At 43.7% G+C, this 144,179-nt stretch overlaps 1 protein-coding gene and 1 non-coding gene across 2 annotated transcripts; one reads left to right on the top strand and one right to left on the bottom strand.

Annotated features, from left to right (window-relative positions):
* Nucleotides 1-4,256: 4,256 nt before the first annotated feature.
* On the bottom strand, nucleotides 4,257-4,328 carry Trnaw-cca. The gene has a single exon. It is a non-coding gene; the product is annotated as a tRNA-Trp (tRNA).
* A 39,081-nt stretch (nucleotides 4,329-43,409) lies between these two features.
* On the top strand, nucleotides 43,410-143,329 carry LOC124594638. The gene is made up of 5 exons (XM_047133005.1): nucleotides 43,410-43,904; nucleotides 75,264-75,654; nucleotides 109,904-110,013; nucleotides 133,436-133,623; nucleotides 143,059-143,329. Exons 1-5 carry the CDS (start codon nucleotides 43,410-43,412, stop codon nucleotides 143,099-143,101), a joined length of 1,227 nt encoding a protein of 408 aa, XP_046988961.1. The 3' UTR covers nucleotides 143,102-143,329.
* Nucleotides 143,330-144,179: the final 850 nt, after the last annotated feature.

Below are 144,179 nucleotides of genomic sequence, written 5' to 3'. Positions count from 1 at the left end.
ACTCCTGCATTATCCCTATTTGATTTTGTATTTATAACCCTGTATTCACCTGACCAAAAGTCTTGTCCTCCTGCCACCGAACTTCGCTAATTCCCACTATATCTAACTTTAACCTATCCATTTCCCTTTTTAAATTTTCTAACCTACCTGCCCGATTAAGGGATCTGACATTCCACCCTCCGATCCGTAGACTCCAGTTTTCTTTCTCCTGATAACGACGTCCTCCTGAGTAGTCCCCGCCCGGTGATCCGAATGGGGGACTATTTTACCTCCGGAATATTTTACCCAAGAGGACGCCATAATCATTTAACCATACAGTAAAGCTGCATGCCCTCGGGAAAAATTACGGCTGTAGTTTCCCCTTGCTTTCAGCCGCTCGTAGTACCAGCACAGCAAGGCCGTTTTCGTTAGTGTTACAAGGTCAGATCAATCAATCATCCAGACTGTTGCCCCTGCAACTACTGAATTGGCTGCAGCCCCTCTTCAGGATCCACACGTTTGTCTGCTCTCTCACAGATATTCGTCTGTTGTTGTTGCACCTACGGTACGGCACAGAAGCCTCCCCACCAACGGCAAGGTCCATGGTTCAAGGGGGGGGGGGGGGGGGGGATCCCTAGTGAAGGTAGCATTTGTTTTCGATGCCAAGAGGTAACTGATGTGGACTATAGTTGCAATAAGAAAATATAATCATATTTCGAAAGTTGCATTTTGTGAGCTGCAATTTGATCACAGTCATATAAAATTTCATGTTGCTGCAATAACAATACGCAATCATATGTCGAAATCTGCATTTTGCGAGTTGCAGTCTGAATACATAGTCATATTATATACAATTTCATATTGCTGAAATAAGAAACCACAATCATACACTCCTGGAAATGGAAAAAAGAACACATTGACACCGGTGTGTCAGACCCACCATACTTGCTCCGGACACTGCGAGAGGGCTGTACAAGCAATGATCACACGCACGGCACAGCGGACACACCAGGAAAAGCGGTGTTGGCCGTCGAATGGCGCTAGCTGCGCAGCATTTGTGCACCGCCGCCATCAGTGTCAGCCAGTTTGCCGTGGCATACGGAGCTCCATCGCAGTCTTTAACACTGGCAGCATGCCGCGACAGCGTGGACGTGAACCGTATGTGCAGTTGACGGACTTTGAGCGAGGGCGTATAGTGGGCATGCGGGAGGCCGGGTGGACGTACCGCCGAATTGCTCAACACGTGGGACGTGAGGTCTCCACAGTACATCGATGTTGTCGCCAGTGGTCGGCGGAAGGTGCACGTGCCCGTCGACCTGGGACCGGACCGCAGCGACGCACGGATGCACGCCAAGACCGTAGGATCCTACGCAGTGCCGTAGGGGACCGCACCGCCACTTCCCAGCAAATTAGGGACACTGTTGGTCCTGGGGTATCGGCGAGGACCATTCGCAACCGTCTCCATGAAGCTGGGCTACGGTCCCGCACACCGTTAGGCCGTCTTCCGCTCACGCCCCAACATCGTGCAGCCCGCCTCCAGTGGTGTCGCGACAGGCGTGAATGGAGGGACGAATGGAGACATGTCGTCTTCAGCGATGAGAGTCGCTTCTGCCTTGGTGCCAATGATGGTCGTATGCGTGTTTGGCGCCGTGCAGGTGAGCGCCACAATCAGGACTGCATACGACCGAGGCACACAGGGCCAACACCCGGCATCATGGTGTGGGGAGCGATCTCCTACACTGGCCGTACACCACGGGTGATCGTCGAGGGGACACTGAATAGTGCACGGTACATCCAAACCGTCATCGAACCCATCGTTCTACCATTCCTAGACCGGCAAGGGAACTTGCTGTTCCAACAGGACAATGCACGTCCGCATGTATCCCGTGCCACCCAACGTGCTCTAGAAGGTGTAAGTCAACTACCCTGGCCAGCAAGATCTCCGGATCTGTCCCCCATTGAGCATGTTTGGGACTGGATGAAGCGTCGTCTCATGCGGTCTGCACGTCCAGCACGAACGCTGGTCCAACTGAGGCGCCAGGTGGAAATGGCATGGCAAGCCGTTCCACAGGACTACATCCAGCATCTCTACGATCGTCTCAATGGGAGAATAGCAACCTGCATTGCTGCGAAAGGTGGATATACACTGTACTAGTGCCGACATTGTGCATGCTCTGTTGCCTGTGCCTATGTGCCTGTGGTTCTGTCAGTGTGATCATGTGATGTATCTGACCCCAGGAATGTGTCAATAAAGTTTGCCCTTCCTGGGACAATGAATTCACGGTGTTCTTATTTCAATTTCCAGGAGTGTATTTCGAAAGTTGCATTTTGTGAGCTGCAATTTGAACACAGTCATATAAAATTTCATGTTGCTGCAATAACAATACGCAATCATATGTCGAAATCTGCATTTTGCGAGTTGCAGTCTGGATACATAGTCATATTTACATAGAATTTCATATTGCTGAAATAAGAAACCACAATCATATTTCGAAACTTTTATTTTATTTGCTGCAATTTGAAAACATAGTCATTTGTTGCAGCAAGGGACATGCGCCACTGCACTTAGAGTTGCACAACATATTTTTCTTTTGCAAAAGCGTCTCAGAGTCTGACATTTATACCGGCAGTTGCAATCGAAGAATCCCTGGCCGCTTTCCATCATCGCAACTGCCCTTAGAGCAACAGTTTTCTTTGTTGTAATTCCTCCTCTGAGATTATTGCAGGGCAAGTACTGAACTGGGACCTAAAATAAACTGTCGCAGTCATAGCCACAGTCGCATCTCGTATATTTAAAAACAATCCATTTATTATCTTGCATGGAGCCGGCGTGGCACATCATCTCACATCCCGATTCGGTAGAAGCCATCACCCGTTGTCTAGAGAACGACACCCAATGTCGACCTTGAATCTCCTCTTCCTCGATCAAGTCCGGAACTGGAACTCAGTCTGTACATCCCCCTTCCACAGGTAGCAAACGACAGTCTGAGCTCTGCTGCAGGTTTTGTGCTTATTCTTCTAAGCACTTGTACGTCTCAGTCCTGTGTTTTTTAATATCACGAGGTGACGCCTCTGAATCAGTCAAGTATTGTCCATTATTGTCTGGAACACACTTTTTCTCTGTTCTCAACCTCCGTTCCCCTTCTGTGTTGCCCTCTTGCACTGGAGATTTACTATGACCATTGGCCTGCAGCTTTTCAGTTCCTTTCTCAGTGCTAACACTCACTTGATTAATTATATTTTCAAGGTCGTCCTCAGCGTGAACGTTCGCCATTGCTTCAGGAGATAAACTCGATGAAGACATACCATATTTAGGAGTGCGTCCAAACACCGCTTCGTATGGGGGCGTTTTAATTCCAAAATGTACAGTGCTATTCTTCGTTAAGTGCACAAATCTTAGTGCACAGCTCCATTCCGTGGTGTTGCGCTCGCTCTACACTGCCTTGGCTCGGCCCATGCCTAGGTTTACCGTGCACAATCTTAAAACTGGGCTGTAGTTCAGTTAAAATGCTCATTATTTTGGTGACGAACTCTCGACCATTCCGCAAGTCTAAGGGAGCGCCTAACAACGTAAAAATATCAGTAATATCGCATATCTCCTCATCTGTTTTGGACTATAGTGAGCTGAGAACAACGAATTTAGTGAATTTATAGTCTCCATTTCGAGGCAGTTGTTAAGTCAATGAGATCAAGTTGACATCTGGAATTTAATTCCTTGAACAACATGGACCCCACTACTACTCCTTTCTCCTGACCCTTTTGTTTTTTGTAAACGAGCCTCGCATAAGCTAAGATAAATCTGAACATCTCTGTATGTTATATTATGGTACTTTGCCTTTACCATTCAGTCGCGTCCACTGTGGCCTATCGTTACGTGAGCATCGTACATAATATCATACAGTTCTTAACTGATTCAAACATAGCTGCACTGCTGTATAACGTAACATTAACCAACTGACGACAATTAAATCCATGCCCAACGCACCATCAATAATCTTCTACTGCACACATCCACTAATAGGGGCCAGTACACTTTCACTAGTATATTTTTTTTCATTTTATGGTATGCTTTCATTGCTCATTTTAGTGATGGTATACAAACCTTTCCTAACCATGCATTTCCACTATTACATGAACAAACAGCAGATTCTATTAAAAAAAATTTTTTTTGAAGTACCGTACTGAGTGAAAAGTAGTAGTACCGATATTATGTCAGATCTGTTCGTAATCAATTACGTACATTATAATTGTAGAATCTGGAAATAACAAAAATATTTTGACCCCGACGTGATTTGAACACGCAACCTTCTGATCTGGAGTCAGACGCGCTACCGTTGCGCCACGGAGTCACATGAGCGTTTGAGACAATATGGTTAAATATATTTGGAAAACAATCTTAAAAATGCGTACTGAAATATATATCATTTTTTAAAATAAAGTTAAACATTGTAAAATGAAATAGCGGCAATGACAAAGATGACGCTTGAAGTTGAAATGTCGATCAGCTATAACTTTTTTCTAAATGGTGGAAATCTTTGCGGTGCTCAGGTATAATTCGAAATACATAGAAGCTCTCAAGACACTGAACCTAACGGAGAATAATTCTATTATGAGCTGCTCTTATAACAGTCCAGTGTTCATAGGGGTTCAGGATTCTACAATTGTTTTTTACTTATTTATTTACGCGTCAAGTTCCGTAGGACAAAATTGAGGAACAAATCTCCCAGGTCATGGAACGTGTCAGTTCATGAAATTACAACATAAAAATAATAACAGATAAAAATAAAATGTTTACGGACCCGACGAAAGTCAGTCCATAAGTTTAAGTAAACGCAATCAAGTCCTGTTAGGAGACAGTCTCTCAAGCCACATTTCCTTGTTTGTAGTTTCCCAATGTGAGAACGAGAATATTAAGTTTGTGTTGCTCCCGTCAAATGCAACACACATCTGCCAACCTCTAGACGTGGCATTCTTTCTCAGCTTGGCGAAAAGCTTTGACTGATTGGAAGAAAGGCAATAGGGGTGTCCTTCCGGAAAGCGACTTCTCTAAGACATTGAAGGAGACATTTTACTATATCATCATCATCATCATCATCATCATCATCATCATTTAAGACTGAGTATGCCTTTCAGCGATCAGTCTGGAGCATAGTCCCCCCCCCCTTCCCCTTATAAAATTCCTCCATGATCCCCTATTCAGTGCTAACATTGGTGCCTCTTCTGATGTTAAGGCTGTTACTTCAAAATCATTCTTAACCGGATCCAGGTACCTTCTCCTACCCTCTACTGCTGAACCCATGAGTCTCTTGGGTAACCTTGCTTCTCCCATGCGTGTAACATGACCCCACCATCTAAGCCTGTTTGGCCTGACTGCTATCTCTATAGAGTTCATTCCCAGTTTTTCTTTGATTTCCTCATTGTGGATACCCTCCTGCCATTGTTCCCATCTACTAGTACCTGCAATCATCCTAGCTACTTTCATATCCGTAACCTCAACCTTATTGATAAGGTAACCTGAATCCACCCAGCTTTCGCTCCCATACAACGAAGTTGGTCGAAAGATTGAACGGGGCACAGATAAATTAGTCTTGGTACTGACTTCCTTCTTGCAGGAGAGAGAAGATCGTAGCTGAGCGCTCACTGCATTAGCTTTGCTACACCTCGCTTCCAGTTCTTTCACTATGTTGCCATCCTGTGAGAATATGCATCCTAAGTACTTGAAACCATCCACCTGTTCTAACTTTGTTCCTCCTATTTGGCACTCAATCCGTTTACATCTCTTTCCCACTGACATTACTTTCGTTTTGGAGATGCTAATCTTCATACCATAGTCCTTACATTTCTGATCTAGCTCTGAAATATTACTTTGCAAACTTTCAATCGAATCTGCCATCACAACTAAGTCATCCGCATATGCGAGACGGCTTATTTTGTGTTCACATATCTTAATCTCACCCAGCCAGTCTATTGTTTTCAACATGTGATCCATAAATAATATGAACAACAGTGGAGACAGGTTGCAGCCTTGTCTCACCCCTGTAACTACTCTGAACCATGAACTCAACTTACCGTCAACTCTAACTGCTGTCTAACTATCTATGTAAAGACCTTTAATTGCTTGCAAAAGTTTGCCTCCTATTCCATAATCTCGTAGAACAGACACTAACTTCTTCCTAGGAACCCGGTCATATGCCTTTTCTAGATCTATAAAGCATAGATACAATTCTCTGTTCCACTTGTAACACTTCTCCATTATTTGCCGTAAGCTAAAGATCTGGTCCTGACAACCTCTAAGAGGCCTAAACCCACACTGATTTTCATCTAATTTGTCCTCAACTAATACTCGCACTTTCCTTTCAACAATACCTGAGAAGATTTTACACACAACGCTGATTAAAAAGATACCTCTGTAATTGTTACAGTCTTTTCTGTTTCCATGTTTAAAGGTTGGTGTGATTACTGCTTTCATCCAGTCTGATGGAACCTGTCCCGACTCCCACGCTATTTCAACTATCCTGTGTAGCCATTTAAGACCTGACATTGCACTGTATTTGATGGGTTATGACTTAATTTCATCCACCCCAGCCGCTTTGTTGCACTGCAATCTATTGATTCTCCACTTCCTCAAATGTGATCCTATTTCCATCATCATTCCTATCCCATTGTACATCGAAATCTGAAACATTACTGATCGTATTTTCACCTACATTGTGCAACTCTTCAAAATATTCCCTCCATCTGCCCAAGGCATCAACAGGATTCACCAGCAGTTTTCCTGACCTGTCCAAAATACTTGTCATTTCCTTCTTACCTCCCTTTCGAAGACTGCTAATTACGCTCCGGAATGGTTTTCCAGCAGCTTGACCCAAAGTCTCCAACCTGCTTCCAAAGTCTTCCCAAGATTTCTTCTTGGGTGCTGCAATTATCTGTTTGGCTTTGTTTCTTTCTTCAACATAACTTTCTCTGTCTACCTGAGTTCTAGTATGTAGCCATTTTTGATACGCCTTGTTTTTCCTTTTACAGGCTGCCTTGAATGTGTCATTCCACCAAGCTGTTTGCTTCATCCTACCTTTACACACTACTGTTCCAAGACATTCTTTAGCCACTTCTAGTACTGTGTCCCTGTACCTTGTCCATTCCTTTTCCAATGACTGTAATTGATTACATTCAACTAACTGGTACCTTTCTGAGATCACTGTTATGTACTTGTGCCTGATTTCCTTATCCTGAAGTTTCTCCACTCTTATCCTCCTACATATGGACATGACCTCCCGCACTTTCAGCCTCACAAGGCCAATTTCAGTGCAGATTAAATAGTGATCAGTGTCATCAAAGAATCCCCTGAATATACGTGTGTCCCTCAAGGCCTTCCTCAATTCCTGATCAGTTATTATATAGTCAATGACAGATCTGGTTCCCCTGCCTTCCCAAGTATACTGGTGAATGTTCTTATGTTTAAAAAAGAGTTTGTAATTACGAAGTCCATACTGGCACAGAAATCCAAGAGTTGTTTCCCGTTCCTCTTGGCCTCCATGTTGTTGTTGTTGTTGTGGTCTTCAGTCCTGAGACTGGTTTGATGCAGCTATCCTCTCCAAATTTACCCAGAACCTTTTCATACCCTTCTGTTCGATTTCCAATCCTGGCATTAAAATCACCCATGAGCAGAAAACTGTCCTTGTCCTTTACTCTAACAACTACATCACTGAGTGCATCTAAAAACTATCCATCTTATCTTGATCTGTCCCTTCACAATGCGAATATACTGACACAATCCTAATTTTCTTGCTAGACACTGTCAAATCTATCCACATCAGTCATTCATTTACATACCTTATTGCAACTACTCTGGTTTCCATTTCTTTCCTTATGTAAAGCCCCACACCCCATTGTGCTATTCCTGCTTTGACTCCTGACAGGTAGACCTTGTATTCTCCCGCTTCCTCTTCTTTCTCACCCCTTACCCGAATGTCACTAACAGCTAAAACGTCCAACCCCATCTTACTTGCAGCCTTTGCCAGCTCTACCTTCTTCCCAGAGTAGCCCCCATTGATATTAATAGCTCCCCATCTCTTTACCATTCGTTTGCCAAGTCATAGGAGTCCATGGTATGTCAATTAGAGGCGGGACTCTGTCACCTCCAAAGGTCCAAGGCATTTTGCTCTGATTGTTGCCAGCATCATTTCACTACATGGGTGAGAAAATTTGAGACAATGTTATTGCAGGATTTCGTCCTTCTGGTATCATACCTTTCAATCCAGGAAAATTTATCTCTCTCTTACTTGTTAGTAGTTTGGAAAATGAAACAGGCCACGCAATGCAGGTATGGTCTGAAGCCTTTGTGGAACACTTGAAAGATGTTCATTATGGATCTGTTAATTCCCAACCCAAAAAAGCTCGTGGTAGAAAACTGGAAGTTCTCCCTGGGAAAAGTGTCATGTCACAGACAGGAATTTCAGACAATATTATAGACGACAGCAAGGAGAAGGAAGCTGATGATCCCAAAGTTTTGGAGTAGGAAACTGTAATATCTGAGGAAACAACTGAAGAGGAATATGGACCTGGACCTTCTGAGGCACCTCCAATGACACCGGCCATAAACGATTTTGTTTTGGTTAAGTTTCCTGTTACAGAGACTAACCATTCAAAATTATATGTAGGAAGGACTGAGGATGTGGAGCTGCATGACGACATTCAAGTTAATTTCATGAGGAAGAAAATTAGCGAGAAACAAGAGTATTTTTTTTCCTGATGTTGTAGACATGTATGTGGTGTCAAAAGCACATGTATGTGGTGTGATGAAGGTGCAAGGAATTGATTTCCGACAAGGTAGAATGATATTTAAAACTCTTGAAGGCATTGACATCATGTAATGTAAAGTGTTGTATTAAGTAACGAATGATATGGTTTGTTTTTTGTAACATCATTGTCTTAGAAAAGCATTTGCAAGCTCAGAGATTTAATGGTTAATAAAGCTGGTCGCTAATATAAAAACTATTAATTGGCAATAATTAATACAAAGTTGAGGTAGTATAAATTCATTTTCCTTAGTAAAATGCTTGTTAGATGTGTTTCACATGTTCCAATTCACCTCATCACATGTTTCAAATGCAACTACTGTTCAATATATGCAGTGTTCCAAATCACCTCAAGTCTTGGGGTGATTTGGAACGCAATTCAGATCAAAATTTGAAGCAGGGTTATGGTACAGCATTTTCATTCATGTAACACATTGCTGTAGTAAGGACTAGAGATGCTGTATTTAAAATTTCAAAATTATAGTACAATATTTTTATATTAATTTTCAGTAAAAATTTCACTTGCTGTACCAATTCTCCCCAAGTTACAATACAACAAGAATCAGCTTAATTTTTCAAGGAACTCCTCGACAGAATAGGAGTGACTCATGCTCTTCAGTTTCGATTTGAAAGCACATGGTTTACTGTTAAGATTTTTTAATTCAAGTCGTAGCTTATTGAAAATGGATGCAGCAGTATAATGCACACCTTTCTGCACAAGAGCTAAGGAAGTCTGATCCAAATGTAGGTTTGACTTCTGTCTAGTATCAACTGAGTGAAAGCTACTAATTCTTGGGAATAAGCTAATATTGTTAACAATAAATGATAGTTGGGATGGATATTTGGGTCAACTTCCCGAGCAAAATAAATGAAGTAGACTAACCTAACCTTCCTCTCCTGCGTCTGGAGATCTTCAATGCGTTTGGGGGGCAGGGGTGCACGTAGGCTTTCCATTCAGTAGAAAGCTGTTCATTCTTGGGAAGAAGCTAATACTGTTAACAAGAAATGACAGTAAGGAATATATATGTATGTTGATAGACACACAAACAAACACAAACACACACACAAAATTCAAGCTTCCGCAACCAACGGTTGCTTCATCAGGAAAGAGAAAGGAGAGGGAAAGAAGAAAGGATGTGGGTTTTAAGGGAGAGGGTAAGGAGTCATTCCAATCCCATGGAATGCCTTTACACATGTCTGTTTGTGTCTGTATATGTGCGGATGATGGATATGTGTGTGTGTGTGTGTGTGTGCGAGTGTATACCTGTCCTTTTTTCCACCTAAGGTAAGTCTTTCCGCTCCCGGGATTGGAATGACTCCTTACCATCTTCCTTAAAACCCACATCCTTTCTTCTTTCCCTCTCTTTCCCTCTTTCCTGATGAAGCAACCATTGGTTACAATAGCTTGAATTTTGTATGTGTGTGTTTGTGTTTGTTTGTGTGTCTATCGACATACCAACGCTTTCGTTTGGTAAGTTACATCATCTTTGTTTTTAGATATATTTTTCCCACGTGGAATGTTTCCCCATTGTCAAAATACCCACACTCGTGAACAGAGGTCAACAAAGGGTTCGTGAACTTACACCACATATTGCACGAACCGCCCCTTTCTGAGCCAAAAATATCCTTTTAGAATGGGAAAGAGTTATCCCAAAATACAATACCATATGACATAAGCGAATGAAAATAAGCAAAGTAGACTAATTTTCATGTTGAACGATCACTCACTTCAGATACCGCTCGATTAGTAGAAATTGCAGCATTAAATCTTTGAACAAGATCATGAATGTGGGCTTTCCATGACGGTTTACTATCTATCTGAACACCTAGAAATTTTAATTGTTCTGTTTCACTAATCATATGCCCATTCTGTGAAATTAAAACGTCAGGTTTTGTTGAATTGTGTGTTAAAACTGTAAAAACTGAGTCTTACTGTGATTTAGCATTAGTTTATTTTCTCCAAGCCATGAACTTAGGTCATGAACTGCACTATTTCAAACTGAGCCAATATTGCACATAACATCCTTTACTACCAAGCTAGTGTCAACAGCAAACAGAAATATTTTAGAGTTACTAGTAATACTAGAGGGCATATCATTTATATAAATCAGGAACAGGAGTGGCCCCAACACTGATCCCTGGGGCACCCACCACTTGACCGTACCCCACTCAGACTCCACCTCACAGCCGTTCTCAACATTGTGAATAATGACCTTTTGCTGGCTGTTGCTAAAGTAAGAGGTGAACCAATTGTGAGCTGCTCCCCCTATTCCACAATGGTTCAACTTTTGGAACAATATTTTGTGATCAATACATTCAAGTGCCGTATTAAATCAAAAAATATGCCTAGCATTCAAAAGCTTTTGTTTAACATACAGTACCTCACAGAGAAAAGAGAGTATAGCATTTTCAGTTGGTAAACTCCTTATAAAGCCGAACAATGATCAATTATCCTTACATACACAGCGTTTTCACTAACTTCAGCAAACACTGATGGCATAGAAATAGGTCTAAAATTATCTACATTATCCCTTTCTCCCTTTTTATAAAGTGGCTTTACTACTGAGTACTTTAATTGTTCAGGAAACAGACAATTCCTAAAGGAAAATTGCAAATATGGCTAAATACAGGGCTAACATGTGCATCACAGTACTTAAATATTCTGCTAGGCACTCCATCATAACCATGAGAGTCCTTAGTCTTCAGTGATTTAATTATTGGCTCAATCTCCCCATTGGCTGTAGCACAGAGGAGTATTTCAGACCTCAATCTCAGAAAGGCATTTGCCAAGAGTGTTATATGATTCCATGTAGAAATTAAATTTTATTTAATTCATGAGCAATGCTCATAAAATTATTGTTAAATGCTGTACATATACCTGATTTATCAGTAACAGAAATATTTTTACAATGAACTGACTTTATATAGTTGACCTTGTGCTGCTGACCAGACACTTCCTTCACAATTGACCATATGGTTTTAATTTTATCCTGTGAATTAGCTATTCTATTTGCATAACACATACTCATTGCCTTCCTAATAACATTTTAAACACCTTACAGTACTGTTTGTAATGGGCTACTGTAGCTTGATTGTGACTATTTCTAACATTTTGATCTAATTCCCGCTTTGTTCTAGATGATATCCTTATCCCACTAGTCAGACACCCAGGCTGGCTACTACTGCTAGTACCCCGTTTAGGCAGTTCTAATGGAAAGCAACTCTCAATCACCTATATTATCATCACTATAAATATCCTGCTAGTCTTATTCCTTGATGAGGTTTAAAAAACTCTCTATTGCTGTTGGATTAACTTTCCTACATAGTTTGTAACTACAGGGTGTTACAAAAAGGTACGGCCAAACTTTCAGGATACATTCCTCACACACAAATAAAGAAAAGATGTTATGTGGACATGTGTCCGGAAACGCTTAATTTCCATGTTAGAGCTCATTTTAGTTTCGTCAGAATGTACTGTACTTCCTCGATTCACTGCCAGTTGGCCCAATTGAAGGAAGGTAATGTTGACTTCGGTGCTTGTGTTGACATGCGACTCATTGCTCTACAGTACTAGCATCAAGCACATCAGTATGTAGCATCAACAAGTTAGTGTTCATCACGAACGTGGTTTCGCAGTCAGTGCAATGTTTACAAACGCGGAGTTGGCAGATGCCCATTTGATGTATGGATTAGCACAGTGCAATAGCCGTGGCGCGGTACGTTTGTATCGAGACAGATTTCCAGAATGAAGGTGTCCCGACCGGAAGATGTTCGAAGCAATTGATAGGCGTCTTAGGAAGCACAGAACATTCCAGCCTATGACTCGCGACTGGGGAAGACCTAGAACGACGAGGACACCTGCAATGGACGAGGCAATTCTTTATGCAGTTGACGATAACCCTAATGTCAGCGTCAGAGAAGTTGCTGCTGTACAAGGTAACGTTGACCACGTCACTGTATGGAGAGTGCTACGGGAGAACCAGTTGTTTCTGTACCATGTACAGCATGTGCAGGCACTATCAGCAGCTGACTGGCCTCCACGGGTACACTTCACGACAATGTGTCAATCCTCATTTTAGTTCAAATGTTCTCTTTACGGATGAGGCTTCATTCCAATGTGATCAAATTGTAAATTTTCACAATCAACATGTGTGGGCTGACGAGAATCCGCACTCAATTGTGCAATCACGTCATCAACACAGATTTTCTGTGAATGTTTGGGCAGGCATTGTTGGTGATGTCTTGATTGGGCCCCATGTTCTTCCACCTATGCTCAATGGAGCACGTTATCATGATTTCATACGGGATACTCTACCTGTGCTGCTAGAACATGTGCCTTTACAAGTACGACACAACATGTGGTTCATGCACATTTCAGTCGTGTTCGTACGCTTCTCAACAACAGATTCGGTGACCGATGGATTGGTAGAGGCGGACCAATTCCATGGCCTCCACGCTCTCCTGACCTCAACCCTCTAGACTTTCATTTATGGGGGCATTTGAAAGCTCTTGTCTACGTAACCCCAGTACCAAATGTAGAGACTCTTTGTGCTCGTATTGTGGATGGCTGTGATACAATACACCATTCTCCAGGGCTGCATCAGCGCATCAGGGATTCCATGCGACGGAGGGTGGATGCATGTATCTTCGCTAATGGAGGACATTTTGAACATTTCCTGTAACAAAGTGTTTGAAGTCATGCTGGTACGTTCTGTTGCTGTGTGTTTCCATTCTATGATTAATGTAATTTGAAGACAAGTAATAAAATGAGCTCTAACATGGAAAGTAAGCATTTCCGGACACACGTCCACATAACATATTTTCTTTCTTTGTGTTTGAGGAATGTTTCCTGAAAGTTTGGCTATACCTTTTTGTAACACCCTGTATATGTGACATTTTTTGAATACAAAAGCCTTTTAGTGTTAAAATTTGTGCATCATGGTCTGGAAGGTCATTCACACTTTTACGAAGAATGCCCATCTAGTAATGAAGAACGAATAAAAATATTGTCTGTGGCTGTGCTACTGTTCTCCTGCACCCTAGTTAGAAAAAACATAGTCTGCATCAGATCATATGAATTTAGGACATCTACCAACATCCTTTTTCTTGCACCATCATATACAAAATTTATATTGAAGTTGCCACATATAACTAATTTCTGGTACTTCCTACAAAGTGAACCTCTCTAGCTTGAGCAGAAATGCTCTGAAGTCAGAGTTAGGGGATCTATAAACAACAACAATTAGAAGTTTGGTTTCACTAAATTCAACTGCCCCTGCGCAACATTCAAATACTATCTGTGCAGTGCTGTGATACGTGTATGGACTCAAATGGAATGCTGTTTTTTACGTACATACGGTAGCCACTCCTCCAACCCACAAGGAACTCCTTGAAAAACAGCCAGCTAATCTGTATCTTGATAAAGGAAGCCTCTGAATTGTCAAATTATTTAAGTGGTGCTCTGACATACCAATAATGTCAGAGTCAACATCTATAAGCAGTTAACTAACTTTATCTCTAATACCTCTAATACCTCTTGTATTTTGATGAAGTCCTTTAAGATTATTCTGATTCCATAACATAATAATAGTAACAGTCATAGGCTATGGCAGTCGAAATAGGTAGCGTAGAGCCTACACCAAAACGGAGTAGGTTAGTTATTACTTACCAGTATTAATGACTGATAACCAAACAATTTAGTCCCTTTACTCCCAAAACAAACCAGCCAACCAGTATTAACATTTTGTTAGATGTCTGTAGGTATATATGTTTAAAATTATATTTGCCTTGCGTTGTGCCCTGGAGTTTGGTTGTTTTCATTGGAGTGAAAGTTTTTTGGGGTGAAGGTGACATCGAAAATTCTGCACCAACCCATATATGGAGATAATGTTACAGTGAATACAATCGGTCACTGTTTGTTGTAGAACAAGAAGTTCATTGAAGCAACTGGCAGAAAGCCACTTTCTGCTTCTTGTGTAGACATTTGCGGCGTAAGCTTCACAGTTAATGTTGTAGGGAAGAAGTGAAACTTATTCTAAACCAGTGTTTATGAATGTAGACAGTGATGAAGTCAGTTCATCTGTTTAGGAATCTGCATTTCAGTGACTGTGCGCCAAGGTGAACAACGTGTGCAAGAAATTCCCAGCACTTATACTGGTTCGTTGTGGTTAGACATGGTAGGCAAACAAAAATTACATGATATGTATTGAGACCAGAGCCCTCATCCAAATGAGCCAAACTAGGGAAACTGATTTTAAGACTTGTTGTTGTGGAATACATACTGTTTAATGCAGCTGAGAATGTAGAATTTAGGAAAATGACTTATTTACTAAATAAAAACTATATACAGTATTAAGTAAATGAAACATTTTGTTCCAGTATGAGAACATTCACTAACAGATTACTCTCTTGAGTGCAGTCTGCAGTCAAATTTGCTACCCAGTTTTAAACTGTGTGATTGGCAAACATCTGAAAACATGGCCAAGGAATTATGAAATGTGACTTCAGCTTGGGTTATTACTAACAAAATTATAGGTTGCATCACAGAGAATGCACATGATATGGTGAAGGCAGTGATGATGTGCAAATTGTTGCACGTACAGTGTGTTGTTTTGCACATACCTTAATTGTGATTGTGGAAGCTAGCCGCAAACCAATTTCAGATACAAGAGCAAAACTGAAGACAACAGTGGAATTTTCAAATGAAGTTCTCAAGCATTTGAAAATTACACCACATTCAAAAGCAAATGAATTCCCCGATTTTAATACCGAAACAAGGTTGCCTTATGGGATGAAACTCCATATTAGAATTGCTCAACAGACTTTTGAATATAAAACATCTTTCATGGAACACCTTTACCACCCTCACTAATAAAACTGCTCAATGAAGACTAGACAATTACTGAAAAGCCTTGGTGAAGAACTGTCTGCTTTTGAGCAGTTAAACCATAAAATTGGCAGTGAAAAAAATGAAACATTGGGCTTATAAAATCACAGTCTTAGACCGAAAAAGTCAGATTACTGCAAAGCATTCATTGGAACAGTAATTGATAAACATGAGGATGGAATTTGTAATCAGTTCATTGGAAAGTTTGCAGACAAAGCAATTGCTTGGGAAGCAACATTACAGGATCCTCGCTTTGAGCAGCGTGGTTTTTCAAAGTATGGGCATTGGTTAAAACAAACAAAAGAAGCCATCATTAACAAGTGACCCAAAAACCCACTCAGTATTTTACAGGCAATTAACCAGCAACACGACCAGTGGCAGTGTAGACATTCAGTTCTGACAGTGACAACATTTGACAAGATTTTGACAAAGCTGTACGAGGATTGTTCCAAAGTGTGGACAATCCACATGCTGCAAGTATAATCAAATTTGATAAATATATGGAGATGCCACTGATATACAGACAACAGGAACCATTGCCATGGGAAAGAGAAAACTGTATGTTGTTTCCTAACCTACTGGAAATAATGGAATGGAGTCTTCGTATCATGGTATCTCTGTTCGGTGTGGGTGCATATTCTCAAAGCAGGGGCAAGGAATAACAGGCAGAGGAGCCTGTCTTTGAAGTGAAAAAGTTGCATGGTTCATTGGGTCTTCTGTACACATTTTAGCTGAAGTCTGAATATTATGGCAGACCTATTGAAACATTTGATTTATGTTGTTCATCTCTGGACAACGTGTGCTGAATATTCTAGGCCGTCTATTGCATTTGTGTTTGTTCTGCTAACTCTTACACATAACTATGCAGTTGTGCAGAAGGACACTTATGTTTTTGCTCACCATGCAGTGTGTTTGATTTTTTTTATCTATATGTGTAGGTTTATATTTACTAATATAATGGAAGGAAACATTCCACATGGGAAAAATTATATATAAAAACAAAGATGAGGTGACTTACCGAACAAAAGCGCTGGCAGGTCGATAGACACACAAACAAACACAAACATACACACAAAATTCAAGCTTTCGCAACAAACTGTTGCCTCATCAGGAAAGAGGGAAGGAGAGGGGAAGACGAAAGGAAGTGGGTTTTAAAGGAGAGGGTAAGGAGTCATTCCAATCCCGGGAGCGGAAAGACTTACCTTAGGGGGAAAGAAGGACAGGTATACACTCGCACACACACACATATCCATCCACACATACAGACACAAGCAGACATATTATATGTCATATAATATGTCTGCTTGTGTCTGTATGTGTGGATGGATATGTGTGTGTGTGCGAGTGTATACCTGTCCTTCTTTCCCCCTAAGGTAAGTCTTTCCGCTCCCGGGATTGGAATGACTCCTTACCCTCTCCTTTAAAACCCACTTCCTTTCGTCTTCCCCTCTCCTTCCCTCTTTCCTGATGAGGCAACAGTTTGTTGCGAAAGCTTGAATTTTGTGTGTATGTTTGTGTTTGTTTGTGTGTCTATCGACCTGCCAGCGCTTTTGTTCGGTAAGTCACCTCATCTTTGTTTTTATATATGGTTTATATTTACTTATTGTTATAACCTTTAATCACTAATAATTGCGTGGATATTCAAACACTCACTTAGAAACAATAGCTGGTTACATGATAACAACTCAGTATCTCTTATTCGACTGCCCGTGCCGTGGCGTGCGGCTGGCGCTGTTCGTAGCTAGGTGGCGCTCCAGCGCTCAGCCGAGTTGCGGAGCGCCTCTATCGCTGTTTGCGCGTACTGTCGTGGCGGCACTGTAACTGTCGTGGCACTGTCACAACACTTATGTGCTTGCAATTAATTATCTGATTTATATGTGTATATATTTACTTACAGTTTATTTTTGTAAATATATATGCATTCAGCAGGTAAATCCAACTATCTTTGCACTTTGTAGAATTCCAGATGATTTGGATTATAAGTAGGCCTAAACTAATTTAAATACATAATTAGAATTGAATATCTAATTATAACACACAACTATTATTTTTTCTCTACATTTTAGAGTAAACTGTCACCTTTAAAGTATATTGTTATAAGTAATGAAGCACATGTTGCCCTATAAAATAAATATGGTTGCATGTATAAATATATTAATTATTACATGCTGCACTATCAACAGTTAAGGCAACTCAACAATGGTATTTTCATAGTTTTGTTTTAGGTACTCAGTACTGTGATGAAAATTGTATCTGAAAGTACTGTATTTATTTATTATTTACTGGAGAAAAAGAGAGAGAGAGTGAGAGGGAGAGAGAGACTTCACATAATACAGACAGAAAAAAACAATGTACCTACACGCTGTGTACCTCAAACAAAATTCTTTGGCAAGAATTTTGAGTGGTGCCTCTGCAGACTACTGTAAAGTGCATGGCAGAGGGTACGTCCCATTGTACCAGTTATTAGGGATTTTTCCCCATTCCATTCATGAATGGAGCACGAGAAGAATGATTGTTTATAAACGCCTCTGCATGTGCCGTAATTAATCTAATCTTGCCGACACACTCCTGATGGGAGCAATTGGTAGGGGGTTTTGGTATGGGGTGAATCAAGAAGGGCTTAACAGCTTTGGAGTGAAACAAAAATTTATTGTGATAACTTACAGAACAAGTGGATGTGTCCTTTTACAGCAAACAACCCTCAAGTGTAATTCACTGCCAGCCGGACAGTGCACCATCTCGTTTTCTCATGGAAGTTCAAGGCTTCCTTGATAATCACTTCTCAGGTTGTTGGATTGGCCATGAAGGACCAGCCACACGGTCACCTCGCTCCCCAGACTTGACGTCACTGGATTTCGTACTCTGAGGTTTCGTTGGAATTGGAATTTTATTTATCCTATGGAGATGAGATGATATATGGTTAAAATTATTTGACAGTGATCTTATAATGATACCTCTATCTCATTGCCATTTTCTGCAATGAGTGTGGGAAGAAATTGATTACCAGGGGGATGTTTGCTGTATCACAAATGGTAATCACATTGAGCCAGAATGACACTTGACACTTTTATGTGAAATTTGAGGTTGTTTGCTACAGAATGACACATCTACCAATCCTGTCAGTTATCTCAATAAATTTTTATAGTATTCCACAGTTGCTAGAGTCATAATTTAAAACTGATTGTTGAAACTTTGTAAGTAGGCTTTCATGGGATAGTTTACATCTGTCTTCAAGACTCTGCCAGTTCTGTTTGTTCAACACATCTGTGACACTTTCCCATGGATCAGACAAACCTCTGATCATTTGTGCTGCCCTTCTCTGTATATGTTCAATACTCCCTGTTAATCCTATTTGGTATGGATCCCACACAGTTGAGCAATATTCTAAAATGGGTTGCACGAGTGATTTGTAAGCAATCTCTCTTGTAGACTAATTGCATTTTCCCATTATTCTACCAGTAAACTGAAGTCTACCACCAGCTCTGTCCGTCACTGAGCCTATGTGCTTATTCCATTTCATATTCCTACAAAGTATTACACCATGGTATTTGTATGAGTTAGCCAGTTGCAACTATGACCCATTGATGCTGAAGTCATAGGATTTATTCACTTCATGAAGTGCACAGTTTTACACTTCTGAACATTTAAAGCAAGTTGCCAATCTCTGCACCACTTTGAAATCTTATTAAAATCTGACTATTTATGCCGCTTCTTTCAGACAGTACTTCAATATATATAGCTGATCATATGTAAAAACATTGTGGAATATTGGCCACAGGATCATTAATATACAACATGAATAGCAAGGATACCAATACACTTCCCTGAGGAACATACAAAGTTACTTCTACATCTGTTGATGACTCTCCATCCAAGATAAATTTCTGTGTCCTACCTATCAAAATATCCTCATGATCATACTTTTGACAGTAAACATAGTAGTGGTACAGAGTCAAATGATTTTCAGAAACCAATAAATACTGCATCTGCTTGACTGCTTTGGTCCAAAGCTTTCTGTATGTCATGAGAGAAAAATGCAAGTTGGGTTTCATATGATTGATGCCTTCAGACTCCATGCTGGTTGACATAGAGGAGATCATGGATGTGGATGTTTGATGAAAAACCACCATATTTGTCAGTTGTATTATTTACTCCAACCTGTTATGATAATGACAATTAAATGGACACCCTAGCTGTAAACAGGCGTTGATGTACTTCATTGGGGACATGTTGAAAATGTGTGCCCCGACCGGGACTCGAACCCGGGATCTCCTGCTTACATGGCAGACGCTCTATCCATCTGAGCCACTGCGGGCACAGAGGAAAGTGCATCTGCAGGGACTTATCCCTTGCACGCCCCCCGTGAGATCCACATTCCCAACATTTCCACACCACTACATTCGTAGTGCGCCTAATAGATGTAGGCAGGATAGGAATAGATGTAAGCAGGAGATCCCGGGTTCGAGTCCCGGTCGGGGCACACATTTTCAACATGTCCCCAATGAAGTACATCAACGCCTGTTTGCAGCTAGGGTGTCCATTTAATTATCATTTCATTTCTAGCAAAGCTGCATGGTCATCCACGGTAACTGTTCTTTCGGGAACAGATACTACCGTCATATATATGTTATGGGAATTTTTTGGACCTAATGCATCAGTTAGGTACTTTGTAGTTCTTCTGGTCTCTGTGACAAGTGAGGGAGAACTTAAGCATGAGTGAGAAAAGGATGGGTGGACACACTCACAAATGTGAATCATTCACAAAGAGTGACATACTTCAAGAACCACAAGGGAATACTTCTTCAATAAAATTCTTCAGGGTATCAGACCGCATCTTGCTGGCATAATATAAATGAAAATATTGCTCAAACCAGTTTAGAGACACAATTATTATCCTAGTTATTTTCAACTAGCCTCCAAATATTCTTTCACACTGTACAAACATGCTGCATTCAAGTGCCCTCTAAGTTTTCTTTTGAAGACTGGTAATCCATCCAAATATTTTGCACTCTGATACCCTGAAGAATTTTATTGAAGAAGACAACGACCGCGGAAGCCTACGCTTACACAAGGGAATAGTTGAAAAAAGTTAAATAATAGTGATTCAGATTTTGACATGTGCGGTGAGTCAAAGCTTTTTGGTATCCAGGTAGATACATTTCCTGTTTTTAATGTGCTATAACTTACTGATGAACATACCCAAACAACAAACCCATTTATGTATCATTGACCCTTTTCTAGAGTGATACTGAATATGTCAAAATAGTTATGAATAAACTGTAAATTAAAGTTTGAGCACACTTAAATATAATGCAATATAAGCTTTATACAAAGTCTACAAGTTTTTAATCAGTAGTATTGGGCAAACTGTAATAACTTCAAGTTGAACAAACATATTTCAAGCAAGACGCAATACATGAAAGTCACAGATCAACTAAACAGAGTAAGACGTGTGTACGCTGTAACAGTCAAATCACAACTGAGTCCAAGTCTAGCGGCCGCTGGCTGGCTGGCCGCTTAGGTGGCGCTGCTGCTGCATGGCTGGCAGACAGCGCCGCATGTAGAGGACGCGCGTAACTGCGCGGCGGCACTTTGAAAGATCGGCGAGTCACAACACAAATACACACACATACTAACTCCACATTGAATTATTATATTATTATAATAATCACATTCATATTATTTTTTCATTTATTTATCATTATTCATCCAAGGATCATCTCATTTCACAATGATACAAGATTTTTCAAGGTAATACAATGCCAATCAAGAGGCCAAAATATAACACACAGCATACATAACATACTCTGAGAGAACAGGACAGGTAACCTATGCGGATAGGACAGGTGGTTGGCTGTGGCCTTGATTAAGGAACCATCCTGGTACTTGCCATAGCAATTTAGGAAAACACAAATGAGGATGGCTGGACAGAACAATTCTGTTCTCCTGCATGTGAGATCAGTGCCACAACAGCTGCACTGCCTCGTTCAGTAATTCTCTTTTGTTTGATACTCTATTGTATGATTGATATCACTTGGCACTGCAGTTAATGAGTGTAAATAGGACAAATAATCACTAGAAAAGTTTTTTGATTGAACAAGAAAGGCATGTAAACAGCTAGCTGGCATAATATAAATGAAAATATTGCTCAAACCAGTTTAGAGACACAATTATTATCCTAGTTATTTTCAACTAGCCTCCAAATATTCTTTCACACTGTACAAACATGCTGCATTCAAGTGCCCTCTAAGTTTTCTTTTGAAGACTGGTAATCCATCCAAATATTTTGCACTCTCGGGTGGACTGTTGAGTAATAACCATAATAACTTTGTGCTATTCTTATCAGCAAGTTTGTGTCTTGTAATGATAATGTAATAATTAGTTTTGTCTCTTGTATGATAATTATGCCCTTCGTTGTTTAATATAAGCATTGTATTTACTTTTAATAACACGATCCTTTCATATGAGGCATCTTCAGAAAGTAAGTGTACTACAATTTATGTATTCAAACAATGGAAACCTCAGGGAGCAATATCAACAATGTAGGAAAAGACAGATTGCTATTTACTATAAAGAAGACACAACAAGTTGCAGATAGGCACACTGAAATGACACTTACACAAATCTTTTGGCTACAGCCTTCATCCCAGCGTCAACTTACAGTAACATACTGTTCCCACACCCTCCACCCAACAGTTTCTGCCCCCTCTGTCCTATCATCTCCTCCCCATTCTCATCCCCCATCCTGTTTATTTGCAGCCCTCTGCCAACACATCCACCCGGCTTACCCACTCCTCTCTTTTTTTCCCCACCTCCCTGCCTCACAACGTCCTGATGTTGCACGTTGCACACTCCACCAGACAGCGTTTGTCTGTCTCCTCACCTGTACTCTACTATCCCTTCCCCTTCCCAGACCCCTCCACATTGCTGCTTGCGTTCCATGTGAAAGCTGCATTCCGGCCCAAGACGCTGGAGTTGGCGGTCATCTGTGTGTGAGGTATGCTTGGCTGTGTGTGTTAATGGTGTCTGTCTTTCTTTTACTGATGAAGACAGCGGCCAAAAGCTTTATGTAAGTTTCTTTTAATTGTGCCCGTCTGCTACTTGACATGTCTTCTTTCAGTAGATATTTTTAGGAAAAGAGTATTTAAAAAATACAGAGTACTATTGTTACATTTGTTGACTATTTTATGCATAATTGGCATCCCATTCAGTGCATGTGGTGAGCCGTGGCATGAGCTTCTTTAAGCTCTTTGTGAAGAGCTCTTCTGCCTGCTCTTTCCTCCACTTCAGAATCTCTTTCTGTACCTGCTTGTTGGTTGAAAATTTTATTCTGCTCCTGTGGCTTCAGGGAGGTGACAAATTGATAATATGTAGGCAGCAAGTCAGGGGAATATTGCAGAGGGGGGTGGGAGAGAGAGGCATTCAAAGCATCCCAACCAAATGTGTTCAAGAATACGTTGGTGGCTAAGATTGTTTGGAGACAAGTGTTGTCCTGCAAGAAGTACACTCCTCTCATTAGCATTCCACTCCTTTCGTTCTGAATGCTTCTTTTGAGTTTTTAGTGTCACACAATATCGTTATGCATTGATGGTCTCCCAATAGGATGAAATTTGATCAAAATTATGCCTTTGCAGTTCCAAAACACTTAGGCCATGACTTTGTTTTTGCCCAAGATTGTGGTTTTGAATTTTTGGCAGACGAATTGCCACGATGCTTCTGTGAAGACTGATTTTTTTTTCTCAGGCATATAATGAGCCACCCATGTTTCATCTCCAGTCACAATAGAAGTCAGAAAATCCTCACCTTCCAATTCAAGTTGCTTAAGAAACTAGAAAGTGCTAGCGACCCAGTTTTTCTTGTGCTGCTCTGGCAGCTATTTTGGGACCCACCTTGCACATAGTTTCTAATATCCAGCATTTCTGTGAATGTCTTGTACGAGTTTGAATAAGAGAGCTATGGAGAGCTGTGGAACATTGCAGAAATTTCATCCACTTTCAATCAGCAGACTTCATGAACAGTTTCCTCAATTTTTTGCACTAACTCATTAGTCAAATGGAAGGTCTTCCACTCCTTGTTCATCATGAAGATGTGTTGAGCCTCCACTATGCTCCCTACACAACTCAAACACACCCATTATGTTCATGACATGTTCAATGTATACTATTTTGATTCACAAAAAAAAATTTTGTTAGATATTATTATTCCTTTTGTGAGTAGCAAGCATAATCACAGCACATGGCTTGCATGTGGTGGGATTTTTACCAACATATTTCATGCAAATGCACACTGCAGTGTGAGTTTACATACTACCACATTCCTGTGATTCTTGCTGTGGTCAGGGAATCTCCCTCCACCACTTACTGTTGCCAACCCTCAAAAAAACAAAAACCACTGCCCATTATGGTCACAGTATACTTACTTTCAGAACATGCTTTGTGCTTGTACGTGGATAACACTGTTAGTATTTAACATTAATTGAAATTATTTCTGCAAGGCCAACTGGGTGTTAGCACCCCAATACACCTTACTATTTCCTTCTGCAGCTTTAATAGCCCGTTTATATGTGTATATTTAGTCTGTTTATATGTGTGTATTTGCTACTCTGGTCTATATTATTATACAGTACAACAAATGTGATGGATTAAACATTTCTAGCTGTAAGTCATAGTGGTAACAAACTGCAAACAGGTACATCTCCCTACACATCATTCACTAAATAGATGACAGATAGAGTATTGCAGTCCTTTTGGGTAAAAATCCTTCATTGAGTGTCGCACTTTCCATTGTGTTATCTCAGTAAATTATACCTCAAAATATGTTTTTTCAAGAGTGTGTAAAGATTGTCATACATAAAACCTATTAAAATTAGACATTAGAATACTACAGGAAAGCAAAATATATGCATTACCATGATTTTGACTAAATCCAATATGTCAAACACACTAGAAAGTAGGAAAGTCACTAGATGTGAATGCAGTGCATTTGGTGCAGGAAATATGAAACTGCTAAGACTCGCACCTCCTGACTTTTCTGCATTTCAGTTGACTGCTGGCTTTAATTTATGTCTATGGAAACTCCAGGTAGGAATATCGACAATGTAGGAAAAGGCAGATTGCTACTTACCACAACGAAGACATGTCAAGTTGCAGACAGGCACAATTAAAAGACACCTACTCCTCCACACTTCACAAATTTTGCTTTCCTTTATTCTTGGGTTATGTTCTAAGAGTTTCTATGTGTGATAATCTTTATGTACCTTTGAAAACATGTATTTTGAAGTATAATTTATTAAAATGGCATATCGGGAAAGTTAAATGCCAGATTAGCAAATCTAACTCATTTGTGCTGATATGGCAGTATTTTTACATCATGTATTGAAGATGAGGTAATATATAGACCTATCTATCATACAACACACTGCTTCAGTGTTTCAAAACAGTGTTTTGATGTCTCATTTTATCAACTTGTACTTTTATTCCGTTTCTTGAAATTTTGTAAGTATGCTTATGTTCTCAAGGGATACTCTATATAGGCACTACATCATCAAGTATCTGCCGTATATGCTCAATATACCCTGTTATTTCTATATACATACACTGTGATTCTGAGGCTGTTCCAACAATTAAAGAGAAATATGACAAGTTTTATGACAATGTAACATCCAAAGTGGACAATAAACCATATGGATTCTTAACTTGGAAGAAGCAAAGCCTTAAATCAGCACTTAATCGGTTATGTGTGCAATGGATGCCATGCACAGTACTACATGCAAAGTAATATGGGATCAGTAGCTACCATTACAGAAACTACAAGCGTTACCTCTTGCTGGCTTTGACACTTGTCATTCAGAGCCAATAGGTGCTTAAGTATTATGTAGTTGACTCTTACTTCCTTGCTTAAGAACTTTTCTTAGATGAAGCTGTTTCACCAGTAGAATGCTCAACAGTCATTGCTTAAGAACTTTTCTTAGATGAAGCTGTTTCACCAGTAGAACGCTCAACAAACCATGTGTTACAGTTGCAGATCCTTCTAACCCAAGTACCAAATGTTTCTTGGTCTGCCTAAACATGACCTTTCAGCACAATGCACATCACAGAAATTTTTTTCCATTAAGCAGGTTCCATACTTGAAGGAAATATCTGAGAAACACTCATCTGTGTTTGCCATTATATATTCACTGGTCTCTATTTTTTAAGCCTAAGAAATGCACATTTGTGGGCAAGTCTATTGTTCTCATTAAATATATTTTCTTCTTTTTGAATCCAAGGCTCTTTTTGCTCACTTTTCATCCAGAAGACTTATATAATATTTCCAGTTCTTGTTTTACTCTTTGAAAAGTAACAGATCAGTAGATTCACTTTTGTGTCCCAGAAAGCAGTGGCTAGAACATACCTGGTAGGTGAGACTGATTGTGCCTTTTTTCATATAGGCCCACCAGGTTCAGGATTCTGCTTTGGTTGCTGTCTCATTTCTGACACGAAGTGGTACGCTTATCTCTCATCCACGTTAACAAATAAGGCCATAAAATCATTTGGATTCTCTTTCAAATGAACCAAAGTTTGCTGATAACTTTTTTCACTTTTACTTTTGATCAACATCAAACAAACATTCACTCATCCTGCACAAAACATTTTCTTTGTTAATTCTTCACGAGAATTGCTCTGTGGTCTTTATTCTGATAATGCCATGGAATTATCTTTTTCATACAATTTTAACTGCTGATTGTCCAGTATCTTCTTATGCACATTATCAGTATTTTCATGTGTGATTGAAGTTTTTGGATGTTCTTCACAAGATTGTTTCAAGAGCAGTAAAGCTGTATTTGAATTCAACTACCCATTTCTTAACTATTGGGTAGAATGAATTCCTTATGGTTCTATACCAACTTTGGATTTTACATTTACATTATATTCATCACATCCCATGGATTGAACAGAAAGTGGTCTCTGTGATGATGAGAGAAGTGCAATACAATGAAATGACTTGACATTACTGCATTACAATACTAATTCTAGCTATAAACTAAATATTACAAACTGTAATATGATGCAAATACTTCAGGATTAAAGGACATCACTCACCAAAAATCAGAACCATTATGCAGTTGATAGACACACACAAAAGAAAGAAAACTTGCTAGCTTTCAGATTTATTCTTTGACGAACTAGAGTAAAATGCTTAAACACACACACACACACACACACACATTCACGCTCATTTATGCACACGACTGGGCCCCTACATGTGTATGTGTTTTAGAGTGTATGTATGTGTGTATATATTTGTGAAGTAGGTATCACATATCCAGTTTTTAATAGATCTTTGTGGGGTGTTCTAGAATTAACAACAGATGTATTTGTACTGGTTTTCCTAATGACATATTATCCCAGTTTACAGTTTGAACAAAGCACTCATAAAATGACTGCTTTTAAAACTAATACAAACAAAACTATTCTGCAAATGAAATTGATACAATTATGTTTTTGCTGTACAACATTTACCAACAATAAGAAAATGAAATTTTCATTGATATCAAACCCACAGTTGTGCTAGGTTGACAAATTTTCTGCTCATCAATATACATATTTTTTGTGCAGTATGATATATTTATCGGTCCAGCTTTAGCATACATATCATTTTGTACAACTGCTACTGGATGGTAAAATAACACAACACAACATACACTGTAAACACAAAAAAGAAAAAAATATAGAAACTTTCTTAGACTTGTCTAACTGACTGATTTACATTTGAAGGAAAAATTACTTTTTTCCTCATTTAGAAATTCTGATACAGAAAAAACCGCTTTATTAGGAATATATTTAGCCTGCTCTTAAATACTGGCTTTGGGGCAACTTCTGTTACTTCTGGTATGTTACTGTACAATGTGATGCCACAGTGGATTACTCTTTTCAAGGATAAACAAACATGAAAAATTTTCAACACCAGTCTCAGTAATGTGGCATACAATATAGATTTTTTTGAGTATGAGTTTTTGGTTAATGATGCTGATGGCTTTCCAAAGATCTAGATGAAATACTGAAATGATTTCATGTTGGTTGAGGGATTTAATAGCATGATCAAAAATGACAAAGATATATCCCTTTTTTAGGTAGTATACTACAAATTTTCCTTTTGATAACCTTTCTAATGGGTCCTATTCTGTTTGCCGAGTTCCTCATTAGATTACCGGTATCATCATATACATTTTTAGCCTATCTGCTGACTCTACAACAGCTCTTTTTGTAGATTTTAGAGCACTCAGCAGATTATTGGGAAACTCTGTACCTTTTACAGCATTACTGCAGGGATCTGTTGCTTTCATTGGAAATTTTATGCTTTTTACTGCCCATTCTTTTTTGTTTTGAGCATCTAACATTTTGGTTTGAAGAAGGATAGCCATATTGAAGATTTTTGGAAATATTTATATAATATAAAATTTTTCTCAATGAAGATGTTTTTGCTATATCCCCTACGTAATAGGAACTTAAATATTCTAATGTTATCTTTGGAAAATGTTCCTTTTTTAACTAATTTTTTGAAACTTACTATTTTTTCCCTCTTTGTGCTTAGCAAATGAGCCTAATGGTCATGGTCAGTACATTGCTAGTAAAGGCATAGTTTGCATCTGAGATAAATATACACTCCTGGAAATTGAAATAAGAACACCGTGAATTCATTGTCCCAGGAAGGGGAAACTTTATTGACACATTCCTGGGGTCAGATACATCACATGATCACACTGACAGAACCACAGGCACATAGACACAGGCAACAGAGCATGCACAATGTCGGCACTAGTACAGTGTATATCCACCTTTCGCAGCAATGCAGGCTGCTATTCTCCCATGGAGACAGACGATCGTAGAGATGCTGGATGTAGTCCTGTGGAACGGCTTGCCATGCCATTTCCACCTGGCGCCTCAGTTGGACCAGCGTTCGTGCTGGACGTGCAGACCGCGTGAGACGACGCTTCATCCAGTCCCAAACATGCTCAATGGGGGACAGATCCGGAGATCTTGCTGGCCAGGGTAGTTGACTTACACCTTCTAGAGCACGTTGGGTGGCACGGGATACATGTGGACGTGCATTGTCCTGTAGGAACAGCAAGTTCCCTTGCTGGTCTAGGAATGGTAGAACGATGGGTTCGATGACGGTTTGGATGTACCGTGCACTATTCAGTGTCCCCTCGACGATCACCAGTGGTGTACGGCCAGTGTAGGAGATCGCTCCCCACACCATGATGCCGGGTGTTGGCCCTGTGTGCCTCGGTCGTATGCAGTCCTGATTGTGGCGCTCACCTGCATGGCGCCAAACACGCATACGACCATCATTGGCACCAAGGCAGAAGCGACTCTCATCGCTGAAGACGACACGTCTCCATTCGTCCCTCCATTCACGCCTGTCGCGACACCACTGGAGGCGGGCTGCACGATGTTGGGGCGTGAGCGGAAGACGGCCTAACGGTGTGCGGGACCGTAGCCCAGCTTCATGGAGACGATTGCGAATGGTCCTCGCCGATACCCCAGGAGCAACAGTGTCCCTAATTTGCTGGGAAGTGGCGGTGCGGTCCCCTACGGCACTGCGTAGGATCCTACGGTCTTGGCGTGCATCCGTGCGTCGCTGCGGTCCGGTCCCAGGTCGACGGGCACGTGCACCTTCCGCCGACCACTGACGACAACATCGATGTACTGTGGAGACCTCACGCCCCACGTGTTGAGCAATTCGGCGGTACGTCCACCCGGCCTCCCGCATGCCCACTATACGCCCTCGCTCAAAGTCCGTCAACTGCACATACGGTTCACGTCCACGCTGTCGCGGCATGCTACCAGTGTTAAAGACTGCGATGGAGCTCCGTATGCCACGGCAAACTGGCTGACACTGACGGCGGCGGTGCACAAATGCTGCGCAGCTAGCGCCATTCGACAGCCAACACCGCGGTTCCTGGTGTGTCCGCTGTGCCGTGCGTGTGATCATTGCTTGTACAGCCCTCTCGCAGTGTCCGGAGCAAGTATGGTGGGTCTGACACACCGGTGTCAATGTGTTCTTTTTTCCATTTCCAGGAGTGTATATTTGGCCAATGATGGAAAACGTACCTGCTGCTGATTTTATATGACAGCTTATTGTGGGGACTGGACTGAATGCTTTTTTCATGTTTATATATGCTTCTGCAGCTTTACCATTTTTTGAAAAATCAGTATTAAAGTCACCACAAAATACTATCTCCATATTTAATATGCTGAGTCTTCTCAGCAGAATCTTCAATTTATTCATAAAGATAGATCTCACTCTTACCACTTTTAGGAAGATAAATTGCTAGTTACTGTAAAGATAAGATGCTAACTTGCAGACAGGCACAATTAAAAGACTCTTACACATAAGCTTTTGGCCACAGTCTTCACCAGGAAAAGAGAAACGCACACCGTTTGTTCACACAATGCTGGACATTCTGGTCCGAGCTGCCGGAGATGGCGGTCATGTGTGCATGAGATATGCTTCCTTGTGTGAATGAATGGTGAATATTTCTCTTTTTCTGATGAAGGCTGCAGCCAAAAGCTCATGTGTAAGTGTCTTTTAATTGTATCTGTCTGCAGGTTAGTGTATTATCTTTATGGTAATTAGCAATCTGTCTTTTCCTACATTGTTGTTATTCCTACTTGGTTTCCATTGTTCATTCTCTTACCAACTGGTGTTCTATATTTGACAAGGATTATGAAGTCAAGTTCTGACAGTTTGGTTGCAGATAATTTAGAATCCTCTTCTGTTAGATTAATATAACATTTATTGAATTCAGTGAAATTTATGTGCTCGTTCACACTTTCACAAAACCAGCAGTACCACCAAGTGTATAGGATGCCTTACTAAAGTGTCTCATTAGTTGAAATCCTGCTGCTGAAGTTAATTTTATTTTGACAGCTAGTACAGGTAACCAATGTTGCATAATAAAAATTGTATCAACATTCGGCTTATACTGGAGTAGTACTTCGAACATTGTGATCTTGTTTTTATGAGACACGCCATTATGATGTTTTATTGGTCTATGTACAAGAGTGTATGATACCAATGTGTTCCAAAAAGCTGTATACAAAAATACAGTTTTTCATCTCGGGTTCTTTTGATAACAGAGATTTTGGATCTCCCTTGGCCTAGCAACCACTTGTGTACCTATCAGAAGAATGGCGTAGCATAGCTATCCTATAGCATAGAGTCAAAATTTAAACATTACACACTACCTCCAGCCCAGGCAAGTTGGTTGGTTATTTTGTATTAAGTGTGGTATAGGATGCAGCTTATAAAAGCCCATTTGCTGTGGTCAGTTCCTGAGGAAACCACAAAAATTAGTTTGTGGTCCACAATTACCTAAATAACTAACCAAAGCAAATGCTTTAAATTTTAACGGTGGATTATTTAGACACTTATCAAAAAATGCCACTTTCCTGATTTTGAAAAATCTTTATCTGTTAAGGTACACCCGAAAAACTTTGATTATTAGGTGCTAGTTTGGAAAGTATGAAATGTGGATATGACCACTTCTACATTTCTTTTTATGGCAAATTGTCAAAATTTTTACCATATGCTCTTAAGATGACGATTTCAGGGAACCATGAAAGTTAGGTATCATTATCCATTACCGAGATCCAGAAGTGCAAAGTTACCATACTTATGCACATAATGTATGCATGCAGCATCCAGTCTGAGGCATAACAGTAATTTTAAAGGATGCAGTGAACACATGGCAAGGTTTCTGGGGCAATCATAAGGGTTCTCAGGTCAGAAAACTATGTTTTTAGTAAGCATTTTTTCACCAATAAAACTTTATGACACACTTTCTCCGTATAATGGGCACTTCATGCCTGTATAGGCTGTCTTCACCTGTAAATTTGTCTGCAGTGCCACCTGGCAGCATAAGCACCTTACAAAAATTATTTTGTCATATGGAATTCTTTATACTCGCAAATCAAATTTTGCATTTTTCAGCATTCTGTAGATGCAGCCCAAATCTATTGTGCATTTTTTGTAAACTGGAAAGATTATAAATTCAGTAAAATATTACTAATCATATTTTAACTCTTTTTAGATACAAATCATAAGACAGACATTTTCGGCGAGTTGTGGTTGATGAGCAAAGCATACAGAAAAACTGTAAAGTAAATGATTTTGTGTTAACTGTGTTATGCCAGCTTATTTGTTGTTTATATATGTCAAAGTATATAACTGTGCTGAAGTATAAATAAACTGTCAGAACTCTACTGACCCATAGAATTCATTTTTTGTAAACAGCAGACCCTGCTGTAGCAGGAAAAAGAAGGGAATCAACGGGAAAATACACCTGTCACAGCACAAGAAAGGCAAATATGTTCCTCTTTAAAAGACTGACAGAAAAGTGAGGGGATGAGCTGCTGCAATCCTCATTACATCTTCCTTGCCAAAAATTTTGGCATAAAACTTATTCTTCCTTTTTTGTGCTGAAAGTGAGTAGCAGAGGGACAGTGATGGTGGAAGAGAGAGGAGACTGTGTCAGTGGGAGAGAAAGGGAGAGGAGACAGTGATGATGAGAGAGAGAAGGTAGCAGCGATAGAGATAGAGACATGGTTGAAGACAATAGCAGTGTGAGACAAAGAGAGAGGAGGTAGAGATGGTCAGTGAGAGACAGTGGCAGTAAAAGAGAAAGAGAACTGAGTGGGGATACTAGCAGTAGGAGCAGAAGAGAGAGGAGATGGCCAAAATAAAAAGAGAGCTGAGTGGAGACAATACATAGGCTTGGGGGTCTGTGGAAGCCCCCAAGCAATGAAATTTATAGTGTAAGTATAGGCGAGGGCACAATTGGACTAAAATTTTAATCGTGTGGCTATAGTAGAAAAGCTAAGTTGGACCACTAGAATACATTGTACTTTTCATTTACATTCTGTACCTGTAGGGCATCGGTTCGGGCTTACCTATTCAATATTGTTCTAAAGGTGTTAAATTTTGGTGATGATTCTTACTTCTTTGTTGTTCATAGAGTATTACAGATAATTATGTCATTATGTCTGCAAAAGTAGTTCAGCTGTCTGTCAAGATCAGGTATTTCCGTTTGAACTATGTGTCACTCACAGTCATGTCTAATAATATTAGCAATGATATTGTCAACAACAATCAGACTTTGAGAAGTAACTCTTTTAGGTTCTGAAGTTGCTGCCTCAGTGTTATACTGTGTTAATGATTTTTCAAAATCATGTTTTATTTTTTATCCTTTTCCCATGTCAACATTGAAATCTCCACATATAGCCTAATAATGTATCAATTCATATTCTTTTGTAGTAACTTAGCAATTTTTTTCAGAGATACTTTTATTACTTTTATATTTCTCCTCCCTTCACTATTTGCAGTCCTTAGGAGCTTTCCTGTTTTGACGTATATACAGGATGGTAAAAAAAAAGTGTTGAATTCTTCGAGAGGTAGTAGTACTCATCAAAACAAAAAAAAGTAAGTCCAGTAAGCATGGGTCCGGAAATGAGTACTTCCTGAGATAAACACATGTTTACAGGAGGTGTTCAATGTGGCGCCCATTCATGACAATGCTCTCTCCTGCCCTACGGCATAAGGAATGATGCACCCTATGAAGTATACCTGGTTGTTGTTGTATCTGCTGGCACACATTGAAAGTGTGACCCTGTAGTATCCACACAATGTTGATTGGCATGGCACAGACCAATGCCTTCAAGTGTTCCTGTAACAACAATTCTAGGGGTTTGAAGTCTGGGGAACGACCAGGCCAAGATGCTGGGTCCCTCCTCCCTCCCTCAACCTAGTGGTCATAAAATATCTGCATCAGATGTTTGCGCACATTGTGACGAAAGTGTTCTGGTGCACCATCATGCAGGAACCACATGGACCCATATCTTTGTTTTGGACTTCGTTTTCTTTTTTTGATGAGTACTACTACCTCTTGTATTTGACACTTTTTCTTGAATGCCCTGTATGTATATAAACTCCAGCATCTTTACGTTAGGATCTACAGAAATAAATGGATAAGATAGAGCCCTTTATTGTCAGATTACTGATCTAACCTTCAAAAATATGAAACAGAATAGATTCCTACTCACCACATAGAGCAGGAGTCAGCTGCAGGCAAGCACTTACAGTACATTTAAAAGTAGATTAGCTATAGGACCAAGTCCTTTTTCAAAGATGGAAAAAAATAGATGGACATTCATATACACACAGCTCACAAACACATAATGTCTCCAGCAGAGGCCCAGGCCATTTCTGTGAGTTGTGTGTGGTTTTCAACCTCTGGAGAACTATTTTGACTGGTAACTTAGTCCACTTTTAAATGTACTTTTAACGTGCTTGTCTCACTCTTGTATCACTCAGTGCTCCTGTAAATGGTGAGTAGTAATCTATGTTTAATTTTATGTGTGTAGCTTTGTTTGCTCATTTTCACTTGTGCATAACACGTCTGGTTGATCACACTTAGGAGTACTTGTGCTTCTAGTTTCTTGTAGCCAATGTATTGGATAGTCCATAGAAATAAATTCATCTAATACTCCTTTTACTTGCTTGCATGTTTCAGACTGTATTTTGAGAGCATATTCTGTAGTTCCTCCTTTTGATGTGCTTGTATTTGGCTTTGCAGCTAGAGCATCTGATTTTTCACCTGCATCAGGCCACATTAGTTTCTCTTGTTTCTGTTGATTTTGCAGACATCAATAAACATCTAGGAGCGTGTTTCAGTTTCCAATGTATTTAAATGCAAACCATCCTTTCCTAGGCAGTTTTCACACAGAAATTTTTTGGATGTATGATAACTACCACAAGATTATCACATTATTCTTCGATGGCACAGTTTATCTTGCCATATATTTGTGACTGACTGACTGACCTCCTTTTTAGGATTCTACCAAATGATAGCCTGGACAATGCATAAACATTGCATGCAGACAGGTCCTGGTTTTTATCTTACACAATTGAGTCACATTAATGTGACCACTGCCTATGTTTGACATCAGTATGCAATAACCACTCATAGATGGCAGTTGGCAGCACTAGCAGTGGAGTGTACAAAAAGTGTGTCAGAGAGATGCAGAAACAGTGCAAATGCTGTCATAATGAAGAAACAGAGCAATTTATCAGGCGTCCAAAAGGGCATGGTCATTGGCTTTCGGGCCAAAGGTATAACCGTTCTAAAAATTACTGGGTGTGTAAACAGATCATTTTCTGCTATTATTGAAGTATTACCAGTATGGTAAAATGGCACTATCTTAAACCAGCACTGAAGCACTGTGGTGCACCATAGGCCATAGATGACAGCACTGAACAAGAGCTGTGGAAACATGTATGGGCAAATATATGTGCAACTGTTGGTCAATTTATTGGCCAGAGTAACGAAGGTGCTACCAGCAGTGTCTCCTCAATGACCATTCAGTTAACATAGCTGCATATGAGCCTCTACAGCAGGTGCCTGATTTATGCATCAATGCTGACTGCTATTCATTAGTGATGAAGGCTGGAATTTTCACGCCAGTGCTGTAACTGGTGTCCACTGAGTGGTGAAAATGTTCAAATGTGTGTGAAGTCTTATGGGACTTAACTGCTAAGGTCATCAGTCCCTAAGCTTACACGCTACTTAACCTAAATTATCCTAAGGACAAACACACACACCCATGCCCGAGGGAGGACTCGAACCTCCGCCGGGACTAGCCGCGCAGTCCATGACTGCAGCGCCTTAGACCGCTCGGCTAATTCCCCGCGGCACTGAGTGGTGACAGGTGGCCTTTTCAGATGAATCAAATTTAATGCTCCACAGATGGTGGTTGGCATGTAGGGCCCTGGAACCATCATTGGAAAGGTCCAGACCAAAGGAGGGAGTATTATGGTCTGGAGAATGTTTTAGTGGCATTCCCTGGGCAAGCTTGTCATTCTGGAAGCCACACAAGTGTGCATCTATCCTTGGGGACCATCTCCACCCTTGCATGCAGTTTCTCCTCAACATGATGGCATCTACCAGTGGGACAATGCAACATGTCACTCATGCATGGCTCAAAGAGCACGAGGATAACTTTACTGTACTCACCCGGCCACCAAAGTCCCTCAGTTTAAATCGAAGCAAGAATCTGTGTGACCACATTGATCTCGTGCCTTGGCTTCTTCTACTGAGAAACTTGGTGCAGCTGGCCATGTCCATAGTCGGCATAGCTCCACATCCCTGATGCTGTCTTCTAGAACCTCACTGATTCCTGCATGTCCTTGATGAAAAAGGTGATTATTCAGGCTTTTTAATTGTGGTCACATTAATGTGACTGGACTGTGTAATTTCTTCTTCACTGCTGCTTCTTAATGAATTCATTCCAACATTTACAAAGACACCTCTGTAAGCACTTTCCTGTTCAGAAGGAACTCTTGGATTTCTTATTTTGCATTTCCCATATTTGTAACATAATTGTTGAGTTTTGGCACTCAAAGTCCAGGTTGCATGAGTACACTGATTTTACAATTGACGATGGTGACATTGTTTAACTATAAGTTGCTTATTATTAGCAAATCTTTCCTTTTACTGTAAGTCACCAACTTTTATCTATATTTTTTCTGTCAAATTTAGGCCTTTTGAGTTTAGCATGATGCCATCGGAAACACTGCATTTTTTTTTTTTTTTTAAATTATTATTATTCATTCTCTGATGATGTAGTTTTGGCTACATACTAAAAGAAAATTTTTTATGAAGTTAAATGAATATTTATAAGGACAGTCAAGTGAAAACCAAACACTTGTCACAACAGTACCATGAAATGGTTCCATTCCAAAATAATCACCCCACACATTAAGACATTCATCCCACTGAGGGACAAGATGATCAATTCCTGTTTTGTAGAACGTGATCAGCCCCTGATGGACCCACAACTGCACCTGCTTTTGCAGTTTCTTGTCTGCCTGAAACTAGTGCTCATGCATGTCTTTCTCCAGATTGCCAAAGATGTGAAAATCACACGGTGAAAGATCCAGGTTGTAGGGAGGATGTTGCAGTGTTTCCCAACCAAATTGTTGGAGCATAGCCTTCCTCTGATTGGCAATGTAGGGGTGCATGTTATTGTTGAACTGGATGATTCAGTTTAACAGCATTCCTGAGCATTTTGACTTTGTCTTCATAACGCTGCACGTCGATTGTCATTCCGTGATTGAGGAACTCGACAAGTAGATGGCCCTGCAGTTAAAGAAGGAGGTCATTATGACCTTACCAGAACTTGTCTGAAAAGCTTTTGATTTCTTTGAGTGGAAACTGTGGGATATTTTCACTGTTGGCTTTGCCATTTGACCTCGTGCTATTGGAATACTGTCAGATGGAATCATCCTGTTGCCTGATAATGCCTATCCCCACACGGCCAATAGACGAAGGTGATTTGGTTGGGAATCACTGTAGCATCCTCCGTATGGCTCGAATCTTTCCCTGTGTGATTTTCACACCTTGGTGACATGAAGAAAGATGTGTGGATGTCATATCAGTAGGGTGAGGAAATGCAAAAGTGGATCCATCAGTGGCTGACAACATTCTGTACAACAGGAATTGATCATCCTGTCTCCCAATAGGATAAATGTCATAATGCATGTGGTGATTACTTTCAAATGGAACCATTCCATGGTTGCGTTATGGAGGGTGTCCATTATTCATTTGACTGTGCCTCATATATGCAAACTAAATAAATATTCCATAATTTTCATTGTCATTATAGCAGAGAAAACAAGGACTGCCCAGAGTTTTTAACGTTTGTTTTATGAGGGTCACTCCAAAAGAAATGCACACTATTTTGGTAAAAATACAGTTTTCATTCTGCATGCGTGGAAGTTTTACAGTGTGTAGATTCATCCTTCCCACTTGTTTTCAAACTTAGTTCAACCTGTTCCCCTGAGTGGCGCCATCACAGCATGTCTTCAAGATGGCTGCTACACTTGACGTTCGTCAGAAGCAACATGCTGTCATAGAATTCCTGTGCTGTGAAAACGAGACAGTGGGAAACATCCACAAGAGGTTGAAAAAGGTGATGGAGGTACTGCTCATGATCACAGTACAGTTAGTCGGTGGGCAAGCAGATTAAATGATGAAAGCAGGCATGGCAATATTGAGGATTGTCCTCACAGTGGCAGGCCTCATAGTGCACACACTCTAGACAATGTGCAGAGAGTTAACGAATTGATGACTGCTGACAGATGCATCACAGTGAACGAATTGTCACACTACGTTTGGGTAGGGGAAGGAAGTGTTGGCAGAATACTGAAAGTGTTGGCGTTAAAAAAGGTTTGTGCCAGGTTGGTTCCCAGGATGTTGATAGTGGCTCACAAAGAAGCAAGAAAAACGGTATGCAGTGAACTTTTGGAACAGTACGAGAATGGTGGAAATGAATTTCTTGGAAGAATTGTGACAGGTGATGAAACTTGGCTCCATCATTTTTTACCAGAGAGGAAGCGGCAATCAATGGAGTGGCATCATGCAAATTCACCCAAGAAAAAAAATTCAAAACCACACCTTCTGCTGGAAAAGTTATGGCTATGGTGTTTTTCGATTCCGAAGGACTCTTGCTTGTGGACATCAGGCCAAGTGTAACCACCAGAAATTCTGATGCATATGTGACGACACTGAAGAAACTTCGAGCTCGACTGAGTCGTGTTTGACCACACTGGCAAAAGCATGATGTATTGCTGTTGCACGACAATCCACGGCCACATGTCAGCCAAAAAACCATGGAAGCTATCACAAAACTCGGATGGACAACACTGAAACACCTGCCTTGCACTCCTGACCTGGCTCCATGTGACTATCATCTCTTTGGGAAACTGAAAGACTCTCTTTGTGGAACAAGGTTTGAAGATGATGGCTCCCTTGTGCACGCTGCCAAACAGTGGCTACAACAGGTTGATCCAGAATTTTACCGTGCGGGCATTCAGGCGCTATGAAAATATTGTTCCTAAAGGATGTATCTACACACTGTAAAACTTTCAAACATGTAGAATAAAAGATGGATTTAAAAAAAAAATAGTGTGCATTTCTTTTAGAGTGACCCTCGTACATAGTAGTACCATTTATGTGTTATGCTCAGTTAATGAAGTTGTGCCTTTTCATTAATTAATTAAGTAATTCACGCATTGTGATCTATAAATACCATCATAATGGATAGTTATCAGGAATTTGAAGTAGTATAGAGTATAAATGAAAAGTAATCCATGAATCTTATAATTAAGGAATTAACTGATGTTTACAGTTAAATCATTTGCAGCTTACGTTCGGTAAATGTCTTGCTCACAATATATTTTTTTATTCTGTAGTATGTTGGCTAATATTTTCCAAGTTCTATACATTCAAAGAAGCTATTTGTTTGTTTGAGATTTGACTGACTTTTAAAATGTTTTGTGGTGCAGATACTCTGCGCCTTTAGATTTGTTATTATAAAAGCCTTGTTGATGCTTATAAAATTGTTTGAATTAGATTACATGGTCAAATTTATGTTTCTATGTATGGATTTCAGGTCTGGTCTAACAAATGTGAGCATTCTCTTTGGTGTAACTTTTTACCGTAGTACTTGAATTTCCTAAGGCTGGGAAAAGTAATGGCTGCAGCTACAAAATTATCATTTCCAGAAAATAACTTCTTAAAATTTCTCAAGCCAAAGACATTTTGAGACAATCCACATGTCATAGTTTAGTTATATGGATGTTCTATTGTTCATAATTGTGATCTCTCGGTACGATGTGGAACATCTCAGTTTTACAGTTATAGAACTTTGTAGATGCTGACAGATTTTTATAGCGATAATAATAATATTAATAAGAGTAATAATTTTTATTTGTCCATAATACCCTTAAAACTTGGATACTGTAATGTTTTGTATGTTCACAACAAAGATATGAAGCCATATGTATAAAAAATATATGCAGCAAGTAGCATATTAGATATTATTACCACTAATTACCATCACTAATGCAGTGCAATATATAAAAGTAGTGCTACTGATAATGAAGTTCAGAAATCTGAGTGATTATAAACATCTTTTAATTAACAACTGTTACAATTTACCCATAAATTGACTTCAACGGAGTTGCTTTATATTGTTTGCGTACTTATAGAATTGTCATTCAACTGCAAGTGCACTGTGGTATAGAAGTCTTTTACTACTCAAGGAAAAAATCAATTTTTGACAATATAATGTAACTAGATAAATAAAAAATCTACTCACCATGTGGTGACAGGAGAATACATATATAAAAAAGATTTTACTTATGCAAGCTTTTGGAGCCAATGGCTCCTCCTTCGAGCAGGAGGGTTGAAGAGGAAGGAAGAAGAGTGAAGAGAAAGGAATTGGAGAGCTTTCAGAAAAAAGAGGAAAGCTCAGAAATGTCACCCAGAATCCTGGATCAGAAGAGACTTACCAGACAGAATGAGAAGGAAAGACTTTCCTTCTCATCCCGTATGGTAACTCTCCCCTGATCCAAGATTCTGGGTGACTTTTCCAAACACTACCCCTTTTCCTAAAGCTCTCCAGTTCCTTTCCCTGCACCTCTCTTCCTTCCCCTTCAACCCTTCTGCCTGAAGGAGGAGCCATTGACTTCAAAAGCTTGCATAAGTAAAACCTTTTTTTATATACGTGCCCTCCTGGTGCCACTTGGTATGTAGATTTTATCCATCCAAATACACTATATTCTTTTATCACTCAGGATCATTCTGTAATGTTATGAAGTTATGTAAGTTCTAATATTTATGACAATCCCAAAAGATACAAACTGTAACCCTCATATACTGTACAGTGGGTTGCTGAATGTAACACTTTCCACCAAGAAAAGGTGTCTCAGCTGCAACATGCATGGTGGATTTCTGAATGTAACATCCGTAGCTACTTCTCCTAGCATAACTGGAGGCAGCTTGCTTACCTCATGTCTTGTAAAGATAACTAATTGTCATCATGAAGACTGGTTTCTTCTCCCCCAGCTGCAGACCCAAACATTCATGCAATAAACTGTGTGTAATGGATTGACAAGAAGGAAAATATCAATGCTACTAAAAATGAGAATTACAAAGTAATGGGATATAACTTGATTTTCTTTTATTCATAGAATCACAAAATCAAGAAAGCAATTCCAAGACCCAGTCTACTATTAATGTACACAGCCAAGTTTCTGGATACTAATCAATACTTCTCAAGCACAATAAAAATTCACAAATAATAGTTCACATGATCTGAAGATCAGCACAAGATCACACTTGTATGTTTTCTGAGACAACTTTTAACAAATTGTTCCACTTTTACATGAAGTTGCACTTCACACACTGTATCACATGTTGCCTCTTCAGAACCAGATCATAGACTCCTCTAATTATCATAAGATTAACATGGTATTACACACATACGTCATCCAAGGCAATGTCCAACAAATTCCCTTTTACACAAGATTGACTTCATACACAGTTCTTTGGAAACTGACTGGAAACTCCTACGGGCCTATCTTAACAGTTTGGCACCTGTCCTCCATGGCACACTTCTGACTATTTTATCTTGTCCACCAGTGATTATCAACAGTAACTGAAAATTATGGTTAGTTGCTGAGTATGAATTGAGAGTTATTGAAATTATTTTTAACAAATTATGAGTGGTGCTAGCAATGCCAGCAGCACAGTTGGAGTGGAATACAAACATTCAAACAGTAAATCCAAATAATGAAAGATATTCTTCTTGGCACCAAACCTTGTAGATGAATCCCTGCTGTATCTATAGATTCAAGCATGATATGGCTTCTACTTGCCCACTATTCTTACTCTCTGAGGCCATCTGCCATGCCGTGCAAAGGGCATGCCTTATGATCCTACCATCTTGCTAGCTTAAGGTGACATTAATCTTTCTATACTGTATGTTAAAGCATAATAACAAAATGTAAGCCGTCCGGGGTGGCCGAGTGATTCTAGGCGCTACAGTCTATAATAAATGTATGACACTTATTGTGAAACCCAATTGTAATTTTACGATTAAGATAACAGCCTTGTACCTCTTATCTTGATAAGCAAGTTTTGTGTAGTAACCCTCTACGGACATGACTAGATAAATGAAAAAATTAAACAAATAAAAATGATAAACAGCTTTCGAACACTGGACGTGAAACTCAGAGACCGCCACGGTAGCCAATATCCCGCCATTTCGGCTGAGATTGTTGTTGTTGTGGTCTTCAGTCCAGAGACTGGTTTTATGTAGCTCTTCATGCTACTCTATCCTGTGCAAGTTTCTTCATCTCCCAATACCTACTGCAACCTACATCCTTCTGAACCTGTTTAGTGTATTCATCTCTTGGTCTCCCTCTATGTTTTTGACCCTCCACGCTTCCCTCCAGTACTAAATTGGTGATCCCTTGATGCCTCAGAACATGTCCTATCAACCGATCCCTTCTTCTGATCAAGTTGTTCCACAAATTCCTCTTCTCCCCAATTCTGTTCAATACCTCCTCATTAGTTGGCTCTGAGTACTATGGGACTTAACTTCTGAGGTCATCAGTCCCCTAGAACTTAGAACTACTTAAACCTAACTAACCTAAGAACATCACACACATCCATGTCCGAGGCAGGGTTCGAACTTGCGACCGTAGCAGTCGCTCGGTTCCATGGGCTGCAATCTGATGTCCTTAGGTTAGTTAGGTTTAATTAGTTTTAAGTTCTAGGCGACCTCAGCAGTTAAGTCGCATAGTGCTCAGAGCCATTTGAACCATCGTAGCGGTCGCGCAGTTCCAGACTGTAGCGCCTAGAACTGCTCGGATACTCCTAATTAATTACGTGATCTACCCATCTGATCTTCAGCATTCTTCTGTAGCACCACATTTCGAAAGCTTCTATTCTCTTCTTGTCTACACTAATTATCGTCCATGTTTCACTTCCATACGTGGCTACACTCCATACAAATACTTTCAGTAAGGACTTGCTGACACTTAAATCTATACTCGATGTTAACAAATTCCTCTTCTTCAGAAACTCTTTCCTTGCCATAGCCAGTCTGCATTTTATATCCTTCCTACTTCGACCATCATCAGTTATTTTGCTCCCCAAATAGCAGAACTGATCTACTACTTTCAGTGTCTCATTTCCTAATCTAATTCCCTCAGCATCATCTGATTTAATTCGTCTACATTCCATTATCCTTGTTTAACTCTTGTTGATGTTCATCTTATATCCTGCTTTCAAGACACTGTCCATTCCGTTCAACTGCCCTTCCAAGGCCTATGCTGTCTCTGACAGAATTGCAATGTCATCGGCAAACCTCAAAGTTTTTAATTCCTCGTCATGGATTTTAATTCCTACTCCAAATTTTTCTTTTGTTTCCTTTACTGCTTGCTCAGTATACAGATTGAATAACATCGGGGATAGGCTGCAACCCTGTCTCACTCCCTTCATAAACCACTGCTTCTCTTTCATGCCCCTTGACTCGTATAACTGCCATCTGGTTTCTGTACAAATTGTAAATAGTCTTTCGCTCCCTTTATTTTACACCTGCCACCTTCAGAATTTGAAAGGAAGTTAAAGTACTTCGAAAATTTGGCCCTCGATTTGTCAGAAAGCCCAGAGACAAATTTATTTTGACTTTTCCAGTGAAGTTTCAGGGAAATCGGGTTATGGCACTTGGGGTGTTATCCTGGCCAGCTTAGTTCCCCAAGCTACGACTTAGTCGGGCCTCAGGCCGGCCCTGCTGACACTGCATACAGAATGCGCAACTGAAATGTGTGCTGATAAGTGCTCTGTCTTTACAGGGATGCCGAAGAACCGTCGAAGCAGATCCGAAGATACAACGGCGGATTGGGAGTCTTCCCAACTGTGTTATGAAAATTTTCCACACTACGAAGGAATAAAAAAAGAGGTGAAAGAAGAACTTACCAACGTGACTGCAAATAGGGACTTTGCAAGGCTTTTAACACTTCTTATTCCTTCAACAACGAGTATATGGCTCCTGCTCTACAGCGCCAGTGAAGACTTCCTTCCACTAGGTCCGTTCAACTCGGACGCACCTGAAACTGTGTACGCCGAAGCAGAGGTGCCAGAGTGGCGTTCATGGAACTTTTCCAGCGAAATTCTCCTGGGCACCGGGAAGCACGACGAGTTCGCATCCATTGTTAAAGAACTGTGGAGCTCGTCGACTTTCGCAGAGTCGCTGGTTACAATCATTGGCAGCTGTCCAGAGTCGCAGTCGCCGCCCTCTCCCAGAGGACTGCTCACTCCTGGTGGTACTGAAGACACAGCTGAGCCCAGGGTAAGCTTCCAAAGTCGCCAACTTCCTGATCTAGCCACTTCACAAGTTTCTCGAGAAAGTAACACTCTCGTGTCTGCACCCTTGTTCAGACAGCCTATCTAAATCTACATCCGTATTCTGCAAACCACTGTGAAGTGCATGGCAGAGGGCACTTCCCATTTTACATGTTACTGGAGATGTTTAACTTTCTATTCACTTATGCAGTGGGAGAGAATGACTGCTTAAAGGCCTCTGTGCGCGCTATAATTAGAATTGACTAGTCTTTACGATCCCTTACAGCAGCTATACAATGAGGTAACAAAAGTCATGGTTTAGTTTAGTTATGTCATGTTCCGTAGATCATTTCCACGATTATTTTATCGATATGACGTGGAACAAGTCACATTACAAGATATACAGGGTGTTACAAAAAGGTACGGCCAAGCTTTCAGGAAACATCCCTCACACACAAATAAAGAAAAGATGTTACGTGGACATGTGTTCGGAAACGCTTAATTTCCATGTTAGAGTTCATTTTAGTTTCGTCAGGATCTACTGTACTTCCTCGATTCACCACCAGTTGGCCCAATTGAAGGAAGGTAATGTTGAATCCGCACGCAATTGTGCAATCACGTCATCAACACAGATTTTCTGTGAACGTTTGGGCAGGCATTGTTGGTGATGTCTTGATTGGGCCCCATGTTCTTCCACCTACGCTCAATGGAGCACTTTATCATGATTTCATACGTGATACTCTACCTGTGCTGCTGGAACATGTGCCTTTACAAGTACGACACAACATGTGGTTCATGCACATTTCAGTCGAAGTGTTCGTACGCTTCTCAACAACAGATTCGGTGACCGATGGATTGGTAGAGGCGGACCAATTCCATGGCCTCCACGCTCTCCTGACCTCAACCCTCTAGACTTTCATTTATGGGGGCATTTGAAAGCTCTTGTCTACGCAACCTCGGTACCAAATGTAGAGACTCTTCGTGCTCATATTGTGGACGGCTGTGATACAATACGCCATTCTCCAGGGCTGCATCAGAGCATCAGGGATTCCAAGCGACGGAGGATGGATGCACGTATCCTCGCTAACGGAGGACATTTTGAACATTTCCTGTAACAAAGTGTTTGAAGTCACGCTGGTACGTTCTGTTGCTGTGTGTTTCCATTCCATGATTAATGTGATTTGAAGAGAAGTAATAAAATGAGCTCTAACATGGAAAGTAAGCGTTTCCGGACACAAGTCCACATAACATATTTTCTTTGTGTGTGAGGAATGTTTCCTGAAAGTTTGGCCGTACCTTTTTGTAACACCCTGTATATATATATATATATATATATATATATATATATATATATATATATACACACACACACACACAAATAAATAGTGCTAATATTAATATTACTGAAATTTTTAGTTATACATATGCAACTACATTTAGAGGTACAATTTTTTTTCTTACCAGTTCTGAAACAGAAACTTGTCCATGGAATAGAAGGAGATATCCAAACGAAATGATTTTAAGCTAAGTTTAAAACTTGATCTGCTACCTGCCAGACACTTTATGTTGTTGGGCAAATGATGAAAGATTTTTGTTGCTGAATAATGTACTCCTTTTTGAGCAACTGACAGCTTCAATAACTGATAGGAAAGGTCATTTTTCCCTCTAGTGTTGTACGTATGAACATCACTGTTCTTCGCAAATTCAGATGGATTATATATGACGAATTTCATTAGCGAATATATGTACTCTGATGGTGCGGTTAAAATATCTAACTCCTCGAATAGGTGCCTACATGACGTTCTTGAGTGAACACCACTAATTATTCTCACTGCTCTCTTTTGTGCAATCAATACTTTATGTCTAAGTGGTGAGTTACCCAAGAAATCTATTCCATAAGACATTATTTAGTGGAAATATGCAAAGTACGTTAGGAGGCTGATGTACTTATTACCAAGACTAGCGATTATACGAAGAGCGAAAGAAGCTGAACTTAATTGTTTGAGAAGTGCAGTAATATGCTTCTTCCAGTTCAAGTTCTCATCAATGTGAACACCCAAAAATTTGGAGAAATCTACCCTGTTAACTGAGCCCTGTTCATATGCTGCATCAATTGTCGGTATGACTCTATTCAGTGTACAGAATTGGACATAGCGAGTTTCTTTCAAAATTAAGGGAGAGTCCATTTTCTGAGAACCACTTAATTATTCTTTGAAAGACATCCTTAACAATATCTTCAGCTGCTTTTTCTGGAATGGGATTTGTTATAACACTCGTGCCATCTGCAAAAAGTACTAGTTCTGCTTGCTGAACGTTAAGTGAGATGTCATTTAAATGAATGAGGAACAGCAGAGGACTGAAAATTGAACCCTGTGGGACTCCCTTTGTGATCCCCCCATTCACTAGAATTTACCACCCTCCCAACATTATTTGTGTTATTCAGCACAACGTTTTGCTTTCTGTTCATTAAGTATGATTCAAACCAGTTGTGTGTATAGCCTTCAATTCCACAAAACCTGAGTTTTTATAAGAGTGTGACATGATCCACATGCATTGGAAAGATCACAAAAAATACCAACTGGAGATAATTTGTTATTTAGGGCTTGTACAATTTGATGAGTAAATGTGTAGATAGCATTCTCAGTCGAATAACCCTTCTGGAATCCGAACTGTGGCATGCTAAGTAAATTATTTTGAATACTCTTGAATACATAACTTTTTCGAATATCTTAGAACATGAAGTCAGCAATGAGATTGGTCTTTAATGATTTAAGTCACTCTTGTCCCCTTTGTTATGAAGAGGTTTGACAGTTGCGTATTTTAATCTGTCTGGAAAAATTCCCTGTGCCAGCGAAGCATTACATACATCACTAAGGACTCCACTTATTAAATTAGAACAACACTTCAAAATTCTGTTAGGGACTGCATCAACACCACGTGAGCTCTTGTTTTTCAGTCTATTTATAATTCCCTTAATTTCAGTGGAGGATGTTGGTGCTATTTTTAAAGGCCCAAAATCCTGGGGAATGACATTTTTAACATATTTTTTTGCTTCTTCAAATGAACCCTTTAACCTTATTTTTGCAGCTACAGTCCGAAAATGATTGTTTAAAGTACTTGCAACATGTGAATTATGACTCACAACATCATCTTTTAGCTTTATTGCTATGGTATGCTGTGCACTGTCAGACTGCCCCGTCTCCTGTATGACAATATTCAATATTGGAGACGAGGTACTGGCAGAAGTAAAGCTGTGAGGAGGGGGCGTGAGTCGTGCTTGGGTAGCTCAGTTGGCAGAGGACTTGCCCGCGAAAGGTCCCGAGTTCGAGTCTCGGTCCGGCACACAGTTTTAATCTGCCAGGAAGTTTCAGTATTCCATATAGTTTTAATCTTATTATTCGCATTATTAATTTCTTCTCGACTTATAAACGACCTTCCTTAAAACATTGCAGTATCTTTTGTAGTAAGCAAGTATCATCGGATCCTGGCTTATTCTGGCCTGTCCATATATTTCCCTCTTCCTCTTACACGTTATCTTAATTCCCTTGGTAATCCATTGTTTACTTGACTTTGTAATGCCTTTTTTGGATAACGTCTCAGGAAGGCAACACTCAAATATTGAGGCTTACGGTAGAATATATTGAATTTTGGATAGCGATGTGCACATTACAGATGGCGGTAGTATCGTGCACACAAGGTATAAAAGGGCATTGGCTGAGCTGTCATTTTTAGTCAGATGATACATGTGAAAAAGGTTTCCGCACGACGGGAGTTAACAGACTTTCAGCGCGGAATGGTAGTCTGAGCTAGAGGTATGGGACATTCCATTTCAGATATCGTTAGGGAGTTCAGTGTTCCAAGATTCAGAGTGTCAATAGTGTGCCGAGAATGCCAGCCTTCACGCATTACCTGTCACCAATGGCAACTTGGTGGCCGACGGCCTTCACTTAACGACCGAGAGCAGCGACGTTTGCGCAGAGTTGTTGTGGTGTCTAGGAAGCCTGCACAGTCGGATGGCTAGACAAACAATCAAACCAATCGTTTTAATGAGTTTTATTACGAAAAGAAAATTGCAGTACTCAACTTTTGCAATTACACAGGTGTGTCGCAAACAAGGGCGACATACAAAATTAATAATCTTCTTCAGTATAAACAATCCCATGCTACATAGAAAGTACAAGCAAGGTATCTAGCGTTGACGCTGCTGTTGAAGCCACTAGTCTTGAAGCTGCTATTGAACTGGGCCGTCAGCGTCGCTCTTCACCTAGGGGTCACAGCTGTCGCGTTGTCGTCCTGGAGGGAGGTCCGGTCAGCGAGCAATTGACTGACTCCTTCTCACAGCCATTTCTTCGCTATCATTCCCGACAGGCGTGCCGGCGCTTTACTTTTCGCCGTAACGGGTGTCATTGCTAACAGACAACTGCGCGAAATAACCGCAAAAATCTATGTGGGACGTGCGACGAATGTACCTTGTAACCTCCCAACAGTTTAATTCCGTAACCACGGAATAAATCGTGACTAACCTCCCAATGAAAATGTGACTCATATATAACCTGCCAATAATTAACTGACTGTGGACCTAAACTGGCAAATCTGGACGTCAGCAGTGCAGAGCAAATACGGAGACTTACAAGCAGTCGTTCTTCCCACGCACAATTCGTGAATGGAACAGGGAAGGGGGGATCAGATAGTGGTACAATAAGTACCCTCCGCCACACACCGTAAGGTGGCTCGCGGAGTATAGATGTAGATGTAGATGTAGATGCTGCGTCATGGCCCTGAAAAATCATTCTGAATAAATTGAAAATTCTTACCCCAATGAAGTCGCCGGATAACGCGTATATATCTGCTCCTATAAGAAAATTTCCTGGCACAGCCCAGTGCAAATGCTGGCCGCTAGATTTGTCATATATAAAAAGAAACAACTGATTTTTCTTTACGGTAATCGGGATGACCATGGATAGGAGAAATTACTAAAATCTTTAAATTCAGATGAAGTATTGTCAAAAGCTAATTTTATAAGAAAGATTATTATTAAAAGTTTTTTTTTAAAAAAAAGAACATTTACATGGGACTTGATGTAACAATAGCACAAAATCAGTTGTTAAAAAAATGGCTCTGAGCACTATGGGACTTAACTTCTGAGGTCATCAGCCCCCTAGAACTTAGAACTACTTAAACCTAACTAACCTAAGGACATCACACACATCCATGCCCGAGGCAGGATTCGAACCTGCGACGGTAGCGGTAGCGCGGTTCCACACTGTAGCGCCCAGAACCGCTCGGCCACTCCGGCCGGCAAAATCAGTTGTTACAAATAACATATGTGCGCTGCTATAAATAGTAATTTTTGGTTTTACCTTATACTACATCGCTTAGGCACCGCCACCGCTCTCTACGACCGGCCTTCGCAATTCCAAATAAGATACAACTGCTCTCTGTGAGCTATACATCTTGACAACTGCTCTCTAAGAGCCACCTGACCCAACCGCCCGACTGCGAGCTACTACTCCTACTACTACTACTACAACCGACACTGCTCTCTGGTCTGCGATTCTATTGTAGCATACATACCACAGGCAGCGCATGAGCGATCCATCGAAGTTACATCTGCTCGAGTGCGCTAGCAATAAATTCCTTAGTCATGGACCTCTTACAGTCAATTATGACAGCGCGGCGAAATTTGGCGTTAATGGTCTACGACAGCAGACGATCGCCGCGAGTGCCTTTGCTAATAGCACCACATTGCCTACAGTGTCTCTCCTGGGATCATAACTATATCGATCGGATGAGTCCTGATTTCGGTTGGTAAGAGCTTATGGCAGGGTTCGAATGTGGCGTAGACCCACAAAGCCATGAACCCAAGTTGTCAACAAGGCACTGTGCAAGCTGGTGGTGGCTCCATAACGGCGTGGGCTGTATTTACATGGACTTGACTGCGACCTCTGGTCCAACTGAACCGATCCTTGACTGGGAATGGTTGCGTTCGGATACTTGGAGTCCATTTGCAGCCACTTCATGTACCAAAACAGCGAAGGAATTTTTATAGACGACATAATTGTTCGCGATTGGTTTGAGGAACGTTCTAGACAATTCGAGCGAATTATTTGGCCACCAAGATCGCCCGACATGAATCACATCGAACATTTTATGGGACGTAATCTAGAGGTCAGTTTGGGCACAGATCCAGCACCGGCAAACACTTTCGCAATTATGGGCGTACATAGAGGCAGTATGTCTCAGTATTTCTGCAGGGTTCTTCCAAAGACTTAATTGAATCCATGCTACGTCGAGTTGCTGCGCTAAGCCGGAGAAAAGGAGATCCTACACGATATTAAGAGGTATCCATGACTTTTGTCAACTCGCTGTGCGTTGGCGACTGTAATATATTTCCAGATTCATCACTTGAAGTTGGCTCTTGAAATTCACTAAGTATACTACTGCCCATTAAAATTGCTACACCAAGAAGAAATGCAGATAAACAGGTATTCATTGGAAAAATATATTATACTACAACTGACATGTGATTACATTTTCACACAATTTGGGTGCATACCTCCTGAAAAATCAGTACCCAGAACAACCACCTCTGGCCGTAATAACGGCCTTGATACGCCTGGGCATTGAGTCAAACAGAGCTTGGATGGCGTGTACAGGTACAGTTGCCCATGCAGCTTCAACACGATACCACAGTTCATCAAGAGTAGTGACTGGCGTATTGTGACGAGCCAGTTGCTCGGCCACCAGTTAGCAGACGTTTTAAATTGGTGAGAGATCTGGAGAATGTGCTGGCCAGGGCAGCAGTCGAACATTTTCTGTATCCAGGAAGGGCCGTACAGGACCTGCAACATGCGGTCGTGCATTATCCTGGTGAAATGTAGGGTTTCGCAGGGATCGAATGAAGGGGAGAGCCACGGGTCATAACACATCTGAAATGTAACGTCCGCTGTTCAAAATGCCGTCAATGCGAACAAGAGGTGACCGAGACGTGTAACCAATGGCACCACATACCATCACGCCGGGTGATATGCCAGTATGGCGATGACGAATACACGCTTCAAATGTGCGTTGACCACAATGTCACCAAACATGGATGCGACCATCATGATGCTGTAACCAGAACCTGGATTGATTTGAAAAAATGACGTTTCGCCATTCGTGCACCTAGGTTTGTCGTTGAGTACACCATCGCAGGCGCTCCTGTCTGTGATGCAGCGTCAAGGGTAACCGCAGCCATGGTCTCCGAGCCGATAGTCCATGCTGCTGCAAACGTCGTCGAACTGTTCATGCAGATGGTTGTTGTCTTGCAAACGTCCCCATCTGCTGACTCAGGGATCGAGACGTGGTTGCACGATCCGTTACAGCCATGCGGATAAGATGCCTGTCATCTCGACTGCTAGTGACACGAGGCCGTTGGAATCCAGCACGGCGTTCCGTATTACTACCCTCCTGAACCCACCGATTCCATATTCTGCCAACAGTCATTGGATCTCGACCAACGCGAGCAGCAATGTCGCGATACGATAAACCGCAATCGCGATAGGCTACAATCCGACCTTTATCAAAGTCGGAAACGTGATGGTACGCATTTCTCCTCTTTACACGAGTCATCACAACAACGTTTCACCAGGCAACGCCGGTCAACTGCTGTTTGTGTATCAGAAATCGGTTGGAAACTTTCATATAAGCACGTTGCAGGTGTCGCCTCCGGCGCCAACCTTTTGTGAATGCTCTACATCTACATACATACTCTCCAATCCACCATACGGTGCGTGGCGAAGGGTACCTCGTACCACAACTAGCATCTTCTCTCCCTGTTCCACTTCCAAACAGAAGGAGGGAAAAATGACGGCCTATATGCCCCTGTACGAACCCTAATCTCTCTTATCTTATCTTTGTGGTCTTTTAGCGAAATATAAGTTGGCGGCAGTAAAATTGTACTGCAGCCAGCCTCAAATGCTGGTTCTCTAAATTTCCTCAGTAGCGATTCACGAAAAGAACGCCTCCTTTCCTCTAGAGACTCCCACCCGAGTTCCTGAAGCATTTCCGTAACACTCGCTTGATGATCAAACCTACCAGTAACAAATCTAGCAGCCTGCCTCTGAATTGCTTCTAAGTCCTCCCTCAATCCGACCTGATAGAGATCCCAAACGCTCGACCAGTACTCAAGAATAGGTCGTATTAGTGTTTTATAAGCGGTCTCCCTTACAGATGAACCACATCTTCCCAAAATTCTACCAATGAACCGAAGACGACTATCCGCCTTCCCCACAACTGCCATTACATGCTTGTCCCACTTCATATCGCTCTGCAATGTTACGCCCAAATATTTAATCGACGTGACTGTGTCAAACGCTACACTACTAATGGAGTATTCAAACATTACGGGATTCTTTTTCGTATTCATCTGCATTAGTTTACATTTATCTATATTTAGAGTTAGCTGCCATTCTTTACACCAATCACAAATTCTGTCCAAGTCATCTTGTAGCCTCCTACAGTCACTCAACGACGACACCCTCCCGTACACCACAACATCATCAGCAAACAGCCGCATATTGCTATCCACCCTATCCAAAAGATCATTTATGTAGATAGAAAACAACAGCGGATCTACCACACTTCCCTGGGGCACTCCAGATGATATCCTCACCTCCGATGAACACTCACCATTGAGGACAACGTACTGGGTTCTATTACTTAAGAAGTCTTCGAGCCAGTCACATATTTGGGAATCAATCCCATGTGCTCGTACCTTAGTTAGAAGTCTGCAGTGGGGCACCGAGTCAAACGGTTTCCGGAAGTCAAGGAATATGGCACCCGTCTGATACCCTTCATCCATGGTTCGCAAGATATCATGTGGAAAAAAGGGCGAGTTGCGTTTCGCAGGAGCGATGCTTTCTAAAGCCGTGCTGACGCATGGACAGCAACTTCTCTGTCTCAAGGAAATTCATTATATTCGAACTGAGAATATGTTCGAGAATCCTGCAACAAACCGATGTTAAGGATATTAGTCAGTAATTTTGAGGATCCGTCCGTCTACCCTTCTTATATACAGGCGTCACCTGCGCTTTTTTCCAGTCGCTCGGGACTTTACGTTGGGCAAGAGATTCGCGATAAATGCAACCTATGCAAGGATGCTCTGAAAAGCTAATCATTTGCATATCACAGCATCTTCCTGTCGGTTAAATTTCGCGTCTGTACCACGTCATCTTCGTGGTGTAGCAATATTAATGGCCAGTAGTATAGAATAGACGCAGAATATCTCCAGGCGGTTACCACTTTAGTATGTTCGGCGCCACTGTGACGTTATCCTACAGGTCAAACAAACGTATGACCATTCGAGCTGCCCTTCTTTCTAACTTTCAATATCCCCTGTTACTCCTATTTGGTTTGAGTTGCATACGCTTGAGCAGTTTTACAGAATGGATCGCACGGGTGTTATGTAAGTAGTCTCAGATACCGATTTCATTTCCATAGTATTCTACCAATGAACCGAAGTCTGCCACCCACTGTACCTATGACTGAACCTGGGTGATCGTTCCATTTCATATCTCTTCAAATTGTTACACCTAGCTATTTGTATGAGTTGACTGATTCCAACTGTAACTCACTGACGTTGTAGTCATTAAGATGTTACGTTTTTTTTTTTCGTTTTATAGAGTGGAACCGCTTATATTTCTAAACCTTTGAAGCAAGTTGGCAATCTTTGTAGCACTTTGAAATCTTGTTACGATCCGAGTGGATATTTGCGTAGCTTCTCTCAGATAGCACTTAATTATACATAACTGTATCATCTCCGAAAAGCCTGAAGTTAATATTATCTGCAAGGTCATTAATATATAACATGAACAGCAAGGGCCCCAACACACTTCCATGGGGGTATACCTGATGTTATTTCTACATCTGTCGATGACTCTCCATAAGCGCCGCGCGTTATTAGCCGAGCGGTCTGAGGCGCTGCAGTCATGGACTGTGGAGGTTCGAGTCCTCCCTCGGGCATGGGTGTGTGTGCTTGTCCTTAGGATAATTTAGGTTAGGTAGGCTGTAGGTTTAGAGACTGATGACCTTAGCAGTTAAGTCCCATAAGATTTCACACATATTTTTGACTCTCCATAAGAGATACGAGGGTGCGCTGAAAAGCAGGGCCTCCGAATTGTTTATCTGAAAACTCCTAGAACTTTTTAAATAAAACTAATGTTATTAACATTGCACATCTTTATTCTTCATGTCTACATATTTATTTTACAACATAGTTACGTTGGCCTCGAACACATTTCTCCCAACGAGAGACCAGTTTGTTGATACCGTCACTGCAGGATGTTTGACTTTGTTGGCGGAACCACAACGTCACCTGTGCTTGCACCGCTTCATCACTATGAAAGTGAAGTTCTCTAAGGTGTCCTTTAAGTTTTGGAAACCCAAGAAAATCGGATGGGGCCAAGTCGGCAGTGTGTGAGGATAATTGATGACAGGGAACCCAGGGCTTCGGGCTGCTGCGGATGTCTCAGTGCTCGCGTGCGGTCTGGAATTGTTACCGCGAAGGAGAGGGTGCTCTACGTGTAGACAAACTCTTCGAATTCGAAACGCGATTACAGCACGCTTTCTCACGCACCGACACAGTTACGTTAACACTGCCATGTTACACGCTACAGTTAGGAGCAGAGGGCTGTGAATATGTAGACGTGAAGAATAAAGACGTAGATCTTTAATAACGTTCGATTTATTTAAAAAGCTTTAAGAATTTTTACATAAAAATTCGGAGACACTACTTTTCAGTGCCCCATCGTTATATGTTGCATCTTCTCTACCAAGGAAACTTCAATCCTGTTAGACATTTCGATTGATACCGAATACGGTCGTACTTTCAATAACAAACATTTGTCTGGTACTGAGTTCAAAATGGTTCAAATGGCTCTGAGCACTATGGGACTCAACTGCTGAGGTCATTAGTCCCCTAGAACTTAGAACTAGTTAAACCTAACTAACCTAAGGACATCACAAACATCCATGCCCGAGGCAGGATTCGAACCTGCGACCGTAGCGGCCTTGCGGTTCCAGACTGCAGCGCCTTTAACCGCACGGCCACTTCGGCCGGCTCTGGTACTGAGTCAAAGGCTTTTCGGAAGTTGAGAAATAGTGCATCTTCCATTACTGCACTGATTCATCGCTTTCCGGATATCATGTGAGAAAAGCTTGAATTGGGTTTCACGTGATCGATCTCTTCCGAGGACGTAGTTCTGTTCGAGATACCTCATTCCAGTTGAGCTCAGAAAATGTTCTAAAATTTTACAGTAAATGGATGTCAAGGATGTGGGACCGTAGTTGTGGCACTCTTAGTTATTGCTGGATACTGCTGCCTTCACTATAAAAATGATCTCCGTAGTGTCTGATAGTGGAATGTGAAGGTGTGTTAACTTTTTTTTTTATTTTTTAATTTTTTATTATTATTTTTTTTTACTTTCGTTCTACTGTGTCGTCCTCCCAGGGGGTCCACACTCATTTTGTGGGTACGTCTGTGGCGCGCACGGAGCACCGAGCTATTCCAGTCTCCTTTCCTTTCCAGGCTGCATTACCATCCCTGTTCCTCTCCCTCCCTATCCTTACTCCTTTGTTCCGGCCCCTCTTTTCCCTCTTAGTGGACTTCTTTATGTCGGCCTGGGTATCCTTCTGGCTTTGTTTTGGTCTGTGCTATTGTTTACGTTGCTGTTTCCATCTCCTTTTCGGCGTTTTTGGTCCCCTTGGGGTTTGACCTCCATTCCCAAAATTTTCCATTCAGTGTGAGCCATCTGGCGATGAACTCCATATCTACTTTCATGGTGCAGGTTCCTCTGCCCCTCCCCTTTCCTTTTGCACCCTGGCCCCCCTCCTGCTAGGTCACCTGCACGGTAGCCAGTCCGTGTGGTGCGGCTGTTAAGCACTCAATTGGCTGAGCCTCTGAAGCCACAGGGATCACATTGCTAGTACCTGAGCTGTTAACGCTACCTGGATGCCCAGGAGTCGATGTTCATCACTTTGGGGCACCAGAACTCACAGCAATGGCCGCTGTGCCAAACAGCCCTTGCTGTGGTTGGGTGACGGCCACGAGGTGAGCCCCTGATCGGAGTGGGTGGGACTAGGGCAGACGCCTTGCGCATGAAGCGACAAAAGCTTCACCATCGTGGCCATTCTCTGGCTGTCTCTAAGAGTGGTAGCAGATGTGACGCTCCTTCTTCTGATCCTTCGGCCCTCCCCTCCCTGGCCACCCCCCTGGGAGGAGGGTCAAGCTCGCCGGCTTGGGTTGAAACCTTTCCCTCGGTACCTGCTTTGTACCAGGACGGATGGCGAAAGTTTTGCCACGACCAAGCCTTTGTTTTTCATGGAGACAATTGAAGATAAGTGTGGCGAAGTGGAATCGATGAGTAAAATGCGGTCCGGTGCTTTGCTCATAAAGACATCTTCTGCTGCCCAATCTGACGCCCTGTGTGCTTGTGACCATCTTGGTGACGTCCCAGTCTCCGTCACGCCCCACCAATATTTGAACTCAGTACAGGGCACTATTTTCCTCTGAGATCTTCTTCTCCAAACTGACGAGGAGCTCTGTGCTAACATCGAGTAGCGAGGAGATCCGTACTAACCTCGAGCGGCGTGGGGTTTGTTTTATCTGCCGTGTGCAGCGAGGCCCTCTAAACAATTGCACCGCTACGGGCGCCTTTATCCTGGCCTTCGAGGAGGATGTCCTCCCAGAGAAGGTCAAGGTAATGGTGTATCGGTGTCATGTGAAACCTTATATTCCACCACCGATGAGATGCTTTAAATGCTTTTGGACACGTCTTCCCATTGCACCACTGATCCCCTCTGCAGTGACTGTGGGTACCTGCTCCATGAGGGGAGTGCCTCCCACCAGTGTATGTAAGTTGTCATGGACAGCATTCTGCATGCTCGCCTGTATGCCTGGTGTTTGTGAAGGGAAGAAGGATTCAAGAGTACAAAACCTTAGATCGGCTCACATACACTAAGGCTCATCAACTGTATGACCGGCTCCATCCTGTGTCTATGTGTTCTACTTTTGCTTCCATTACCTCTATTCTCCCTCCTACCACCTCCTCTTCCCAGCCCCACCCCATTCGCCCCATGCCTTCAGCCTCCCTCTCCCACTCCCCCTCCCTCTCGCCATCAGTGCCCATACTCACCCTTTCGGGTGCTGCTCCCCCCCCCCCCCCCCCCCCCAGAGAAGTGCTCCCCTCCTCTGGTGGCCGTCGGTACTTGAGCTCCCTCCCAGGACTCCCCTTCCCGGCACCCCCCTGAAAGGCGATCTACTGCTCCACATCGGCAGCGCAATCCGCGGCCAGTGGGCACCAAGATTGCCTGATGTAATTCTGTGCCCACCCTCTCTGAAGTCTGCCCTTCTCTTCCTTCCCAAGGGAAGAAGCAGAAATGCAAGAACAAGGGCAAGGCCCCTCTGGTACCCCCTGAGGTGCAGACTTCCTCTCCTCCAGTCAATGAACCAACAGAGTCTGACCCCACCTATATGGATATTACCCCATCCTTATCAGTGATGGATGGCGACTCAGTGGCGTGACCAACTCCAGTCCCTGCGCTTCCCCTTTGGACTCCGGCTTGAGAATCCTCCAGTGGAATTGTAATGGGTATTTGCGTCACCTTCCAGAGTTGCAGCCCCTTCTTTCCTTCTACTCTGCCGCTTGTATTACGCTCCAGGAGACCCATTTTGTCAATTCTTATTCACCCACCCTTCGTGGCTTCCATGCTTTCTGTCGGAACTGAATTGGCCCTTTGTGGGCCTCTGGTGGTGTTTGCATTTTGGTCCGCAAGGACATTGTTAGTAAACAGGTTCCCCTCCATACCACTCTGGGAGCCATTGCTGTCAATCTGGCCAATCACAATCTGTAATCTCTGCCTCCCACCTGAAAGGCTGCCCACAAGCCATGCCCACACCACCCTTCTTCAACAACTCACTTCTCCCTTCTTGCTATTAGGGGACTTTAATGCCCACACTTTAGTGTGGCGCATGGCATTTTCTCTATCATTGACCTCTCCATCTGCAGTCCCAGCCTTATTCCCTCCATTCAGTGGGGAGTCCACAATGACTTATGTGACAGTGACCATTATCCGATTGTTTTGATCTTCCTTCAGTGTCCCTTACTCTGTCACACGCCCAGGTGGGCCATATCTAAGGCTGAATAGGGTGCCTTCTCCTCTGCTCCCATCCTCCCTGTATTGCCACACGACAGTGTTGATGAATCTACTCAGACTTTGACTGCTGCCATCCTTTCAGCAGCTGTTTCAGCAATCCCTTCTTCCTCAGGTTCCTACGTTGGAAGATGGTCCATTGGTGGACTCTGGAAATTGCTGCAGCCATAAAAGACCGCCGCCGTGCTCTTCAACACTTAAAGTGGCACGCTTCTACTGCTCTTCTTCTGGTCTTTAAACAACTCTGCGTCCGAGCCCGCTACCTAATCAAATTTCAGAAACGGATTTGCTGGGAACGATATGTAGCTGCCATCAGACCACACCCCCCTCTTCACAAGTCTGGGCGAAACACAGGCGAATTTTTGGCCACAGTCCTCCCACCAGGGCTGCAGGAATTTCTGTGCATGGAGTTGTCCTTACCAATCCGGACTTTGCAGCAGAAAATTTCGCTCAACACTTTGTTCAAGCTTCGGCATTGGCTCAGTATCTGCCCGCATTCCTCCTCCTGAAAGAGCACTTAGAACGACTGAATTTGTCTTTTGTTTCTCATTGCTCGGAGCCATATAATGCTCCATTCAGCGAGTGGGAATTTGCCAGCGCCCTCACCCTTTGTCCTGACATGGCTCCTGGACCGGATCAGATTTATAACCAAATGCTCCAACACTTATCGGTGGCTGGCCACCATCGTATACTGACCCTCTTCAACTGTCTGTGGAATGAGGGAGTCTTCCCTAGTCAGTGGCAGGAAAGCATTTTTGTTCCTGTGTTGAAGCCTGGGGGGAAGCCGCTTCTTCAGTTGGATAGCTACCGTCCATTTAGCCTTACTGAGACCCTCTGCGTCTGCAGCTCGTGGTCATGCAGTAGCGTTCTTGCTTCCCGCGCCCGGGTTCCCGGGTTCAGTTCCCAGCGGGGTCAGGGATTTTCTCTGCCTCGTGATGATTGGGTGTTGTGTGATGTCCTTAGGTTTGTTAGGTTTAAGTAGTTCTAAGTTCTAGGGGACTGATGACCATAGATGTTAAGTCCCATAGTGCTCAGAGCCAGACCCTCTGCAAGCACCTTGAACGCATGGTGAGTCAGCGGCTGTTTTGGATCCTTGAATCCCGCAACCTTTTGTCATCGAATCAAAGTGGTTTTCGCTGTGGATAACTTGGTGTACCTGGAGTCTGCTATCCAGTCCGCTTTTGCCCATCGGCGACACCTCCTTCTTTGTTCTGCATAAAGCCTATGACACCACCTGGCGCCACCACATCCTCACTACCCATCATGAGTTGGGTCTTCGTGGCGCTCTGCCCATTTTTATCCATAACTTCCTTTCTTGTCACTCTTTTCGGGTCCAAGTTGGCGGCTCCTACGACACTGCACATTGGCAAGAAAATGGGTTTCCACAGGGTTCTGTCCCAAGTGTCCCTTTCTTTCCCATAGCCATTAATGTTCTGGTGGCAGCTGTTGGGCCGACAGTGTCCCCCCTCTATGTATGCTGACGATTTTTGTATCTAACTCACTTCTTTTATAATGGACGCTGCAGAACGCCGTCTACAGGGGGCAATCTGCTGGGCACACTCATGGGCTCTCTCTCATGGCTTTCAGTTTTTGGCGGCCAAGACATGTGTCATGCATTTCTGCCATCGCCGTACAGTCTATCCCCATCTGGAACTGTTCCTCGATGGCCAGTCCCTTGAGGTAGTGGACACTCATCGCTTCTTGGGTCTGGTTTTTGATGCCCTGTTGACATGGTTCCCTCATCTTCACCAGCTGAAGAGGACGTGCTGATCCCATCTCTGGTGTCTATGCAATACCGCGTGGGGTGCAGACTGCTCTGTTCTCTGCGATTATATCAAGCATTGGTCCAGTCTCGTTTAGACTATGGAAGTCCTGTTTATGGTTCTGCGTCGCCTTCGACGCTGCAGATCCTAGAGCCCATCCACCACTGTGGAGTCTGACTTGAACTGGTGCCTTCTGGACTAGCCTTCTCGCTGAGGCATGGATTCCACCACTGCGAGTTTTGCGCCAACAGCTGATATCTTATGCGCTCTGCATTCGCTGCACCCAAAAGCACCCTAATTATGGTATCCTTTATCCAGACACAGAGATCAGCCTGCTGCAGCGGCGGCCACAATGTCAGCTAACCATGTCTGTCCGCATTCAATCGCTCTTTTCTGAGCTCCAGCAATTCCCTTCACCACCTGTCTTCTCTCCTCATGCACGTACCCCTCCTTGGTGCGTTTCTCGGCCACAGCTCTGTCTTGATCTCTCAATCGATTCAAAGGGTTCTGTCCCTCTGATGGCTCTTTGCCACCAATCCTACTGTCTCCTCAGTTCATTCCACAGCTCAGAAGTGATTTATACTGATGGCTCCATGGTTGCTGGCCGCACTGGTTTTGCTTACACCTATGCATGCTGCACATAACGTCGTTCCTTGCCCGATGGCTGTAGAGTTTTTATTGCAGAATTGGTAGCATCTTGCATGCACTAGACCATATCCGCTCCTGCTCAGGACTATCCTTCACTACCTGCAGTGACTCATTGAGCAGTTTGCACACTATCGGCCACTGCTTCCCTCACCACCCATTGGTCATCACTGTCTAGGACTCCCTTTCTCTCCTTGCTCAACATGGATGCTCGGTGGTTTTCATTTGGACCCCAGGTCATGTTGGGATTCCTGGCAATGTACTTGCTGATCGACTGGCTAAGTTAGCTACTGCCAGGCCATCTCTTGCTATTGGCATTCCGGAAATAGACCTTCGTTCAGCATTACATCATCAGCTTTTGGGCCTTTGGGGTGCAGAATGGCACACTCTTTCTTCCCCGGACAAGTTCAGAGTGATTAAGGATTCTGCAACTCCGTGCCAGTCCTCCTTCTGGGCCTCTCGTAGGGACTCTGTCATCCTATGCTGGCTCCACATCGCCCAACTTGGTTTACTCACTGTTATCTCCTCCATCGTGAGGATTGATGTTGACTGTGGCTCACATCTTATTGGGCTAACCCAACTTAGCCACCCTGCGACGGACTTTTAGCTTTCCAGACTCACTACCCCTGGTGTTGGGTGACAATGCCTCAATGGGGGATCTCGCTTTACATTTTATTCATGATAGGGGTTTTTATCGCTTTATTTAAGGGAGGGACCTTCCACCGTAGTGGTGAGTGAAGGGGATGGCAGGCCCTCTTGCTCCCCCCTTTGGCCTGACTGGATTGGCTTCGACTGGGCTTGGTGGTTCACCCCCGCCCTCTGCCTACCCACTCCTTTCCTTATGGGGTCTGTTATATCTTGAGCATCTCTCTTGTCTCCTGTGCTTCTTCCTTCACGCCCCTGTCATTAGTCACTTTCTTTCCCTCCCCTCTTCTTCTGTCCACTTCCATCCTTCCCTGTTAATAGTTTATCATTTTATGGATATTGTAGTTCCCTCTTTAATGTCGGATTTTATCGGTATTAGTTAATCTAAGGTCGGAGGGACTGATGACCGCGTAGTTTGGTCCCTTCTCCACCCAACCAAACAATCTATTGTGTCGTATTATTATACAGAGTGCGGCACATAACTTCCTTGTTTGACATGCGTGACAGGCTGTAGCAGTCGCAGCAGGACGGAGGTGGTCTCATTTGAGAGGTTTAGTTATGAAGTGTTGCTCTCTCCCAGATCAGTCACCATCGTGCGTTGGAATAGTGAGGAGTGTGCGTTTGCCACCGAGGCCTAGTTTTCAGACGAATGCTTCATTGTCGCAACCCAACTCGTCTTCTGAAATCACTTCAAAGTAGCCCCATTGGGCCGTGTCGTGGACTGGAAATCAATTGATACATGAGTCACTACATTTAGACGAACTGCGAGTGTGACAAGATGAAGAAATGGAGTCCCTCAGCCCATCAGATCGCCTGACAACATTGGGGCAATGAGAGCTTCAATTTTGCAATGCCCATCGTGTTCTGCGAGCAGACGTGCATCTGCCCGTAGACTTTCCGGTAGTTCACTATGATCTTCATTACCAACTGTACAAGTTAGGAATCGCTCAGGAACTCTCGGAACGCGGGCTCAATCCTCTGAGGAACGCATATGGGGCACTTCTCGAAAATGTTCTTGAGGACGCAGTTATTTAAAGTTTTCATTGGTGAAGCCCATTTTCACTCGGCTGGATACGTGGACAAGCAGAACATGCGCAACTGCGCGGACACCAGTCCCCTAGAATTGCATCAAAGACGTCGGCAGGCATCTAAATTCACAGTATTTCGTCCAGTTTCCTCAGCTGGCGCTGTTGGTGCCCGATTTTTTGAAGAAAATGGAGTCACAGTGACAGTGATTTCAGACCGGTATGTGAAGCTGTTGGAGGAATTTGTTTTCCACGACTTGATGAACTGGACTTAGGGGAATTTGGTTCCAGCAGAATAGATAAACGGCTCACACTTCAAGGGCATCAGTGGCTGTTTTGTGGGAACACTTCCTGGGGCACCTCGTCTCAATAACGGGCGATTTGGAGTGGCCAGCCCACTCTCCCGATTTGGCTCAAATGGCTCTGAGCACTATGAGGCTTAACATCTGAGGCCATCAGTCCCCTAGAACTTAGAACTACTTAAACCCAAGTATATCACACACATCCATGCCCGAGGCAGGATTCGAACCTATGAGGCGCGGTTCCAGACTGAAGCGCCTAGAACCACTCGCCCACACCAGCCGTCTCCGCCTTAGTTCATGACTTACACTGTGTTATTTATTCATACAGTCTCACTTTTTTTCGTCCTTTATTATTTCGTTTGTTTATAATACACTGCCCAGTAACATTAATGTCACAACCTGTTTCTCGATTGATGTTCAGTTCTTCTGCAATCATTTTCAAGGATTATCTTCGATCAGATCGTACGAGTTCACGCACCCTGACCAAGTTGACATCTATCCGTGTGGTTGATGGTCGTCCACTGCGTCTTCAAGATTCGTTCTGCCTTCACTAAACATTTTATGCCAATGAAGAACTTGAGCTCTTGACATAACCTCCTCTCCAAAAGCCTTCTGAAACTTACCGTAAGTTGTCGTCGCATTTTCACTCAATTTAACGCAAAAATAAATGGCATACCATTGTGCAATATTATGCGGTTCCATATCCGTGACAAGAGACACAAACACGTGTTAACTAATTACAGCTCAACTCATGATTGAGCAGTTGCATCGATGTGCCACTTGGACTAGAAGCAGCTTATAGACCAAGGTCAAAGATATTGCACCTACACAAGCCTGCAGGGTTGCCACATCCTTCAAAGAAAATCAGTCTTATTACTTTATCGCACCTTGTACTTGACCTCAGTCCGCTCTCTGTGGAGGCTAAACAGGAGCTTCTATTCCTCAAATTTCCTTGCTGGGTTGGTGGTAAAGCGCCTCACTTTATGGATTGGCCTAGTGCTGACGGTGGAGCATAACAGAAACAGAACTGCTAGCAAACCAGCTGTTAGAAAAGTTTCTTACACTGTGCAAAGTACACTACTGGCCATTAAAATTGCTATACCAAGAAGAAATGCAGAAGATAAACGGGTATTCATTAGAAAAATATATTATACTAGAACTGACATGTGATTACATTTTCATGCAATTTGGGTGCGTAGATCCTAATAATTCAGTACCCAGAACAACCACCTCTGGCCGTAATAACAGCCTTGATACGCCTGGGCATTGAGTCAAACAGAGCTTGGATGGCGTATACAGGTACAGCTGCCCATGCAGCTTCAGCACGATATCACAGTTCATCAACAGTAGTGACTGGCGTATTGTGACGAGCCAGTTGCTCGGCCACCATTGACCAGACGTTTTCAGTTGGTGAGAGATCTGGAGAATGTGTTGGCCAGGGCAGCAGACGAACATTTTCTGTATCCAGAAAGGCCAGTACAGGACCTGCAACATGCGGCCGTGCATTATCCTGGTGAAATGTAGGGTTTCGCAGGGATAGAATGAAGGGTAGAGCGCCGGGGAAGTGGCCGAGCCGTTCTAGGCGCTACAGTCTGGAACCACGAGACCGCTACAGTCGCAGGTTCGAATCCTGCCTCGGGCGTGGTTGTGTGTGATGTCCTTAGGTTCGTTAGGTTTAAGTAGTTCTAAGTTCTAGGGGACTGATGACCTCAGAAGTTAAGTCGCATTGTGCTCAGAGCCATTTGAACCATTTTGAAGGGTAGAGAAACGGGTCGTAACACATCTGAAATGTAACGTCTACTGTTCAATGTGCCGTCAATGCGAACAAGAGGTGACCGAGACGTGTAACCAATGTCACTCCATACCATCAGACCGGGTGATACGCCACTATGGCGATGACAAATACACGCTTCCAATGTGTGTTCACCACGATGTCGCCAAACACGGATGCGACCATCATGATGCTGTAAACAGAACCTGGATTCATCCGCAAAAATGACGGTTTGCTATTCATGCACCCAGGTTCGTCGTTGAGTACACCATCGCAGGTGCTCCTGTCTGTGATGCAGCGTCAAGGGTAACTGCAGCCAGTGCCTCCGAGCCGATAGTCTATGCTGCTGCAAACGTCGTCGAACTGTTCGTGCAGATGGTTGTTGTCTTGCAAACGTCGAGACGTGGCTGCACGATCCGTTACAGCCATGCGGATAAGATGCCTATCATCTCAACTGCTAGTGATACGATGCCGTTGGGATCCAGCACGACGTTCCGTATTACCCTCGTGAACCAATCGATTCTATATTCTGCTAACTGTCATTGGATCTCGACCAACGCGAGCAGCAATGCCGCGATACGATAAACCGCAATAGTGATAGGGTACAATACGACCTTTATCAAAGTCGGAAACGTGATGGTACGCATTTCTCCTTCTTACGCGAGGCATCACATCAACGTTTCACCAGTTAACGCCGGTCAACTGCCGTTTATGTATGAGAAATCGGTTGGAAACTTTCCTCATGTCAGCACGTTGTAGTTGTCGCCACCGGCGCCAACCTTGTGTGAATGCTCTGAAAAGCTAATCATTTGCATATCACAGCATCTTCTTCCTGTCGGTTAAATTTCGCTTCTGTAGCACGTCATCTTCGTGGTGTAGCAATTTTAATGGTCAGTAGTGTATGTTTGTCGATCGGTTCCGCTGCGTTGCAGACGCTATATCGTTACCGATGGAGGACATCATGAATATCTTCAACATTAAAACATTTTCAGTAATGTCGTTACCATCTTTGAGACTTAAGAATTAATAGTTTTTGTTATTTTTTGTTCAAGTTACTTAAGGTCAAACAGTGTAAACCGTTCTGTGGGGACCGAGCGAGGTGGCGCAGGGGTTAGACACTGGATTCGCATTCGGGAGGACGACGGTTCAATCCCGCGTCCGGCCATCCTGATTTAGGTTTTCCGTGATTTCCCTAAATCACTCCAGGCAAATGCCGGGATAGTTCCTCTGAAAGGGCACGGCCGACTTCCTTCCCCATCCTTCCCTAATCCGATGAGACCGATGACCACACTGTCTGGTCTCCTTCCCCAAAACAACCAACCAACCGTTCTGTGGGATCGCCTGTATAATAATTATTAATATTACAGCACTTAATCTCTGTCGTCCAGCCTTGTTGTGTGTAGGGATCCTGCCTACTCAGTTCGCTAGACAAACAATCAAACAACTCATATTAATGAGTTTTATTAGAACAAGAACATTACAACGGTTAACTTTGGCAATTACACAGATGTGTCCCAAGCAGTCTTTGCAGTGATTGCTGATCTCTGACAAACGTCTTTCCTGTACTGCTATCGAAGTGCCTAATGTTGACGCTGCTACGCAAGTGGCTATTCTTGAAGCTGCTATCGAACTGGCTACCTTTGACGCTGCTGTCCAACTGGGCTCCACCAGTCGGGGGCGGCGGTTATGTCCTCTTCACCTAGAGGCCTCTGCTGTCGCGTTGTCGTGCTGGAAGGGAGGTCTGTCAGCGTGTGATTGGCTGACTTCCTCTGACAGCCTTGGCTTCCCTGTCGTTCACGACTAGCGTGGCGGCGCTTGATTTTACGCCATAACGTAATCTATAGGTAACTTCCCTCCAAATTCTCATACGTTCTTCCTGAAGTATGAATAGTGTTATCGATGTTTTGGGCGAATTTGTCTGGCTGATTAATTTACCCGACAGATGTTTGATGAGTTTCAGATTTCAGATTGGAGTTTTAACATTCCAGTCCTCCACATTCAACTGGGATCCCTTGAACCTTGATGCTACGGTCTCTGTTTCATGGACAGGAGCGTTATCGTGGTGAAACAGAAAATGCCAGATTCAGGATTGTTGTCTTATTGCAGCAAACATGACTGTTGTCTAACAGTTAGTTACATATTCCATAATTCAGTTGCACAATATGTCTTAATGGCGTCGAACGAGTCAATTTATATGCAGTTAGCTCAAATCGTATTTAAATGTGGATGTAAGCTTATCATTTACAGCTGACTTCTGGGCTCAAACATAATAAGGTATGTCGAACAGAGCGACCTTATCCATACCAACCAACTTGAATTCCGGAAACATAGATCATGTGAATTCCAACTCGTACTTTTCTCACATGACATACTGAAAGGCATGGACCAAGGCGGTCAGGTAGATGCATTATTTTTCGAGTTCTGAAAAGCATCTGACTCGGTACCACACCTACGTTTATTATTAAACGTATGGTCGTGTGGGGTATCAGGCGAAATCTGTGAGTGGATTGAGGATTTCTTGTTAGATGGGACACAGCATGTTACCTTGGATGGGGCGTCATCAGCATATCTACACTATCTGATCAAAAGCATCCGGACACCCCCGAAAATATACGTTTTTCATCTTAGGTGCATTGTGCTGCACCTACTGCCAGGTACTCCATATCAGCGACCTCAGTAGTCATTAGACATCGTGAGAGAGCAGAATGGGGCGCTCCGCGAAACTCGCGGACTTCGAACGTAAACAGGTGATTGGGTGTCACTTTTGTCATACGTCTGTACGCGAGATTTCCACACTTCTAAATATCCCTAGGTTCACTGTTTCCGGTACGATAGTGAATGGGAATGTGAAGGGACACGTACAGCACAAAAGCGCACAGGCCGACTTCGTCTGTTGATTGACAGAGACTGCCGACAGTTGAAGAGGGTCGTAATGTGTAATAGCAGACATCTATCCAGACCATCACACAGGAATTCCAAACTGCATCAGTATCCACCGCAAGTACTAAGACAGTTAGGCGTGAGGTGAGAAATCTTGGATTTCATGGTCGAGCGGCTGCTCATAGCCACACATCATGCCATCTCGCTTGGTATAAGGAGCGTAAACATTGGGCGATTGAACAGTGAAAAAGCGTTGTGTGGAGTGACGAATCACGTTACACAATGTGGCGATCCGACGGCAGGGTGTGGCTAACGCGAATGCCCAGTGAACGTCATCTGCCAGCGTGTGTACTGCCGACAGTAAAATTCGGAGGCGATGGTATTTTTCATGGAGGGGGCTTGCACCCTTTGTTGTTTTGCGTGGCACTATCACAGCACAAGCCTACATTGCTGTTTTAAGCACCTTCGTGCTTCCCACTGTTGAAGAGCGTTTCGGGGATGGCGATTGCATCTTTCACCACGATCGGGCCCCTGTTCATAGTGCACGGTCTGTGGCGGAGTGGTTACACGACAGCATCCCTGTAATGAACTGGCCTGCACAGAGTTCTGGCCTGAATCCTATAGAACACTTTTGGGATGTTTTGGAACGCCGACTTCGTGCTAGGCCTCAGTGCAGCACTCCGTGAAGAATGGGCTGCCATTCCCTAAGAAACATACCAGCACCTGATTGAACGTATGCCTGCGAGAGTGGAAGCTGTCATCAAGGCTAAGAGTGGGCCAACAACATATTGAATTCCAGCATTACCGATAGAGGGCGCCACGAACTCGTAAATCATTTTCAGCCAGGTGTCTGAATACTATTCATCACATAGTGTATATTCATATGCATATACACACATTTCTTCTCTCGGAATATCTGTAAACAAATTCTTCGACCTGTTAAATTTCATTCACAAACATGTTATGATAAAAAAGTGATTTTATGTCTACTAATTCCTTGCTTAAAAACTAATTCCGTGCTTAAAAACTATGTAACCGCTTCTGAAAACAGACCAGCAGTAACACAAATTCGAAAAGTGATGTAGACTCATCAGGTCCCCATCCCCCCATCCCCCATCCGGCGCCATGTCGCCTGTATACTGCTGTTATAAGTGAGTGTTCAGTGTTGTGCGTTCCCTGTCAGTGTTGCGAAAAGCCACCATACTGTCGCTAGTTCTCTTTTTTATTTATTTATTTTTAATCTCGTGGGAACGGAAGCCAGATTGTCGCCGTGCTTTTAAAATTGTGCCTATCTATTTAGTATGTGTTTCAATCAGCGTCGCCGACCGTTTGTTTTTATATTTTCTTTGTATATTTTGTCCATGTTTCAGTTTTTAACAGTCACCGTTTTATCGCCTGCCTTTGTTTGTTTTACAGATCCCCTGTTTCTGTTTTTTGTTTTGTTGGCAGAAGAGCCAACACCGTGTTACTAGAGGAGGCCAAAATGCACGCGTTTTAGCTCAGGCAGGCTGGCGTGAGGGGGGAAGGACTATGCTGACGTCAGGTCTGGAACAGGACAAGGAATTAGAATTCAGAAAGCGGTCGTAACTAGTTTGATACTTAACTTTAATCCATTAATAATGAACGTCGCTCTTGACGGTACATGAGTCACAATACTATCTGTTCAGAAGACATAGTAACTGAATACGGCGCCTTGTTAGGTCGTAGCAAATGACGTAGCTTAAGGCTATGCTAAACTGTCGTCTCGGCAAATGAGAGCGTATGTAGACAGTGAACCATTGCTAGCAAAGTCGGCTGTACAACTGCGACGAGTGCTAGGGAGTCTCTCTAGACTAGACCTGCCGTGTGGCGGCGCTCGGTCTGCAATCACTGATAGTGGCGACACGCGGGTCCGACGTATACTAACGGACCGCGGCCGATTTAAATGCTACCACCTAGCAAGTGTGTCTGGCGGTGACACCACATTTTTTAACTTTTCTATAGACTGCAGAGCCCGCGCCCCCTCTGGAGGGGAATCGAAATCCAATAAGGAAAAAAAGACTGATCAAGCGACTGAAAATGAGCACCCAGAGAAGTTTGTTTTTTATTGTACCAAAGTGATACAGTCGCAGACACAACGATGGCAAAAATGGATGAAATTAAGAAATTATTACTGTAGTGTACTCCTAATGGAGATTCTTTTGCTTTTAATTTATACGCAGTAATACATTTAAAAAATCCTGCAACAACCAATTATTGTTTGAAATAACCCTGCTTTATTGGTGGAGCGGTGTGTATGTCATTATTCCTTCTCAACTCCAATTGATTATTTACAAATTGGATAATAGAAAAAAGTAACGTGTTTACAATGTAGGAAAAGACAGATTGCTACTTACCGTAAAGAACACACGTCAAGTTGCAGACAAGCACAATTAAAAGACACTTGCAGATAGTTTTCGGGCACATCCCTGACCACACACACGCACCATACACACCCACACGCACAACACATACACACACACACCCACACACACACACACACATATGAACAAGCTCACCTCACACTCACACGACCGCCAACTCCAGCATCTCGGGCCAAATGCAACATCACGTGGGACGCAAGCAGCAGTCTGGGGTGGATGGGGAAAGGGTCGTAGTGTACAGGTGGAGAGACGGAGACCAACACTGTCTGGTGGAGTGGGCAAGGACTAGACTGCCAACAGGCCAGCATCAGGAGGTTGTGGGGCAGGAAGGTGGAGAGAAAAGGAGCAAAAAAAGAGAGGAGCAGCGGAAGACAGGCACTTGCGTTGGCAGAGGGCTGCAAATAAACAGGGTGGGAAATGAGAATGGGGAGGAGGTGATAGGACAGAGGGGGTGAAAACTGTTGGTTGGAGGGTTTGGGGACAGTATGTTACTGTAGATTGAGGCCGGGATAATTACGGGAGCGGAGAATGTGTTGTGAGTATAACTCACATCGGTGCAGTTCAGAAAAGCTGGTGATGGAAGGAAAGATCGAGATGGCTCAGGTAGTGAAGCAGCCATTGAAATCAAGTGTGTTATGTTCAGCTGCATGCTGTGCCACAGTGTGGTCTACTTTGCTTTTGGCCACAGCTTGGCAGTGGCTGTTCATCCTGGTGGACAGCTAGTGGTAGTCATACCAATATAAAAAGGTGTGCAGTGATTTCAGCAGAGCTGGTGAATGGCATGGCTTCTTTCACAGGTGGTCCGGACCCTGATGGGGTAGGATAAACTTGTCACAGGACTGGAATAAGAAGTGCTGCGGGGGGAGGGGGGGGGGGGACTGGGCAGGTTGGGCAGGATATGATCCTTGTGGCAAGGTGTTGGAATTGGGAGTGGCATAGAGATGGACTAGGATGTTGTGCAGGTTAGGTAGGCGAGGGAACACCACTGTAGGAGGGATGGGAAGTATCTTGGGTAGGATGTCCCTCATTTTAAGGCATGATGATAGGTAATCAAAGGCCTTGCGAAGGACGTGGTTCAGTTGTTCCTCTGGGGTGGTAGGGGGCGATGAAGGGGGTCACTTCTTTGTGGCTGGTTCTTGGGAATGATGGGAGGATTGGAAGTGTGAGGGGAAATAGCACAGCAAATCTGCATGTGGACTAGGTCTGGGGGACAGTGCCTGTCTGTGAAGGCCTTGGCGAGACCCTTAGCATACTGAGCAAGGGAGTTTTTGTCACTGCAGATACGCCATCCCCAGATAGGCAGTCTACATGTGAGGGATTTTTTGATGTGAAAGGGATGACAGGTGCCAAAATGTAAATACTGTTTGTGATTAGTTGGTTTAATGTGAACGGAGGTGCTGATGGAGCCATCAGAGAGGAGGAAGTCAACATTTAGGAAGGTGGCACGCTGGGTTGAGGAGGATCACGTGAAGCAGATGGGTGAGAATGTGTTGAGGTTGTGAAGGAACGAAGGTAGAGTGTCTTGGCCCTGAGTCCAGAAATGAAGATATGGACAATGAACATGAACCAGACTAGGGATTTGTTGTTTAGCTCGCTCCACATTAAACCCACTAACCATTAACAGTGTCTGCATTTTGACAGCTGTGATCCCTTGCACATAAAAAATCCCTCCCACATTGCCTGCCTAGGGATGTAGGTAGCAATCTGTCTTTTCCTACATTGTTGATAAGGTAAGTAGCAATCTACACGTCCAAAAAATGGCTCTGAGCACTATGGGACTTAACATCTGATGTCATCAGTCCCCTAGAACCTAGAACTACTTAAACCTAACTAACCTGAGGACAACACACACATCCATGCCCGAGGCAGGATTCGAACCTGCGACCGTAGCGGTCGCGCGGTTCCAGACTGAAGCGTCTAGAACCGCTTGGCCACACCGGCCGGCTACACTTCCAACATTGTTGATGTTCCTACCTGGAGTTTTCATTGTTTGAAAGTAATGTGTTTTGTAGTTACAGTATTAAACTCCTTAAATATGTACTTCATTTGTTGTGTCGTCTATCGGAGCTAATGGACTGACGCCAAAGTTGGTAAAACAGCGCCAGAGCTTCGCGAGCCTCCACTGACATGCTCTGCCCTCACAACGCACGCCGGCGTCCACCAGCTCGACAATTCCCCGTCTAAGTGCATTTCATGTGCAAAAACTACTCCACGAACCACTGACAATGTAGTTTGCACAGAACACGATAGCAGCAAATACGGTCTCATTAGCGGAATTATATAGTACTAGTAGCCCACATACTGATGGAGAAAGGTTGGTAGTGATCTGATTGTGCGCACTGCCGTGAATTTCAGCGGTTGTAAACGAGAGTACAGTTGAAGGAGGTCTCATCCGGGTCAATGCAAATGAAGTGGCCCAATAAAAATTAAGTTGGTTGCTTGACCATTTTTTAAATATTTTTATTTTTTTATATGTGATTACCCTATAACTGAGAAGTTCAAAACAGTTTTAACAAAATATTCTACGTTTCACCTTAACTGAATGGCGGCCATTTTCGTTTGTAAGCGCGCAATGATGATTCAGTTTAGAGACGTTAGCAAAATTATGAATATCTCTGCACTGGGTTGAGTTATAACATTGCAATTGATATGATTGCTTTTAGAGAAGTGTCCTCTACAGCAGGGCTTCCCAACGTGTGGTCCGCGGACCCCTTAGGGGTCCGCCGGCTCCTTCTAGGGGGTCCGCGGCCACCTTCCACCAAATCGTGTAAAATAATGAGTAAAATTATTGAATAAAAATGTGAAAATCAAATTCATCAGGTTTTTTTTCGTGTGAAAAACATGTGTACTTTTACTTCAGGTCGTATCCCCAATCAGCCTTTGCGGTTCCTAAGTGAGAACGCATACACAGTTTAGTGCCGGAGAACGCTACTACCCCTCTGATCGACTGTTTCGCAACAATACGGGGGTCGTTTGTGCGCCGGCTCACGGCGCTACATGCGCTGAAACCTTTTACGCATGCAGCTCTCTGGTATGGACAACCTCCTCTGAGGTGGTCTACAATATTGGAGTCTGTTGTCAATTGACATTTACTCCACAAGTATAAAGGTAAAATTGGCTGGGATAAAAAAGGGTATGCTAAAACTTGTCTGAGCTCAACAGGATAAAATACAAGGAGTGCTAGAAAACTAGCGGCGAGAGGAAGAGGAATGTTTGTTCTTCTTCTGCTTAACTCTCGGAATAGCGGCGATTATACGCTGCCAGTCATAATCGGTAAAAATAGGGAAGCGGTTTATAAGGTCCAAGTCCCTCTTAGGAGCGACGGCGGTCAGATTTGCAATTGCCCATCCGAAATCATAAGGCTTATGGGGTAGAGGTGGTTTAGGAACATTGGAAGCGGTAAAGGGGTACGGGGTATTGTGATGCGCGAACGTCTTGTTACGCAATGATTTTGCGACCATCTTCAGCAGTTCAGGCGCAGTGATCTCTGTCTCTGCAGGCGGCGTGTGGACTACCTCTTCTGTGTCCAGGTCTTGGATGGGCGCAGCTGTTGTGACTTCTTCTCCCAGCAGCGGCAATCCCGCCTTGTCCGCGGAAGGGCAGGCGGGCATTTCGATGCCTTTGTTCACGTCATCTCGTATTACTGGTGGAGCTGATTCGGAATCTTGCTTCCGCTGGGCCTCCTCCTTCGAGGAGGGGGCAGACATCTTGTTTGCCACCTCCATGGGCAACCCCACAGCGCCCTGCGTTACCGCAGGAGCCGGGGGAGCGTCCGTCTGCGTCGCGATGGTGGCAATCGTAACTTCTCGCCCCTTGCGAGACTTACAGGCCAGCAACTCGCGAAACTGCGCGAGCTGGAGGAGTACCTCGTCGACCTCGGCCCGAAGTGCAGCCCTCTCACCTGCCGTGGCAGATTTGACAGCAGCAACTGCGTTGGCGACAGCATCGTCGATCTTGTGAATGCTGTTGGGATTGCAGCAGCACAGCCCTCCACCCGCGCCAGCACCGGCAGAAGTGCCAGTGGCGTGATGCGCGGGCAGAGAATTTGCCGCTTCTTGATTCCTTGTCGCCTCTTCTTGCGCAGTGGTTCGCCGTCGGTGTGTGTTCCGCTCCCTCCCGCGGCCACGGTTCTTAAGATAGCTGCAGCCACGGTGGTTGGCGGCGTGGGAACCGCCGCAATTACAACATGTAGCAGCGGCTTCCCTGGGCTTCGTACAGTCGCGAGTGAGGTGCGGCTTTGCACACTTCAAACACGCGACTACTCCTGTACAATCCGCGGCGAAGTGCCCCAACTTCTGACAGCGGAAGCACTGTAAAGGTTTCTTCCTCTTCTGCTTGCTGTCCAGTCCAAGCGCTTGGCCCAGGAGGCTAACGATTGCGGCAGCTAGTTCTCCTCGTCTTCCCTGGCGTCCAGACATGTTGGCGCGGCGAGCGAGAGAATCGCATGCGCGGAGCGAGCTTTGTCGACCAATCACAGCGCTCGGTGGCACGTTTTGGCCCCAGGCATCATTAAATGTTAAACTTACTTTGTGAGTGCACTACCTATTTCATAATCGATTTTTGAGCAGTTTATTACTTCTAACATGGATCGGTGGCTGAAGTCAGGATCATTGAAGAAGGGTGCAGTTTCTCCATCGCCTTCACAACGAGGGAAGTTTCCAGTTGAAATGAATGAGGAGGGAGGACGACCAAAGGAAGACTTTACATACATTTGAACATTTTTCTTCGGATCTCACGAAAAACCACACACACACACACACACACACACACACACACACACAAGCGCGCGCGCGCGCACGACTGTTATGATATATGGATGCTCCTTACACAACAGTAGCCAAATAGTGGAAGTGAGCAGACCATAAGCGGCAGCTTGTCAACAGCGAACAGTTTGGACGTGACATTGATTGCTCTTGGAGGAAGACAGCTCCATCATGTGAAATTTCAATTACCAAGTAACTTTAATCAGGCAATAGTGTGTTGAACAAAGGGAGTAAATCCACTAGTAAGTGTCTGGATACAGTGGTAATTCAAATTGGATCGTTAATTTCAAGTTGTTTTCATTCATCTCTAAGCCTTCCGGGGGGGGGGGGGGGGTCATTGGGAACATGGCACTTGCATTAGGAAGCTTTCAGTTCCCATGGGTTTCGCTCTGAAATTTAAAGTTACTGTGCTCTTGACTGACTAAGGGTCCGCCATGGATTTTCGACTGAAGGATGGGTCCGCCAGCTGAAAAGGTTGGGAAACCCTGCTCTACAGCATTGTCTATTACACAAAATACCCTAAATTCAAAAATTTCTGATTTTGCAGAAAATTTTACATTTGTGATTCAGGATGCAATACAAGGGTACCACTGGGTCAATAACCAGGCAACAGTGCATCCAGAATCAAAACAAATGTTTAAGGCAAAATGTACGTAGTTTTTTATGTAGAATATGATTCTGCAATAAAAATAGGGGTTCTCATTTGAAATCTTAAAGTTGCCTCCCGCCCCACCCCCAGGGGCCTGGGGGTGGCGAGCTAATTTTAGCACCAGAAAATGTCCCCCTCGAAAATAATCAACTTTGGATTCTACACATTGTTTCGTGTGAAGCTTATTTTTCGAGTTATTCTGGTTTGTCAACTTAAAATTTACACCCTGTACTTCATGCAGTTTTGTTGCATACCGTTTTCATGATACTGCAGTTGTAATGACCTGTATGTATGTAACTGCGAAATGTCGGTAACGGCGCATTTCTCACAGGGTGGATCGGCCGGTGTCATTGGTGAACTTCCAGACAAGAGGCAAGTAACAGGCGATGCAGAGGGAGGAACAGCAGTCCGTGATGAACCGCAGGGCACCCACACTGTTTCCTACGCCGACGTGGCGGCTGGGCGTCAGGCTGCCACGCTTCCGCCGGATGTCCCGGCGACCGAAGAGACAGCCTCCGCCCCCAGGAGGGGTCTCGTGCTGGCCGACTTCATGACTCCCACGTTCAAGAAACGAGGCCGACCCCGCAAGCGGTCCACGAGGCAGAAGGCTAACACTGTGGCCACACCGGCACCACCTGCTGATGAGCAGCCGTCGACTGGTGCGTGCACGCAGTCGCCAGGCGAAGCAGCAGGTGATGGAACAACGTCGCAGGAAGCCGGAGGTAAGAATATCGCCAGACAGCTTTACGATTTTTACACTTCTGTCCTATAAACCGGACTCATGCCTTCGTTCTATACTCCTTTCCTCGCGTATTTTCTTTAATGAGGTCTCCAGCCTTGCACCGACCCACGAGACCAGCTTCAGTAATATCAGAAATTGAGCCCGCCTTGATGTAAAAACACCTTGTTATTCGTTTATTTCTTTGTTATCCAAACTAGTTTCGGCGACAAATATCACCATCATCAGTGGGTTTTTAAATCTGAAACACGCAGAAAATGGTATGGTTGTACAAACACAGTATAACATTATTACATTTTTGCAAATCGTCTTTTTGAAATATTGACGATTTGTAAAAATGTAATAATGTTTGCTACGTTTGTACAACTATACCATTTTCTGCATGTCTTACATTAAAAAAAAAACCACTGATGATGGTGATATTTGTTGCCGAAACTGGTTTGGGATAATAAAGTAATAAACGAATAACAAGGTGTTTTTGCATCAAGGCGGACTCAATTTCTGATATTACTGTTTTTCTATGCAAACACGGACCAAATGGAAGAGCTCCAAGATAATATTATTGAGACCAGCTACTTTAGTCACAAGTCCTAAGCCGCTGATTTCAGCGCTGTTGCTGTCTAACTGCGCACGGAAAACGTCGGTTTCGACGGACATTAACATATTATTCACCAATATCGCTTTTTTGGGGCGCAAATTCAGGGTGTACCAAAAAGAATCATCCGATCTGACACGTCTGTATTTCCGAAACTAAAAAACATATACAATGAATTTGGTTTTTTTTGTGAATAGGGAGCTCGAAAAGTTTTTTTCTCTATCTTTTCATAGGTGTTCAGTCCGCCCCCGGTAGCTGATTGGTCAGCGTGACGGATTGTCAGTCCTCTGGTTCCGGGTTCGATTCCCGGCTGGGTCGGGGAATTTTCTCCGCCCAGGGACTGGATGTCGTGCTGTCATCATCATCATCCTATCATCTTCATCGACTGCAGGTCGCCGAAGTAGCTTCAAATTGGAAGACCGGCACCTAGCGAACGGCCTGCCCGACGAGGGGGGGGGGGGGGGGGGGGGCTAGCCATACGATAAAATAAAAAATAGGAGTTCAATATGTCCCCCTTGAGATGCATGGTATATGCCAATGCGGTATTCAAGTTGTTCCCATTCTGGAGCATGCCTTGAGTTCCAGCTTCCGCAGCTGCTGTTATGCGATGTCCCAGTCCATTCATTGTTGTAAGCCCCCACAAGAAATAATCACGTACGGTCAGGTCCGGTGACCTTGGAGGCCAGTACTGTAAGGCTGCGACCGATCCACCGTTCAGTAATCCTTTGATTTAAAAATTCCCACTTCCAGATGCCAGTGCGGCGGTGCCCCATCCTGTCGGTAAATGAAGTCGTTCGAATCAGTCTCCAACTGTGGGAAAGAAAGTTCTCAAGCATATCGAGGTATTTGCTTCCTGTAACAGCGTTCTTGGGAAAGAAAAATGGACGATACACCTCACATTATGACGGTTCAACTTTCCGTTTAAATGGAATGTTGGCTCGTCACTGAACTCTAAGCGTGAAAGAAAACTGTCATCCTCCATCTTGCCAAGAACGGAATTACAGAATTCCACACGTTGATGTTTGTCACCTTCACGAAGAGCTTGCAGTAGCTGAATTTTGTATGGTTTCATGCGCAAACGTCGTCGCAACACATGCCATACAGACATCAGGGGCATGTTGAGCTGGCGAGCTGCACGGCGAACGGATTTCTGCGGGCTGCTTGTGAAACTATGGCGGATATGTTCAACGTATGTGTCAGACACTCGTGGACGGCCCGGCGATTTGTCTTTATGCAAACAACCAGTTTCTCGGAATTGTTCATGCCATCGTCAATGAATGCTCTGCGCTATAGGTGGATCCACGCCATACCTCGTACGAAAGCCACAATGAGCAGTTGTAACTGACGCGTACTGCGCAAAACGTAGAACACAAAACGCTTTCTTTTGTCCAGAAAAAGTTTTACTAGAACTGAAGTCAGCACACACTGCTGCTACCTAGCGGGAAACATGTAAACCTCGAGAGTTTGCTCTTTCCAACAGTAAGTTGTTCATGCACATATCTCAAATAACATAATATTTATGACTTTTTTAAATCGGGTGATTCGTTTCGATACACCCTGTATTTTATTTCTTTCGACGTAAGCAATGAAATTTTTGGCTTTGATTGTTATATGTAAAGGTTGTTACTGACAATGCCCGCAGGTTGGAAAGAAATAATTTTGAAGGAAATTAATTTGCCTATTTTCTGTCTCCGCACTTGGCTACACTTCATGTCTCCTGGTAGTTTTTGTACAACAGTGAATTCTGATTTAGTTGTGGGTGTGTGTTTGTTATGAACATACGGATATCCATGAAACATTCAGTATATTTCAGATTTCCTGAAATAAGTGCAATGTCAATTCATTTTACGCATCCCAATAATGCAACTATGCCATTTCAGATTATCACTACTGCGATGAAATGCCGTATTAATGTATACACGTCTTACATACAAAAATTACTATTTACATTGTTAAGATCTGCTTTCTTTACATTGTATGAGATTGTTTCCAGGGTTAGGTAACAGAGTGAAACAATACCTTTCACATTTTACTTTTCCAATAGGACAAAACGTGCCACATGGGCCTGACAGTTAAAGAAATTCAAGTAGAAGTGGAGAGCTATGAAGTGAGTGAAGATTGACTTAGTGCAGATGAAATAACAGTTGTAGAAGGCAGTGAAGAAAATCACTGAACGATTACTGTATTGAGCAAGATGTAGCAGTAACTGTAGAATTTATAACCAGCAGGGGTGAGGATTCTGTGGCTACATTTTTGGCAAAGAGAATGAAGTTCTCGTAGTGAAATGGAGGGGCAACAAACTAGTACGTGTAACCACAAACTACAGTGCATTACCCCTTTGAGCTGTGCTAAATGATACTCACGGGCAGAGAAAAAGGGGATATCTGTTATGAACCCGCATCTCGTTCAAGAATACAATGGCCATATGGGTGGTGTTGATCTACTAGACAAACAGTTATCCTTTTATTTGATCAAAGAAATAGTGGTGGCCATTATTCCTCCAGATGATTGAAATGGTAAACACATGGCGCGCATACCTAATTGCTAACCAAGATGATAAGCTCTCACTTTTGGGTGTCTGAAGGAGAATGGTGGTGATGTACCTTTCAAAGAAAACAGGAGCAACATCAAAAAGTGGAGGACCAAAAGGTAGCAAACGGATGGGAGGATAGGTGAGCACAGATGTACGGCTAGATTCAGGAAATGTGAATACTGCAAGAGGAAAAAAGTAACAAAAATATGTTATAAGTGAAATATTTGTGGACACGACATTGTTTCATTTCGTACTGAATAAACACTCAATAATATTACAAAGAGTGTTTTTATGTTGTTCACGATGTTTCTTGTAGTTTTCTGCATTAACAATAATATTGTGCATTTTGATAGCTAATTTTCCCAGTGTCCCAAAAAGGGACAGTGTAGTTGTTTTAAAAATATACTCAAATTTTTCAAGTCGGCTTTTCCTTTCATTTGCCACTTCACATTAATGCAAAAACCAGGTTGAAAAAATAAAATAATACGGTTTTGGCAAGTAATGGGTTAAATGGTATGACGGCGTCCCCTTATCGCATCTGGTTCCGTCCATCATCCTAGAAGCTCCCAAAACTGACTCATGATGGCAGTTAAAAATCATGAGAGCCAAGTAGTCACTCCAGAGCAAACACTTCAGCTTCCACAGAAGCAAGTTACTTTATTTTCAGCTTAAAACCGCCGTCATATATGAAGTCATTACTGCGCACAGTATTTCATATGCAGGGGGAGAAGAGAGAGACAGTGGTGTAAAGTTCCCAATCATCCGTCATGTCAGGCGGAGAGCATCCCAGACGTGCTCGATGGTGTTTAGGTCTGGAGAAAGGCAGGCCACTCCATTCGCCTGATATCTTCTGTTTCAAGGTACTCCTCCACGATGGCAGCTCGGTGGGGCCGTGCGTTATCATCCATCAGGAGGAAGGTGGGACCCACTGCACCCCTGAAAAGGCGGACATACTGGTGCAAAATGACGTCCCGATTCACCTGATCTGTTACAGTTCCTCTGTCAAAGACATCCAGGGGTGCACATGGACCAATCATAATCCCACCTCATACCATCAATCCACGACCTCCATACAAGTCCCTTTCAAGGACATTAAGGTGTTGGTATCTGGTACCTGGTTCACGTCAGATGAAAACTCGGCGAGAATCACTGTTCAGACTATACCTGGACTCATCCGTGCACATAACCTGGGACCACTGTTCCAATGACCATGTACTGTGTTCTTGACACCAGGATTTACGGGCTCTCCTGGACCAGGCATCAGTGGAATGCACCTTGCAAGTCTCCGGGCGAATAAACCATGTCTGTTCAGTCGTCTGTAGACTCTGTGTCTGGAGCCAACTGTTCCAGTGGCTGCAGTAAGGTCCAGAGCAAGGCTACCTGCAGTACCCCGTGGCCATCTGTGGGCACTGATGGTGACATATCGGTCTTCTTGTGGTGTTGTACATTGTGGACGTCCTGTACTGTAGCGCCTGGACACGTTTCCTGTCTGCAGGAATCGTTGGCATAATCTTGAGATCACACTTTGTGGCACACGGAGGGCCCGTGCTACGACCTGCTGTGTTTGACCAGCTTCCAGTCGCCCTAGTATTCTAGCCCTCATAACGTCATCAATATGCGCTCTTTGAGCAATTTTCAACACCCAGTCACCATTAGCACGTCTGAAAACGTCTGCACACTTACTCGCTGCACCGTACTCTGACATGCACCAACACACCTTTGCGTATGTGGACTGTTGCCAGCGCCACCATGCGACGACTGCAGGTCAAATGCACCGCATGGTCATACCCCGAGGTGATTTAAATCCGCAAACTGCGCACCAGAGCGTTGTTTCACCATGTATCAGCATTATCCTTAATTTATGAGCATGAGTGTAGATAGTTCCTGCGAATTACTGTGGACAGAGGTTATACTCAACAGCCGTGCCAAAATAATAATCGGCTCCTTATACCGAACCCCCGACTCAGATGATATAATAGCTGAACAGTTCAAAGAAAACTTGAATCTCATTACAAATAAGTACCCCACTCATACAGTTATAATTGGTGGAGACTTCTATCTACCCTCGATTTGTTGGCGAAAATACATGTTCAAAGCCGGTGGTAGGCAGAAAACATCTTCCGAAATCGTACTAAATGCGTTCTCTGAGAATTACTTTGACAAATTAGTTCATGAGCCCACACGAATTGTAAATGGTTGTGAAAACACACTTGACCTCTTAGTCACAAATAATCCTGATCTAATAGAGAGCGTCATGACGGATACAGTGATTAGTGAACACATGGTCATTGTAGTGAGGCTCAAAACCATATCAACCAAAAACACTAAAAATAAACGCAAAATACATCTATTTAAAACAGCAGATAAAAATTCACTTGATGCCTTCCTAAGAGAGAGTCTCCATTCCTTCCAAGCTAATTATGTAAGTGTAGACCAGATATGGCTCAAATTCAAAGATACAGTATCGACAGCAATAGATAAATTCATACCGCATAAGTTAATAAGAGGTGGGACTGATCCACCATGGGACACAAAACACGTCAGAACACTGTTGCAGAAGCAACGAAAAAAGCATGCCAAATTCAGAAGAACGCAAAATCCCCAAGACTGGCTAAGTTTCACGGAAGATCGAAATTTAGTGCGGATGTCAATGCGAGATGCTTTTAATAGTTTTCACAATGAAACATTGTCTCAAAATATGGTAGAAAACTCAGAGAGATTCTGGTCGTATGTTAAGTGCACCAGTGGTAAAAAACAGTCAATACCGTTACTGCGCGATAGGGATGGAAATGTAACCGATGATGGTGGCACTAAAGCGGAGTTACTAAATACAATTTTCCGTAATTTCTTCATGAAAGAAGATGAAGTACATACTCCAGAATTCGACACCAAAACAGCTCTTAGCGTGAGTGACATAAAAGCAGATATCTCAGATGTTGTGAACAACTCAAATCACTTAAGAAAGGCAAGTCTTCCGGTCCAGATGATATATCAATCAGGTTCCTTTCAGAGAATGCAGACACAATAGCGCCTTTCTTAGCAATCATATACAACTGCTCACTTGACGAAAAGTCTGTTCCTAAAGACTGGAAAGTAGCACAGGTCACATCAATATTCAAGAAAGGAAATAAGAGTAACCCATTGAAATACAGACCCATATCACTGACCTCGATTTGCAGTAGGATTTTGGAGCATATACTGTACTCAAACATTATGAATCACCTCGAAGAAACTCACTTATTGATACATAACCAACACGGATTCAGAAAATATCGTTCTTGTGCAACACAGCTAGCACTTTATTCCCATGAAGTAATGAGTGCTGTCGACAAGGGATCTTGGAAGGGGTGTTTTTTCAATAAATGGTGATGAGGGATCCTAGGCGGGTCCCCCAAATGTCGGGGGGTTTTAACAAGAATGCTTTTACTTGTTCACTTTCCCTACTGGATCGGGTCGTTGGCTCTGGCTGAAGGCCTGTTATGAGACCCAACCTGTTAATTAAAACTGCCCCTTTACTAATTTTGATTAATATTTAATAACTACATAGTGTTCAGGGAACTGATCACTACTAAACAAACAAGGATAGCTTTGAACACATTTATTGAACAATAATCTTCCTAACATCAAACTGAAAAATGACGTACATTTATAAGTGATAAAATCAAGCTAGTAATGGCAATGGCCCTTAAATTCCGAAACTAACTCTTAAGGTCGGATAACGCATCTGTACTTGTTATTTTCTACTCTCTCCTCTTGTCAGAGAGCATAAAATACGGCAGACAAACCTACTTCAATTACCAAATTCTCAATAAGAGCGTGGCTGGAAAACTGAGCTCTGGTAATCACAGGCGTGCGTAATATCGGATTAAATGCCGAAGCTGAGCATCAAGTTACGAAATGCAGCGTCGTGGACAGGTCAGCAAGCTGCCGGTGGCGTCTGCGTCGTCGAGGAGCCTCAATTGTAACAAAAATGAATTTATTTTCGCGAACAGGCTTCCCGTTCGTAAACTCCTATTCAAAAGCTAATTCTGCTTTCTTTCCAATCGTCTCGCAGTCGTTAAGACGGGACTCACCAGCCCAAAGGCGGAATCCAGTAACGTCTTTAATAAAGTGTGGCTCAAGGAAATTGCTCTGCTCCTGCCTGCTTTCTGTGAGACAGTATTCCCAACCGTAATTGGCGGAATCAGCTTGTCTCTAATAGCAAAACACGACAGTTCCCCTAACTGAATACTAGTTTCAGTTGCAGCTGGCAGACTTATTCAAAGTCCTGCACAGCACACTGAAAAGAATTTACTCTCCTACAGTAGAGCCGAAAGCACGACGTCCGCTCGCTACAGGAGCTAAGACGCTTCTCTTTGATAACAGCTCCAAAAGCTTCCCGCTGCAAAAATCAGCACCCCCACGCTATATTTCTAGCTGGCCAGTACCGTGGCTCTAGACCAGCACAGTTCGCTCCCACTGTTATTTCCTGGCTTCTTCCAGCCAATTAAAACTTTCCGCGCCTTAATGCGCCTAGAATGTTCTGGAACAAACTGAAACTCCGTTCAAAATTGATCCCACCAATCGTGTCTCTCTGTTCGCCCTCGTGCGGGAAAAGGTCATTGCACTAGCTTAACCGCGTTTCTTAGAAAGCCCCAGAAAACGTTAAGACTCGTGGGAAGGCTCCGTTAGGCCCCAGCTCGTCTCGACATAGTGGCGTCGGCGTAACGTCCAGCGCCAACGAGGCGCCGTCCCTCGAAGGCCTGCCTCTGTTGTCCGCACAATGGGTGCCTAGCTGCTCCGGCGGCGCGTCTCCCCCAGTGGGACGCTTTCTGCATGCCGACTCGTAATGGTCGGTTGTAAACTTCCGCACATCTCTGCCCTGCCTTTGAGCAGTGCCGCTCGTCCGCTCCAGCCAAACTCCGTGAAAATATCACCTGAACCCCGACTTCATGCAAAATGCGAATTTCTTAAAGTTAATAAGCGTCTTATGTCGTCTGATACTCCCTATATTAATTTCAATAGGCCGATTGCCTGATAAATAACATAATAACAGATATCTAGCTCGTCTCTGCAAAAATTATTATATTACAGTAAGGTGCAAAACACTGCTACCTTACAATATCCCATCCTCCTCCATTAATTTTGTATATGTGAGCTGACTTATTTGGAGTTACCTTACGCCGTACAAAATTCATGTCTGTACATATTATGAGCTCGCTACATTACGTTTGTGAGAAGGAAATTTAAGTGCCAATGCCTCCTCCACATTCACTCTCCAATGATACTTGTATACATACATTTATCAAGATATTATTAGTCATTATTATGGAACACAGACATTTATTCTATAGTCGCCTCTATAATGTTGGATCGTAGTCCTGAGTTACAACAAATGCAAACAATTTTTGGTCTCATGTTCCCCAAAATACTCAAAATCAATTAAATATGTTATGGACACGGACGCATTTACATTTAACTCATCCTCTTATGCTGGTACATAGTTCTGAGGTTCGAAAAAAAAGGCAAGTAAATTACTAATGGACAAAAATATATTTACATTTACATTCTCTTCCTCTTTGATGGAACGCAGTCCAGAGGTATAACAAAACTCAGCAAAACTTACTCTTGTCCATCATCAAATGCATTTTAATCATTTATTTTCAAAATTAGTACATCCTATCCTGTTCATGATTTTGACATAAGGTCCATTCATCCCATTCATCCTTCCCTACTTTGCAACTACACATTGAAGTGTCCACTGTTTTCGACAGGTAATCCCTCTTTAATTTACGCTCAGCAGATTGCCCAAAAGTAGTACAAAATAATTTTAACATATGCTTCCATCTGAAGCTCACTTCATTCAGTCAAAATCGTGTTCCTGTTGCTGGATGTTTTCGTGTTTGTGGTGACAATGTGACATTCTAGCTTTACAAAATTTCAATACGGTCTGCTCAGGTGCAGTGCCTGCCAAGGTGTTAACATTTTGTGAAATACCACAGAAATAATTATTGAATTAGTGTGGCAACTGCTGGCAAGAATAATATCACATCTATGTGGATTCTTTCAATACTATCTAACACATAAATAATTACGTAAAACCATATTCAAACACTGACACAAAAACACATAGTACAAAATCACATAAAACAGTTGGCATATATCAAAGAGGTGACACATAAAACAACATAGTACACACAACAAATTTAAACACACATGAACCAAATCAATACAAGACAAAACAAACAAATACACAAAAACTCCACAACATATACATTAACATATTCGACAAGAAAATTATGAGTGATGACCAAAATGAGCCTTGCCTTATTCATGAGGCAGACATATCGTCATAACTACGAAGTGGCCTACGACAGTGAATCTATACAAAAGCAAACACATAAATGAGGTTAGTGAGTACACAGTTCCTAGCTGTCTTTCAAATTTTGTGGCTAGTGACTTAGGGGATATCGTTACGCTTTTGTCACTTTGTTTGCAAGCATAAACACAGCAAATGTAATTCACAAGCACTGGCACTATTCGCAAACACTTAGCACACGCTAACAAATTTGGGTGGCAGCTCTGAATTCTGCGAAAACCAACTGCCCTCAACTCGATCGTACCATTGCACCCACGGTCGTGGCGCAGTGTCCCGTCCGGTTCCAACCTCGTCGTCACCTGGCCATGGTGAATCGCTCCCTGCGTCTCCAGTGGTAGCCCGGTGTGCGACTGTGAACAGACGTTGTTCGTCATTTGTGGTCGTGGACATTGAAATATTAATGGTTAGATTTCGGTGGGCCTCGGAACCTAACCATTCTTCTGCGCTGGCTGAGGATTCTGTGCATCTGTATCTAGTTGTCAATCTTCATGTATGAACATCTAAGTAGTGTACCTAAATACAGGCTCTTCGTGTTTCTTTGGTTCTTGCAATCTCATGTTTTAGGATAAGGTAAAGGTAAGTTTTTTGGTTCCTCAGCAGACCTCCATTTGTAGGCATTCCCAACTTCTGTCCTCCACATTTCACAATAACATTCAGGCGCACGAACCAAACGCCTGGACTCATGCTTGTCTGCATGACAGTCCTCCTCTCCACGTTGCGTCACCTGCCCGGCGAAAGTGAATCTCTGAGACCAGACCGCTTCCCTGTATTCCGGGGAGGGTCGTAACCCCCACCTTCCTTGCGGCTGGGCCATTGTGTCTGCTGGAGAGCCGCCCCACGCTGTGCTGACTTACGCCGCCGTCTGCCAGCCGCTCATTCATATCGCCTTGGTCACGCGACGCTCTGCGCTGTGCCCTCGTGGTTCTCGTCTGCTGTCCAGCCCGTCGTCAGCTGGCCAGTCAAAGTCTCTTATCAGCGTCGTTACGTAACCAAGGTCGTTCGCTCTCTATATAAGCGGGCAGTGCACGCCAGCGGAACCATTCCGCTGTGAGCTCTATCTGCAACAGCATTGAAGCACTATGCCTCGTCGACGTGTTTATCGTCATCGCCGCCACCGCATGCCAGTTTACAAACATATAATTAGCTTGATGTAAGGATGTAGAGGTCTATCTCACTAGGGGTAAGATAGATACCGCCTACAGGAAAATTAAAGAGACCTTTGGAGATAACGACTTGTATGAATATCAAGAGCTCAGATGGAAACACAGTTCTAATCAAAGAAGGGAAAGCAGAAAGGTGGAAGGAGTATATAGAGGGTCTATACAAGGGCGCTGTACTTGAGGACAATATTATGGAAATGGAAGAGGATGTAGATGAAGATGAAATGGGAGATATGATACTGCGTGAAGAGTTTGACAGAGCACTGAAAGACCTGAGTCGAAACAAGGCCCCCGGAGTAGACAATATTCCATTGGAACTACTGACGGCAGTGGGAGAGCCAGTCCTGACAAAACTCTACCATCTGGTGAGCAAGATGTATGAAACAGGCGAAATACCCTCAGACTTCAAGAAGAATATAGTAATTCCAATCCCAAAGAAAGCAGGTGTTGACAGATGTGAAAATTACCGAACTATCAGTTTAATAAGTCACAGCTGCAAAATACTAACACTAATTCTTTACAGACAAATGGAAAACTAGTAGAAGCCAACCTTGGGGAAGATCAGTTTGGATTCCGTAGAAACACTGGAACACGTGAGGCAATACTGACCTTACGACTTATCTTAGAAGAAAGATTAAGGAAAGGCAAACCTACGTTTCTAGCATTTGTAGACTTAGAGAAAGCTTTTGACAATGTTGACTGGAATACTCTCTTTCAAATTCTGAAGGTGGCAGGGGTAAAATACAGGGAGCGAAAGACTATTTACAATTTCTACAGAAACCAGATGGCAGTTATAAGAGTCGAGGGACATGAAAGGGAAGCAGTGGTTGGGAAGGGAGTAAGACAGGGTTGTAGCCTCTCCCCGATGTTTTTCAATCTGTATATTGAGCAAGCAGTAAAGGAAACAAAAGAAAAATTCGGAGTAGGTATTAAAATTCATGGAGAAGAAATAAAAACTTTGAGGTTCGCCGATGACATTGTAATTCTGTCAGAGACAGCAAAGGACTTGGAAGAGCAGTTGAATGGAATGGACAGTGTCTTGAAAGGAGGATATAAGATGAACATCAACAAAAGCAAAACAAGGATAATGGAATGTAGTCTAATTAAGTCGGGTGATGCTGAGGGAATTAGATTAGGACATGAGGCACTTAAAGTAGTAAAGGAGTTTTGCTATTTGGGGAGCAAAATAACTGATGATGGTCGAAGTAGACAGGATATAAAATGTAGGCTGGCAATGGCAAGGAAAGCGTTTCTGAAGAAGAGAAATTTGTTAACATCCAGTATTGATTTAAGTGTCAGGAAGTCATTTCTGAAAGTATTCGTATGGAGTGTAGCCATGTATGGAAGTGAAACATGGACGATAAATAGTTTGGACAAGAAGAGAATAGAAGCTTTCGAAATGTGGTGCTACAGAAGAATGCTGAAGATTAGATGGGTAGATCACATAACTAATGAGGAAGTATTGAATAGGATTGGGGAGAAGAGAAGTTTGTGGCACAACTTGACCAGAAGAAGGGATCGGTTGGTAGGACATGTTCTGAGGCATCAAGGGATCACCAATTTAGTATTGGAGGGCAGCGTGGAGGGTAAAAATCGTAGAGGGAGACCAAGAGATGAATACGCTAAGCAGATTCAGAAGGATGTAGGTTGCAGTAGGTACTGGGAGATGAAAAAGCTTGCACAGGATAGAGTAGCATGGAGAGCTGCATCAAACCAGTCTCAGGACTGAAGACCACAACAACAACAACAACAACAATTAGCTTGGAAAATAAACTTGGAACAAATGGGACAGCACAATCTGTTACACTTAATGGACCTTTTTTTTCTTTTTTTTTGTGGATGTCGACTTAATTTTTCATTTGATGTTGCAAGTGGAGCAGCTGGCAGTGGTTGGTTTACACTCGCAATTGTCCGCTGTGAGAATGCGTCCCTACCTGGATTGGAATCTTTCACCGACCGAGATGTCATCGCCTACAACACTTGGCACTGTGGAATCGACCCGAAGACGCAAAGTAGACCTAGTTTTGTTTATAGTAATATGCCTTTTACTCTGTATACCTATTCTTGTAGGAACATGTAACTGCACTCACTAATGATACGATATTTCATACATGATTACTTATTGCCTAAGCCACTTCCTCTTACGTCATCCTGTACAATACATTACAATTATTTTACAGAAAGACATTTCTTAAACAAGATGTTCAAAACAAAATTATAGAAACAAGCATGACGGTCTTTCCCTGTGGATAAAACCACATGGTCTCTAACTACTAATTTCTCTTTTTCTACTTTCTACAGTTGACGTCAACATGCTACTACTACATACTGTGACCTTTTATAGCAAACCCCTTTCCCTGGCGTCGCTCAGTTGCTGCTATTATCTGTGAACAGTTAAAAACATTTGTTGCACATTATTGTAGGTTACCGTGACTCTGAATTTCTCCAATACCCCTTTGATGTTGTGCTTGTTTGACTGGTTATGGCATTGGTCTTCCGCTCCTAGTCTGCTTCTGTCTGTAATGATAGGCTCAATTCAACGTCATGCTTGTCTGTTGAACAAAACAAGAGTTAGTTTTGCACGTTACAGCAAGTAAAAATCAGTGATAGTGGTCAAGGTTCTTGGCTGGACTACAGAGCATCTATCTCTTGTGGCTGGACTTCAGAGCATCTATCTCTTGTGGTGAACTTCATTATCGTCCTTTAAACTGTGTGACGTGTTGTTTTAGCGTCTCTGCTTAACTCAAATAGTTAGGCCAGACTCGGCTAGCATCGCTAACACATCTCTACAACACTCCTACGGCGCAAATCATCAATAAGATGTGTCGATCACGCTATTGCGTGCGACCAGCCAGTCTTTCTATGACGGCTCAAAACTCGCCTTTTCACACAACGCCCTCATCGCTCCCATTACGAATTATCCACGTTTGATGCGTCCCTATTGCCTAATTGAGATTGACTGGCCACCGGATAATCGTTTTGATCACCATACTCACACTAGCAACACAACTGACAAAACAGGTGGGTCTCGAACACTACTGCATCGGACAGACCACCTCATAATTATCACCCAAAACACCCACTATCTCCATACGCTAATAAGGCAACAGGTGGGTCCTGAACACTACCGCGTCAGACATCACACCCTGCACTCGTCTCAAGAAATGAAACACATTCAGTGGAACGCAATGTCCACCTACCACATCACAACACGCTCAACACACCCCAAATCCATCCACCACAGATCTAGATTTTGTCCTGAAAGTTCTCCTGTCCAATAGCCTCGCCATAAAATTTTGTATAGGAAGTTATCTACATAAGATAACCCATTCTATAATTAATCTAATACTTCTAAATATTGTTTGTGTCCTAGCTGAAGCAAATTTTCTATACTAACCGACCCAGTGGTCCCCTTACAACAAAATTCAACATGAAACACATAATATAGACATAACCCATACCAAAATAAGACAAACACATGAAAAATAGCAAAATAAATACACACAACATAAGACAAATAATCAAAAAGCACAAATAAAACACTACCTATACTAATACAAATAAACATCACCAACAAATCAGAAAAATCTAATCTAATTATACACTATTTACATACATTCTCCGCACTTGTGGTGACCCAAACCTACCCCACAAATGTGACTCATGTGGTGTAAGCCCAGTGATTTGCCGGTTTTCAGTGATTCCAGCTCGTAGGTATTGTCGTCAGCTTTCCTTGTAATTTTTACAGGGCCATTATACAGTGCAAAAAACTTGTGGCAGTGTTTCTTCTGTTTATTGGACAGACAGTGTGATTTCACCAGAACTCTTTGTCCAACAACAAAATCTCACACTTGTGCCCACTTCTCTGCCCGTGCCTTCCGTTTCTCTCCTGCATGTTTTATCCTCTGTGTGCGCATCCTGGGTGGGAAGTCAATGATTTCCCTAATCCTGTCAGGAGGCCATTTGTTCTTTAAAACCGTCAATGGCCGTAACAATGTGGTACTGTTAGGGAGCTTGTTAATGACATCCTGGAAGTCCTTCAAAAGTACGTCCCACATTCCGTGGCGCTTCCTGGAGTACACTCTACATAAGTTCCCTAGATCGTTCATTTTTCCTCTCCGCTGGGTTTGAACTGGGATGCCAACGAGAGATAAGGATTGGTTTGATTTTTTGTCTTGTCAGCGTCCGTATCCACGTCTTGGATCGGTATTGTGGACTGTTATCTGACAAGACGCAGTAAACCTGTCCAACGTCTGCAAGGAAATCCTTGCAGAACGCCCTGCTGACAGTTACGCTCTTCGCACATTTTAAGGCCGTCAATGTGTTGTACTTTGATGTCAACCAGGGTTACAAGGATGAACCTGTACCCTCGCGGTGTTGTCGGCAGGGGGCCCATCAGGTCAGTTGCTGCAATTTGTCTCAATTTTTCTGGGATAATCGGGTACAGAGGTGCTTGCATGCTAACAGTGGATGGCTTCGCCTTCTGGCACTGCTTGCATCGTTCTAACACCTTCTGTCTCGGTCCAGCACACAGTTTTAATCTGCCAGGAAGTTTCATATCAACGCACACTCCGCTGCAGAGTGAAAATCTCATTCTGGAAACATCCCCCAGGCTGTGGCTAAGCCATGTCTTCGCAATATCCTTTCTTTCAGGAGTGCTAGTTCTGCAAGGTTCGCAGGAGAGCTTCTGTAAAGTTTGGAAGGTAGGAGACGAGGTACTGGCAGAAGTAAAGCTGTGAGGAGCGGGCATGAGTCGTGCTTCGGTAGCTCAGATGGTAGAGCACTTGCCCGTGAAAGGCAAAGGTCCCGAGTTCGAGTCTCGGTCTGGCACACAGTTTTAATCTGCCAGGAAGTTTCATACCTTCTGTATCCACCGCTCCATGTTCTTAAAATAGCACACTCCCCTGAGCTTCAGAAAACATTTTCTCGGCCCGAAATGTGCATAGCGTAGGTTTATGTACCAGATAAGCTTGTTGACAACCTCATCCGGTATACACACCATCCACAACGAAGCATTTAGATCTGTCCTATGAAAAAGTATTCCTTTTCTCAGAAGGTAATGTGCTCTGAGCGCTGTTTCCCGTCAATCCCTCACCCTTTCTTTCAGCTGTAGCAAGAGGGGATCTCTGTCCTGTTCTGCCCTGATGTTACCCAGTGTAGTCGTGATAAAGTTTTCAAACGCTACTTTGCGCAGATAAAACAGAGAATAATGCTCCTCCTCGAGATTTGTTATCACATTACTCTCCAGTCCTATTGGCGTCCGGGATAGTGCATCCACAATGATGTTGCTCCGACCAGGCACATGCTCTATGGTGAAATTATACTCCTGGAGCAGTGTCATCCATCTTGCCAGCCTTCCGTACTTCAATGTTGCACTGAGTATGAACTCCAGTGCTTTGTGGTCGGTGAAGACCCGTGCCTTTCGCCCAAACAGGAAGTACCAGTACCTCTTAAATCCCCAAACTACTGCTAGGGCCTCTAATTCGGTGATCGATTAATTCCTTTCACTTTAGGTCAGGTCCGGACTCCCAAAGGCAATCGTCTTGTGTACACGTACACCATTTTGTTTGTAGTCCTGAAATATCACTACTCCCAACCCAGCTCTTGCACTGTCATTTGCCATGCAGAAATCTTGGGATAGGATTGGTTGAGACAAGATTGGAGCCCTCAATACTGCAGATTATTTCAGTGCATGAAATTCGCTGTCAGCCCTGCTGTCCCACATCCACGGTGTCTTTTAGCCAGTCAACTCGCAAGGTCGTGGCGTTGCGAGCGCCTATATATATATATATATATATATATATATATATATATATATATATATATATATATATATATATATATATATAATAAAAGTTTACAACCCCTAGAAACTTTCTTAGTTGTTTTCGTGTGGTTCGCATCGCGTACTCACTTATCGCCTCCAATCGTTCTGGGTTCGGCACTATACCCTCCGCAGAGATCATGTGCCCCAGGAAGTCGACCTCACTGTTACCGAAACACGATTTTCCTATGTTTACGGTAACACCGTACTCCTTTTATTTAAGACTTCACCGAGCATCTCATTGTGCTTCTGCCTCTTTGGTTCTGCTATAAGTATATCGTCGATGTAGCACGTCATTTTGTCCTTGATTTCGTCATTGAAAGTAGTACCTAATCCACGAATTAAGGCGGCAGAGGAGATATTAAGTCCGAATGGCAGTCTCCGGAATTGGTAACATCTACCAAATGCTACAAATGCCGTATATTTTCTGCATTCAGGGTGCAGTTGATAAAAGCTAGAGCGCAGATCCAGCATAGAGAAGACTGAAACCCCGTGGAATTTTTGCAAGAGTTCTTCCAGTCTCTCCGGTCGGTCTGTCTCTTGTACTATTATCGTATTGATCTGTCTGGAATCGAGTACTGGCCGTATACTGCCGTCACATTTATCCACGACCCGGAGCGGGCTGTTGTACTCGGAGGCTGCAGGTTCGATTACTTCCTCCTCCAGCATCTTCTCAAGTTCTTGGGCAACCCTCTCCCGGTACGACCAAGGGATATCGTATTGCCGTACGCAGAAAGGGATGTCTTTTTCACCTTGAACCTGTACTGATATTCCTTGATGGCACCTTGCTTTGGCAAGAAGACTGCCACGTTAGCCCTAAGTGTTCTTGAAGTGTTGGCCGAAGAGCCAACACCGTGTTGCTAGAGGAGGCCGAAATGCACGCGTTTAATTACACGCAGTCTGGCGTGAGGTCTGGAACAGGACAATGTCTTGAGAATTCCAAATAAAGTACGTAGATGATGTAATACTTAACTTTAATCCATAATTGTAGAACATCGTTCTTGATGATACATGCTTCACAATAATAAATATCAATTGAATACGGCGCCTTGCTACGTCGTAGCAAATGACGTAGCTGAAGGCTATGCTAACTATCGTCTCGGCAAATGAGAGCGTATTTGTCAGTGACCCTTGCTATGAACGTCGGCTGTACAACTGGGCGAGTGCTAGTAAGTCTCTAGACCTGCCGTGTGGCGGCGCTCGGTCTGCGATCACTGACAGTGGCGACACGCGGGTCCGACGTATACTAATGGACCGCGGCCGATTTAAAGGCTACCACCTAGCAAGTGTGGTGTCTGGCGGTGACACCACATTTCTCCCCCGCAAATCGGCGTACGGTTGTGTTATAAGGCTTCCGCCTGCCATGGGGAGGACCCCATGTTGACGTAGGCGACGAGGTGGGGAGCCTAACAACAGGCGAGGCTGTGCCACCCGCACCTGGCCATTCGGTCCGAGGGGAGCTAGGAAACGCCTGAAAACCTAGTCCAGGGTGCACGCCAATATGCGGTGTATGCGCCCTTAGAGAGACAGGAGGGGCTGAAGGGTCGACCTCCATCGGGGCGGTGCACCCGACGGGCGAAGCGGACATCTGGTCCGGAGCGGGCAAGAGTTCCATGTCGGAGGACAGCTGGTCACGGGAAGCGATCGGCGGTGCGTGACCCAGGGAGGCGCCCGGCGGTGGGAGCGAAGCGTCCACTGCGGGCGTCGCCGGCGGGAGAACAGGCGGCGGCGGCGGCGCGTCGCCATGGGGCAAAATGGCAGGCAGCGTCGGTAACACCTGGGGATGAGGCGAGCCAGTAGATGGGTCCCCAGGGCGCTGACCTGACGGCACCGTCGCTGAAAGCAGACGGGGAGCGGCAGAACCCGTGCGACGACAGAGGCGCAGCTGATTGAGATGCCGACACACCTCACCAGAGGCCCCCAAAACCAGATACATAGCGCGGCCGAGGCAGCGAAGAATGCGCCCTGCGAGCCAACGCTGTGAACCTCGATAGGTGCGATAGTATACAACGTCGCCTGGAGCAAAAGCAGGTGGCTGCCGCTGCACAGGAACATGATGCGGCGGATGTAGCAAAGACATCAAGGTTCGATGAGGACGACCGTGGAGCAACTGAGCTGGCGAGCGACCATCTCGGGGCTGAGAGCGATAAGAGGACAAAAAGAGCAATAACGCGTCCTCCCGAGAATGCAACTCTTTCAACTTCAACATCTGGGACTTGAAAGTCCGGACCAATCGTTCAGCGGCACCGTTTGACTGAGGCGAAAACGGCGCGGATGTCAGATGTTGAATACCATTGGCCTTGCAGAATGACTGAAATTCTGCAGACATGAATTGTGGGCCATTGTCGGAAACAATAGTCTGTGGAAGACCTTCAATACAAAAGATAGCGGATAACGCTTGGATGGTGGCAGATGACGTCGTGGAAGACATCCGGAGAACAAAAGGAAAATTACTGAAGGAATCGAGCACAACCAACCATCGAGCATTCCAGAATGGACCAGCAAAATCGATGTGCAAGCATTGCCAAGGGGAAGTAGCTTTCGGCCATGCAAAGATTTTCCGCGGTGGTGCTGACTGTTGTTCGGCACACGCCATGCAAGAAGAGCACATATTCGTAATCGCAGCATCGATTCCGAACCAAGTACAGTGCTGACGAGCAAGTTGTTTCGTTCGCACTATACCCCAATGTCCTTGGTGGAGAAGCCGTAAGACAGAGGACTGTAACGAACGTGGGACCACGACCCTGGACTGATGATTATCAGAACGCAACAGCAAAACACCACGTCGAACAAAAAGTCTCTCCTTGTGAGCAAAAAATTGGCGAACCAACGGATCCCCGATCCGTGACTTTGACAAGCGCCATTGCGTAGCAACAAAACGCAAAACGGTAGCAAGGACAGGGTCAGCAGCTGTGGCTGTAGCTACACGACGAAAATCAATCGGAAACGATTCGACCACGTCATCGGTTTCCGCATCAATGAACATGCAAGCAAGTTCGGAAGAATCGAAGGCTCTAGCCTCAGCAACAGGCAACCGGGACAACGCATCGGCGTTTCCGTGCTTAGCAGTGGACCGATACAAGATATCGTAGCGGTACTGCGAGAGGAAAATAGACCAGCGAATGAATTTCTGCACTGTACGTGGAGGTACAGGTTTGTTCGGATGAAAAAGCGACGTCAAAGGTTTGTGGTCTGTGATGATGGTAAAGTGACGACCATACAAGAAATCATGAAACTTAGTAACTCCAAATACGAGAGCCAAAGCTTCTTTCTCAATCTGTGAATAATTTCTTTGCACAGACGAGAGCAATTTGGACGCAAAGGCAATAGGGCGATCATGCGATCCATCTTTGTGCGCAAGCACAGCACCGATCCCGAAATCCGAGGCATCTACCATCAACAAAAGGGGTTTCTTGGGATCGAATGGCGTAAGGCAAGTATTTGAAAGCAACGCCGAATTCAACTAGCGAAAGGCGCGTTCGCATTCCGTCGTCCAGACGAACGGAACACCTTTACGGCGTAAGCGATGAAGCGGAGCTGAAATGGAAGAGGCATGGCGCACAAATTTGTTATAGTAATTTATTTTTCCCAGCACACTCTGTAGCTGCTTCAAATTCTGCAGCGAAGGCAAGTCCTGTATGGCACGGAGGTGCTCGGGACTGGGATGTATGCCTTGGGCATTGATTACATGTCCCAGATAGGGTAAGTCACGAGCAAAAAACACACATTTGTCCTTCCGCAAGCGAAGACCATTTTGTCGCAAGACCTGAAATAATGTTGGGAGATTGGCTAAATGTTCTTCTTCTGTCTTTCCGGAGATCACAATATCGTCCAGATAGTTTGCTGCAGTAGGGACCGACGCACAAACAGTTTGCAGATATTGCTGAAACACTGCAGGGGCGGATGCACACCCGAATGGCAGTCGTTTGAATCGATACAAACCAAGATGCATGTTAACCACCAAGACGCGCTGGGATTCGTCGTCCACTGGTATTTGCAAGTACGCATCTGCGAGGTCTAACTTCGAAAAATGTTTACCCGGGCACAGTTTGTCAAAAAGATCTTCCGGTTGGGGTAAAGGATAAGTTGCAATTACTAGTTGTGGATTCACCGTTGTCTTGAAGTCCACACAAAGTCTCAATGTTCCGGAAGGTTTTGGCAATATTATTAAGGGTGAGGCCCAGAGAGAAGCCTGCACACGTTCAATTACACCTTGTGATTCCAAATCGTTTAATGTGCGACCTCATCACACAATGCATGGGGAACATTGCATGCATTGAAAAATTTCGGTTGCGCGTTGACTTTCAGTTCCAAATGTGCTTTATAGTCTTAGCGCAACCGAGGCCCGGTGCAAAAATGTCAGCAAATTCTTTACATAGACGAGAAACACCGTCTGAAGGCACAGTCTGGTTCACTGATAGGACCTGATTTACTACAGACAAGTTAAACAACTGAAATAAATCTAAACCAAACAAGTTCACTGCAGAAGAAGAACGAAGTATGCAAAATGACACAAGTTTTGTTTGTCCCCTGTATGTTGCAAGAAGGCTGCACTGTCCTAACACAGGGATATTCTGACCAGAATAGCTAGTTAACTTAACACTTGCGGCACGCAAGGGAGGTGTGCCCAGTTGTTTGTACGAGTCTTTATTGATCAATGAAACTGCAGCTCCGGTATCGAGCTGGAATGGTATTACGTGGCCATGAATGTCCAAGTCTACAAAAAGTTTATTGTCCTGCTGACGACAAGAGCGACTGTCTCGTGCAACGTGAACAGACACTGGTACAGAAGCACTTGCGACTGGACGGTATTTCCGTCGATGTCGACGCACACTTTTTGTGGGACGAACACAGTCACTGGTAGAGAGAGTGGCACTGGGCAGAGTGGAATGAACTACATGAATGTCCATGGGCGAAGGTTCAAGAGCCCATGTATTCTTGGTTCGATTCCGGCGCGAAGCAAAGGGCCTGGAATGGTTGTGAGTGTCGAATCTAAGCTTTTTCTGGCAAACACTCTGAACATGTCCTTTTTTAATACAGAAAAAGCAAATAGCCTGGCATGACGGGCAATCCTCACGCGAATGTCTAGTAGCATACCGCGGGCATGACTTTAGCACTGCATTTGCCTGCTGGCGCGGCACACGTGGTGGAGGGCTTGGCGGCAGCTGCGCGGACGGGCGCGAGGGCTGTTTACTGTTCCGTGCAGCTCGCCCGGCGGGCCGGTTAACGTGACACACGGTTGGCGAAGTTGCAAATGATTCCTGAGCAAAGTCAAGTGTGTCCTGCCGATCCAATATGTCCATCACTTGTTGAAGGGAGGGATTGACTAGTTTCAAAATCTGTTCCCTTATACAAACATCAGAAACGTTCTGTGCAATTGCATCATGCACCATAGTACCTGAATAAGGAAGTCCACATTCACACTCAAAAGCACAATCCCTAGTAAGGCCTTGCAAAGTTGCAACCCACTCCCGATTTGTTTGACAAGCCGTACGAAAGAACGTATACCGTTTGGCAACTACCTTGACTGATTCTTTGAAATATGCATCTAATGCAGACAAAATTTCGTCGTAGGACAGAGTTGCTACGTCGCGTCAGGTAAATAATTTCACTATCACTCGGTACGTGTGCACCCAGACAGATGCTAACAAAAAAGTCTGCCGCTCGTAACCTTGAATTCTGTAGGCGGCGAGATGGAATCCAAATTGGCGTGACCACTCCGTCCAGCTTTCTAGTGCCGCATCAAAAGGACGAAAAGGTGGTGCAACTGCGTGTTGTGGCCGCGGTAGTGGTGAAGTGGCGGCTGCCGCAAGCGTTGCATTGCTCGCTGACCCTGGACGAGCTGTCCAAGGGCATCCAATAAGGCCTGCGTCTGCTGATTCTGCAAGCGATAAAATTCGGACAGTACATCGCGAGATTGTGGCGAAGCCATGACACAATGAAATCAGTCTATCAACAAACACAAAATCCTCGGCGCCAATGTCAAGTGTTGGCAGAAGAGCCAACACCGTGTTGCTAGAGGAGGCCGAAATGCACGCGTTTAATTACACGCAGACTGGCGTGAGGTCTGGAACAGGACAATGTCTTGAGAATTGCAAATAAAGTACGTAGATGATGTAATACTTAACTTTAATCCATAATTGTAGAACATCGCTCTTGATGATACATGCTTCACAATAATAAATATCAATTGAATACGGCGCCTTGCTACGTCGTAGCAAATGACGTAGCTGAAGGCTATGCTAACTATCGTCTCGGCAAATGAGAGCGTATTTGTCAGTGACCCTTGCTATGAACGTCGGCTGTACAACTGGGGCGAGTGCTAGTAAGTCTCTAGACCTGCCGTGTGGCGGCGCTCGGTCTGCGATCACTGACAGTGGCGACACGCGGGTCCGACGTATACTAATGGACCGCGGCCGATTTAAAGGCTACCACCTAGCAAGTGTGGTGTCTGACGGTGACACCACAGTTCTCTCAAGGTGTCTCTTTACAGATACTCCTATCCTTTCGATTCTGTCTAACTTTGCGCTGATCTCATCGTGAACGTCATCGAGTGGGTCATCTTGCCTACGATCCGTGAGTCTTGCCTCGTACCGTTGACTTTCTTCCCCATTAATTTCCTCTGTTCCCTCGGCAAACTGTAGCCGTAAACAGCTTGCTGGTACTTGTGCCTTTATCGCCTGTTCGTTGAACCGGATGCGCAACTTTTCTCTTGCCCTCTAATAACATCTCACCCCGTCCCAGATCCAGAATCGCTTTGTTCTCAGCAAGGAAATCCATCCCGATAATCATTTCTGCGCTTAACTTAGGTATGACGAACAAGTTGACAGCCAGGTGGTGTCCCTGACATTCTAATTCTAACCGTGTTTGTTGCGAAATATCGCTACACTTACTTAACAGCGCCCCACGCACTTTCGTTTTCTGGATTTTTCAAAGTCGGAGGGTTTACCGAGTCTTTACACCTCACGAACACCTCCTCTGATATTGCGGACAGCTGGCTCCTGCTGTCGACAATAGCAACACACAATACACCACCAACATTCACTGTTATCAGTGGGTAGATTTTCTGCTGGGACTTACTGCTTGTTTCTTCAAACAACGCGTCTCGTATGTCTTCATATTCTAGGATCTGTATCTCCTGGGGTTCGACTTTGTTCCCGGCCGCGTTCCTCCGGTGCTGAGTGTGCCGCTCTAGTCATTCTTGTCTGTTTTGCGCAGTTTGCGTACGGTCAGGGTTCGCCGGACGTATTTCGATTATTTGTGCAGGTTCTGGATTGCGGTCTGCACTCGCTCTCCAGTTCTGCATTGGCTGCTCCCTTCCATTTTGATTGGCTGGGTTCCAGTTGTTACTATCCTGGTTCCACCTACGTTCCTGTGGCGGAAAATTTTGTCGTCTATTATCGCGCGACTGTGGGTTGTTTTCCCTATTGTCACTGTTACCGCCATAGTTATTCCTCATCTGGTTTCTGTTTCCTTGCCAATTCTGGCTTCTGTTTCTCTCTATATTCGCGCCTTTTGCCTTCCCCAAACGGTTCCTGTTGCTGCTTCTTCTCACGCACCTGCTGCTCGTTATAGGCAAACTCCAGTTCCCTAAGAACGCCCTTAAATGCTTCTACGTCATTTCCGCATCTGCCAGCTAGCATCTGCTGATATGTAAGTGGCAGCTTCATATAGCATACGCGTATAATCTCCCCCGGGCTGCACGGTTCATCCAGATACTGATTCTTTCTCAGCATGTTGTCAAAAAATTTCACAACACTTCGGAAACCTGAGCTCTCGAAGTCACGTGTCGTAAGGATTTCCTGTTTAATTCTGTCTCGGGTCTCCTTTGCCCAGTATGTGCTCATAAATGCGTCGCGGAACTCTTGGTACGTTCTGCAATCTTTAGCAACACTACGCATGTTGTGTTGGCAGGAGAGCCAACACCGTGTTCCTAGTTGAGGCTGAAATGCACGCGTTTTAGCTCACGCAGGCTGGCGTGAGGGGGGAAGGACTATACTGACGTGAGGTCTGGAACATGACAAGGAATTAGAATTCAGAAAGCGGACGCAATTAGTTTGATACTTAACTTTAATCCCTTAATGATGAACGTCGCTCTTGACGGTACATGTCACAATATTATCTGTTCAGAAGACATAGTAACTGAATATGGCGCCTTGCTAGGTCGTAGCAAATGACGTAGCTGAAGGCTATGCTAAACTGTCGTCTCTGCAAATGAGAGCGTCTGTAGTCAGTGAACCATCGCTAGCAAAGTCGGCTGTACAACTGGGGCGAGTTCTAGGGAGTCTCTCTAGACTAGACCTGCCGTGTGGCGGCGCTCGATCTGCAATCACTGATAGTAGCGACACGCGGGTCCGACGTATACTAACGGACCGCGGCCTATTTAAAGGCTACCACCTAGCAAGTGTGGTGTCTGGCGGTGACACCACAACGCATACTTTCCGCTGATGCACCTTCCAAGTGCGCGCACACAGAGTTAAGTTTGTACATTAACGGCCACTGTGGTGGTAACGTTAGATCAAACTGTTCAATGAAGGTTTTTGGATGTAACGTATTATTATCATCCTTATATTGCTGGAACTTGCGTACCGACAGAAAGTGTTTATAATCAAACTGCCTAGTTTCATCTTTTTGCGGTAGCGTTTCGATGTTTTCATAAACTACCTCCGTGTGCGCCTCCTGGATATCCTGTGGCTCTCGCAAGTGCGAGGTGGATCGCCTAAGCGGGTAGCAATTGCTTGCGCCAGTTGTTCTGCTACTGAACTCCGCCTCTGGCAAATCACTAACTACGCGCGGTACCTTCGTACGTGTGACTCGCGGTTCATAGCAGCTCTGACGTTCTAACGGTCTCGTTTGCAGCATGCGCGCTTCATTATCACGTCGGTTCACAACTCCTGTGACAGATACTGTGTCCCATTGCCGTACTTCCGAGGTTACCTTTTCCGTGGATACCGTCTGAATATCGGCTCCAGTTTGTCCTGTATTTGTAGAAGTTCTGTCGACTGACAGTGCCTCTACCCTGCTCTCGATTTGTCGTTTAAACTCGACAAATTTCTGCCATCAGTGGTGCCTCTCCGGCTTCCTCCTTCCTGCACGACACAGTTTCTTCAATCTTTTTCACTCGTGTCTGCAGCTTATTTATAACACTTTTTCCGGTCTTGGTCGTGTTCCCTGTGACCTCCTCCGTTTCTCTCGCTATTCTCTTGGCTCTCCGCGCGATTAATTTCGCCTCATTGGCGGTTCTTTTCGCTTCGGCTATCTCTCGCTCTAACTTCTCGCGCAACGCTTTCACTTCATCCTTCACACCGCATGTTTCACGCTTTATGATGGCAAGCTGCGCCCGGGATTCCTTTCTACACTCCTGTATGCTGCTCTGTGTTTCTTCACTGATTCTTTTCAGACTAGCTTGCGTCTCTACTCTATTTTCCTCTATGCTCCTCTGTGTTTCTTCACTGATTCTTTGCAAACTAGCTTGCGTCTCTACTCTACTTTCATTCGCCTCCTTTCTACAAGTTTCAGTCCCTTCCTGCGTCACTTTCGTTCTAGCGTCTACCTTCTGCATCATACGCTCCAAGAATCCAGCAATACCTGAACCGTCAACCGCCAAGTCTTCCCTTTCCGCATGATAACTACTGTCATGACTTGCAGGTGATCTCCTGCTCATTCTTTCGTCTCCTGTCGAGTAAGGTCTAAACCCTGCTCGGTATGACAGTGTCGCACTATTCCGTTCCGATCCTCCTGTACGTAACCCACTCATGCTTCTCGTAGGCGACGTTTGCCCCCGCGGTGTCACACTGCCGAACTCGCGCGTTCGTATCACCGGTTCAATGTGCCTGATTGCTCCTCTTGGACTCGGCAATGGCCCACCAATTCCTGTATCACGCTCCATATCGTCCGGTGACGCCATGCGCTCTGTTCGTTCCCGAAAATAGCTGTTTTCTCTTTCGAATTCCGCTGCCGCTAAATCGTGTAAGCTGTCGCTGCTTCCTCTCATGTCTGCCATTCTGTCAACCCCTGTTGCGCCCTGAACTGTCTCTATTAAGCGCGCCTTAGCCCTCGTAATCATCTACGTTTCCTTACCCACTAACGTTATACACTAACAAAATTTTACACACAAAATACACGTTATAATCATTAACTCCCACTATCTCTACAATATTCACAAACAGGTTACCCAACAAATCCCACGAATGGCTCTGGCTCTGAGAACTATGGGACTTAACTGCTGTGGTCATGAGTCCCCTAGAACTTAGAACTACTTAAACCTAACTAACCTAAGGACATCACACACATCCATGCCCGAGGCAGGATTCGAACCTGCGACCGTAGCGGTCGCGCGGTTCCAAATTGTAGCGCCTAGAACCGCTCGGCCACTTTGGATGGCATCCCACAAATCTTCCCGATCTCTGCGGAACCTATTCCTAACCTATTCTCATTATTTCCCTAACCCAAAATATTTATTCAATCTGTGACAAAACACAGAACACAAAACAACACAGTAATCCCAACAACAACAAATTAACGACGCGCCAGCAATACATGCAGGGTGTAAAAAAAAAGGTACGGCCAAACTTTCAGGAAACATTCCTCACACACAAATAAAGAAAAGATGTTATGTGGACATGTGTCCGGAAACGCTTAATTTCTATGTTAGTGCTCATTTTAGTTTCGTCAGTATGTACTGTACTTCCTCCATTCACCGCCAGTTGGCCCAATTGAAAGAAGGTAATGTTGACTTCGGTGCTTGTTTTGACATGCGACTCATTGCTCTACAGTACTAGCATCAAGCACATCAGTACGTAGCATCAACAGGTTAGTGTTCATCACGAACGTGGTTTTGCAGTCAGTGCAATGTTTACAAATGCGGAGTTGGCAGATGCCCATTTGATGTATGGATTAGCACGGGGCTATAGCCGTGGCGCGGTACTTTTGTATCGAGACAGATTTCCAGAACGAAGGTGTCCCGACAAGAAGACGTCCGAAGCAATTGATCGGCGTCTTAGGGAGCATGGAACATTCCAGCCTATGACTCGCGACTGGGGAAGACCTAGAACGACGAGACACCTGCAATGGACGAGGCAATTCTTCGTGCAGTTGACGATAACCCTAATGACAGCGTCAGAGAAGTTGCTACTGTACAAGGTAACGTTGACCACGTCACTGTATGGAGAGTGCTACGGGAGAACCAGTTGTTTCCGTTCCATGTACAGAGTGTGCAGGCACTATCAGCAGCTGATTGGCCTCCACGGGTACACTTCTGCGAATGGTTCATCCAACAATGTGTCAATCCTCATTTCAGTGCAAATGTTCTCTTTACGGATGAGGCTTCATTCCAACGTGATCAAATTGTAAATTTTCACAATCAACATGTGTGGGCTGACGAGAATCCGCACGCAATTGTGCAATCACGTCATCAACACAGATTTTCTGTGAACGTTTGGGCAGGCATTGTTGGTGATATCTCGATTGGGCCCCATGTTCTTCCACCTACGCTCAATGGAGCACGTTATCATGATTTCATACGGGGTACTCTACCTGTGCTGCTAGAACATGTGCCTTTACACGTACGACACAACATGTGGTTCATGCACGATGGAGCTCCTGCACATTTCAGCCGAAGTGTTCGTCCGCTTCTCAACAACAGATTCGGTGACCGATGGATTGGTAGAGGCGGACCAATTCCATGGCCTCCACGCTCTCCTGACCTCAACCCTCTTGACTTTCATTTATGGGGGCATTGAAAGCTCTTGTCTACGCAACCCCGGTACCAAATGTAGAGACTCTTCGTGCTCGTATTGTGGACGGCTGTGATACAATACGCCATTCTCCAGGGCTACATCAGCGCATCAGGAGTTCCATGCGACGGAGGGTGGATGCATGTATCCTCGCTAACGGAGGACATTTTGAACGTTTCCTGTAACAAAAGTGTTTGAAGTCACGCTGGTACATTCTGTTGCTGTGTGTTTCCATTTCGTGATTAATGTGATTTGAAAAGTAATAAAATGAGCTCTAACATGGAAAGTAAGCGTTTCCGGACACATGTCCACATAACATATTTTCTTTCTTTGTGTGTGAGGAATGTTTCCTGAAAGTTTGGCCGTACCTTTCTGTAACAGCCTGTAGAAATACTAAAACAAATTCTCAACATAAATACACAAACACAAATAGAAAGAATTTACCGCGCACAAATAACTGCCGCTGTGATTACTAATCAGAAGATTACAGCTGTCTACGCATCCTAGGCAGGGTCAGCGACGTGGAACGGGGTTTATTTCAATAAATGACGGTGAGGGATCCTAGGCGGGTCCGCCAAATGTCGGGGTTTTTTGACATGAATGCTTTTACTTGTTCACTTTCCCTACTTGATCTGGACGTTGGCTCTGGCTGAAGGCCTGTTATGAGACCCAACCTGTTAATTAAAACTGCCCCTTTACTAATTTTGATTAATATTTGATAACTAAATAGTGTTCAGGGAACTGATCACTAATAAACAAACAAGGATAGCATTGAACACGTTTATTGAACAATAAATCTTCCTAACATCAAACTGAACAATGACGTACATTTATAAGTGATAAAATCAAGATTAGTAATCGCCCTTAAATTCCAAAACTAACTCTTAAGGTCGGGTAACGCATCTGTACCTGTTATTTTCTACTCTCTCTTCTTGTCAGACATCATAAAATACGTCAGACAAACCTACTTCAATTACCAAATTCTCAATAAGAGCGTGGCTGGAAAACTGAGATGTGGTAATCACAGGCGTTCGTAATTTCGGATTAAATGCCGAAGCTGAGCTTCACGTTACGAAATGCAGCGTCGTGGACAGGTCAGCAAGCTGCCGATGGCGTCTGCGTCGTCGGGGAGCCTCAATTGTAACAAAACTGAATTTACTTTCGCGAACAGGCTTCCTGTTCGTAAACTCCTATTCAACAGCTAATTCTGCTTTCTTTCCAATCGTCTCGCAGTCGTTAAGACGGGACTCACCAGCCCAAAGGCGGAATCCAGTGACGTCTTTAATAAAGTGTGGCTCAAGGAAATTGCTCTGCTCCTGTCTGCTTTCTGTGAGACAGTATTCCCAACCGTAATTGGCGGAATCAGCCTGTCTCTAACAGTAAAACAAGACAGTTCCCCTGACTGAATACTAGTTTCAGTTGCAGCTGGCAGACTTATTCAAAGTCCTGCACAGCACACGGAAAAGAACTTACTCTCCTACAGCAGAGCCGAAAGCACGACGTCCGCTCGCTACAGGAGCTAAGACGCTTCTCTTTGATAACAGCTCCAAAAGCTTCCCTCTGCAAAAATCAGCACCCCATGCTATTTTCGAGCTGCCCAATCCCGTGGCTCTAGACCAGCACAGTTCGCTTCCAGCCAATCAAAACATTCCGCGCCTTACTGCACCTAGAATGTTCTGGAAACTCCGTTCAAAATTGAACCCACCAATCGTGCCTCTCTGTTCGCCCTCGCGCGGGGAAAGGCCATTGCACTAGCTTAACCGCTTTTCTTAGAAAGCCCCAGAAAACGTTAAGACTCGTGGGAAGGCTCCCTTAGGCCACAGCTCGTCTTGACATAGTGGCGTCGGCGTAACGCCCAGCGCCAACGAGGCACCGTCCCTCGAAGGCCTGCCTCTGTTGTCTACATCTACATCTACATCTACATCCATACTCCGCAAGCCACCTGACGGTGTGTGGCGGAGGGTACCTTGAGTACCTCTATCGGTCCTCCCTTCTATTCCAGTCCCGTATTGTTCGTGGAAAGAAGGATTGTCGGTATGCCTCTGTGTGGGCTCTAATCTCTCTGATTTTATCCTCAGGGTCTCTTCGCGAGATATACGTAGGAGGGAGCAATATACTGCTTGACTCTTCGGTGAAGGTATGTTCTCGAAACTTTAACAAAAGCCCGTACCGAGCTACTGAGCGTGTCTCCTGCAGTCTTCCACTGGAGTTTATCTATCATCTCCGCAACGCTTTCGCGATTACTAAATGATCCTGTAACAAAGCGCGCTGCTCTCCGTTGGATCTTCTCTATCAACCCTATGTGGTACGGATCCCACACTGCTGAGCAGTATTCAAGCAGTGGGCGAACAAGCGTACTGTAACCTACTTCCTTTGTTTTCGGATTGCATTTCCTTAGGATTCTTCCAATGAATCTCAGTCTGGCATCTGCTTTACCAACGATCAACTTTATATGATCATTCCATTTTAAATCGCTCCTAATGCGTACTCCCAGATAATTTATGGAATTAACTGCTTCCAGCTAAATTTTGTAGCTAAATGATAAGGGATCTATCTTTCTATGTATTCGCAGCACATTACACTTGTCTACATTGAGATTCAATTGCCATTCCATGCACCATGCGTCAATTCGCTGCAGATCCTCCTGCATTTCAGTACAATTTTCCATTGTTATAACCTCTCGATACACCACAGAATCATCTGCAAAAAGCCTCAGTGAACTTCCGATGTCATTCACAAGGTCATTTATCTATATTGTGAATAGCAACGGTCCTATGACACTCCCCTGCGGCACACCTGAAATCACTCTTACTTCGGAAGACTTCTTTCCATTGAGAATGACATGCTGCGTTCTGTCATCTAGGAACTCTTCAATCCAAACACACAATTGGTCTGATAGTCCATATGCTCTTACTTTGTTCATTAAACGACTGTGGGGAACTGTATCGAATGCCTTGCGGAAGTCAAGAAACACGGCATCTACCTGGGAACCCGTGTCTATGGCCCTCTGAGTCTCGTGGACGAAAAGCGCGAGCTGGGTTTCACACGACCGTCTTTTTCGAAACCCATGCTGATGCCTACAGAGTAGATGTCTAGTCTCCAGAAAAGTCATTATACTCGAACATAATACGTGTCCCAAAATTCTGCAACTGATCGACGTTAGAGATATAGGTCTATAGTTCTGCACATCTGTTCGACGTCCCTTCTTGAAAACGGGGATGACCTGTGCCCTTTTCCAATCCTTTGGAACGCTACACTCTTCTAGAGCCCTACGCTGCAAGAAGGGGGGCAAGTTCCTTCGCGTACTCTGTGTAAAATCGAACTGCTATCCCATCAGGTCCAGCGGCCTTTCCTCTTTTGAGCGATTTTAATTGTTTCTCTATCCCTCTGTCGTCTATTTCGATATCTACCATTTTGTCATCTGTGCGACAATCTAGAGAAGGAACTACAGTGCAGTCTTCCTCTGTGAAACAGCTTTGGCAGAAGAAGATTAGTATTTCGGCCTTTAGTCTGTCATCCTCTGTTTCAGTACCATTTTGGTCACAGAGTGTCTGGACATTTTGTTTTGATCCACCTACCGCTTTGACATAAGACCAAAATTTCTTATGATTTTCTGCCAAGTCAGCACATAGAACTTTACTTTCGAATTAATTGAACGCCTCTCGCATAGCCCTCCTGACACTACATTTCGCTTCGCGTAATTTTTGTTTGTCTGCAGGGCTTTGCCGGCCGCGGTGGTCTCGCGGTTCTAGGCGCTCAGTCCGGAACCGTGCGACTGCTACGGTCGCAGGTTCGAATCCTGCCTCGGGCATGGATGTGTGTGATGTCCTTAGGTTAGTTAGGTTTAAGTAGTTCTAAGTTCTAGGGGACTGATGACCACAGCTGTTAAGTCCCATAGTGCTCAGAGCCATTTGAACCAATTTTTTACAAGGCTTTGGCTATGTTTATGTTTGCTGTGAAGTTCCCTTTGCTTCCGCAGCAGTTTTCTAATTCGGTTGTTGTGCCACGGTGGCTCTTTTCCATCTCTTACGATCTTGCTTGGCACATAGCCACGCAATGGGTGCCTACCTGCACCGGCGGCGCGTCTCCCCCAGTGGGACGCTTTCGCATGCCGACTCGTAATGGTCGGTTGTAAACTTCCGCACCCCTCTGCCCTGCCTTTGAGCAGTGCCGCTCGTCCGCTCCAGCCAAACTCCGTGCAAATATCACCTGAACCCTGACTTCATGGAACATGCGAATTTCTTAAAGTTAATACGTGTCTTATGCCGTCTGATACTCCCTATATTAATTTCAATCGGCTTATTGCCTGATAAATAACAGAGTAACCGATATCTAACTCGTCTCTGCAACAATTATTATACTACAGTAAGGTGCAAAATACTGCTACCTTACAATCTCAAATCAATTCCATATTCCTAGATTTCCGCAAGGCTTTTGATACTGTTCCTCACAAGCGACTATTAAGCAAATTGGGTGCATATGACGTTTCGTCTCAGTTGTGTGACTGGATTCCTGATTTCCTCTCAAAGAGGTCACAGTTCATAGTGCTAGATGGTAAATCATCGATTAGAACAGAAGTGATATCTGGCGTTCCGCAAGGTAGTGTCGTAGGTCTTCTGCTGTTCCTGATTTACATAAATGAACTAGGTGATAATCAGAGCAGCCTTCTTAGATTGTTTGCAGATGAAGCTGTCTAGTAAAATCATCAGATCAATTCCAATTACAAAATGATCTAGAGAGAAATGCTGTATGGTGCGAAAAGTGGCAATTGGCACTAAACTAAGAAAAGTGCGAGGTCATCCACATGGGTACTAAAAGAAATCCGACAAATTTTGGGAATACGATAAATTGCAGATATCTAAGGGCTGTCAATTCGACTAAATACCTAGAAATTACAATTACGAGCAACTTAAATTGGGAAGACCAGATAGATAATGTTGTCGGGAAGGCGAAACAAAGACTGCGCTTTGTTGGCAGAACACTTAGAAGATGCGACAAACCCACTGAAGAGACAGCCGTCCTCTTCTGGAATATTGCTGCGCGGTGTGGTATCCTTAGCAGGTAGGATTGACGGAGGACATCGAAAAAGTGCAAGGAAGGGTAGCTCGTTTCGTGTTATCGCGTAGTAGGCGTGAGAGTGTCACTGATATGATACGCGAGTTGGGGTGGCAGTCACTGAAACAAAGGCGGTTTTCTTTGCGGCGAGATCTATTTACGAAATTTCAATCACCAACTTTTTCTTCCGAATGCGAAAATATTTTGTTGACACGCACCTACATAGGGAGAAATGATCATCATAATAAAATAAGTGAAATCAGAGCTCGAACGGAAAGATTTAGGTTTTCCTTTTTCGCAGGCGCCATTCGATAGTGGAGTGGTAGAGAAGTAGTATGAAAACGGTTAAAATGAACCCTCTGCCAGGCACTTAAGTGTGAATTGCAGAGTAACCATGTAGATGTGGAAAGACGATTGTAATTACTCAGGGGAAGACGAACCCTGTGCCAGGCACTTAAGTGTGAATTGCAGAGTAAACATGTACATGTAGAAAGACGACTATAATTACTCAGGGGAAGATTGTGGAGTGTCTGGTGACTGAGTAAACATGGGATGTGCTGGTGTAGGCACGGCTGTAGGACAGGGAAGTCTGGGCTGTGGTACACAAGGAGTGTTTGGATTCACGTTCGTGGGAGATGTAGGTGAAACTGTTACAGTTTTTTTGAATATGTGTTGGAACTTTGTTATCTGGTACAGGATGGGGATGGGAGAAGGTTGTCGATTATGGAAAGCAATGTGAAGTTTATATCGTGCAAAGATATGAAGGGCTTGCTAAATTTTGGGAACAGCACGGGTCTCAGGGTTGATGCTCTGTTGTTCTATCTACGATTGCTACAGTCAGTTGCCACTTGAGGATGGCTCAAAAAGCCATAAACAGGCCAGTTAACAATAAAAATTGTTGCAGAAAATTAAGAGAATTGCTTTATTTCGTGATTAATGTATCCCGTTTTCTCGGCAAGACGTGTTTTGCAGGAGGTGACATTCCGGCTGAACCGGAGGTGACTTCACAAAGCAGGCTCCCATCCCCTCCACCGACGCAACACGACACCTACAATGTGTTCCGCAGTCCCACGGATTTCCAGGTAAGTCTGTCGCAGCATCATTAAGTCTTATTGCTGGCAGCTTTATTATTGTTGGCTGGTTTATCCTCTGTTAACCGTCAAGGTAAATTTGATTGTAAATAGCATGAAAGTCCTAGAGAGAAAAGTCGAATGATGTAAGCTGTGCATAACGTGTGAAATTCTACGCGTGCTCGCAGACAAAGACGATCAGTCAGAGGTAGGGTATGAAATGTATGCTAAGCCATCAGCTCCACTCTTGTGCTCCACTGACACGAGATGTCACGCTGTCCTGTGGAAAACATATTATGGTGGGCGTATAGTGGAGGAGTTCGTGTACCAATATCACCCATTCATGGACCCAAGTCCTTCTCCCCATTTTTTTCTTCCAGTTGCAAATGATGCGTGGAAAGAGAGATATTCTATGAGCTCCAATGTGCGGGCTTTCAAATGTAAAATGAAATGATGGTGGTGGTGGCCCTCAACTACGTACCCCCAGACTCAGAGTTGAAATATTAAAAGTTTTGCCTTGTTTCGTTGTCTAGGGGCTGGGATACATACAGGGTGTTTCAAAAATGACCGGTATATTTGAAACGGCAATAAAAACTAAACGAGCAGCGATAGAAATACACCGTTTGTAGCAATATGCTTGGGACAACAGTACATTTTCAGGCAGACAAACTTTCGAAATTACAGTAGTTACAATTTTCAACAACAGATGGCGCTGCCGTCTGGGAAACTCTATAGTACGATATTTTCCACATATCCACCATGCGCAGCAATAATATGGCGTAGTCTCTGAATGAAATTACCCGAAACCTTTGACAACGTGTCTGGCGGAATGGCTTCACATGCAGATGAGATGTACTGCTTCAGCTGTTCAATTGTTTCTGGATTCTGGCGGTACACCTGGTCTTTCAAGTGTCCCCACAGAAAGAAGTCACAGGGGTTCATGTCTGGCGAATAGGGAGGCCAATCCACGCCGCCTCCTGTATCTTTCGGATAGCCCAAAGCAATCACACGATCATCGAAATATCCATTCAGGAAATTAAAGACGTCGGCCATGCGATGTGGCCAGGCACCATCTTGCATAAACCACGAGGTGTTCGCAGTGTCGTCTAAGGCAGTTTGTACCGCCACAAATTCACGAAGAATGTCCAGATAGCGTGATGCAGTAATCGTTTCGGATCTGAAAAATGGGCCAATGATTCCTTTGGAAGAAATGGCGGCCCAGACCTGTACTTTTTGAGGATGCAGGGATGGTGGGACTACAACATGGGCTTTTCGTTTCCCCATATGCGCCAGTTCTGTTTATTGACGAAGCCGTCCAGGTAAAAATAAGCTTCGTCAGTAAACCAAATGCTGCACACATGCATATCACCGTCATCAATCCTGTGCACTATATCGTTAGCGAATGCCTCTCGTGCAGCAATGGTAGCGGCGCTGAGGGGTTGCCACGTTTGAATTTTGTATGGATAGAGGTGTAAACTCTGGCGCATGAGACGATACGTGGACGTTGGCGTCATTTGGACCGCAGCTGCAACACGGCGAACGGAAACCCGAGGCCGCTGTTGGATCACCTGCTGCACTAGCTGCGCGTTGCCCTCTGTGGTTGCCGTACGCGGTGGCCTACCTTTCCAGCACGTTCATCTGTCACGTTCCCAGTCCGTTGAAATTTTTCAAACAGATCCTTTATTGTATCGCTTTTCGGTCCTTTGGTTACATTAAACCTCCGTTGAAAACTTCGTCTTGTTGCAACAACACTGTGTTCTAGGCGGTGGAATTCCAACACCAGAAAAATCCTCTGTTCTAAGGAATAAACCATGTTGTCTACAGCACACTTGCACGTTGTGAACAGCACACGCTTACAGCAGAAAGACGACGTACAGAATGGCGCACCCACAGACTGCGTCGTCTTCTATATCTTTCACATCACTTGCAGCGCCATCTGTTGTTGAAAATTGTAACTACTGTAATTTCGAAAGTTTGCCCGCCTGAAAATGTACTGTTGTCCCAAGCATATTGCAACAAACGGTGTATTTCTATAGCTGCTCGTTTAGTTTTTATTGCCGTTTCAAATATACCGGTCATTTTTGAAACACCCTGTAGTTGCCGCATTACGAGCCAAATACTACTGAGTCGACAGTATACAATATGAATATACAGATGAATCGGTTGGTCGAAGGTTTCTATCACTCGGCAATTGCGAATGCAACGTAGAAATTTGTAAATGAGAGATTGCAATTAAATAAAATCTGCAGGTACTATCTTAACGACTTTAAATGATGAGTACGATAGTAGAAGTACTTTTGAGAATGTGGTATATTTCTGCAAAACACTTATTGGTGTCGATGGTCCAGCAATTAAATAAAATATAAGTTGAATTACAGGGAAACAATAGATTCCTACTGAACGTAATTAGTTATGAACAACAACATAGCTCACAAGATATTCACTTCTAAACGCACACTACGTCTTCGCTGTAGAAGCCACGGAAATCTCACAGGTTCACAAATCGGCACTTCGAAGTATTTCTATCTCGCGACCACGCGCAAACCACTCCACACTCCAAGTCTCTCTCGACACCGTGCGTCCCTCACGCCGTACTGTCCCAGACTCCCCCGTGTCCTGTGCCGTCCTTTCCCTAGCGCTGCACCGTTCCAAACTACCTTCTGTCCTCTCCGGAAACGATGTTACTCCCCAACCTTGATACGTCTCTCTTAGTGACTAGCGCTGTGTTTGGCTAGAGCGCTCCCTCCATGTCTCCAAGCCAACATATCCACACAAACATAATGAAACACATTCAAAATAGTGGATTTACATTTAAATAACTTGAAATTGAATAAATATTCCTACAGCTGGACCATAAACACGCTCTAACAAACATTATTAAATATATAAACAAATTAAATAAACATATATCAAAGTAATAGTAACAGAAGGTAGGCCAGCAGCCTAATGTCTCTGTGATTTCTAAAACACAGCAAATATTTAACTAATTTCTTCATGAATAGTATATATCGGATGTAAACAAAGACACAGATGAATAAATATATTTCTAAGCATGCTGCTACCGTGTTTTCATGTAACTGTGGAGTAATTGTGGCATGACGCGATCGATTGTAACCGGCCACTTTGACCTCCAATAACTCATGTACTATTCAAGTCACATGTCTGTCATTTATACCAATGTAGGTTTACATTAATAGCTTTCTAAAGACACGTCGATCGACGAAATCGGATGAAGCGTTTACATTTTGGAAATTCGTTGCTGGGTGTTACTTGTCTAATTTACAGTCAGATAATACTTTAAACTATTAAAGATATTGAAAATCTGATTTCACCATCAGAATCGTTGTGCAAATAGTGGTAGTTTACATGTTTCTTTTTGAGGTATCATGATTCCTCTGGCTACTATTAATTTCTATATGAACTATGAAATGTCTCCAGAATGAGATTTTCACTCTGCAGCGGAGTGTGCGCTGATATGAAACGTCCTGGCAGATTAAAACTGTGTGCCCGACCGAGATTCGAACTCGGGAACTTTACCTTTCGCGGGCAAGTGCTCTACCATCTGAGCTACCGAAGCACAACTCACGGCCGGTCCTCACAGCTTTACTTCTGCCAGTATCTCGTCTCCTACTTTCCAAACTTTACAGAAGCTCTCATTCTGGAAACATCCCCCAGGCTGTGGCTAAGCCATGTCTCCGCTATATCCTTTCTTTCAGGAGTGCTAGTTCTGCAAGGTTCGCAGGAGAGCTTCTGTGAAGTTTGGAAGGTAGAAGACGAGATACTGGCAGAAGTAAAGCTGTGAGTACCGGGCGTGAGTCGTGCTTCGGTGGCTCAGATGGTAGAGCACTTGCCCGCGAAAGGCAAAGGTCCCGAGTTCGAGTCTCGGTCGGGCACACAGTTTTAATCTGCCAGGAAGTTTCATATGAAGTGTCTGTTATTAAGGTTTCACAAAGTCCACCATCATTGGCACTACCGGTGTACAAGTCTCTTTCATCGACACAGCGTCACCAAGGAATTCCCAGCCACGTGGTCCGGCCATTGTGCGGCATCACGCGGTTGCTAAGCTAACGTTCGGCACCAGATGGTTGGTGGCGGGCCGCGTCCTACCGAGAGGCCCCAGCTCGGCCACGCCAACTGCAAACTTAGAATATTTTCAGGGGGCCACGACCCGCCCATTACCTCACAAATGTGAGCTGGGATTTCTCTGATATCCCCATCAGGAAATATCATGTTCTCTTCTTGGAACATGTGCCGACAGAAATTTAATAATAATCTTTCGGTCATATAAAGTGCCTCTCTCACAGAATTGGCCACTGCAGTTGCATGATCATCTCGTACTTATTAAACAAACCTGTGACGGAGGCACTGCTCTTCCTTGTATCTTTATCTCTGCTATTGGTCCCATGTCATAAGGGTGCCAAACAAGCGTTATTTAAGAATCGATGAATGGACTTATTGTGAGCTACAGCTTGTGTGGATGAATCAAGATTCTTCCAATGAATCTGTCTCGCTTATGCTTTTTCTACAACAGTATATTCTATGGTTGTAACTGTTTACAGTAATCGACCGACAATCGTGTAATCCAACAACAATTAGACTGAATATAATCTTCTCAGTTTACAAGTCACTTCAAATAAAAAGTCGAGTTTACAACAACTAACACTGGCATCGTCATCAGGAGTAAAAACCACTGCCTGCTGGGGCTGGCATGGTGTTGCGCTTATGCACTGATCAGCTGTAACATTATGACCACCGACCTAATATCGATATGAAGCCTTCCAGGCGATAGCAGCGTCACCTAGTGAGGAATGTCTGCTAGTCAGACAGACACACACGTTGCACCTCTTGTCAGCGAGCGTGCTGCCCGCGTGTAAAATGGGGAAGCCGCGCGATCTGCCTGAGTTTGACTGAGGGCAGACTGTGATGGCCCAGAGGCTCGGCCAAGCATTTCGGACTGTGGGGTGTTCGAGGAGTGCTGCGGTGAGTGCCTTCAAACGTGCCGAAACGAAGGTGGAACCACGTCCAGACGTCATGGCGTTCGGCAGCCACGCATCATTGCAGAAGTCAGACGTCGTAGGCTGCGCAGACTGGTAAAACAAGAGAGGCGTCGAACTGTGGCGGCACTAATATCAGACTTTAATGCTGGGCAGAGTACAAGTATGTCTGAACATACAGAGCACCGAACACTCCTAATGATGCGCCTCTGCAGCCGAGGACCCATGCGTGTGGCATTGTTGACACCATGACATGGCAACTACGACTCAAATGGGCACGTGACCATCAGCACTGGACGTTGGCGCAGTAGCGGAGCGTTGCATGGTCTGATGAATCTCGATACCTTCTTCATAATGCCGATGGAGGGCGCGCATCAGTCGTCTTCCAGGGAACACCTGTGCTGCGGAACAGAGACAGGCTGGCTCGTTTATGCTCTAGAGAACATTCACATGGGCATCATGCAAGGTACCACGACGACGAAGGAGGTTGCAGACCACCTACACCCATTCATGACAGTCATGTTTCCTGATGGCAGTGACATTTTTCAACAAGATAACGCTCCATGTCACAATGCCAGAAGTGTGATGGAGTGGTTCAAGGAACTCAGTGGGGAGTTCCAATTGATGTGCTGGCACCTCAACTCACCAGATCTGAACCCGATCGAACACATCTGGGATGTGACTGAGCGTGGCGTCAGAGCGAATCGCCCACCTCCCTGGAAATTAGGTGACTTGTGTATGTAGATGTGGTGCCAATTCCGTGCAGAGACCTACCGGTGGCTCATTGTTTCCATGCCATGACGCATCGCTGTTGTTATCCGTGCCAAATGTGGACATACTGGCTATTAGGTGGGTGCTCATAATGTTCTGGTTGATCATGTATAAGCGCGTTACAAACGCCTGGAACCTTCTAGAAAGGGCCAAAGTGACACATGCACAAGAGGCGAGCTGCCTATCTCGTAGCAGCTCTACCCACTCCAGGACCGGGCCTCGTGATGCGCGTTACAGCGCGTGATGCTACAGGTCCTACGAGTTGCAGTGACATTCTCTGGCGGGATGCGAGTTACTATTTGCCACCAGTTTAATACTTCGTAGCTGCATGTTTAAATATAGGCTATATATCGATAACAAATGACAAAGTTAAGGCCCTTTTCATCCACAAATTGATTACCGGCCGGTCCCAGACGTAGCCGAGCTTCCACAATGTATCCCAGGCAAGACAACTAGTGTGACGTTGCAGGCTCATTGTGTACCCGTATTTATCGTGGGCCCCGTGTGGGATCGAGTGACTTCAGGTGGTATGAGGGGCAGCACCACGCTTGAAACTATCGCTCCCGTGTCCCTGCAAGCGTCAAGCAAGTATCTATGCTTTCGCTCCATATCCAAATCCTGCCCCCATGCCCTACTAAATATGTAGCACTCGCCTCTGTTAAAAATGTTGCGGGTTATTCTAATATCAGCCCCTGCCTTCCACCTTTTGTTTCAAACCATAAACGAGGGGCGGTTACTGTCACGGAATGTAGTTAGTAATTGTCGCAACAATAGAAGTCGTGGCCAGTTAATGGACGAAAGGAAGGCAGAAGTTAAAGCACTATTCAGAAAATAGCGGCTTGGTGGTATTACTGTTGTTGTTGTTTGTTGTTGTGGTCTTCAGTCCTGAGACTGGTTTGATGCAGCTCTCCATGCTACTCTATCCTGTGCAAGCTTCTTCATCTCCCAGTACGTACTGCAGCCTACATCCTTCTGAATCTGCTTAGTGTATTCATCTCTTGGTCTCCCTCTACGATTTTTACCCTCCACACTGCCCTCCAATACTAAATTGGTGATCCCTTGATGCCTCAGAACATGTCCTACCAACCGATCCCTTCTTCTGGTCAAGTTGTGCCACAAACTTCTCTTCTCCCCAATCCTATTCAATACTTCCTCATTAGTTATGTGATCTACCCATCTAATCTTCAGCATTCTTCTGTAGCACCACATTTCAAAAGCTTCTATTCTCTTCTTGTCCAAACTATTTACCGTCCATGTTTCACTTCCATACATGGCTACACTCCATACAAATACTTTCAGAAATAACTTCCTGACACTTAAATCTATACTCGATGTTAACAAATTTCTCTTCTTCAGAAACGCTTTCCTTGCCATTGCCAGTCTACATTTTATATCCTCTCTACTTCGTCCATCATCAGTTATTTTGCTCCCCAAATAGCAAAACTCCTTTACTACTTTAAGTGTCTCATTTCCTAATCTAATACCCTCAGCATCACCCGACTTAACTCGACTACATTCCATTATCCTCGTTTTTCTTTTGTTGATGTTCATCTTATATCCTCCCTTCAAGACACCATCCATTCCGTTCAACTGCTCTTCCAAGTCCTTTGCTGTCTCTGACAGAATTACAATGTCATCGGCGAACCTCAAAGTTTTTATTTCTTCTCCATGGATTTTAATACCTACTCCATTAACACAGAAGTGCAAGCAACGAGTGTGGGTGTTCTTGGAACGAACTGTTCCGGCATGCGCTATCACTTCCCATTAGTTCACCGGCTGATCGCGGCTTCTTGCACACCATAGCCTATTCCTTCTTGGTTAACGCCATCGATGCGTTCAGAAACTCATTTCGGAACTTTAATCCACATAATCGACCATATACGAATTGAGTACGCACTGTACTTCGAACTGGCAGCAGTGCCTTCAAGTCCGAACAATTGGCATCCCAAGTAAAGCTTACGGAGGTCGGGTCATGATACTCCGAAAATTGGGATATCACGCGAAAATCGGGACATGTGGCAACACTAGATCCGCCTTGCTGTATGATGTACTGTTAAAATCCAGAGATAGTACTTTTCTATAAGAATCAACCAAAATGTTTCGTCCAACAATCGTTCTTCCTGAAACTTCCTGGCAGATGACAACAGTGTAATTGACTGGGAATCGATCCAGGGATCAAGTAAGTTCTCTATCAGCTAAGCTACCCAAGCTTAGCCATGTCTCCACAACATCCTTTATTCCAGGAATGCTAGTCGTGCAAGTTTTGCAGAACTTCTGCGAAGTTTGTAAGTTAGGAGATGAGGTACTGGTGAAGTAAAGCGGTGAGTACGGGTCGTGAGTCGCGGATGGGTAACTCAGTCGGTAGAGCAATTCCATGCAAATGGAAAACGTCCTGGGTTCTAGTACCAGTCCGGTACACAGCTTTAATCTGTCAGGAAGTTTCATATCTGTTCACATTGCAGAGTGAAAATTCATTCTGGAATCGTTCTTTCTGTGTGCCATTCGCAACTGGATCAGAAAAGGGGGGAAACGCTCGGAGCATCGATGTGGATGTAGACGATGGTGATCCATCTGTCAGTTGAATGCGTCAAACTCTACTGCCCCAATGTTGCTACTGAGAGTAGGCAGTGTGTTATCACCGATCTTCACCTTGTTTTTTCCCTCTCATCGATACTAATAACACGAACATGACTCTGAAACTCCACAGGCACTCACCGCAATCACCTACACTCAGCATGGTGTAAATTTACGGCACAACACTACATTTCATGAAACAGTGGTACCAACATGCACTTTCCAATTAGGTGACTGAACTATTACTCAGAATCTCTCAGCCCACAACGCCATACCACTTCAGTTTTTCCATTACCATTAAGAACAGTGAAAGGCAGCTGCCAATAACGTCAGGAACACACAGATCATTTGTGTCGCTCACCTATAGTACAGCCATGAACAGGATCACAAGACTCATGTAGTGGGATAGACTAATATTTTTCTGGACAGCTTAATTAATTGACATATGGAAGGAGGAACTTCAGAAAACCTTATACAAATTATTTAACTAGACTTTGACTCTCACTGCTCACAACATCTGTCCTAACCAGAAAACACCAAGGGTTGAGGTCCCGGCGGAGGTTCGAGTCCTCCCTCGGGCATGGGTGTGTGTGTGTTTGTCCTTAGGATAATTTAGATTAAGTAGTGTGTAAGCTTAGGGACTGATGACCTTAGCAGTTAAGTCCCATAAGTTTTCACACACATTTGAACATTTTTGAACCAAGGGTTGACTCTTGCATTATCGATGGTGAGGGTCTGCAACTCATGGTCTACTGGCTAGCGTTGCTGCCTCTGGATTATAGGGTCCCAGGTTCGATTCCCGGCCTTGTTGGAGATTTTATCTGCCCCAGGACAGGGTGTTCGTGTTGTCCTTATCATTTCATCATCATCATCATCATTTGTGACAGTGGCTAGGTTGGACTGTGAAAAAAATTGGACTGTGTAACAATTGGGACTTTGTACGAGCGCTGATGACTGCGCAGTTGAGCGCCTCACAAACCAATCACCATCCCCGTCATCATCGATGGTGAGGACTTCACAGAGCGCCCGCCCGCCACCACAACCTCCCAGGAGTGAAGCACATTGGAGAAGGAGGTCGCCGAAGATCGTAGCTGCTGGTGTCACCTTCGCTCAGATGCATGTGACCAAGGCTGCTATGCAGGGCATGGCTGGGCTGTTTCTCGGCGAGAGGGCATAAAAAAAACTTGATGTTGTGGTTCTCGCCCCATCTCGATATAGGTGATATTAACAGAGTAGGGTAGAAGTCGGCGGAATTGCCGTCAGAATAGGATTGTCAGTCTGTGTTGGGATTACCAAGCTGTGGCGTTGGAATGGTGAGCTGTGGAGGCGACAGGGTAGTGGGTGCAGTAACATCAGGTTCCACTTACATGCGCAGAGGCAGTTATTGTAATCTGTGAGCCGTGATGGTCGGGAACCTGTCAGTCAGATAATCTTGATGTAAATACGGCTAGTTCGACGTCAGTAGAATGCACAGTTTTGCACTGAATACTCCTGTGTTGAAATGTCACTTGCAAGTCCTGAGGGGCAAAGGGGGTCACACACAGAGGATGCATGCACACTGCGAGGATAATTCATCATACTGACCTGTGTCTGTGGTGGAACAGGCATTCAATTCTGTTTCAGCTGTACGTGTGTGTCGCTGCTGATGCTGTGACAGTTGCCGTCTCATTTGTGTGAATCACGTGGGGAGATGCCTGCAGATTAGTGTCCTCTGAAGATGGCTATGTGTCAAGTGGTGATGCCGGGTAGAGATTCTCCACTACTGGTTTACATGAGTATTCGTCATGTCAGATATAAGGAAAGATGAAAGTGCCAGAGTAAATCTGCTCCCAACTTCAGTTCTCGAACATCTGTGACCAAAAATTGCTGTGGAAATGTTTTACATCGACAAGGTCTATGGTGCGTGCACATGGTGGAATGGCTGATGTAAGTTCCATTGGTGGGTTCTCCTCGGGAGATGGTGCACGTTTTCGCGCCAGTATCGATAATAAAGCATTGGTTTGTTGAGAGATCTAGCACATAGTCTGTCACTGTCGCTTAGAGCTGGGGCAATATTAGCTTGAGCCACCTGTCTGAGCTGTGGGTATCATCATTGTGTGCTGCGAACTGGAACCCTGTAGCGTTTCGGTGGCTGCACAGTGTGTAAGTAGTTGCATGCCAGGTCGCGAAGCGAGTGTGGAAGCAACACAACCACGGCAGCCCGCCTATGTGTGGCCGTGTATGTGGGTGTGATTGGCGCAGCTGGCCGAAGGTCGGCGGCCTCGTGGCGAAGGCTAGTGACGTCACTCCCGCGAGTGTACGGACAACACCGACTCAAAGGAAGGCCTCGGCGCTTGTTGGTGACGTCACGTCAGCTAAGCACGGCAAACGCCAGATCTGTTGCAGGCATACTCATAATGGTGGTGTCTCCCTCTCTGACACAGGAAAATGTGAAACTATTGGCCGTAGTTGACAAACACACATTGTTCTGAGAGATTTCTGCAATCAATTAATTGTGCAATTCATTACACTTCTTAACAAATAGTGTACTCCTGAACTTAAATTTCCACCTGTTTTAAGGATTGACATACAAAAAAAACTTCATGGTCCAGCAGCAACGGAATTTGTGCTTCTTTACCTTATTTGTATATCTGAGGAAGCTACGTTTGTACTGGGCTGCTTTTACAAGAAACTGTGAACATATTGGTGCTCTTCTTTAGGTATGTTGGTTGACTACGGAGTGAGGAGCACTGAATGTTAATGAAATATCTTGTGATTGTACACGTTGGGGGAGAGGGTGGGGGACAGAAGAAGAGGCAAAAGAGATATCCTTGTTTTATCAAATAAATTTTTTTTTAATATTTTAAAGTTTCTCCTTTCAGTTGCAAGAGGGGAATATTTATCTTTTCTAATGTGCATGTTTAAAAAAGTTTAAGCTCAGCAATATTTTTGATGTATGAAGCTGTTTAGAATTCCTTTCGTTGAAAACGACTGTAATCTAATGACTGGCAACAGTTGGACATTTACACATGTAAATTAGTTCACATTTCCAGTGACGATGTCAAGCGAAAATAAATAAATAATTAAAAGAAACGAGTTAATTGTAAGGGGGTTGGGGTAAGTTTCGATAACAAAATGGATCAAGTAAATATAGTTACTTGAATGTAAAATTTCCGAAGCTTGCAATGGGGCAAAGTATCTTCTCGTATTGATCTACGTTTGTTTCGACACGATTCAGTAATACAGAACAATGATCTTCATTTGTAGCTTTACGATAGTAAGAAAATCTTTCATCTAAATAAAACAGCAGAATCCAAAACAATGCCAAACATTTTGTCCAAAAATAAGAGATTTATAGTGATAAGCACGCCCAGGCGTTTCTGCCTGCAACAGACCTGGTGTTCACCGAGGCCTTCCTTTGAGTCGGTGTTGGTACGTAACCGTTCAGGTTGCGTCAGCTACTAGTGACTACTTGCAGCGTGTCGCACTGTAAATGTACTGGTGGCAGTCATTGTTGTCGGAACATTCGACTGTTGTTGCTGCAGCATTGCATGCCCGAGGGAGGACTCGAACCTCTGACGGGGAGAGCCGCGCGGACCGTGACGCCTCAAACCGCGCCACAGTAGATTGGTCCCATAGGAACTTACCAAAAATTTCCAAAATTTTCGAGTTCAAATTACCGAATTTGGTGGTGCAGACATCAATGTGAGTTCACTAATGCGCTGCACAAACCATGCGTGTCTCTGGCATTGTGTCACGGATAGTTAACTTGCTGGAACAGTCCATCGTAATCAGTGAAGACATCAAGCATGCAGGCGCTCCGCACTGACGTTCTCGGAGTTCACAACTGCAATGATGCCTTCGAATACTAAATCAAATACCATGGGTGCCCAAGTGGATATCCCCCACAGCTTATTCTGCCGCCACTGGCTTGCATCCGTGGCGCGGTGCATGTTTCAGGCAGCCATTCCCCCGTATGGTGGAATGTCTGGAGAGGACCATCACCTGGTGTAATAAGAAACGCGATTCAGCCGACCACCTGAAATACTAAACACCTTTTTCCAAAGCTGTTTCACAGAGGAAGATCGCACTGCAGTTCCTTCTCTAGATCGTCGCACGAACGAAACAATGGCTGACATCGAAATAAGTGCCCAAGGAATAGGAAAGCAACTGAAATCACTCAACAGAGGAAAGTCCACTGGACATGACGGGATACCAATTCGATTCTGCACAGAATACGCGAAAGAACTTGCCCCCCTTCTAACAGCCGTGTACCGCAAGTCTCTAGAGGAACGGAAGATTCCAAATGATTGGAAAAGAGCACAGGTAGCCCCGTTTTCAAGAAGGGTCGTCGAGCAGATGCGCAAACCTATCTCTGACATCGATCTGTTGTAGAATTTTAGAACATGTTTTTTTGCTCGCGTATCATGTCATTTCTGGAAGCCCAGAATCTGCTCTGTAGGAATCAACATGGATTCCGGAAACAGTGATCGTGTGAGGCCCAACTCGCTTTATTTGTTCATGAGACCCAGAAAATATTAGATACAGGCTCCCAGGTAGATGCCATTTTCCTTGATTTCCGGAAGGAGTTCGATACAGTTCCGCACTGTCGCCTGATTAACAAAGCAAGAGCCTACGGAACATCAGACCAGCTGTGTGGCTGGATTGAAGAGTTTTTAGCAAACAGAACACAGCATGTTGTTCTCAATGGAGAGGCGTCTACAGACGTTAAAATAACCTCTGACGTGCCACAGGGGAGTGTTGTGGGACCATTGCTTTTCGCAATATATATATATAACCTAGTAGATAGTGTTGGAAGTTCCATGCGGCTTTTCGCGGATAATGCTGTAGCATACAGAGAAGTTGCAGCATTAGAAAATTGCAGCGAAATGCAGGAAGATCTGCAGCGGATAGGCACTTGGTGCAGGTAGTGGCAACTGACCCTTAACGTAGACAAATGTAATGTATTGCGAATACATAGAAAGAAGGATCCTTTATTGTATGATTATATGATAGCGGAACAAACACTGGTAGCAGTTACTTCTGTAAAATATCTGGGAGTATGCGTACGGAACGATTTGAAGTGGAATGATCATACAAAATTAATTGTTGGTAAGGCGAGTGCCAGGTTGAGATTCATTGGGAGAGTCCTTAGAAAATGTAGTCCACCAACAAAGGAAGTGGCTTACAAAACACTCGTTCGACCTATACTTGAGTATTGCTCATCAGTATGGGATCCGTACCAGGTCGGGTTGACAGAGGAGATAGAGAAGATCCAAAGAAGAGCGGCGCGTTTCGTCACAGGGTTATTTGGTAAGCGTGGTAGCGTTATGGAGATGTTTAGCAAACTCAAGTGGTAGACTCTGCAAGAGAGGCGCTCTGCATCGCGGTGCAGCTTGCTGTCCAGGTTTCGAGAGGGTGCGTTTCTGGATGAGGTATCAAATATATTGCTTCCCCCTACTTATACCTCGCGAGGAGATCACGAATGTAAAATTAGAGAGATTCGAGCGCGCACGGAGTCTTTCCGGCAGTCGTTCTTCCCGCGAACCATACGCGACTGGAACAGGAAGTGGAGGTAATGACACACCGTTGGGTGGCTTGTGGAGTAGAAATGTAGATGTAGATGTAGATCAGGCGACAACTCCCTCTGATCCATGGTCCATTCTCGATTAGCATCTGTCCAATGCAATCGCAGTTCACGATGTTATTGTGTCAACAAGTGAATACGTCTAGGTTGTCTACTGTGGAGCCTTATGTTCAACAACGTGCGATGAATGGTGTACGGCGAAGCACTTTTATCTGACCCCAGCATTATACTCTCTCGTCAGACCTTTCACAGATCGCCACCTGTCCTGCTTCAAAGGGTGAGCAAGTTTGCGACATCCACCTTTTGTGATTATGCGCGGACTGCCACACCTTCTCGTGTATTTCACTGTCCATGAAGCACTTTCCATAGATGCTCACGACAGTAGCGCGCAATCAACCGACCAGCATCGCCGTTTCATTGATGTTCGTTCCTTGCCAGCAGCCCATAATAATCTGCCCCTTACCAAAGTCGCTTATGTTAGCGGATTTGCCCTTTTGTGGCCTGTATGGTCCCCAGAAAGATTACCCATATTTACATCTACATCAACATATATACTCCGGTAGCCACCAAGCGGTGTGTTCCATTCGCGGATCGCGCGAGGGAAAAACGACTGTCTGAACGCATCAGTACGAGCTCTTATTTCCCTTATCTTTGAATGGTGATCATTGCGCGATTTGAAAGTTGGTGGTAATAATATATGCTCTACATCCTCGGCGAAGATCGGATTTAGTGAGCAGCCCCTTCCGTTTAGTGCGTCGTCTGTCTGCAAGTGTGTCCTAGTTCAAACTTTCTATGAGATTTGTAACGCTCTCGCGATGGCGAAATGTACCAGTCACGGTTCTTGCCGCTCTTCTTTGGACCTTCTCAATCTCTTGAATCAGATCCAACTGCATCGCTTCAGGATTCTACCAACAAACCGCAATCTAGAGTTCGCCTTACCCGTTACTTGTGTATTCTGATCGTTCCATTTGAGATCATTTCGAACAGTCACACCCAGATACTTGACGGATGTTAGCGCTTCCAAAGACTGGACATTTATTTTGTACTCGTACATTAATGGGGATTTTCGCCTTGTTATACGCAGTAGGTTACACTTACTAATATTGATAGATAACTGGCAGTCATTACACCACCCATTTATTTTCTGCAAATCCTCATTGATTTGTTCACAACTTTACTGAGATACTACTTTCCTATGGACTATAGTATCATCGGCAAACAGTCTAATGCCGCTGTCAATACCATCAACCATATCGTAAAAAGCAGCGGACCTATTACGCTGCCCTGGGGCACACCTGAAGTTACGCTTATTTCTGTTGAAGTCACCCCATTCAGGACGACATACTGCTCCCTGTCTGTTAGAAAACTTTCTATCCAACGGCATATGTCATCGGATAGAACATTTGTTTTTTTGGAGCAAGCGACAGTGCGGAACTGAGTCGAACGCCTTTCGGAAGTCTAGAAATATGTCATCAACCTGGGAGCCGGTATCTAGAGCCTGTTGTATATCATGCACAGAGAGGGCCAGCTGTGTCTCACATGACCACTGTTTCCTAAACTGTGCTGGTTTCTTCAGATGAGCTTCTCAGAGTCTAGAAAGGTAATTATGTCTGAACACAAAATATGTTCCATGGTTCTACATCAAATCGATGTCAGTGGAATTGGCCGTTAATTATGTGCATCCGATTTTCTACCCTTTTTATAGATTGCTATGACCTGGGCCTTCTTCCAGTCCCGTGGAACTTTCCGCTGTTCCAATGATCTCTGATAGATCATGGATAAAAATGGTGCTATATTTTTAGCATAGTCGACAAATAATCTTACGGGGATACCGTCTGGGCCAGATGCCTTCCTGGCGTCGAAGGATCTTAACTGTTTTACAATCCCAGATACACTGAACACTGTCAGCCATCCTTGCGTTTATTCAATAATTGAAAGTCTCTGCTCCGCTTATGCATGGAGTCACACGAGAAGTGGTCACTATGCAGGGATATGACAGGAACGCTCGTTAGCAGAAAAAACTTCATATTAACATATGTTCTATTAAAAATGGTTTCCAAGATACAACACATTTAATGTACATTTGTTTTTTCGGCCAGTGGCGCGCACGTATGTCTGACATACCCAACTTAACTTAGCCCAGCCTTTCTCATTGCTTTCAATCTCTTTGCTCGGGATGTCTTTCTGCCATTAAACTAGCCAATTGAAGGCGCAATTATCCATGGTAAGTTGTGAGTGAACTAGTATAAGGAACTGAGACTGTACCAAGGAACTGAGATTGCATCAGAGAGAAGCATCGGTTAACTGTGTTTGTTCACGCGCTGGCTAAAGTGCCACACATCTACAGTAATGAAGAATATGCAGATGTTGTGCATGTTGTTGTGGACTGGCAAGACAGCCAATCCACAGTGACGGGTAACCGAAAGGCACGCGCTTAAACTCACGCAGGATGGCGTGAGGTCTGAAACAGGATACGTAATGAATGCTATAAAGAAAAGTACGTAGCTGCTGGAATACTTAACTTTAATCCACAATTGGGGAACATTGGTCTTGTTGATACAGCATTATCATTTCAATATAATTTGGTGATGGCGCCTTGCTAGGTCGTAGCAATTGACTTAGCTGAAGGCTATGCTAACCATCTTCTCAGCAAATGAGAGAGTCTTCGTCAGTGTCTGTTGCTAGCTACGTCGGCTGTACAGCTGGGGCGAGCGCTAGTAAGTCTCTCTAGACCTGCCATGTGGCGGCACTCCGTCTGCCATCACTGACAGTGGCGACACGCGGGTCCGTCGTATACTAGCGGACCGCGGCCAATTTAAAGGCTACCACCTAGCAAGTGTGCTGTCTGGCGGTGACACCACACATGTTTACGGCTTCTGCGATGGTACTGTTCCGGCTGCTGTCGGAGGGTACCGTCGGCGCTTTCCGACACGTTGAATTCCTGATCGTAGGGTTTTCAGCACATTCCTTGGAACAGGCATTCGTCCAAGTTCCCATTTTTCTTCTGAACGTGTTGTTCAACAACCTGTCCAGGAACAGCATCATGTTTGGAAAGGATGCAGCGAAGTCCTACTACGACCACACCGTGACGTTCTGCACGTATCATCATCCACGAGCACGTGCAAGGCGAACATTACATGCGGAAAACTTTTGCCCGTTTCACGCACTGTGTGGCCACAATCTTCACCACATTGATGTCAATGCCACACGATGGGAATTTCGTCATCACTGGTTCAGCGACAATATTAATCACTGATGCAGCCACATTTACACGGAATGGAATCAACAACACACGTAATAATCATCGATGGTCACAGGAAAATCCACACGGCACAGTGGAAACCAAATTCTAAGTTTGTTTTTCGATCAATATTTGCTGTGGCAGCATCGGTAATACGCGAGTCACTCCAAAAGAAATGCACACTATTATTTTTTTAATTCATCTTTTATTCTACATGTTTGAAAGTTTTACAGTGTGTAGATACATCCTTTAGGAACAATATTTTCATTTCTCCACATAATTTCCATCCCTCTCAACTGCCTTACGCCACCTTGGAACCAGCGCCTGTATGCCCGCACGGTAAATTTCTGGACCAACTTGTTGGAGCCACTGTTTGCCAGCGTGCACAAGGGAGTCATCATCTTCAAACCTTGTTCCACGAAGAGAGTCTCTCAGTTTCCCAAAGAGATGATAGTCACATGGAGCCAGGTCAGTTCTGCAAGGCGGGTGTTTCAGTGTTGTCCATCCGAGTTTTGTGATCGCTTCCATGGTTTTTTCACTGACATGTGGCCGTGCGTTGTTGTGCAACAGCAACACATCCTGCTTTTGCCGAAGTAGTCAAACATGACTCAGTCGAAGTTTCTTCAGTGTCGTCACATACGCATCAGAATTTATGGTGGTTCCACTTGGCATGATGTCCACAAGCAAGAGTCCTTCAGAATCGAAAAACACTGTAGTCATAACTTTTCCAGCAGAAGGTGTGGTTTTGATTTTTTTTTCTTGAGTGAATTTGCATGATGCCACTCCATTGATAGCATCTTCGTATCTGGTGAAAAATGATGGAACCATGTTTCATCACCTGTCACAATTCTTCCAAGAAATTCATCTCCACCATTCTCGTACTGTTCCAAACGTTCGCTGCATACCGTTTTTCTTGTTTCTTTGTGAGACACTGTCAACATCCTGGGAACCCACGTGGCACAAACATTTTTTAACGCCAACAGTTTCAGTATTCTGCAAACACTTCCTTCCCCTATCCCAACGTAGCATGGCAATTCGTTGACTGTGATGCGTCTGTCAGCAGTCACCAATTCGTTAACACTCTGCACATTGTCTGGAGTGTGTGCAGTACGAGGCCTGCAGCTGCGAGGACAATCCTCAATATTGCCGTGTCCGCTTTCATCACGTAACCTGCTTGGCCACCGACTAACTGTACTGCGATCGACAGCAGCATCTACATACACCTTTTTCAACCTCTTGTGGATGTTTCCCACTGTCTCGTTTTCACAGCACGTTGCTTCTGACGAACGTCAAGTGTAGCAGCCATCTTAAAGACATGCTGTGACGGCGCCACTCACGGGAACAGGTTGAACTAAGTTTGAAAACAAGTGGGAAGGATGTATCTACACACTGTAAAACATTCACATATGCAGAATGAAAACTGTATTTTTACAAAATAGTGGGCATTTCTTTTGGAGTGATCCTCGTATGTTGATAGGTCCAGTCATTTTAGAAGAGCGAATGACGGGTAAGATTTGCACGCGTTTTTTTAAATTCATTTATCGAAGACTATAAGGACGTTCCTGTGGCACGCGGACTGCAATATAGTTCTGGCATGAGGGAGCCCCTCCATATTTTAACAGACATATGAGGGAACATCTCAACTGCACAAACCCTAATCATTGGATTGGTCTTGGCAGTACAGTTAACTGGCCAGCAAGATCGCGAGATCATTAGCCATCATATTCTTGTTTATGGCGTTGGCTGAAGCCTGAGTTGCACAAACGAAAGGTGGTACGCGAGATGAACTGCTTGGTCGAATAATCGTCGCTGCTACTCTCACTAGGGATTGTGAACAGGTACTCCGACAAGCGACACATGTTCTCCCAAGAGTGTACAAATGCATTTAAGTAGACTGTGCGATATTCGAGCATTTATTGTGAACTAAACAATATCTGTAATGTGATGTGTACGATAATGTCTAGAGAGGTGTGTGTTAAAAACACGTATTTTGCAGTTGATACTTTGTAAAAAGGAAGGCAAACCTACGTTTCTAGCATTTGTAGACTTAGAAAAAGCTATTGACAATGTTGACTGGAATACTCTCTTTCAAATTCTAAAGGGAGCGAGAGCCTATTTACAATTTGTACAGAAACCAGATGGCAGTTATAAGAGTCGAGGGACATGAAAGGGAAGCAGTGGTTGGGAAGGGAGTAAGATAGGGTTGTAGCCTCTCCTCAATGTTGTTCAATCTGTATATTGAGCAAGCAGTAAAGGAAACAAAAGAAAAATTCGGAGTAGGTATTAAAATTCATGGAGAAGAAATAAAAACTTTGAGGTTCGCCAATGACATTGTAATTCTGTCAGAGACAGCAAAGGACCTGGACGAGCAATTGAATGGAATGGATAGTGTCTTGAAAGGTGGATATAAGATGAACATCAACAAAAGGAAAACGAGGATAATGGAATGTAGTAGAATAAAATCAGGCGATGCTGAGAGAATTTGGTTAGGAAATGAGACACTTAAAGTAGTAGATGAGTTTTGCTATTTGGGAGCAAACTAACTGATGATGGTCAAAGTAGAGAGGATGCAAAATGTAGCCTGGCAATGGCAAGGAAAGCGTTTCTGAAGAAGAGAAGTGTCAGGAAGTCTTTTCTGAAAGTATTTGTATTGGGTGTAGTGAAACACGGACGATAAATAGTTTAGACAAGGAGAGAGTAGAAGGTTTCGAAATGTGGTGCTTCAGAAGAATGCTGAAGATTAGATGGGTAGATCATGTAACTAATGAGGACACACTGAATAGAATTGGGGAGAAGAAGAATCTGTGGCACAACTTGACTAGAAGAAGAGATCAGTTGGTAGAACATGTTCTGAGGCAACAAGGGATCCCCAATTTAGTATTGGAGGGCAGCGTGGAGGGTAAAAATCGTAGAGGGAGACCAAGAGATGAATACACTACACAGATTCAGAAGCATGTAGGTTGCAGTAGGTACTGGGAGATGAAGAAGCTTGCACAGGATAGAGTAACATGGAGAGCTGCATCAAACCAATCTCTGGACTGAAGACCACAACAACAACTTTGTAAAATGCGTGTCGTAAGAGTCCATTAAATTTCGGGTGTGCACCAGCATAAATTGAGCTTGTTATTCAAATATTAGGGCTACGTATCGTTCAGCCATCTTTAGAGTGAACCGCAAGACTGGAGATCGCTACATAGAAGAAACACTGACGCCCCGGCACTCGCTCCGTCCTTTTAAACTCGCTGACCGCGCTTCTGCGCATGCGGCCACAGGTACACAACCACCAGAGACGTTAACCGGCTGCAAATACGTATGCATGAGTTCGATCTGTGGTTTGGTGGTAGACCCACGCTGGGATGTCGATCTATCACTTTATAAGTTTGTTTCAGATAGCGCCGGATTACATGACTTATGTGGTGTCACCGCCAGACACCACACTTGCTAGGTGGTAGCTTAAATCGGCCGCGGTCCATTTAGTACATGTCGGACCCGCGTGTCGCCACTGTGTGATCGCAGACCGAGCGCCACCACAAGGCAGGTCTCGAGTTACGGACTAGCACTCGCCCCAGTTGTACGACGACTTTGCTAGCGACTACACTGACGAAGCCTTTCTCTCATTTGCCGAGAGACAGTTAGAATAGCCTTCAGCTAAGTCCATGGCTACGACCTAGCAAGGCGCTATTAACCGTATCTAAAGATAGTCTTATTTGTATTATCAAGAGCGATGTACCACAAGGATAGAATAAAGTTAAGTATTCGAGGAGCTGCATACTTTTCTTATTAGAATTCACTACTTATCCTGTTTCAGATTTCACGCCCGTCTGCGTTAAATTTCGGCCTCCTCTATCTACCAGGTGTTGGCACATTTACCAACACATCAACTTATCCAAGCTGTAGCCGCTTTATCTATTAATTAACATCGTCGCCAAGCGAATTTTGAATGCCCCCTTCACCGTCGTGTCCCAGAAAGGTGAAGCAGACGCTAAAATTTCGACGTTTTCGTACGACATAGAGGGACCGGTATCAGTACAGTGCCTGGCACAGCCGATTTATTGGGCTGTAAGAGCTGGGTGTGGCTTCGGCGTTCCATACATCATTCATGGACTGTAAGAGTTATCTGTCAAAAAAAGTGTATGAAAGTCCAAATTCACAGTGGATCTTGTAATAAACGCCAGCTTTCCATAGCATCATATCATCTTTAACGAAACCCAAGAGTGCTTCTGTCTTCGGTGTAGGCCGAAAAATCACTTCTACTTGTGTTTCCAGAGGATCTGTGCTATTTTTGGCGATAGGCTTCCCACGTCTGGCAGGAAAGCCACGGATTTAAATATTTCTGTATCTTCTTCTGCATTGCTTATGGCAACATTTGGTATCAGTCGTAGCGCGTTACGCCTGCTGTGGAGACTACCTGTTGGCTGCAGAAACTCTCTTTAAGTGTAGGAGCTTGTCCTGCAGACATGTCTCGTCAGCAATGATGTGTGCTCTGTGAACCAAAGTTCTAAGAACACTCATCACTTGGGAAGGATGGCGGCAACTATCTGTTTCCGGTATACTGCATGTTCCAAAGTGCCATCATCTCTGCGCTGAACCAGAACATTCAAAAATGGACGGCAGCCCTCCTTTTCAATTACCATTGTAAATTGGATTGTCCATGGATGGAATTCAGATGATTTAAACATCCTCGTCATTTTGTCTTCACCATGGGGCCACACTACAAACGTTACGTCAACGTAACAAAATGATTCTGGGCACTATGGGACTTAATATCTGAGGTCATCAGTCCCCTAGAACTTAGAACTACTTAAACCTAACTATCCCAAGGACATCACACACATCCGTGCCCGAGGCAGGATTCGAACCTGCGACCGTAGCGGTCGCGCGGTTCCACACTGCAGCGTTTAGAACCGCTCGGCACCCCGGCCAGCGTCAACGTATCACAAAGAAACTGTACGCTTTAAGATAGCACATTCCAGCGCGCTATCCTCGAAGTCGTCCAGAAATCTAAAATCACTGTTGTGATCTATCTGTCAGTTTGGATGTGGTACCTCTATTCGCAAAGGTTCCACTTTCAGAATCCTTGTCATTTATTGGCAGAAGTTTTGATAATGAGAGTTCAACTTTGCTCAAACGTGTTTTTTTACTAAAAGTTCTTCATTTGCAAACTCACAGAAAGTAAATAACAATGTACCGGGTGATCAAAAAGTCAGTATAAATTTGAAAACTTAATAAATCACGGAATAGTGTAGATAGAGAGGTACAAATTGACACACATGCTTGGAATGACATGGGGTTTTATTAGAACCAAAAAAATACAAAATTTCAAAAACTGTCCTACAGATGGCGCTTCATTTGACCAGAATAGCAATAATTAGCATAACAAAGTAAGACAAAGCAAAGATGATGTTCTTTAGAGGAAATGCTCAATATGTCCACCATCATTCCTCAGCAATAGCTGTAGACGATGAATAATGTTGTGAACAGCACTGTAAAGCATGTCCGGAGTTATGGTGAGGCATTGGCGTCGGTTGTTGTCTTTCAGTATCCCTAGAGATGTCGGTCGATCACGATACACTTGCGACTTCAGGTAACCCCAAAGCCAATAATCGCATGTACTGAGGTCTGGGGACCTGGGAGGCCAAGCATGACGAAAGTGGTGGCTGAGCAAACGACGCGCGCAAGAGATCTTTCACGCGTCTTGCAATATGGGGTGGAGCGCCATCCTGCATACACATCGTACGTTCCAGCAGGTGTTTATCAGCCAGGCTGGGGATGATGCTATTCTGTAACATATCGGCGTACTTCTCACCTGTCACGGTAGCAGATTTGCTGTCCAATGCCATCTGTCGGACATTTTGTGCACTTTGTTTTCTTTTTTTTTTGTTCTAGTAAAACCCCATGTCATTCCAAGCATGTGTGTCAATTTTTACCTCTCTATCTACCTTATTCCGTGGTTTATTAAGTTTTCAAATTTATGCTGACTTTTTGATCACCCGGTACATTAGCCGTGTTCCGTCTCGGAAAACATTCGGAATACGGCATATGGCCATGTGAAGCTTTTTTGCTACAAATGATCGTTCCTGTTATATCCCTGAGTATCGACCATTTCTCCTGTGACACCCTCTACACTTTCCGTACACGTCACGTGTCTGCAAGATATGACGTGTCTGCCAGACCACAAGCCAGCATTCAACCTCGAGGTTGGCAGTGCTCATAACGTTGTGGCTCGCCAGTGCAAATTAATCTGTTAGTGTGGAGTGCTATACTTTTGTTTTGACTTGTCTCTTGCAGTACAGTCGCGACGAGACCGGTAGCAGCCGCAGAAGAAGCAGCAGCGCCTCGGCCTTCGCGGGCAAGGTGCGGCAGCTGGAGGAGGCCGGCCGGTGGTTCGCGGAGCGGCTCGCCGTGGGAGAACTCCAGCCGGACCCCGCCGCCATCTTCTACGACCTGCTGGAGCAGCAGCAGCAGCAGGATAACGAGTGAGAATTCCAGGACTCAAGCGGGAGCGCAACAGGTTTCCTGTATAAAATATCGTCAGTGAACTTACCTCATTAACTTGGATAAAATATCAAGCTCTTGGCAAACTCCTCCGATGCCCTCGTCAGTGGAGCAGAGTCTGTATATGTATGTCCAGGATCTCCTCTCAAAACCCTGTATCGATGTGGTGTGCCTACTGTAAGACCTTCGGTACACACACCATCAGGTTATTTGACTTGTCGCTCTAACGAAGTAGGCGAGTGTCAGCAATATGTCTCGTGGTCTTATCGTGGCGTGTTTATCTTCAGCCGTTAGGTCAGACGATAGAAATGCCACTTGCATGCTTAGAGTAGCGGATTGACGGTGACCAACTTTAAACAGAACTTGATTAATTTTCACACACATTTATGAAAATAATAACAATCATAAACCTTACGTAACTTGATTCTGGATGCTATTTACAATTGACAATCTGAAGTTCCTTTCGTCTTGGTACGCTAATCTTATTCTCACATATCTCTGATACTTGAAAAAGTGTCTATAAATTTCTCTTCATGGCTATGTACAGGAATATGATAATCTTATTAGGCGCAGACTGAAACTTGACTATAGACTGGTGCAGACAAATTCAGACTAATCGGAGGTCTGTACACTCGTTATAATACCTCGCGCGTTCAGGTATCACTGCACGAGTGTGATCCGCGAGGAGAAAAGGTTCTACGTTAGCAGCAATCTCATTGCCTGCGTTACATATTAATATGCAGATCAGCGGAAGCAGAATTTGGTCCATCTCTAAGGCAGCGCCATCTCGTAGTGCGGAGACGGACGAACGCTGCGCCTGCGCCGTTGTGCTTAGCGGGACGTGCTCTAGTGGGAAAGTTGTGTACACGCTGACTACGCGGAACTATGTACACAACAATCGATTTCAACCAAATTTGCAACCGAACAGCAAACTACACAAATATCAGCACTGTGGGGTGTATAACCTCCTAGCTCCACTAGGAGTGGTAATAGAGTCAAAAACGTGTTTTTTCAGCCTGTGCCTTATATACTGCCCTGCACAGCAGACTGTTTGGTTGGAGAGGTATCAGCCTGCTTTATAGACCTCTTTTGTTTTACAGGAGCTACACATGTGTGTGTTGGGGGCGGTGGGGGGGGGCGAGTGTGTGTGACTGTTTTGGGTTGGAATACTCAATGGTGAGGTTATCAGCGCCCTTAAAACATTAAAAGAAACGAGTGCGGAGATAATGGCTTAAACCAGTGACGAGTAAATCTACAAAATTACACATGCAGATGGGTGTGGCTGAGGGAAGGTTGAGGGTATGGTCAGAGGGAGGGGGAGGAGGAGATGGTCAGAGAGGGTTTGAAGTGAAGGGTAGAGAGGAAGGAGGGTAGGAACAGGGAGATGGTGGAGGAACAGATTGGTTGGGAGAGAAGGGCAGGAGGAGATGAATAGGTAAAGTGGGGGTGGAGGTGATGAATAAGAAAAGGAGTAGGAGGTGGATAGGGAGAGAGGAGAGGGAGCATGGAGCAGATAGAGAGAAGGAACAGGAGGCAATGTAGAGATAATAATAATGGCGTGTGACGAGGGCCTCCCATCCGGTAGACCGCTCGCCAGGTGCAATTCTTTCGATTTGACGCCACTTCGGCGCCTTTCACGTCATTGGGGATGAAATGATGATGATTAGGACAACACAACAACCAGTTCCTGAGTGGAGAAAATCTCCGACCCAGCCGGGAATCGAACCCGGGCCCTTAGGATTGACAGTCTGTCGTGCCGACCACTCAGCTACCAGGGCGGACAATGTAGAGATGGAGCAGGAGGATATAGGGGGGAGGAGGAAGATAGGGTAAGAGAATGGGAGGAGATGAAGATAGGGCAGAGGAAGGTATGAACAGACAGAGGGGCTGGAGGAAATGGTAAGAGAGAGGGGGAATACAAGAGTCAGGGGGAAGGTATAGAGGGGTACTGGTGCAAAAGGAAGAGAGGGAGCAGGTGACAGATAGGGAGAGTAGAAGGAGGACATGGACAGAGGGAGGGAGAGGAGGATATGGTCAGAATGAAGTGTAGAAGAGATGGACAAAGAGACTGAGGAGAAGGAGACAGAGAGACAGAAAGAATGGGGAGGAGGATATGGACACATAGAAATGGGAGTATGTGGTGGACAGAGAGACAGGGGGAGGAAGAGGAGGAGGAGGAGAAGATGATGATGGAGAAAGAGATGGAGGAGGAGGAGGAGATGCGTGCAGTATATTTGTCGAATAAGTACATGAATGAAACTGTAGGGGATATGTGGTTTCAGTTTTATGAACGCTTGCTTTATTTTTTTCATTTACACTCTATATTTTAAGTTCATTTCTTATGATATTGTTTCATATTTGATCAATGAGTGTAGGCCCTTTAACTTTCCTTAAAAATTCCATTTCCAGCTGACTGTATTGTCAGTAGGAGTAGGCAGCACTTCATAAAATTTTTGCGTTTTTCCCTTCCTTGTCTTGTTACCCAATGTTGTGTATGTAGTGCCACACATCACTTGAAACTCGTTTAATTTATTAGTGACATCGTTTTCATATTCATAGGTAATATCGTAGTTTAACAGCTAAAATGTAGCACTTGTTCTATTGATGGTTCATGTAATACTATTTTGGAGCTTAGTGGAAACTTCCCTTTGAAAATCACTGTTTTAGTTTTTTTACTGAAAATTTTTCATCAGTTTCAGTGCCTCTTGCATCTCATCTAGTGTGAAGTCACATATGTGATACACAAGTCCATCTCCTTCATCCTCAGTTGCTACTCCTTCCTCTTTGTCATCTTCTTCAGTCCACAGTTCTTGGTGGTGTGGTATCAAAGTCTCTTTATCTAAGATGTTTATTCTTGTAGTATCTTCAAATGTCATTGTCTTACATCCACAAAGCACACCAAAGATACAAGTAATGGCACGTGAAGACATGCATTCGGAAACACGCTTCACATAATTGCTGTTAAGTCAGCAACAAGGACATAAATATTAGATACTGCATTGTCAGACTTAATTTAGATGCATTTTGTTGTTGAATATCAAGTGATTATGAAAATCAACAAATGTGAAACCTGTTGAGAAGCATTTGTGACCAGAGATTACATGATGCCAACGATGTTACACTGCCTGTAGCCTTTTTGTTCTTACTTCAATACAAGCCGTGCACAGATTTTATCTTTAGGCTCACTGTATTCAGACTGCAGTAGGGAGGCATACCAATTCCAGTGCACTTTGTTTACATTGTGTATTCTGGAGCACTTTGTTTTCGATTGTGACATTACAAGTCACACCCTCTTATTTATGTTGAATCATTATGACATGACAATTCACAGCCTTTTTTCAATAATATCATGTTCATGGAAAATTTAGTAATGCGGGATGGTAAGAAACAAAAAAAAACCTCGAAAAATTTAGAAAAATAAAAAATTAAAAATCTAAGATGCTGGAACTAGCCCAGCTGTGTCCTGTACCACCACCTCCTCTCCTTACTACCCCTCTCTTCCGATCAGAGGATTGTATTTTAGACACCATTAACATGGAACAACCAGTCACAATGTAACCATCCTGACTGTGCATGAAAGTATCCAAACAGTATGAAATTTTTTGCGCCATGTTCAAAATCATTTATTCAAAAATTGCATGAGGGTTGTAACATGCACTATTTTGGCCCTCCTCAAAAATATCAAAATGCTCTGAATTTTGTTTTCACTGTGTTTATCTGAAAAATTATATAAAGTGTGTAACTTGCTATATTTACACATCTAAAAGTGCTTTACAAGTCATTAAAATAAAACCGCCGGTTACAACGTAGTTATCTTGGACATGCTCAAAAGTTCAGACAAATTTCGGGCTTGCAGCCGGTCGTCGTTCAATACTTCGCACGATATTTCAACTGGGCACCTGCCTGCGACGGCTCACCTGAAGATGACTGGGAGGTGCCCAGTTGAAATATCGTGCGAAGTATTGAACGACGACCGGCTGCAAGCCCGAAATTTGTTTGAACAGTCAATTCGCCGAGAAAATTTTAAAATTCACATGCTCAAAAGTATCCAAACGATCAGCTGTTTTGAGCTGTTTTCAAAAGTATTTATTCAAAAATTACGTGAAGCAGCACTTTGTACTTGCAAAGTTCTATTTCTGTACCGCAGATGGTTATGGCACAACAGAGTCTCAAATTAATTATTTTCTACATCTAAATTGTTCTGCGATGCTTGTCACGTGGCACTAGGTAGACAGGTAGATATCGGCAAGCCTGAACTTGTTGACTGAGTGTTTTTCTTGTCTTGCTGACATCCAGTGAACTGTCTCTCAGCTTAGTGTAATATGACATGCATACCACATTACAAAACACACATGGGCACACTGTTGATCTAACTTACAGCTTAAAGTGCACTTGTTGACGAGAATTACCAAAGTAGACAATGTTACTCCTATGTCTACATTCAACAAAAACTCATTTCTAAAACTGATATCAAAGTTGGCCAAACCTTATAGTCACCCCATGTGGGGGTGTGTCATGCAGGTGAAATCGTTTGTCATCTTTTGCTGTGGGAACTACTTGACACTTTAATGGAATAGCACACTGAACAATAGTAGTACATATTCGTATAGGCAAAGGTTGCTATGTTTTCAAAGTCAGCCAAACATTATAGTGACTCCATCTAAAGTATTAACTTTATATTGCAGTACAAAACGTTTGCCATTTTCTGCTAATAGTGCTAAATGCTGTCACACAGTGGAAGCAAGTAGCTTGGAACTGAAGAAGTTTTATATATCGTAGTTGTTCTGGAAGCTTTGTACTGTTCACTAGTACTTCCTATGGGATTTCAGCTGGTTGAGGGGTGCAAAGGGGGACGGGGTTCCTACTGCGGTTGTCAGTTACTGAGTACTGTTTTCCAACGTAAACAGCTAAATGGGTGACAGTTAAATACATAAACAGTTAAACAGGTAAGGGTAACAGGTAAACTGATAATGGGAAATGGTTACACACGTACCGGGGAAAAGATAATGGGTCAATTTACTATTTACTTATTTACGCATTGGCCATTACTGTTTACTTGTTACTGAGTACCAGTTACCCATTATACTTTCACCTGCTATCTGTTTACACTGGGAAACAGTCCCCAGTAGCTGATACTCCCAGCAGGTGACAGCCGGCCAACAGCTGAAACCCTAGAGCAAGTTCAGGAATTGTTCAAAGTTCCTAGACTATCTCTGATGCATAAAATTTCTGGAAAACATGCATTTCAAAGACTGTAGGTTCCGCTGCGTTACAGCGTGATTTAGCATTGTCACCAGAAGATGGCAAACATTTTGTGCTGCAAGGTAAAATCAATAACCTATCATGGCACCTCTACAATGTGTGGCTGGCTCTGAAAGCATAGTGACCGTCATTTCTTAGCTATGCAAATGTGTATTACTGCTGTTCAGCATGTTGTTCCATCAAAGTGCGTTTTTGTTTCCATAGCAGAAGATGGCCAATGTCTCGAACAGCAAGACAAAGCTAATATCCTAGCATGGGGCTACTATAGCGTATGGCTGAGTTTGATATCGGTTTTAGACACGAGTTCGTGACGTTTAGATGTGGGAATAACAGTGTTTACTTTGTTTTCGTTTTAATGACTGCTTTACAACACGAACCAAAAAAGCTCAGTGTTTGGATAAACTGCAAGAAACAACCTAAATATAATTTTTTCGATAAATACTTTTGAACATGGCAAAAAAAAACATTTCAGAGCTTTGAGATACTTTTGAACAGTCCAAATGGCTTCATTGTGACCGGCTGTTTCATTTTAATGGCGTATAAAAGATTATTCTCTGATTGGAGGGCGGGGGAGGCGGAGGTGTTACAAAGCACAGCTGGGCTAATTCCGTGATTTAGGATTTTTTAAATTTTCTTCGAATTTTTTTGAGTTTTCCGTCAACGTGACACCATTTAAAGAGGGTGTGGTTTGCGACAACAGCCCCAGATGAAAGACATTCGTGGTCATCAATTTACTTTGGACGATGAAGTGCTGAGCTGGGAACACTCATGGTTCCGTAGGCAACCGCAAACATTTTCTATGAAGGCAGTGACAGCCTTATCTCAGAGTAGGATAAATGTCAGAGTGTCTCTAAAGAAAGTTTATATTTGATATGTCAAAATAAAATAGACGTTGAAGTCTGTCGACAAATCTTTATTTATTATTGAAATATACAGTGTAGGAATGTACTTCTTGAAAATAATGTCATTTAAACGCAGTCCAGCATGTCAACGGCACTCATTCAAACGATGAGCAAAATTTTGCATGACGGCTCCACATGTAGACACTGGGATGGCTGCCACTTCGCTACGGGTATTTTCTTTCAGTTGCTCCAGAAAGGTCGGATTACTGACATGCGCTTTAAGTTCGACATAGCCGCATAAGAAAACAAGCATGGGGCTCATATCTGGATTGCGTGGGGGCCAATCTGCCACCCCCTCCTGGGGATCAATTTGCCAGGGAAAATTTCATGAACTCGCAGTGTAGACACATTCGACGTGTGTACTATGGCCCTGTCTTGCTGAATCCATGTGTTTTGGTTATAAACAGAGAAGTTTCGCAATTCGGGCACCAAAAAGTCATTTAACATTGTCACATATTGTTCCGAATTCGCTGTATCTGCAAGACTGCTCTCGTCCTCGAAAAACGGCTAGTAATTTTAAAATGAAGGTCCAAAAATACTCTGCACAAGGAAGTAAAAAGTAACAGATTGCTATTAGAATTCTTCTAAACGTTTTCAGTATTCCTGAATAAAGACATAAAGAGTCTGAAACAAAATTTAAACATTTTTATAAGATTTTGAATGCTAGAGACATGCTGTTGCTTGGAAAAAAATCTCCATTTGCAAATTTTCATATCCTAAAAAGACTGTTTCTAATAATAATATTTAGTGTAGATGTAAAATCATCCTCTTTCCAGTAGTGACTATGAAGCGGAGCTGTCACATACCACTGATCCATAGTCGCATTAATTAGTATCATGATCTTGTGAAGTTAATTAAGCAATTACTGCACATTCGTGTCTCAGAAACTAAGGCTGTATCTTAATTCATTTGATTGTAACACATAGCGTTGCGTGCGTTTGTGTTTTTATTGGTTATCAATGCCTAATTAGGTTATTAAATTAATTATCGGTTTTCTGCATCTTCCAGATAAACAACTGTCTGTATGGTAGACATTGCGACATTGTTAGATACCACTTGATGTAGGCCCTTCATTTACACCTCGCTGCATCTTGTAGTAATTTTTATGTGACTATTACTAATCTTTGGAGAAATACAAAATTTATTCACTTGTACAATACCAACTTTGAAAGCGCTGGCTGTGTTGATTACGCATTTTTTGCCATTAATTTCAGCGCCTAATTTCCCATCTGACGTATTTGGATTTTGTGTGACTACCGGTTCGTTCAGTTTGCTTTCACTTTCAGATTTTCAGTGTTACTTTGCCCTTACAACAAAAACGGCCATTGCCAGTGTGTCTACAGCAGTCAAGTTGAGGTTTTCCAATGCTGATTGTGTGAACATCCTTAGCTCCTGACAGGCCGCTTGCTTACGTACCCTATGCGCGCACAAGATGGAAGTATGTCACACACGGATTTGATTCTGAAACACACTTTTTACAAACGGTGTTCAGTCAACAACGAGACATCACCCCGTGCATTTACAAATTTAATATAGCTGAGTTTACAGTCTCATCAATAAGTGAAAATGACTGGTTTATACAGTGTACCTTTAGGAAACTGTTCTCCAGTGTTTACATCGTTATGAGAACAATGAAGTTGCAGCAGTGCACCATCGCAGGCACTGGCGTGATTGCACCATCGCTGGCACTGGCGTGATCTCTGGTCATAGGCAGAACATCTGTGGATGTGTGTCTTCTCTGTGGCAGTCCATTACTTCCCTGGCGAAGAAACGGCGGATTTTGTTGAATGCTTGATATTTTATGCAAAAATAATGTGAAAAGTTCACCGATAATATGTTATACAATGGAGCGCACATACTGTAACTAGGTACAAAAATGCTAGCATTACATTATAGTATTATAAAGAAATAATGTCCTGTACACAGTCAAAACGTGTATAAAACACAAGGGTAAGGTCAGCTAAAGTCCACAATCATTTGAAATTCGAATCATTGGTAATCACACAAACAGCAGAGTGTTGTACCCAGGGTATTGTTGATCCAAATGACAGTTTACACCAGGGATCCCCAAACTATTTTGGACAAGTGACCCCTTTTCCAAAATGAACTGTTACCTCAGACCCCCATGGCCAAATTACCTACTTTTAAGATTAACCTCCTTATTCATAATGGTCCGCTAACTTAAAAGAGCTGCTACAGAGTGTTATTTTTCATTCTGACTTAGGTCAATAGAAGAAGACAGAGTGAGAATTAGCAATGCTTTAAGTTAGCAGACTATTATGAATAAGGGGGCCTATCTTTAGTTTTTTCCTATTGATACAAAATACCTAGGTACTAAGGTACGAATTGGAAAACTTTGCACTTGGTTAAGTCAGTAAAGTTGACTTCATTTTCTCATCAAATTTAACAAAATAAAAAGACGTACGCTCGAACCCATTATCTTGCACAAACTTGTCCACACAGACTTGCCGAGTTTTTCATCTCGTACGAACTTGAGACTTCACATTACTACAACAATGCTATTTCCTACAAAAATATTAATTTTTCTTAGTACACGTAACACAACATAAACAATACAGTACCTACCTATCTTGAAATTTTTAAATAAGAACTTGTGTTAATTTAGTAGGGGTCGATTTTTAGACCTTGTTGACCCCCAAAATCAGTTTTCGTTTATGTCGACCCCTAGGAAGCCGATATCGACTCCAAGGGGTCGATATCGACCACTTTGGGAATCCCCGGTTTACACAATCATTTGAAATTCGAATCATTGGTAATCACACAAACAGCAGAGTGTTGTACCCAGGGTATTGTTGACCCAAATGACAGTTACAATGTTTCTTTGATGAAACGACTGGAAGCAATGATGTATGGCTTCCAAGTGAACGATGTGAGAAACAATCCACCAGTTTCAAATAATGGTATCTAACTACTCAGCCACGCGGGGTAGCCGCGCGGTCAGGGGCGCCTTGTCGCGGTCCGTGCGGCTCCCGCCCTCTGAGGTTCGAGTCCTCCCTCGGGCATGGATGCGTGTGTTGTCCATAGCGTAAGTTAGTTTAAGTTAGATTAAGTAGTGTGATGGCTTAGGGACCGATGACCTAAGTAGTTTGGTCCCATAAAACCTTACCACAAATTTCCAAATTTCCTAACTACTCATACTCATTTACAGAGATTGATTACCCCAATAATTAGCTGCCAGCTGTGTGAACAATTATACCCAAATTTATGAACCACCTCAACCTTTCTTTTCAGGGAAAGTAATCAGCCGCGATCTAAGATCTTGAGATACCAGTAGACGTACTGCATCGATGGGAGGAAGCAGCGATCAGTATAGTGGTCACTGATGATACTAATGGAATCATTCGCAGTGTCGATCATGGCTGATGGCAAGAGTTTGACCATGGAGCTGCAGCATTCAAAAACCATTGTTACTAAATTAAATCTTACGAATGAAAAGTGAATATATATGTCTTTCAAATTTTGCAAATGTGGTATTTTGTTTAAATGTACACTGATGGAAATATTAACGGATCATGTATAATGTTCATGCCTTCTGAAAATATTGTAATATGAGAGATTGTTACCATTCTTGTAATGAATTAACGAAATATTTTTAATACTTATCTTATAAATGTAAAAGCCTTCATTGTTATCATTTAAGCCACAAAACATTAACTTTCTCATGTCTTGTGTACACCGAAACAAGCATCTTCTACATTTTTGTAAGTTCCTCCCATAGAGTGAGTGCTAAGAGGACAAAGAATGACAAGTTGTCGGTCCATATCGTCTGCCTCTGAAAATTTATATATTTCTCATGTGAAATTACAAAATTATTTAATAGCAAAACAAGTACATTATGCCAAGATTTAACAACATAAAGAAACAAAATAGATGTAAATTTTAATTTACAGTGTGATTATAATTAAACTTAAACTTTCAAACCACTGTAGAAATAACACCACTGGTCAGAATAACATGAAATTGCAACGGAATATTATCGGAGAATGGGGAAAACGTATATCAGAAGAAAAATAGTTACAAAATGTAACAGTAGATGGCGCTGTAAGCATCATAATTTAATAGTGGTCCACTACAAATGACAACTGAATCATACAACAATGGTTAATGTGTACGCATGACGTTAAACAAACTGTACTACTCAGTGTGCTTGTGTCTACAGGTGTGATACTGTTAGTTATGTAAGCCCACCCACCATGGCAAGATTACATCACATCTGATGGGAAAAATCGGTTTTTAATTGTCCTGAGGCCAAGAACCGCATAAAAAGCAACACACACGTCGGTTTTTAATTGTCTCGAGGCCAAAAACAGCATAAAAAGCATGAATCACATCGGTTTTTAATTGTTATGAGG

The sequence above is a fragment of the Schistocerca americana genome, chromosome 2, assembly GCF_021461395.2.
Source record: "Schistocerca americana isolate TAMUIC-IGC-003095 chromosome 2, iqSchAmer2.1, whole genome shotgun sequence".
NCBI lineage: Eukaryota > Metazoa > Arthropoda > Insecta > Orthoptera > Acrididae > Schistocerca > Schistocerca americana.
This window is presented reverse-complemented; position numbering and strand designations above follow the sequence as displayed.

Bases quoted from the DNA above. Each gene is read 5' to 3' on its own strand.
- LOC124594638 (XM_047133005.1), top strand. From the start codon at position 43,410: ATGCCGAAGAACCGTCGAAGCAGATCCGAAGATACAACGGCGGATTGG. The intron at 75,655-109,903 runs GTAAGAATATCG...CGTGTTTTGCAG, and splicing joins AACGTCGCAGGAAGCCGGAG to GAGGTGACATTCCGGCTGAA. The intron at 110,014-133,435 runs GTAAGTCTGTCG...TGTCTCTTGCAG, and splicing joins GCAGTCCCACGGATTTCCAG to TACAGTCGCGACGAGACCGG.